This window comes from Mustela nigripes, chromosome 4, assembly GCF_022355385.1.
Source record: "Mustela nigripes isolate SB6536 chromosome 4, MUSNIG.SB6536, whole genome shotgun sequence".
In the NCBI taxonomy this organism is placed as follows: domain Eukaryota; kingdom Metazoa; phylum Chordata; class Mammalia; order Carnivora; family Mustelidae; genus Mustela; species Mustela nigripes.
In genome coordinates, this window is record NC_081560.1 from 36,246,019 (window position 1) to 36,366,873 (window position 120,855).

At 36.0% G+C, this 120,855-nt stretch overlaps 1 protein-coding gene across 1 annotated transcript; it reads left to right on the forward strand.

Annotated features, from left to right (window-relative positions):
- The first annotated feature begins 2,953 nt into the window (after positions 1–2,953).
- On the forward strand, positions 2,954–109,105 carry BMT2 (base methyltransferase of 25S rRNA 2 homolog). Its single transcript, XM_059396547.1, has 5 exons — positions 2,954–3,387; positions 18,791–18,932; positions 41,401–41,571; positions 89,592–89,706; positions 105,888–109,105. The coding sequence occupies exons 1-5, from the start codon at positions 3,228–3,230 to the stop codon at positions 106,515–106,517; spliced, it is 1,218 nt and encodes a 405-aa protein (XP_059252530.1). The 5' UTR covers positions 2,954–3,227; the 3' UTR covers positions 106,518–109,105.
- Positions 109,106–120,855: the final 11,750 nt, after the last annotated feature.

The window sequence follows — 120,855 nt, forward strand, 5'->3', positions numbered from 1 at the left end:
AAATGGAAAATACCATTACCATTCTTCTGCAACTCTAACAGATAGAAAGCTTTTTCTAATACTATTAATCACACCAGAGGAAGGTTATAAACTTCCTTTTAAACTGTGGTCTATGACTGGTTGCCATAGTCCTCCTAAGAAAAGTCAATATTGGTTATATTGGCCTTTGCCCTATTTGAATTCATGCAAATTCAGAATAGAATCCAGCTTTTCAATTTCCTTCTTGAGTTGCTTCTCAGGAAAGTATGAAACCAAAAGGCACATTTAAATTATTGTACTTGGGCCTGGGTGGCTCAATGGGTTAAAGCCTCTGCCTTTCAGCTCAGGTCATGGTCTCAGGGTCCTGGGATTGAGCCCCACATGGGGCTCTCAGCTCAGCAGGGAGCTGCTTCCTCCTCTCTCTCTGCCTTCCTCTCTGCCTACTTGCGATCTCTGTGAAACAAATAAATAAAATCTTTAAATTACTGTGCTCTTTAATTTGCTTGAAAAATGACAACTAGAGAGTCTTGAATAAGTTCCTTTTATTTGTTCTTAAATTAATATTCAATGTTAATATTATACCAGCCAGAATTGCTAGTTAAAAAAGTGAAAAGTTCCACGTGTCTCTTACAAACAAAGACCTTTAAAAAAAACTCATTAATGATTTTGTCAGTTGTAACACATATATTTGATGAGGGTGCAGTGAAATAGACATTCATATATACTGGTAGAGGTGACAAAAACTGCCACCACCTTTCAAACAAGACATTTGACAATATATGTTAAAAACTTTAACAAAGGGGTGCCTGGGTGGCTCAGTCAGTTAAGGGTCTGCCTTCGGCTTGGGTCACGATCCCAGAGTCCTGGCATTGAGCTGTGGCTGGGCTCCCTGCTTGGTGAAGAGTCTTCTTATCCCTCTTTCTCTCCTGTGCCTGCCATTCTGCCTACTTGTGCTCTCTATCCCTCTGTCAAATAAATAAATAAAATCTTTAAAATAAAATAAAAACTTTAACATGTTTTCATTAAAAATTTGACCCTTTGATTAAAAAATTTGACTTTCAGAAATTTAGCCTATTGAAATGTATAATGAAATAGACAAACATTTGTGTACAAGGGTGTTCATCACAGCATTATTTGGAACATGAAAAAACTGGAAACAACATACATACACTATGTTTGGAATTGGTGACTAAAGTGAGAGGCTATTGATATAATAGATTACCTTACATCCATCAAAAATAATCCCATTTGAAATAAAGACATACAAGCAAAGAAAAAAAATGTTAACAGTTGCTATCTCCCAATGGTAGGTTTTCAGGTGACTTCTACCTTCCCCCGCCCCACTTTCCTGAGATACAATTGACACCTTACATTGCGTAAGTATAAGGTGCACAATATCTTAACTTGATACTTTTGTAAAATGTAAAATGATTACCATTATCAAATTAGCTAACACCTTTATCCCATCACATAACTACCACTTCTTTGTGATGAGAACACTCAAGATCTTCTCTCTTAGCAATTTTATTTTACTCCCATCTCTATTTTCCAAATTTCCTTCAGTATACACCTCTATAAGTGTATAGAAGTTTTTAAGGACATTAAAATTCATTTGCATGTAGTAGCAGGGTGAGTTTGTTTTTTTTTTAGTACAGTTCAGTACAAATGAAATGTAATGCCTCTTTACAATGGTTGTAACTTCTGAAAATTTGCACATCTTTTCACCTCCCATATATATTAAAATATGGAAAGAGCCAAAACAACTCATTAAAACGTCTTTCTTCCCAAATGAAAAGCCCCCAAATAAGACCACGATAGCCTCAATTTATTACACATCTGTGTGTAACTTCATTATAATTAGTTCTTTTGAAGTTATCTGTATTTGATCTGTGTGTTTACTGCGCAGGTAGGAATACATCTTCCATCATTATATTCCACCGATCATCTCCATTTCTCCCCTCCTGTTCTTCCTATGTTCTAGAGAATGTACAAGGCTTTGCTCTTCAGGGTCTTTATTACTGAGCAGGTGGCATATAAAAGTTACTTAATGCAAGCTTTATTTATACTCATAAAATCATTGGTTAGAAAGTTTTTGCAACATTTTACAAACATGTAACCAACAACTGCAGTTCGGGGGTACTCTACAACCCAATACAATCCTTTAAGAGCTCTCAGCCTTTCGAGCAGAAACGTCAAGAACTAATACAGCCGACATCTCTCTGGGGAGCAGGGATGGAAATCAACAACTATGCTCCTCAGGAATTTCCAAAAGAGAAGGGCAAGGAGGGGCGCTGGTGATGGTATAGGTTGCCAAACCCACTCAGGCACACTTCACGTAGACTAACCCACCAAATTAAAGGACAGAACACCCAAGCCCAACTTTAAAAGCACTCAGTTCTGATCCAAATTAAATCAGGGTACATTCCCTGGGACACCTGGGCCACCACAAAAGTTCCTGAGGGCAGGTGTTGAGGGTTCTCCATCTTTCCTTTTCTCTCCACTATTACCTTCTACCGCTTTTCCTGATTCTCTCGTTTTCCCATTTCCTATGTCCCTGGCCCAGCTCTGGCACTAAAGGCATTAAGCACGGGCGGCCGGTGAATTAAGTCACTACTTGGTAGACCGCGCCCCCCAATGAAAGCATCACTGCTTGGGTCCCTCGAAGTGCAAAATTCCTGTGCTGTCGAGTCATCTCAAAAGCGCTTCCCCGCGCTATGCAGCTAAAGAGAACCTATAAGTGACAAAGCACAGCAGGGGTACAGGTAGAGGACCCTAACCGCTGAGCGTTAGAACACAATTCTCAAGGGATGGAAAAGCCGGAAGACGCGAGAAGGCTGGGGGTAGAACCGAGCCCCTACTCAGCAAACTCAGACGCGCAAGCGCGTCGCTCACAGCGCCTGCGCACAGAATCTGGAGAGGGGTGGGGAGCAGAAAGGAGCTTTGGGGCCCAGCGCTCCCACTGCCTCAGCTCCCCCGCCTCCTCCAGCTGCTCGCGGTCCCAAACAACCGGGTGCGCCGCCGGCGCTCTCCATCCATTGGCCTTTAGGCTTTTCCGTTTCCGCCCAGCCCTCCACAGTCCGCCAATCAGCTTGAGCGTTTGGAAAAGGGGCCACCTCCGAGGCCGACGCTTTGGCTCCTCTGCCTCCCGCGGCTGCTGCCTCCGCTGCTGCCACCTCCTCCGTCAGGCAGGCGTCTGCGGGGGCCCGAGGGGCGGCGGCGGCAGCGGCGGCGGCAGCGGCGGCAGCGATATGGAGCCGGAGGCCGGCGGCCGAAGCAGTGCTCGCAGGCATGGGGCTGGGCCCCCGAGCACTCCGCCGCCTCGGGAGCAGGAGCGGAAGCTGGAGCAGGAGAAGCTGTCCGGGGTGGTGAAGAGCGTCCACCGGCGGCTCCGCAAGAAGTACCGGGAAGGTAAACAGCGAGCTTGAGCGAGGGGGGAGGGGAGGCCTCATCGCCCCCAACCCCTTGTCACCTCTCCCCTCCCCCAAGGGGCCACCATTGCAACCTGAAGGAGCTGCACGTCAGCCCCTGCCAGCGCCGCTCTCCCAGGCCCGGACGCCCCCTTCTTGGTCGAGTCCTCAGTCGGCGTCAGACGCGCTCCTCCCGCCCCTTTTTCTTCGAGGGCCCTTCAGGAGAGTTCCAGGGCTGTGGAGGAACTGAGTCCCCACCCCTTCCAATCCCCTGTCCCCAGTCGGGGTGCTGAGATTGTTGTCACTACACACACAAACACACGCGCCCTCCCAGAAGAGGTGGAGGTCGCTCGTCGCGAGAAAGGTGAAGGTAAAACACGAAGGCAGGTAAAAGCCATTTGGGAAAGATCGAAGGAAGCGTGAGTTGCCACTCTCTCCCTGCGCTTGACCAGGCTGCGTGATTGGCTGCCCCGACAGACACCCCCCCCCCCCACCCCTTGCCTGTGGGTTTACCGGGCAGTGCTGGAGCTTCCTCGCGTTGGTTTCCAGGGCTGCGAAGTCAGCAGGCCTTCTAGCTGACTGGACCTCACCTTGTCAGAGGGGGGAGGGGCGCCATTCATAACCCCCCTCCGCCCTTCTCCAAAACCTTGATTTCGGTGGGGAAGGAAAAGATCTGGGGCAGGTTCTGAAAATATTGTTTAGCTTTGAATAGTCTGTGTAACCACCGAGCCTCCTAGGGACGCAGATGCCGGTGAAGCTGGGAACCTGCCCTATGGAAGATCTGAAGCAAAGGAAGAAGCTTTGAGAGGAGCGTTTATAGTGGGGGTCTGCAGTTATCCTCGGTGTTTTTAAATATAGGCTTCTTAACAGAGCTGTTTTCTAGGTCACTTGACATTGGAGATTCCCAGTTTTTTACACACTCAGGAGAAATTTCTTCAGTATCGAAATGAGGGATAGCCTTCTACTTGCTCTCACTTGAGCTTAATTGCAAACTGAAAGTCAGCAGTCTTCTAGTGTTAGTTTTATAGTGAGTTAAATTTAGGATTAGACGCAACGTATGTTACAGTAACATGTAGCATCATGTTACTTTTGATTTACAAACACTTTTCAATTACTCTAGAAGATTAAAAAGAAGTATCTTTTGTTCCTTTGAATGTAGTTGATGTGTTTCCTTTCTCAAACTTTTAATTCAAAGTTTTCCTCCCTTGGCAACTCAAGCCTAGCTTTTTAAATAGCTGTTTAAATAGTCATCCTCAAAGATGGCTTATAGTTATTGTTTAATAGGTGACAATAGAAAGAGACTTATCAGGCATAGTTAAGATGTTGACATGTGTTTTTTTAAAAGAACGCTTTAACCCCCAACCCACAATTTATTCAATAAAATGAGTAGTTGTCATGGCAACCATTGCATCATTCTTGATATTCAAAGAATGCACTTACATAATGGCACTCACTGTAGATTGGAGAAATCCACTGGAGAAATGAAGAAATAAATGTACACAATTTAATTTATCATGCTATTTTGTACAGCTCTAAGTCAGTACATCTTTTTAAAGAAAAAGTTGACTAGCATATAATTGTTTCCATTTCTACCTTTTTATAATATTATTAATTTATTGGTAAATGAAGAGGTTCCACTTAAATCAACACACTAGTAATGTGTCATCGTGTGTTCAAGTGCTGTTTATACTTGATTAGTTCCCACATGTTGAAACATGTCTTTATACTTGAATATTAACCAAGGGAACTTTTGTTTATAATGAGAATTGGTCATTGGAAGTTACCAGAGCTAGAAGAGATACATGTTGTTCATAAATGAATGATCTAGTGTGCTTCTGAGCAGGTCAAGTCCTGGCAGTCTGTAAACATTTGAGTGAGACTGTTCTTTAGGCATTTTAATGCCCTGAATTCCATCAATGATCTAGATTTCTCTAGGCTTTATTCCAGGGATACACAAAGCCCCACCAGTGAACTAGCAAAGTAAGAGATCCTAATGAGCATGCACTTCCTACTTTTATTTCTGACGTGTAAGTCAAATCTTAGTTGTGATTGGACAGAGATCTGTGAAAAGGCCATCTGTGGAAAAGTCTAATTATGTACATAATCCCAAGAAAATAATTTTTTAGTGTTTTCCTTTGAGGTTTTAGTATTATAATACTGGTGGTCCACAGTGTGCAAACATACAAGTTCATTTGCAAGTCACCAGTGGTCATAAAATAATGATGTAAGTGGAGCTTAGGTGCTAGGTCAGGTTATACAGGCCTATTTAAACAGTACCTGTAAGACAATCAATGATATAAACTATACACATTTTATAACAATATTTCTATTAGAAAATGCAGTGAAAATTCCAGCTTAGAATCTTGGAATGTTAGACTAGAAGGAACCTTAGCATTTATCATTGATTCCCAAATATGACTGATCATCTGTGTGCCATTTAGAAAATTCTTGTCTTCTACCTTTGGTAGATAGTTTCATAATCCTTGTCAATGGGGCCTGGAAATTTGCCAGCCAATCTTTGGAATGCATTCCTTTTACACATGAGTGAGCCAAATCCCAAAAATATTGAAACAATTTGCTTGAAGTTTGGATAGTTCATCATTAGTACTATACATAACTTTATGAAAATAATTTTTTCTTCCCAATTGCACACCTAATGGTAACTCCACATGTTGGTGAAATGGGAGGAAAATGGGAAGCAGGAATTTGTGTTAGGTAAAATGATGTAAATTGATGAGAATGGAGTAATCCATGGGATAGGTATGATGAGCTGAGTTGGGACTATATGAAGTATGGGTTTTGGGGTGAGAAATGGCAGGAGTGAGCATTGGATAGCAAGTGTACAGTTAGATAATGTAGTTTTCCCTTCCCTTATATCTGGTACTGAAATTGAAAATGAATCAAGAATAACAGTGAAAATAAGATTTTCCTGCTGTGGCAGAAAAAATTTCTCTCCATCCTTTCTAGTCCATTTGCCCAACTGATTCTTGTTGATGGGGATGAGCAGGCTTGGGGTTGGTGGTAGTGGATAGAATGGTAAAGACTAGCTGGTGGATTTAGTGCACTCTTTTTTTTTTTACCACTTTTGTCCCTCTTTACTCCATTTACTGCCTGTTCTCTGTCACCACTTAGAGATCCTTTGCCAATTTGTATAAAGTAAGAATTGGAGATAATGGTCAGTGTTCTCAGCAGTGCTGTTATCTTAAGTAGTTATCAAGAGGAAATGGTAGGGAAATACCTAGCAGTGGTGAGAAGAGGTGTTTGTAGTGTCAGCCATTTATAGCTAAGGGACAGTCCTTTAGATTGAGTTTATATAAATGGAAACATGTTTGCAGATATAGGTGTTTTCTGTCTTTGCTATACAAAATCTTAAAAATAACACCGTCATATAAGCCAGAAATATTTTAAATGTATCATAAGAGTTGTAGACAGCTTTTTAATGAGAAACAGCTAATTTTGCTTTCCAAACAGGGATTTCATTGTTTAATTCGATCTACCTGATGAGTACATATCTAATTGAGAACTGAAGTAGAGCCATGTGTATTTTCAGTTGTCTTTGTATGTTTTTTCCCATAATCCTAGTCACATAATCCTGTTCTTAAAATGATTATTATTATGCTTGGCCATCTCTTTTTCCAAACTTAAAGTTTCATGTAAAAAAATGAGAAAATGTTAGAAATAAAAGTATGATTTCCATTCCGTTCAGATATGATTTTTTAACCCATCTGTGAATGTCTTTAGTAAATTTCATCAATTTATTCACTCTGAATACTCTGAATTTACTTATTCTGTAGGCCAAAACAAATTAAAACAGTTCATCACACAAACCCATGTAGCTTATAAGCCAATCAGAGAAAAGTAAAAATGCATAATAATCTGTTAAGAGTGATATTCTTAAGGTCCCTGAATTATGGGTGATCTTTATTGTAGTTTCCCATATTAAAATCAGTGTTAGTAATAGCAATGATGATATTATAAAAGCAGTTAAGACAGATTACTGATACTGAAGTACAAAAGGAGAATACAGGGTATGTTGGTTCTATAGACTATGTCCAGAAAAAATTATGTTTTGAAGATAAATAGTTGTGAGCAGCATGTTAAGAAGCAACTACTACATAGTCTAGTTGAGATGTTTAATTTTATTGATTACTCACATTCTTCATAGTTTGAGAGAAGTGGTGAGCTAGAGTAACAGTTTAGGATAGTCTGAAAAATTACTATTGTGATTGTTATTCTTTAACAAACACATGAAAGAGAATTGGCAGGGAGGGAAAAACTTTAATTAGAAATTTTTTTTTTAAAGATTTTATTTATTTATTTATTTGACACAGAGAGAGATCACAAGTAGGCAGAGAGGCAGGCAGAGAGAGAGAGGAGGAAACAGGCTCCCTGCCAAGCAGAGAGCCCGATGCGGTACTCGATCCCAGGACCCTGAGATCATGACCCAAACTGAAGGCAGAGGCCCAACCCACTGAGCCACCCAGGTGCCCCTGCATTAGAAATATTTTTAAACTAACACCAAAAGGTCTAAAAATGAAAGAATGAATATAATATTACTGGTTTTCCTGAAACAAAGTTTTGAAATTGTTTTTAATATTAGGATAACGGACTTTTTAATTGAAATTTCTTAATTTTTTTTCCTTCTATGGCCTTCAACACTACTTTAAAATACTAACCAACTCCATGACCCCAAAAAACTTAGAACAGGTTTTCTTTCTTTCTTTTTTTTTTCTCTTTTTTAAAGTGAAGTTTTACTCTGTTTTTTTTCCCTTTGTTTTTAGTCATGCCCATTCTGATATAGAATCAGAAAGTGCTGCTTTGTGATAGAATGTTTATTTAGTTAGCAAAATAAGTAAGGTGAACACTTTCCACAGAAGGGCTTTCTTAACTTTACACAAGGAGAGTGGGAATTGCCATTCTCTCAGGGAGAAAAAATGAAGGGTTTAATAATTAGTAACGCTAAAAGAGAACATTGATTGGTAAATAGTCATTTCAGTGAGAGGCATATAGTATATTAACTATTTGATTTTGTTATTATTGGTCATCATTGTAGTAAGGTATCTTTTTAGGGTTTTGGTTTTTTTACATTTCAAAAGGTACAGTAAAATTAAGTAGATCCTCTTGATTGGTGTAGAGCCTTTTCATTGTTTTGTGGGGAAAAAAAATAACAAATGCAATGGATCTTAGCCTTGGTTCCACATCATTATCATCTGTGGAAATTTGTGAAACATAGCCATATGTATTTGAAAGCTCCATAGGTTATATAATGAACAGAGGAGCTAAGGAACGCTGAACTCTAAAGTACTGTAGAGTAAGAAAGAACCGGAAGAAAGGAGATCACCTAGGAGACCCTTAAACTGATCTGATTTAGAGTTAATCATAGCATCAATAACAACAGTTATCATGAATACAGAGAAAGATACACCAAAGAATTTTTGAAGGTCAGAGTGAGTAGTTTCAGTGAAGGTAAAGGGGAAGGGTCAGAGATGATGTCAAGGTTTGTTTTCCGGGAAAATTTAAGTACCCATTTTCCTCTCTTTTGGAAATGTGTATGGGTTGGGATGGGAACAGGGAGAACAGAGTAAACAGGTTGGTTTGTCATAGGGTTGGTGTAATTATTTAGTTCGAAATATATCCTTTGGAAGTATAGGATTGGAAGGCCTTCTGTGGAAATTGAAGTTTGAGGCCATATGAACTGACCCACAGAGTGATAATAATGTGTAATTGAGTACAGATCCTTGGAAGACACCAGTGGTGTCCAATTTTACATTAGCGTCCCTCTTTCTGTCTTGTGCTCCCATACCACAGTTGTGCTTGCCTTTATTGTATTTATCCCTTACCAGTTCAGTTACCTGTCTTTCCCACTAACTTTAGTTCCTTGAGTAGGACTCTGCCTTTTGTTTTTGTATCCCTAGTATGTAGCATTATGCTTATAAATTTAAAGTACACACAAAAAGAAAGATGCTTATATAGCTATTTCCAGATAGTTGGGTTTAATCTTTTTTTTTTTTTAAAGATTTTATGTATTTATTTGACAGACAGAGATTACAAATAGGCAGGCAGAGAGAGATAGGAGGAAGCAGACTCCCTGCTGAGCAGAGAGCCTGATGCGGGGCTCAATCCCAGGACCCTGGGATCATGACCTGAGCTGAAGGCAGAGGCTTTAACCCACTGAGCCGCCCAGGCGCCCCAGGTTTAATCTTTTTATAATCATTTGTATTTTTAAATTGTAAATTTGGGGTACAGTTTTTTTTGTAAAGAATTTATGGTCATGGCTTCTTGTATTTAGTAGTTAGATTAGTTTTACTCTTCTAAAAATGCTTGAAATTATCAATGTAAAATATTGCTTTTCTATAGTTAAACTGTAAATAGTGGAGAATATGGATACTGTAAAATGCCTTGTTCTTAACATTTGGTAAATGTTCGTGGAATCACCTTGCCTTATTTTACTGTATACTGTGAATTTCTCCGTTGTTTGCTACTCCTCTTTCCCTACCTATTGGTTCCTACATACTAGTGTCAGCCAAAGATTAAAAAAAATAAAAAAATAAAAAGTTTTATCCAAACACAAAAATGAGAACTATTAAGGTTATTGTATTGTGTCTGTGTGTGTTAGTATTAGAAGATGTAATAATTTTGTTTGAGTGTATATTTACTTATGTACTGTAACTTCAAAGATAAAAGTCTTTCAGCCCCAATATCAACCTCCTAAATTTTGGGGGTGAAATTTGCACTAATTGCAAAATGCAAACATCTGAGAACCACTGATATAAACTATACTAATTTATTATGCTCTAAGTGTGGGTATATTGATGCCCGTTGCAAGGGTTATTTTAAAATAGATGGCTAATCACCATGCATCTGATCATCCCCTTTTCTCATTTATAAAGCAATTTCTCTACTTAATATAGAAATTATTAGTCCAATTTATACAGAAATTAATTCTCAGAAGGTTGTTCATAAGTCCTTTGTTTACACTAAACAAGTAATCTCTGTGGTTGTACATATATCAGTAAATTTGTTTTATAAGGGAATAACAGATGTTGATGCCATTGATTCTGACTTTTCTTAATTTCTTTCCATCTCATGTATAGGATATATTCAGAGTTTTACATTTTGAATTAACTATTTTTATCATAAATATGTTTATAATAAGAGAATACTCCAAACACAAGATAGACTGTAGACTAAAATACATTTGTAGATACTGAGTTTTATCCATGCAGTGTTTTGTTTTTTAATTAAATTTGACTCTTCAGGATGCCCTAACCCTCACTAATCTATATATTATTTCAAGAGATGTTTGAGTTTACAGTCTTATCATAGACCTGTGGTTTTGAGCCATCACTGCACAGTGGCTTTATCTGAGGAGCATTAAAATAACCAGTTCTCACTCCTGATCAACTAATTTAAACTTCTGGGTGATTTCAGCGTGCAGCCAGAGTTGAAATCATTGCCAGAAATCTAACAATTAATGCAGTAGCATAGACTAAATAATTACATTTGACTGACAAAAGACCATTTGTTTGTAGCAAGTAGTGTCAGTGCTACTTGTTCTGGTGCAAAGCTTTGCTCATATCTGTGAACATTCATAAATTAAAAACTGGTAAAGAGAAGCAAGGTGGTGTGGTGGTTAGAAGCATGGACTTTGGCAGTTGACTGCTATGTTTGATGTGTACCCTTGAGAAGTTTACTTAATGTCTCTGTACTTCAGTTTCCTTATCTGTAAAGTAAAAGATCTGCCTCAGTGGGTTGGTATTAGAATTAAATGAGTTAATATTTGTGAAGTACTTAAAACAGTATTTGCAACATAGGAAGCATTAAATTTGTTACATACATGGTTTAAGAAATAAAAACGTATATCTTAACTATACTGCCTGGGTGCATTTAAGGGCTATAACATTGAAGATTATTGGCTGGTTCCTGGAATTTCTACCAAGACTGCTCTGTAGTCTTTGTCTTCTTCAGTATTAGAATGGCTGTAACATGTTTTTTCGCCCCCACCCCCCCACCAGCCCTGACTGCTTTGCTTCTTATATTTCTGTTTTTATAAGAAAGGTCTGACCTTAGAACATCACAGTATTGGGTTTTTTCCCTCATCAGAAAAATGACTAGTCATGACATGTTGGATATAAGATGCAGGTTTTCAGGTGTTCTATGTTTGAATCTCAGAAGCTCCTTCTACACCACACACCATGGATGTTTTGTTCCCCTTTAGGTGTGTCACTGTATAAGGTACTCAGGAATCCTGAGAAGCCTGGTTTAACTGTGTGAGACACTCTAGACCTGAACACTTGTCTTAATGCCATAGAGTGGCTGTTGAACTTGTTTTCACTTGGTCATGAGTTATCTGCTTATCTCATATTAGAGAAAATGATCTTTAAAGGTTCTTGAAATGTGAATTTGGTAATCTGGTCATCTATCGGTGAAGTATCTTACTGTCCATATTTGATAATGTACCGAAGTAAAAATTAAGTAGATTTTTAGTTCTGAATTTCCACAAGGTCAAGATTTGTTTGTGATACTCAAATTGTTTTTTTTTTTAAGAGAAGTTAATGAGCCTCAAATTTAATGAAATACATATTTTTTTAATGTTTTAACTTTTTACTGTGCTCATGGCATATAATAGTTTTAAATGAAACTTATTGAGGAACAATTTATGTACAATAAACTGAACCCATTTAAAGTGTACAATTCAATGGGTTTTGGCAGATGTATATTCCTGTGAAGCATTGCTACATTCAAGATACAGAACATTTCTATTGTTTCCAAATTTCCTTATGCTCCTCTGTAGTCACACCTCTCGCACTCTGTACTCCATGTCCACTGATCTCTTCTGACTATACATTTGTCTTCTTTTTTTTAGAGTTTTGTGACTATGGAATCATGTGATTTGTTTTGTATTCCATGTAAGAACCACAGTAGTGCGGCATTGATCTATGACATTATGACTCAGAAGGGTAAATCACTAAGAATAATTTACATGCTATTCTTATCTAAATTTGGCCTCAGATTTACACTTAACAAAATTCCTTATTTTCTGTGCTTTATCTTTTTAAAGTGAGAAAATTAGGAGTTACTGAGAAAATTATATTATTTGTAGCATACTTATAAACATCAAATGGTCCTAGCATGTAAAAATGCATCTGTCTTTTTTTTAAGCATAGATAACACCATCTATCTTTTTTTTCACATAAAATAGCTCATCTATTTAAATAGTGGTGTTACCAATAATTTCTCTTTAAGCGTATAGCTTTTCCTAGGATATATGTACTGTTGGGTTTTTTTTTCTATTTCAGTAGAAAATGCCATTTGAATATTTTTGTTTTTTTCAAATTTTTATTTAGAAATCCGTACAGTTATCAAAGAACTTAATGGATACAATTGCATTTCCAGCTGCAAATTTTTCTTTTGACAGTAACATAAAGTAAAAAATACATACATAAAGTGCATAAAACAGTGAAGCTTCCAGAAAATTGACTTTGAATCTATTGTTTTTCCAAGCCTCTTGTAACTCTTATTTTGAGAACATTATTTTGAAGTATTCAGATTTTACTTTTTCCATCACTATTATCCACTGACAGTTGTCAACTCTAGTTTTAATTTTACTCTGGTACTGAATTTATAATTTTGGTGTTTTGTGTATTTTTTGAACATGGCAAAAATGTAAAACTTTTTCCCCCAATAATGGGGCACCATCACTAACTCCTATAGCTTATATAAGTTTTAAATCAAAAAGTCTTTGCCTTTCAATTTATACTTTCTAAATTACCATCTTATGGTCTTACTAGACAATATCCATAAACAAGTGACAAAGTACTATAAGGATTGCAGATACATATATGAAGTAATTGTAAGATGATCAAGTAAGAAGCAGATGGTCCCTTTTGAATATGTGAATTCAGTTATGATTTGAAGGAAAGAAATTTGCTTGTAACAAATGGCAGGAGAGAAGTTAATTCAAAAAGGAAAAATAGTATCAAATTAAATAGGGGATTCCATTGGTTCACTTAAGTTTGGACCTGTTCTTGAGGTTATTTAGAAGAGTAAAGATGAATAACTGCTTAACACCATTATACTTGGTTCTTAAAAGACACCAGAGGCACCAGGGTAGCTCAGTTCCTTAAGCGTCTGCCTTCAGCTCAGGTTGTGGGTCCCTGGGATCAAGCCCTGAATTGGGCTCCCTGCTTGGTGGGGAGCCTGGTTCTCCCTCTCCCACTCACCCCGCTTGTGTTCCCTCTCTCGGTGTGTGTCTCTCTGTCAAATAAAGTCTTAAACAAAACAAAACAAAAAGACATTTGCACTCAAAGTAATAATATATATATATATTTAAGAGTTTATTTATTTAACAGAGAGAGAGAGATATCACAAGTAGGCAGAGAGGCAGGCAGCGGGCAAGGGGGCGTGGGGCGTGGAGAGCAGAGAGCTCCATGTGGGACTCAATCCCAGGACCCTGAGAGCGTGACCTGAGCTGAAGGCAGAGGTTTAACCTACTGAGCCACCCAGGCAGCCCAAAGTAATAATACCTTAAACTGATCACTAAATTATTAAAAATGGAACTTACTTACTTTCTTTTTTTTTTTTTTTTTTTTTACATCCTTGTGACTTATTTATTTTATAACTGAAAGTTTGTATCTTTTTACCCCCTTCACCCATTTCTCCCACACCCCATCCCACACTTCTAGTGACCACCAATCTGCTGTCTATATCTGTCAGCTGGTTTTTTTGTTTTTGTTTTAGATTCCATGGAACTCTGTCTTTTGAATTAATGAATTAATGTGCTATTAATTTTTTCCTAGTTGTTACTGTTAACCACTTTTTATAAGGAGTAGCTCATATTTTTTTTCTTTTAGTTGTCACATAAAATGTTTGTAGAGGTGAATTTAGTCAGTAATTATGATACTCTCTTGATTTTTAGGACCAATCTTCCAAAATAACTTGGTTCATTGATTTGCGTTACTGAACTTAGTTTGACAACTTAAATTGGCATCAGTTGTGTTTTAAATTATTAACTAGTTTTTTTTAAATTACTGTTTTAAAAAATTTGTAAGAATATAATAAATAGAAGTCATGTTAACAGTTCAGAATCTTATTAGGCAAATTGATGACTTTATCTTTTTTTTAAATTTTTTTTTAAAAATTTTATTTATTTGACAGAGAGAAATCACAAGTAAACAGAGAGGCAGGCAGAGAGAGGAGGAAGCAGGCTCCTGGCTGAGCAGAGAGCCTGATACGGAGCTCAATCCCAGGACCCTGGGCAGAGGCATTAACCCACTGAACCACCCAGGCGCCCCAATGACTTTATCTTTTAGATGAAGCAGAGCTTTAACATGATCTTTAAAACTATGTACTTGAACAAATGATTACTGATTTCTTCTTTATATTCATTTAGTTTGGCCATAAATATCCACTAATTATTAATTTTAAGTTAGGCCAGAGGACATATATGTATATTATTTTTTTAAAGATTTTATTTATTTATTTATTTATTTGTCAGAGAGATTGAGATCACAAGTAGGCAGAGAGGCAGGCAGAGAGAGAGGGGGAAGCAGGCTCCCTGCTGAACAGAGAGCCCCACCCGAGGTGGGGCTGGATCCGTGGACCCTGAGATCTTGACCTTAACCAAAGGCAGAGGCTTTAACCCACTGAGCCATTCAGGTGTCCCAGGAGGACATATATTTTTAATTGTGATTTCTAAAAATAATTTTTGAATTCTCTGTATTTGGGGAAAATGAAATGTATGTATTTATTGGAAATTTAGCTCTCCTTCCCTTCCTCTTCCTCCTTTATCTCTTTCTTGAAAAAGATACATACATTCATACTTCTAGAGGATGTCTAAGAAGTGGGCAAGAAAATAGATATTAATCACAATGATTTTGAGTCATCACAAATGCCAATATCCTTGTAAAATAATTATATGACTAATTACTAATTCATTGAGAACCTCTGATTGAGCTTGAATACTTAAGCATTTCTGATTCTGTTGACTAGATCTTTGATGCAGACCTCAGGAAGTTCTTAGTTCCTAATTTGCTATTGGTAATGAAAAAGTATTATGCTTTTAAATAATTCAATCTTTTAGATGTTGGTTGGCCTAAATTCTAAAAGATAACTAAAAATTCTTAGAATCAAGTATTAACATATTTTTTGTGTAAAAATTTTGACCACGTTAGCAGGAGGATTTTGATTATGGATACTGGGCACTGGTCAACCTTAACTGGTGTTGGCTTTTAGATCTCAAATCATAAATTATTTTGAAAATACTTTGCTTAAAAGATAAATACCATTATTTTGAATACTGTAAAAACAGAGAATGGACTGTTGTGGGAAAAAAAACTGAATTTGCCCATTCTGTTTGTTTAACAAGCTTTCAAGAGTATTCTAGAAAGTAGAATTTTTTAATAACTGGTTGGCAGTGTTTTTTCTTCAGCTTTGTAACCACTGTTTAACATAGTGTCTTCTTGATACATTCTTCTTGTATATGATTTAAAAGTTCTGGGTCCAGGATGCCTTACATTGGACATGGGGAACATAATCTGGTTCATATAGCATCTACCACATCTTGTGACATTTCTTCTTCCCCTTCTTTGTTGCCAGTGCTAGCTCATTAACTTTGTTATCCTGGGTAATGTTTTGATATAGAGTATTTTTTTTTTCAGCAAATCCACTGAAAGAATGAAAAATATATACAATTACATTGTTTAGTCTCAATTATATATAAGGGTACTACACTTTACTAATCATGCATCAGTTTCAGTATCATCATAGTTGGAGAGAGTTTGGAGACTTAAATGTTAGCAAAGACATAAAATTGAAAGTTCTCTGCAAACAGTTTGAGTTAAATAAGCTTCACAGACAAAATTTGAATCCTTTCTCAAAACTTCAGTGGAGCAGATACTAAGCTTTAAAACTGTACAAGATACTAATATTATGTACACAGAATTTTGTTGAATGTGGTAAACTATGGGTCTTAAAAGCTGAATAGTAGTAGGTTTCTGTATATGTGCAGTTGTCTTTGTATATGTACAGTTGCCTTTGCAACTCTAGTTAATTCTAGGGTAAATTGAATTTCACAGTGTACAGTGATACAGAGTTGTAGTAGATGCTTTTGGTGCCCCAACATAATGTACCCTTGGTCTTCAGCTGTGGCGGACAAACTGTGAGCTTAGAGATTTCCAGCCCTAACAAAGTTGCACTTTAACTGAGTGCTGCTTTCCACTATTCTTCAACACTGCTGGACCCCACTAAGGATGTCACCTTACTCAGTGCCTAAGTGCAAACTAGAAGTAGAGGTTCTCATCAACTCTCAGTTAATTGGGGATTGTAGCTGATGCATAAAATGTCCTAGCCTCCTGTCTTTTAGGTGCAAAATTCCAGATTCATATGCTTCTTTAGCCCACAGCAGCAGAACTCAATAGTGTACCTTTGTATTAGCATTTTTTTCCTGCCTTGGCTTATTCTCCCCACTCCCTCACTCCTGTTTCCTAGGATTCTCTCCCAAATAAACTACTTACACCCAGGTCTTTGTCTTATGTTGTATCTTCTGTAGAATCTAAGCTAAAAAGTCTTACAGAAAAGAAATCTGTTTAAATATGTTAAACATAGCTTTTCCCAGATATATTTGGCCATACAGCTTTTGTTTGAATGATTGTTATTACCAACAAATATAGTAATTTTATGTATTTATTTTTCATGTTAGAGCAGTGAAACTTAGAAGTTCAAACAAAAGGCCTTTTAGAATTGAAGATATCCATCTTAATAAAAGATAAAGCACCTCTAAAATGATACTATTCCTTAATGAACCATTTGATATCAAGTCTGATGAATAGTTAGGAAGAGTTAGGAACCATCATAGGTTTATTAATGTATCATTAATCAAAATATTTTTTTCAAAGACTTTACTTCCTGTAGTTCTATTAGAGATTTGGTAAATTACTCTATCTAAAAGATGTTGCTAAAACTGAGGAGTTTTTCTTTAAGAATTTAGGAAATCTGTTTGCCTGCTTGTTTTAGTGGATGGTTATTGCAGTTCACTATATAACAAATTGAGAGCTAGCTCTGTCACTACACAAATATTACTGGTTAATGAAAATATTGTTGTGTAAATACATAACCCTCCAAAAGAGAAACCTTCATCCCTTTTGGGTTTACAGTCGGTATTCAGGCCAATATTGAGACTGTGATATGTAATCATTTTAACACTGTGTGTATGGGCATGTATGTACCTTTATTGCTGTTTCTCAGTTTAGTCAAACTAAAGGGCTAGTATTTTGATTTTCAACTCAGTCCTTCTTGGTCTCTGTGCTTACAGTAATAAGGTTTTTGAAATTTTGAGTAAGTCAGAATTTGAACTTTTTAAATTATTTTTCTGTGTTAAAAAACAAACACTTCTTAAATGCTAGAATGTAATGGTCTTAACTGGGGAGAGAATTTGACTATGATCTTCAAATTTGGCTGTTTTATTTTATGTTTTTTATTTTATTCTGCCACCAAACAATTGCCTACATTTGAACATAAGGCAATAAAACTTAATCTTAAGACTAAGGATGTTGAGTGAAGCCACCACGATAATTTTTGTTTATCCTTTTGTTTATTCTTTTCCCTTACAATTATGATAATGCTCATTTATTTGGCCATAGCATTCTCATTCCATATTTTATCAGAACACACATTGCTCTGTCAGATTTCATATTAAAAGTGGTGACTGATTTAATGTTTTTAAAAAGGTGATGGCAAATATAGTCAGCTTATAATTTTTATTCAGGACATTTTATAAAGACTTGAAGCTTTGGAGGGGCTTCCAAGGTAATTTCTCTAGCAGCATTTTTGCCCAAGGATAATAATTTTTTAAAGTACTATATGCCAAAGCATGTCCAAGTAAGTAAATAAAAATATTTAGCTTGCTTGCTAATTTATGTTACCATCTCACCTATCAACCCCTTTTTAATATAGAAAACTGTATGTAAAGATCCAAGAAAATAACAGGCAAGAAGCAAGCTTAAGTAACTTTACTCTGCGCTGCAAGGTCATATTGCCCAAGGGTAGCAAGATAATTAATGCTTGAATGCCCAGCCATAATTGTTCCCTCCTTGTGTGTTTTTGGTTTATAAACTAATAACTCATACCTATGTCTGCTTATATTTATTAGTTTGAGCTTCACAAATCCATCTAAATGTTTAAAATGGTAAAATTTATTTGATTTAACATATCATCATAGTTAAAATGTTGCATCTTTGCATAAGGGACCTTTTAAAATTAAAAAGTTTAAGTTTCATGAAATTGGATTTCATGATTTTGCTTTTCTCATTTTTAAGTAATTATAGGTTATGTAGAAATAAACTTTTTAAAAGCCTTAGATATTTTTAAGTGAAATTAACTTAATTCATTTTTCCCCTTGTTTTTAGTGGGAGATTTTGATAAGATCTGGCGAGAACATTGTGAGGATGAGGAAACCCTTTGTGAATATGCTGTTGCAATGAAAAATTTGGCAGATAACCATTGGGCAAAAACTTGTGAGGGCGAAGGTCGTATTGAATGGTGTTGTAGGTGAGTGTTTTTATGAACTAACATTTTTGGTTTCTAATGTACTGTTTAAACTCTTAAATCCAAGTAATGCTTTGTATAATTCACTGTACCAAAATAGAGCTGTTTTTAAACAGATTATATCTTTAAGATAACTTTTCCCCCTTGACTCTCTTTCCCTAGGTTCATATTATTCATCTCTTTTTCATCAAAATGTTTTTCTCGGATATAACTTTTAATTTTGTCTAAACTTTTTTAAAACATAGCTCTAAAAATAAATAAAAGTATAATTTTAAATGCATTTAATATACTTAAACACTAATACATTTAAAATAGTTTTAACATTTAACTCTTCATTAATAAGTTATAGTATAGAAATTTCTTTTCATAATTATATTTGGATTCAAGTATAAGTGAATATGTTTCTATAATTTAAAGTTTGAAAACATCTTAAAAGTGTTAAAAGCCTGAATTTTGATTGTATGACTTAGAGTGTTGTAGCACTTAAATTTATTTTGGATAATGTTTATCTTATCATAGTTTAAATTAATAGTATAAATTCTAACATTTAAAATATCAGAAAGTGAAATACTTCCTGTCAGTTCTCTCAAGGTGGTAAAATGAGGAGAATAGATATGTATATTGACTGAATTTAAAAATGAACTCTTAGGGGTGGCTGGGTGGTTCAGTCCCTTAAGCAACTGACTTTTGATTTTGGCTTACAGCATGACCTCAGGGTTGTGAGATAGAGCTCTAGGGCTCTGCACTGGGGGTGGAGTCTACTTAGGATTCTTTCTCTCTTCCTCATTATGCCCCTCCTCTCTCTTATTCTCTCTCTCTAAAAAAATAAATAAACAAAAAATTAATAAAAAATGAAGTCCCAGAAAACAAAGTATTTCCTTTTTATGTGGACAATAAGTTTATGATAACTTCTGGTTTATATTTCATTGTAGTTATTCTATCCAAAATTTCTGTTTTAATATCATTTAAAAGTTATGTAATAATGCGTATTTCATTCATTCAACAAATAATCCAGAGAAAAAATTAAATATATTTAATTATTTTGTTCATCTCATAATAATTTTTAATGATTGTCTACTATGTACTAGTCACATCATAGGCACTGAGAATACAATAATCCACCAAAATCCTTGCTGTCTTGCTCTCTCTTTCATGCTAATAGAGGCAAGAAACAATATATAAGTTAAATATATGCTAAGTCAGATACAGTAAGTGCTATGAGAAAAGTGAAGCAAGGAAAAATAGAACGATTTTAAGTAGGGTAGACAGGGTCGGCCTCACTGAAGTGATATGTATAAAAAACACGAAAAAAGTGAGAGACCAAGCCTAAGAATTCTGAAGGCTTTGAGGTACAGACTATTGCTGGGCTGTTTCTGAAACAGTAAGGAAACCAGTTTGGCTAGAGCAAAATATGAGGAGAAGAAGAGTGGTAGAGAGTAAGATAATGAACAGCTAGAGTCTGTAAAATTTTGTAAACCATTGTAAAGACATTGGCTTTTGTTCTGTGTGAATGAGTCACTGGATGTTTTAAGAAGATTAACAGGATTTTATTAACCTTTTATAATGTGTCTGGAATTCTTAAGAATTAATTGCTGTGTTAAGATAGACTATAGGAAGGGGAGGGTGTAACTAAGGAAATCAGGAAGCTAATGTAATAATCGAGGTATAAAGTTGTAGGGAAACAGTTTTTTAAGAGAGTGAGAAAGTGAATGGGCAGAACATTAGTATAATAAGATTAATGCTCAAATGAATATAATGATTCAAGAGAGGGGTAGGGAAATGATGGTATATATATATTGTGGTGATTATAATGATATATAAATATGAGTTGGATGTGGGGAGTGAAAGGGTGGTATCACCCACCAATGGATTGTGGATGCCAAGAACTGTGGAGTTGGAGAACTGAAGAAAGGAGCCAGAATAGTAGGAAATAAGATGCTTGGAATTAAAATGTTTTGGGGTTTTTTCATTTGATTGGTTCTGGAGGGAAAATGGTTATAAATCTGACTTACCCACAATACAGATTTTCTTCCTCAAGCTAAGAAACACAAAATGAGATATACTGCTGAACCATGTATTTCTTTTATTGCACAGAGTAATAATGTAATCCGGTCAGAAAATCAGCGCCATCACTATTTAAGATCACCATTCTTGGCTTTTAGCAGCAGCACTGCTTTAAAATTAGTATTCAAATACACCAAGCAAACTCTCAGACTTTATTTTCTTAAATGGACTTTGATAGGAGCATTTGCTTGTACCTTCCTTGAATAATGAATCTGCCTCACATTTCACTCTGTTTTTCCTTGGATTTGTGGTTTTTATCAATAGTTATTGTATCTACATGTGTTCTGAAAGAGGTCATTTTTAGGTCAAACTGCTGAAAAGGAACATTCATAAGAATTGAGGTCAAACTAAAAGAACAGTGGCAAAATATTGTAAACTAATCTTACTGTGGGATTTAATCCATGAGGAGTTTTATAATGTCTTTAAAGTTTAAACTAGCTTGAGGGAAAAGGCTTCAAAACAGTATTGAATTTTGAAACTTGATTTATCTGCAGTTTTAACTTGGGTTATATATAATTCATTTCTCTGTTGATAATTCTAAGAAAGCAGTGGTAATTTGAAAGCTAAAGTGGGTTTTAAAAAGGGTCTAACAGAAGTTTCTTTCCAGTTAATTATACTTAAAACTTCATAGGAATTTGATATGTGAGTTAAGCCTTACCGACATTACCCTTCTAAGATTTTATTGGCTGTTTAGCTAAATGAATTCTACATATGATTTCCTGCCAAAAAAAATAAAATAAAATAAAATTTGACTTATAGGATGAAATACTAAAAACTAGAAATAAGACACAAACGTATAGTCATTATGTTTAATAAAAGAATTTGCTTTTTTAAGTCTTTGTACATAGAAACACATTGTTTCTGAATCATTTGCAGGTAAATTGCAGAAAACATGACTTTCATTCCCACACATCTCCTAAGAATAAGGACATTCTTCTCCATAACCACCATACCATCATCACATTAAGATAATTAACAGTAGTTTTCTCATTTCCTAAAAATTTTATTTCAAAAATTCAGATTTTTTTTAGAATTGTCCCCAAAATGTCCTTATAATTTATTTTTCTAAATCTAATTAGGGCTCTGCATGACATTTGGTGGTTACATTTCTTTAGATTCTTGTTTTTATTTGTGTTTTTAGAGAAATGTCAGTTTATGTGTAAAATATCCCACATTCTCTCTTCTGTGGTTTTTGGTTTCAAGATGGTTGATAGTACTGTTCAGAATATCTGTATATCCTTACCGATTTTTTTTTTTTTTTGGCTTTTTGTTCTGTCTGTTACCAAGAGAGATATTTTCACGATACCATTTTCTCAATTTTTGTATAATAATTATTTGGTTCATCTTTTAGAGATTTCGTTTTTCTTTTGAAGTTCTAATCAGTTAACCTTTTTCTGAATTAAAAGAATTATAACAATTATTTTAAAGTCTTTGTTTATTCCAACATGTTTTATCTAGATCTTCTTTTGGCTATTTTTTTCTTTTGGCTGTTATGGATCATTTTCCTGCTTCATTGTATGTCTGGTAATTTTTAAATATATATATATATATGTGTACACACACACACACGAACACACAAACACTGTGTTTTGAAGAGACTGGCATAAATACTAGTTTTCCCTAGTGATGGCATGCTTCCCCCCCACCCCACATTGAGTGGCTGCTAGGATGGGAGACTGACACTTCGATCCATCAGGGGTTAAAATGGATCACATAGTTTCATTTCACCTCTGGCTTCAAATGCTTTGAGGGTGAGTTCTGTCTTGTGTATAAAACAAGAACATTTCTCTGGCAAGACTCTGAGACCTTAGCCTACAGAAGAGTGCAAAGAATTTTCTCTGCTTTTTAGTCACACTCCATGCCTCTAGTGCTGCCCCACTGCCTTTTTCATATTTGAAAATCAAGACCTATGTGGGGTGGGGCAGTTGCAGGAGTAGAACAGGGAGAACAATCTCTGCACTTGGGTTTCTTAAAGATTCCAGTTAGTCACACTATTCTAAGCAACCGTTAAAAGTTCTGCTGGTTTCCCTTTTTTTTTTTTTTTTTTTAAATTTATTTAGTCAGAGAGAGAGAGCGAGAGTGAGCACAGGCAGACAGAGTGGCAGGCAGAGTCAGAGGGAGAGGCAGGCTCCCCGTGGAGCAAGGAGCCCGATGTGGGACTCGATCCCAGGACGCCAGGATCATGACCTGAGCCGAAGGCAGCTGCTTAACCAACTGAACCACCCAGGCGTCCCAGCTGGTTTCCCTTTAATCAAGCAGAATCCTTCTACTATGGAAGACGTGATCCTTTACTACCCATGTACCTTTTCAACAAATGTACAAAGTGCCTGTGATCTCTTCTCATCTAGGTCTTTCTTTTAGTTCCTTTCGACCTTTGTATCTTTAGCTCTCTTAATTTCTTAATACATTATTTTTCAGATTGTATAGTTCTTTTCTCCCAGTAACAGCTTAACCAGGTCCCTCTGAGTAGCTAACAGGTTTATTTGTTTATTAAATAAACTGTTTCATTTGGGTTTGTAAAATGTTTGTTCAAATTGTATCATTCTTTGCTTTTATTAGCTTCTGTAAATAAAAGCTTTTCTTTATGAACAGGGAATAATAACCTATTCTTCAGAAAGGCTGGGTAAAAATATACATACATGTATACCTAATTTTTTTTTGTTTAATTAGCAATTTTCTCAATAAGAAATTGGTATAATTGTTACAATTGTAATGAGTAAATTTTTTGGTTTTGAGGGCTTTTTTTTTTTTAATTTTTGCAATATCACTGTAGCCTCTGATATTAGTTATTTATTCAGTCTTCCATCAGTCTTTTGTTGTTGTTGTTGGGAGGGGGGGAAGATGTTCAGATTATTTCATATGTAGTCGGTGGGAGCCCCTTCCAAGCTGGATTCTATGTTCTGACATCACCTGTGCGCACTTTCTTAACTCTCTAGGACAATATGAATCTTTACTTTTGCTCTCTGAGACTTAGAATCAAACTATTTCTTCACAGGGCCCTACTTTCTTTTAGTGGGAAATGGCATTTAGAAGATAAAGTAAGATCTGGGCACTAGGTCTGCTGCTAAAGGACTTAGTTCTGAATAATATTAATGCATTTGCTTTTGTCCTATAGTTCACATAAAGTGGTTTGAAAATTACAGTACCAGTTTTACATTTAACAATAAACTGGATGAAGTTTAAAATTTCTTTGCAGTTCTTTTGTCTTTAGAACATAATTCCACTAAGGGTCAGGATCCTATGTTTAAAAGTTACTTGAAATAGTTCTTTTGTGTATGGTTGTGTTCACTTTTCTTTCATTTTTATGAGTTTTCCCCTATTTTAATTTGTGGGAATATGAAACATTTATATGGTTCAAAACTCAAAACTTTATAAAAAGTTGTATTCATAAAATGCTCCCATCCTTTTTCTTCATTTGTTTTATCCTTGGTTTTTTTTTTTTAAGAATTAACCAAATTCACATACACACATATATCCACCTATTCTTCTGTATTCAAGTGATATATGTTACATACACTGTTTTATACCTTTCTATTTTATTTAATAATATCTCATGAAGATCACTCTTTGGTATTGTACTGGTCAGGGTTCTCCAGAGAATTGACTCCTGTTTATGGAGGCTGACAAATCCCAAAATCTGCAGGATGAGTTGACATGCTGGAGACCCAGGAGAACCAGTGGTGTAGTTACAGTCTTAAACCTGGCAGGCTTGAAGCCTAGGAAGAGCGGATGTTTTAGTCTGAGTCTGAAGGCAGGAAAAATTCAGTGTCCCTGTGCTAAGGCAGTCAGGCTGGAGGAGGCTTTCATACTCTGGGTAAGGTTAACCTTTTGTTCTATGCAAACCTTAAAGTCATTGGATGAGGCCCACCCCGTTATGAAGGACAGTCTGCTTTACTCAGTTTACTAATTTAAATGTTAATCTCATTCATAAACATCCTCACTGGAACACTTAGAATGTTTAGCCAGATATCCAGGCACCCCTTGGCCCAGTCAAGTTGACAGCATAAATTAACCAATCACAAGTATATAGATATCTTCCTCATTTTGGTCAGTTATTTATAAGCTTTTCCTGTTACAAATACTGCTATAGTGGATACCCTAGTGCGTATTCATTTTGAATTTTTGGCATTGTATCTTTTTAGTTTCCTGGATGTGGAACTGCAGGGTAGAAGAGCAAATGTATATGTGATTTTGTTAGATATTGTCAAATCACCTTAGATAACCTTAAATAAGGTTAAATCATTTTGCAGTTCCACCAGCAAAAAACAAGAATACCTATTTCTTCACAGTCTCACCTACCTTTTAAAGTTTTGCCAGTTTGATAGGTGGCAACTGGTATCTGTGTGGTTTTATTTTCTCTTGTGAGTGAGGTTAGTATGTTTCATATATTTAAAAATTACCCTTTTTTTGTGAGTTATATGTTTATGGTTTGGATACCTTTTTTTCCCATTCCTTTTGATTCCTTTTATCTTTTTTTTTTCATAGTTTTTTTTAATATGATTTACAGATATGTGCCCTTTTTCTTTGACTCTTTATATCTTTTGCCATGCAGGCTTTTATTTTGCCATGTAGAAGAATTGTTTTTACATAATCAGATATGTACCTCTTTCATTGCTTACAGATTTCAGTTGTCTTAGAAAAGCTCTTCTGATTCCCAGACTATAAGAATTCCTAAGAGTAGTTTACTCATTTACTTAGTTTTCTTCTAGTAATTGAATGATACCATTTTTTATGTTTAGATCTCTGACCTGTTTAGAATTCATTCTGGTATTTGTTGGGAAGTATAGCTCTAACTCCCCCCACCAAGTAATTATCCATTTCCCCAACATGATTTATGAAAAAGTCCCCCTTTTCTGCAGTGATTTGGCATGACATTTTTATGCCAAATTGGCCAACTGTATGCTAGAGTTGGTTCTGTTTTAGGACTTGGTTGCTTTTCATTGTCTCTATTATTTAATCTATGTTACTCTGTAACATCATCCCCCTACCTCACCCCACCACCTGCACTTCCTTCTCAGGGTTTTCTTGATTCTTCTTCTCTCCTTTTTGTTTTGCTTTTTTGTTTTGTTTTGTTTTGTTTTGTTTTTTGGCATGTATTTTAGAACCAACTCTTATAACTCAATTTGTAAGTTTTTATTTTTATTGGATTTATATTATATTTTTTAATAACTACAGAAAACTGACATCTTTGTAATGTTGAATCATGTCCATGAAAAAGTTATGTATGTATCTTTCCATTTGATCCACTCTGCTTTTGAGTTGTTCAATAGTATCTTACAATTTTCTGAATATGGGTTATGTGCATTTAACTGCTGTTGTAAATATGATCTTCCCTTCCATTATATTAAGAAAGGCTAATATATGTATATATATATTATATATATATACATGTATATTATATATACAGACGTTTTTAATTTTTGTATGTTTTACATCTTGTTTTACTGAATCATCTTACTGTTGATACTGGTTTCTTATAGAGTCTTTTGGGTTGTCTAGGTAAACTCATCGTGACTATACAGAATTTTCTTTCTTTCTCTCTAGTTTTTTTTTTTGGTTTGTTTGTTTTTTCCCTTTTTCTTTAAAAAATTTTTTTGTCTTACTAACATGTATTATTTGCCCCAGGGGTACAGGTCTGTGAATTGTCAGGTTTACACATTTCACAGCACTCACCATATCACATACCCTCCCCAATGTCCATAACCCAACCACCCTCTCCACCACCACCCCCAGCAACCCTCAGTCTCTTTTGTGAAATTAAGAGTCTCTTATGGTGTTTGTCTCCTTCCCAATCCCATCTTGTTTCATTTTTTCCTTCCCTACCCCCAAACCCCTTACTCTGCCTCTCAAATTCCTCATATCAGAGAGATCATATGATAATTGTCTTTCTCTGATTGACTTATTTCACTCAACACAATACCCTCTAGTTCCATCCACATCATTGCAAATGGCAAGATTTCATTTCTTTTGACGGCTGCATAGTATTCCATCATACATATAAACCACATCATCTTTATACATTCATCTGTTAATGGTCATCTAGGCTCCTTCTATAGTCTGGCTGTTGTGGACATTGCTGCTATAAACATTCAGGTACACGTGCCCCCTTGGATCAATACATTAGTATCTTTAGGGTAAATACCCAGTAGTGCGATTGCTGGGTCGTAGGATAGCTCTATTTTCAACTTGCTGAGGAACCTCTGTGCTGTTTTGCCGAGTGGCTGCACCAGCTTCCATTCCCACCAGCAGTGTAGGAGGGTTCCCCTTTCTCTGCATCCTCGCCAGCATCTGTCGTCTCCTGAGTTGCTAATTTTAGCTATTATGACTGGCGTGAGGTGGTATCTCACTGTGGTTTTGATTTGTATTTCCCTGATGCTGTGTGATGTGGAGCACTTTTTCATGTGTCTGTTGACCATCTGGATATCTTCTTTGCAGAAATGTCTGTTCATGTCCTCTACTCATTTCTGGATTGGGTTATTTGTTCTTTGGGTGTTGAGCTTCGTAAGTTCTTTATAGATTTTGGATAGTAGCCCTTTATCTGATAATGTCATTTGCGAATATCTTCTCCCATTCAGTCAGTTGTCTTTTGGTTTTGTTGACTGTTTCCTTTGCTATGCATAAGCTTTTGATCTCGATGAAGTCCCAATAGTGCATTTTTTCCCTTGCTTCCCTTGCCTTTGGGGATGTTTCTAGGAAGAAGTTGCTGTGGCTGAGGTCGAAGAGGTTGCTGCCTGTGTTCTCCTCAAGGATTTTGATGGATTCCTTTCTCACAGTGAGGCCCTTCATCCATTGTGAGTCTATTTTTGTGTGTGGTGTATGGAAATCGTCCAGTTTCATTTTTTTCATTTTCTCAACACCATTTGTGGAAGAGACTGTCTTTTTTCCATTGGACATTCTTTCCTGCTTTGTGGAAGATTAGTTGACCATAGAGTTGAGGGTCTATTTCTGGGCTCTCTATTCTGTTCCATTGATCTGTGTGTCTGTTTCTGTGCCAATACCATACTGTGTTGATGATGACAGCTTTGTAATAGAGCTTGAAGTCTGGAATTGTGATGCCACCGACTTTGGCTCTCTTTTTCAACATTCCTCTGGCTATTCGGGGTTTTTTCTGGTTCCATATAAATTTTAGGAGTAGTCGTGCCATTTCTTCAAAAACATTGATGGTATTTTGATAGGGATTGCATTAAATGTGTAGATGGCTTTAGGTAGCATAGACATTTTCAAAATATTTGTTCTTCCAATCCATGAGCATGGAACATTTTTCCATTTCTTTGTGTCTTCCTCAGTTTCTTTCATGAGTACTTTATATAGTTTTCTGAGTACAGATTCTTTGCCTCTTTGGTTAGGTTTATTCCTAGGTATCTTATGGTTTTGAGCACCATTGTAAATGGGATGGACTCCTTAATTTCTCTTTGTTCTGTCTTGTGGTTGGTGTATAGAAATGCAACTGATTTCTGTGCATTGATTTTATATCCTGCCACTTGACTGAATTCCTGTATGAGTTCTAGCAGTTGTGGAGTGGAGTCTTTCGGGTTTTCCACACAAAGTATCATATCTGCAAAGAGTGATAGTTTCACTACTTCTTTGCCGATTTGGATTCCTTTAATTTCTTTTTGTTGTCTGATTGCTGAGGATAGGACTTCTAGTAGTACATTGAATAGCAGTGGTGACAGTGGCTATCCCTGCCGTGTTCCTGACCATAGGGGAAAAGTTCTCAGTTTTTCCCCATTGAGAATGGTATTCGCTGTGGGTTTCTCATAGATGGCTTTGATGGTATAGAGGTATGAACCCTCTATCCCTACACTTTGAAGAGTTTTGGTCAAGAAAGGATGCTGTACTTTGTCAAATGCTTTCTCAGCATCTATTTAGAGGATCATGTGGTTCTTGTTCTTTTATTTTGTATTGTATCACGTTGATTGATTTGCGAATGTTGAACCAACCTTGCAGCCCAGGAATAAATCCCTCTTGGTCGTGGTGAATAGTCCTTTTAATGTACTGTTGGATCCTATTGGCTAATATTTTGGTGAGAATTTTCGCATCTGTTTAGCAAGGTTATTGGTCTTTAATTCTCCTTTTTTGGCAGGGTCTTTGTCTGGTTTTGGGATCAATGTGATGCTGGCCTCATAAAATGAGTTTGGAAGTTTTCCTCCATTTCTATTTTTTGGAACAGTGTCAGGAGAATAGGTATTAATTCTTCTTGAAATGTTTGGGAGAATGCCCCCGGGAAGCCGTCTAACCCTGGGCTCTTGTTTGTTGGGAGATTTTTGATGACTGCTTCAATCTCCTTGCTGGTTATGGTCTGTTCAGGTTTTCTGTTTCTTCCGGGTTCAGTTTTGGTAGTTTATATGTCTCTAGGAATGCATCCATTTCTTCCAGATTGTCAGATTTTTGGCATATAGTTGCTCATCATCTGTTCTTATAATTTTTTGTATTTCTTTGGTGTTGGTTGTGATCTCTCCTCTTTCTTTCATGATCTTTTTTAACTTGGGTCCTTTCTCTTTTCTTTTTGATAAGTCTGGCCAGGGGTTTGTCAATCCCATTAATTCTTTCAACGAATCAACTCCTAGTTTCGTTGATTTGTTCTACTGTTCTTTTGGTTTCTATTTCATTGATTTGTGCTCTGATCTTTATGATTTCTCTTCTGCTGCTGGGTTTAGGCTTTCTTTGCTGTTCTTTCTACAGCTCCTTTAGATGTAGGGTTAGGTTGTGTCCTTGAGAACGTTCTTGTTTCTTGAGAAAGGCTTGTATTGCTATGTACTTTACTCTCAGGACTGCCTTTGCTGTGTCCCACAGATTTGAACAGTTGTGTTATTATCATTTGTTTCCATGAAGTTTTTCAATTCTTCTTTAATTTCCTGGTTGACCCATTCATTCTTTAATAGTATGCTCTTTAGCCTCCAGGTATTTGAGTTCTTTCCTCTTGTGGCTGAGTTCTAGCTTCAGAGCATTGTGGTCTGAAAATACGCAGGGATTGATCCCAATCTTTTCGTACCAGTTGAAGCCTGATGTGTGACCATGGTATGATCTATTTTGGAGAATGTTCCATGTGTACTAGAGAAGAATGTGTAATCTTTTGCTTTGGGATGGAATGTTCTGAATATATCTGTGATGTCTGTCAGGTCCAGTTTGTCATTTAAGGCCTTTATTTCCTTGTTTATCTTTTCTTTGGATGATCTGTCCATTTCAGTGAGGGGAGTGTTAAACTCCCCTACTATTATGTCTTATTGTCAATGTGTTTCTTTGATTTTGTTTTTAATTGGTTTATATAGTCGGCTGCTCCCACGTTACGGGTGTAGATATTTAATGTTGTTAGATCTTCTTGTTGAACAGACCCTTTGAGTATGATATAGTGTCCTTCCTCATCTCTTATTATAGTCTTTGGCTTAAAATCTTAAGGATTGCCACCCCAGCTCTTTGTTTGATGGTGCTTAGCATGGACAATTGTTTTCTACCCCCTCACTTTAAATCTGGAGGTGTCTTTGGGTCTAAAATGAATTTCTTATAGATAGCATATTGATGGGTTTTGGTTTTTTATCCATTCTAATACCTTGTGTCTTTTGATTGGGGCATTTAGCCCTGTTACATTCAGGGTAACTATTGAAAGATATGATTTTAGTGCCATTGTATTGCCTGTAAGGTGACAGTTACCTATACATTGTCTCTGTTCCTTTCTGTTCTATTTTACGCTCTCTCTTTGCTTAGAGGACCCCTTTCAATATTTCCTGTAGGACTAGCTTGACGTTTGCAAATTGTTTTAGTTTTTGTTTGTCCTGGAAGATTTTTATCTCTCCTTCTATTTTCAATGATAGCCTAGCTGGATATCGTATTCTTGGCTGCAGGTTTTTCTCATTTAGTGCTCTGAATAAATCATGCCAGTTCTTTCTGGCCTGCCAGATAGGTCTCTGTGGATAGGTCTGCTGCCAGCCTAATATTTTTATCATTGTATATTACAGACTTCTTGTCCTGAGGTGCTTTCAGGATTTTCTCTTTGTCACTAAGACTTGTAAGTTTTACTATTAGATGATGGGGCATGGACCTATTTTTATTGATTTTGAGGGGGTTCTCTGTGCCTCCTGGATTTTATTGGTTGTTCCCTTTGCCATATTAGGGAAATTCTCCACTATAATTTGCTCCTGTATACCTTCTGCTCCCCTCTCTCTTTCCTCTTCTTCTGGAATCCCCATTATTTTAATACTGTTTCATCTTATAGTATCACTTATCTCTCAGATTCTCCCCTCGTGGTCCAGTAGTTGTCTCTCTTTTGTTCAGCTTCTTTATTCTCCATGGTTTGGTCTTCTATATCACTAAATCTCTCTTATGCCTCATTTATCCTAGCAGTAAGAGCCTCTGTTTTTTATTGCACCTTATTAATACCTTTTTTGATAACAGCTTGGTTAGATTTTAGTTTTTTTATTTCTCCAGAAAGGGCTTTTATTTCTCCAGACAGGGTTTCTCTAATATATTCCATGCCTTTTTCGAGCCCTCTTAGCACCTAGAGAATTGTCATTCTGAACACTAGTTCTGACATATTCTTAATGTCCATATTGATTAGGTCCCTAGCCTTCAGTACTTCCTATTGCTCTTTATTTTGTGGTGAGTTTTTCCGCATTGTAATTTAATCCAGATAAGAATATATGAATGAGAGAATAAAATACTAAAAGGGTGGCAAAGACCCCAGAGAAATGTATGCTAACGAAATCAGATGAGATCCCAAATTGGGGGGAGAAAAAAGGGGTTAAAATGTAATTTTAAAAAATTCAAAAATGCATACATATATATAATATATGTATAATATATGTACATATACATAATACATATATTTACATATACATACATACATACATACATTTATATTAGACTGGTGAGTAGAACTGAGCCAATTTGGGTTTATTTTGGTCTCTTGGAAGAAACTACCTCTCAAACATTTTAAAGAAAGAAAAACATATATATACCAAAATAAGAGTAAACATGATGAAGGGATGGAATATGACTGTAAAGATGAAGATAAAAATAAATTCTGAGAAAGGAATTGGTAAGATAAGTTGGTTGGAAAAAGAAAAAGAAAGTGGAGAGAATTTGCTCGGGCTTGAGACTTAGAACAAAGCCCTTTGGTCGATTTAGGGTATATTTTGATCTGTTGGAAGATATTGTATCCCAAAGGTTTTTTTTTTTTTTTTTAATAAGAAAAAGCCCTCTATGTATACAAAAAATAAAGTTAGATACAATGAAGGATAAAATATTTCTATGATAATGAAGGTTTATATAAATATTTTTTTTAAAAAAAGGTACTGTTAAGATAAACTAAGAATGTTAAAAAAGGAAAGAGGAAAAGTTAAAAAAAATTAGAATAAGGAAAAAATAAAATTAAAGAAATTTAATTAACTTTGCAAGACTAAAGAATCATGGGGAGAAAGCTATGAATTCCATGCTTTGCTTTCTCCTCCTCTGAAATTCCTCTGTTCTCCTTGGTCAGTGAGCCTGGTCATGGCTGGCTCTTCTTGCTCATCTTCTGGGGGAGGTGCCTGTTGCAGTGAATTTGAAATGTCTTTGCCCAAGGCAGAATTGCTCAGCCCTTGCCAGGGAGCGGGCTAATTAATTTGCTCAGGTTTGCTCTCGGGAACCTTTGTTACCTGAATGGTTTTCATAGAGCTCTGGAGGATGGGAATGAAAACGGTGGCCTCCCAATCTCTGGCCCGGAGGAGCAGAGAGCTCGGGCCCCCACTCCTCCTTGTGCCTTTGGAGAAAGGTGGTCTATCACTCCCGTCTCCCTGGTCTCTGGCCACGCTCCAAGTTCACCCGGCCTGTGACCGAGCGTTTCTGTCTCTGACACATTGGAGTCCATTTGGAGTCTCCATTTGGAGTCTCCAAACCCAGCAGCTTCTTGCCTCCAGAGAAGGAAGGTGAGTCTCCCCAGATCGGACACTTGTGGTTTTCCTGCTCAACTGTGCTGTTTATGGTAACCCCAGGCTGAGAGAGCTCACTCAGTAGTCGGTTTCCCTGCTCTGATACCTGTGAGCTCTGCTACACTCAAGCCATCCCCATCCTTCTGTAACCCCGCGGGACCTGAAACCACACTGTCCCCATGAGGGCTCCACCCCCACTCTGGAGCGATGTCCCTCAGTGAAGCAGACTTCTAACAGTTCAGATTTTGTGCTCCATTGCTCCACCGCTTGTTGGGAGCCAGCCCCATCCCCGTGGTCTCTCTTCCTGTAGCTTTGGATTGGCTTCTCCGCAAGATCTACCTTTCAGAAAGTGGTCAATTTTCTGTTCCTAGAATTGTTGCTCTTCTCGTTGATCTCCTGTTGGGTTTGTAGGTGTTCAACTATCTAGCTAGATAACTAGCTATAGGTGTTCAACTATAGCTAGATAACTATCTAGCTGAACTCCTGTCACCTGATGTCGTCTCAGTCTGCTACTCCTCTGCTGTTTTGACTCCTCTTCTCTTTCTCTCTAGTTCTTTTGACCAATGCTTTTTTCTGTTGCATAATTTTGCCTTATAAATTTAGCAATCATGTGTTTGGTGTGTCGCCATTAAAAACATTACTGGCTTTTTGGCTGATATGTATGTATAATTTTACAGTTAGGAAGTATTCACCAATGCCTATTTTACTGAGTGTTTTTATTAGGAATAGGTGTTGAATTTGCTGAATGTCCTTTCAGCATCTGTGGAAATGAATATGAGTCTATGTAAATATATGAATGCAGTGAATTATATTAATGGATTTAAATTTATAGGTGAAGGACTTTTTGTTTTATTTTGTTCTGCTTTTATTGCATTATGATTGGATGATTTCATCTGTTTTATTATTTTTCTGTGACTCTTACTGTGGTTTTCTTCATGACATAATACATATGTATGGTAATTTTTATGAATATTCAGTGTGCACTCAAAAAGAAGCTATACTTTCTATTAGAGAGCAGAGTTTGTTATGTTAATAAGATAAACTTTATTCTGCTCCTTCTGGCTTTTCTGCTCTTGCCTAATATTCATTCAGTTGATTGAATTGTGTCTTAAAGTTCCCTATTGTTAGTTGTGTCTATTTCTCCATGCATCTCATGGAGTTTCTGCTTTGTGAAGATGGCTGCTATGATAAATGGCACATAAATATTCATAACTATTGCATTTTCTTTGGAAATTGTGGCCTTCAGCATTATAAAGTTTCCCGTTTTTATTCATTACCAGTCTCTTCATTAACATTTCTCAGTCATCTCATGGATGAAATTCATCTTCCAGTAAATCCTTTAAGAGCAGCTTGCAACTATGATGTTCCCTGAGTTCTTACATACCAAAAGCCGTCTTTCTATAGTTTTGTTACAAATTGCACAGCTTAGCTAGATAAAAATCCTTGAGTCACACCTTCTTTCCTTCAGCTTCTGAAAACAATGTTTCTCTGCTTTAGTCTTATTTTCTGTCTTCTTTCCATGTACTCCCTACCCTCTCCTCTTTTCCCCTTCATTCTCTGCTGAACTGTTTGGGAGTCAGTTCCAGAAATCAGAAGACTTTCATTCCTAGTACTTTAAATTGTGTCATTGCACTTAGTTGAGGCAAATTCTCTAGCTTTCTCTCTTCCTCTTTCTCTCTCACTTTCTCTCTCTCTCTCTCTCTCTTTTTGTTTCAAGTTTTTATTTAAATTCTAGTTAGTTAACATATAGTGTAATATTAGTTGCAGGAGTAGAATTAGTGATTCATCACTTAAATTTAATGCCCTGTGCTCCTCACAACAGATGCCCTCCTTAATACCCATCACCCATTTTATTTATTTATTTATTAAGATTATAGTCATTTTTTAGAGATTTATTTATTTAAAAATTTTTTAAAGATTTTATTTATTTACTTGAGAAAGAGCAAGAGTGAGAGTGAGTACACAGAGGGAAAAGGAGAAGTTGACTCCCCACTGAGCAGAGAGCCTGACGCAGGGCTCAATCCCAGGACCCCCAAGATCATGACCTGAGTCAAAGGCAGACGCTTAACCAACTGAGCCACCCAAGCACCACATAAAGATTCATTTATTTATTTGAGAGAGAATGTGTGTGTGAGCTGGGGGAGGAGTAGAGAGAGAATCCTAAAGCCAACTTCCATGTGCATTGGGCTTGATCCCAGGACTGAGCAGAAATCAAGAGTCAACCGCTTAATGGAGTGATCACCTAGGTACCCCCCCCCCCTTTTTAAGATTTTATTTATTTGAGAGAGAGAGAGAGCAAGCATGAGTGGGGTAAGGGTCAGCAAGAAAAAAGCAGACTCCGCATTAAGCAGGGAGCCCACCACCTTAACCAACTGAGCCCATCCAGGCACACCACCCATCACCCATTTAGCCCATCCCTCTACCCACCTTCCCTCCAGCAACTCTGTTTGTCTCTTGTTAAGCAAAATAAGTCAGAGAAAAACAATACCATATGATTTCCCTCATATGTGGAATCTCCTTTTTTTTCTTTTTCTTTTATAAAATTTTACAAGTTTTACAGACTCTCAGTTTGGATTTGTATGGTTGTTTTTTTGTCATTAGATTTAAGTATATTAGCAGGAATATCACATAGGTGGTATTGTGTCCTCAGTGTATTTCATCAGGGGGCATGTGAGATCTGTTCTGAACTGAGGGTTTTTTCCTTTCAAGTAAACTTTATTTTTTAGTGCAATTTTAGGGTCACAGTAATATTGAGCAGAAAGCACAATTCCCATGTACACCCAACCCACACATACGCACAATATCCTCCAGTATCAACATAGTGGTACACTAGAGTAGTACATTTATTGTAATTGATGAACCACATTGACATATCATTATCACCCGGAGTCCATAGTTTGTTTACATTAGGGCTTGCTTTTGGTTTTGTGTATTCTGTGGGTTTTGACAAATGTATAATGATAAGTATTCACCAGTATAGTATCACACAGAATATTTTCACTGCCCTAAAAATCCTCTCTACTTTATCTGCATATCCCTTCTTTCGCCATACTCCTGACAATCACAGATGTTTTTAACTCTTTCCATAGTCCTGCATTTTGGAATGTCAAAAAGTTGGAATCACAATATATAGCCTTTTCATATTGGCATCTTCATTTAATAATGTGCATTTAAGGTTCTTCATTGTCTTTTCATGGCTCAATAGCTCATTTCTTTTTAGCACTAAATAATAATACATTGTTTTGCTATACCACAAGTTCTTTCTTTACTCATCTACTAAAGGACATCTTGATTGCTTCCAAGTTTTGGCAGTTATGAATAAAATTGCTGTAAACATCAATCTGCAGGTTTTTGTGTGGAAGTGAGTTTTCCTTTTGGTGGGGGGGGCAAATATCAAGGAGTGTGATTGCTGTATTGTATGGTAAAAATGTGTTTACTTTTTCACTTTGTATTCCCACTAGTAACGAATAAGAGTTCTTATTGCCCCACATCTTTATCAGCAGTTGGTGTTTTGTTTGTTTGTTTGTTTGTTTAAAGATTTTCTTTATTTATTTGACAGAGAGAGGTCACAAGTAGGCAGAAGCAGGCAGAGAGAGAGGAGGAAGCAGACTCTCCACTGAGTAGAGAGCCCAATGCGGGGCTCGATCCCAGGACCCTGAGATCATGACCTGAGCCGAAGGCAGAGGCTTAACCCACTGAGCCACCCAGGCACCCCAGCAGTTGGTGGTTTTAATGTTCAGGATTTTGTCTATGCTATTTGTGTGTAGTAGTAAATTGCAATTTTAATTTGCATTTCCCTAGTGACATATGACCTGGAGCATCTTTTCATATGCTTATTTCCTATCTGTATATCTTCCGTGGTAAGGTATCTTTTTTTTTTTAATTTATTTATTTTTTTCAGCGTAACAGTATTCATTGTTTTTGCACCACACCAGTGCTCCATGCAATTCGTGCCCTCTCCAATACCCACCACCTGGTTCCCCCAGCCTCCCACCCCCCGCCCCGTCAAAACCCTCAAATTGTTTTTCATAGTCTCTTATAGTTCACCTCCCCTTCCAATTTCCCTCAACTCCTTTCTCCTCTCCATCTCCCCTTATCCTCCATGCTATTTGTTATGCTTGTGGTAAGGTATCTGTTCAGGGTTGGGGTTTTTTTGTTTGTTTGTTTATTTTCTTAATATTAAGTTTTAAGAGTTCTTCATATATTTCAGATAGGAGTCCTTCATCAGCTATGCCTTTGCAGGGATTTTCTCTCAGTCTGTGGCTTGTGTTCTCATTCTTTTCTCATTCTCTCATTCTCTTCTGCAAAGCAGTTTTTAATTCTAATGAAGTCTAATTCTCAATTCTTTCTTTCATGGATCTTGACTTTGGTATTATATCAGAAAAGTCATTGCCAAGCCCAGGGTCACCCAGATTTTCTCCTAGAAAATTTATAAAACCCTTTAAGATAGGTTTGTGTTTTACTGTGATCCATTTTGAGTAAATTGTTGTGAAGCGTGTAATGTCTATGTTTAGGTTCATTTTTTGGTATTTAGTTGTCATTCCAGCAACATTTGGTGAAAAGACTGTCTTTACCCCCATTGCATTGCTTTGCTCTTTTGTTCCATGGATCTAGTTGCCCATTCTTTCACCAACACCACACTCTTCTGATCACTGTAACTTTATAGTAAGTTACAGGAAGTCAGATAGTGGTCAGTCCTTCAATATTGTATTGGCTATTCTGGGTCTTTTACCTCTCCATATAAACTTTAAAATTGGTTTGTTGGTATCCACAAAATAATTTGCTGTGATTTTGATTGGGATTGTATTAAATTTGTAGATCAATTTGGGAAGGACTGCTGTTGTGACTGTATTGTATCTTCCTATTCATATTTATGGAATATCTCTCCATTATTTATTCCTTTTTGCTCTCAGTTTTATTTCAGATATGAAATATTCTTTCATATATGCAGTTGCTTACTAAATTATGTGTAATTTTCTTTTATTTTTCTCTTTTATGGCTGTTTTTGGCTCTGTGTTTTTGAGAATTTTCATTCACTTAAAAGTTTTGATTATTTTTCTCTTTCCCTCTAATAGAACCTTTTCTGGTTTCTGGGTTCATTGGGCAGGTAGGTAGATAGGAGTTTGTGTGGATTACTCTGTTCTTTAAATCCAAAGAACCTTGCTTGTTTGCCACAAATACAAGAGTATGGTTCCCTTAATAAATATTGTCCTCTTTTGGTCTGATATATGATTTTCTTACTATGTGTAGATTATAACATCTCATTATCCTTAATTGCTTCATTTTTTTCCTTTATCACCAAGTCTCCAGAGATACTTCCTTTTTTCAAGGTGCCTCTTTTCTTTCCCGGAAGCAGTTTTTTCAAGGCTCTTCTTTTTGGAGACATATACTTTTTGTGTATGTCTGTGTATGATGTCCTCTTGACCTTCCAGTGGCTAATGCTCTAGTTCACAATGTCCCAAATCTTTTCTTAAAATTTCCCACTCAGAGTTGGACCCCTCTCTTGGATGGTATATCTTACTGGTGTTAATCTGTTTTTTTTGCCACTTTTAAGACCCCTTGATATCTTACCCTCTTTTTATAGAGTCATCATCTGACTGTACTTTGGGGGACTCCAAAGCCAGTTCAGTTGGCCTCTGGTTTTTATTTTCCATTTACATTTAAACATTTACATCTAAAATGAAGTGCTATTCTGGTTCCTAGTTATGCCATAGGCATGAACTGTATATGCTTTTATTGCTATACTGAAATATCTATATATTCTTTGGAAAGTATATAGGGAGATTGGAATTTAGATGGCTGATATTTTATGAGAATCTGGAATTCTAGCTCTGTAAGTATTTCGCTACGAAGTTTCTAGATAACTATGATGTTAAACCATGTAAAATTGCTATTTTTATAATTCAGGAATTCTTGAATATCAGTAGTTGTATATGGTGCTACCCAATAAAAAGGTAAGCAAGCTCTTTACTCTTGTGTTTCATGCCTTAGTGAAATGTTACATATTGGAGAGGCATTGTTTTTAGTATTCATTCTAAGGTTGTAAAGGCTACATTTTTTTATCAATTTTACTGAGGTTTAATTATATACAACAAAATGGCATCAATTTTAGCATACAATTCAGTGGATATGGACAATTTTTACACTTCTGTAACCATCACCACCACTGTATTTCCATCACATTAAAAAGCTCCATTCAGCACTTTTGCAGTTTTAGCCCCACCTCAGGAAATCTGTAAACTGCTTTCTGTCATTAAATTAGATGTCTGAAGTCTACATCTTTAAATTAGCCTTTGAATCTTGCCATATTTGAGGCTTGCTTATTATTCCAGTATCAACTAGTTTCCTTTCCCTGCTATATTTGTGTTGGCCTCAGGGCATTTTTACTTGTGAGTCCATCCATCCGTTTTCTACTGGGCACTTTACCTTTCACGTACCTTGAATGGGTGTCCGTCTCTGCAGGATCCATGAAGCTTTTTATTTTCTGTGCTTTTACTCATGCTATTCTCTTAGCCAGGAAATCACTTACCCCTAAACTAACATTCTTCCTTGCCTGATTTTTTCCTACTCATATTTTTAATGTCAGCGTATATTACTGATTGGGTTGTTTATCAATTGTATTTTGTCTTTTTCAATTTTGTTTTCTTTATTGTTGTATAATTGTCATCATTACTCTGAACTCCTTGGGGACAGCAGTGACTTCTTCAATTTGTTTTCACATCACAGATGTGCCTGGCACATGGGAGCTCTCTGTTCTTAATATTTAATAAATACTTGATTTATGATTAATGGGTTTTAACTCCTGCATATAAGAATTAAAACTAAGTCTACATAGGAAAAATTAAAGAAGTCTTTTTTTTTTTTTCTAAAAAGTCTTCATAGTAGTTACTAAAAAAACTAAAGTTGAACGAATAGCATCCTTTAGGAGGAGAGGTGGGCATTAAACCGTAGTTCTGCTTGCAGAAACCAGTTTTAAGTTAATGCTTCAATTCTTCTTTTGCCATATATTTCTAGAAATTCACCGAGCAGTGTCTGTGGAGAAAAATAGTCTAGCTTTGTTCAAATATGATCTCTATGTACTAATAATGTGTTTTAAAGATCTAAAAAGAAAAATTTTCAAGATTCCATTCTCCTACATTTTCAGTAGCTTTGATAATTATATCAGTTGTTTTCACATGTGTATTTCCTATCACAGTGTAAACTCAAGGGCCAGAGCTAGATTAGTCTATTTTACCTTAAGATTCCTTTCTTTAATAGCTAATAAATATTTGATTTGATTCTGTGATTCATGTTTGTTGTCCTATTACATACCCAGGCATGGTACCCTACTATATTCACTCTAAAATTGTATTAGGTATGAAGAAAATTGTTTATAAAGTTATGTCAGTCATCAGTTTCTGATTCTCGATAGCAACCTGATGTGTTCTAAACTGTGTGATCTTAAAATGATACAGCTTCAAAAACGCTTCATTTTAATAGTGAAAGAATTGGGACAGGAATGATCTCTTCTTGATGGTTAAGAATACTTTCCAGGTGTTACAGAAACCACTCTTACATTCAAACTTTTGTTCTCTGAATGTTTACCTGTAATGACAGTACCATTTTTACCTGAACTAGATTTTTGTTCCCTTCTCTCACAGCAAATAAGAAGATTAATGATTCTTAATATGTTGACATCCTGATTTTGTTTTCATAAACCAGCAGGGATCTAAGAAACAACTATTAGGGTATCTGTCTATCACCAGCAAAGCTAGCTCAGAATTAACTGTAATGACTATTCTTTTTGTATGCTCTCACTGAATAGCAGAGCTATCTAAGCTTTTCTGGAGGAACTCAAGTTTTAGTTAAGAATACAGTTCAGCAAAACATACAGACACATCAGTACCCTTGAAAACATACTTTTTTTTTTTTTTTTAAATGAGAGAGAGAGCACACAAATGGGAGAGACAGAGGGATAGAATCCAAAGCAGACTCTGCTGAGCATGGAGATCTCATGCTCAATCTCATAACCCTGAGATAACCACCTGAGCTGAAACCATATCAGATGCGAACCAACTGTGCGTCCCAGGCGCTCCAACATACTCTTTATTTATTAAATATAATCTAGATTATGCTTTGTTGTATGGTAGTTAAAAGTGCTACAGGTGCTCAAACTTAACCTATATGTGACATTTTCTTTCTTTCTTTCTTTTTTAATTTATGCATTTGACAGAGAGAGAGATCATAAGTAGGCAGAGAGAGAGGGGGAAGCAGGCTCCCTGGTGAGCAGAGAGCCCCATGTGGGGCTGATGTGGGGCTCGATCCCAGCACCCTGGGATCAGGACCTAAGCCAAAGGCAGAGGCTTTAACCCACTGAGCCACCCAGGTGTCCCTCTATGTGACATTTTCAAAGTAAGAATTTATAATTGAAATTTCTCATTTTGATTAATAAAGGCTAATGTTTTCGTACTTTGTTTTATATTTATCTTTAGTGTTTTAAAATATAATTTCATTTTGCCTTGTAGTGTATGCAGAGAATATTTCCAAAATGGTGGGAAGAGAAAAGCACTTGAAAAAGATGAAAAAAGAGCTGTACTCGCCACTAAGACCACTCCAGCCTTAAATACACGCGAGTCTTCTAAACTTGAAGGTCATTTAACCAACCTCAGCTTTACAAACCCTGAATTTATAACTGAGTAAGTATACGTTTTCTACTCCAGTTATTAACATCATCCTGGATAGCTGTATAAATAATGTAAAATAGTGTAATGATTTACCATAAGTAGTGGGCTGTTTGCTTGCTCCCCTGATAATAGATTAGGCTGAAAAATACATATTTGTAATATTACTAGGTGGAAAACTAGCATAAATTTTAAGGGATATCTGGAAAACTAGTGGTTCTTTAATAGATTATATTCAGGAAAAATGAAAAAGAATAGTTTCTTAAATGTAATCACTCTTATGGGAATCAAAGAATCAAAATAACAAAATCCATTTTAAACTGTGTTTAATTTAAAGTCAGTATCCACTAATTAAAAAATCACAAGGAATAATGGAAGATTATTAATAGAGCCAATTGCCATTGTTTTATTGTTAATAGGAAAATCTGCCTACTAGTAATATATGTATGCGTAGGCACAAATTTTACTTATTTAGTAATTGGATATTTTCCAGTTTTATTGAGATAAAATATTGTGTAAGTTTAAGGTATACAACGTGACTTGATATATGTAAATATTGTAAAATGATTACAAGTTTGGTTACTATCCATCACCTCACAGTTATAATTTTTTTTCTTGTGATAACTTTTAAGATCCATTCTTTTAGCAACTTTGAAATATACAATGTAGTGTTAACTATAGTTGTCATGGTATACCGTTCATCCCTTTAACTTACATTATAACTGAAAGTTTGTATCTTTCACCCAATTTCTCTACTCCAGCCCTTATCACCCCCTCTAGTAACCACGGTTACATCTGTTTCTATGAGTTTAGCTTCTCTTAGATTCCATATATAAGTATTTGTCTTAGATTGTCTTTCTCTGACTTAATTCACTTAGCATAATGGCCTGAAGATCTGTCCATGTTATTAAAAATGGCAGGATTTCGTTCTTTTTTATGGGTGAATAGTATTTTGTTCTATATTTATATATATAAGCACATAAGTATTACAATCTAATGAATAGTAGTATTAAATTTATTTATATACCTTAGTACCAGAATTGTAGTATCAAGTAATACTTTATTAATCTCTTGAAAATGCTACACTTGAATAATTCTAGAAACATTCTTGATAGACACTGAAAGCTAACCATGAAAATAAAATGTATTAGCTTTTTAACAATTTAATTTTACAGATATCGAACATAGTGTTACCTCTGGCTACTTTGATTTTACACCATGTTGACAATACTCTCTAATCAGTTGTAAGCAGTTTCATTTGAAAACTAATTGAATACATTTGATTAGTTCAGTAGGAAAGGATTAAGGCATCTTTTTTTACCTTTTTTCAAACGTTACTACAGAGCTTACAAAGCATAGTGACTTACTGAACATCCTGTAACTCAGAGTGTTATGAACATTCTTTTTTTTTTTTTTTTAAAGATTTTATTTATTTATTTGACAGAGAAATCACAAGTAGATGGAGAGGCAGACAGAGAGAGAGAGGGAAGCAGGCTCCCCGCTGAGCAGAGAGCCCGATGCGGGACTCGATCCCAGGACTCTGAGATCATGACCTGAACCGAAGGCAGCTTGAATATTTTTTAAATGACAATATAAAAATATAGTTACACTGCTATCAAAGACAGGTACATCTAGAAAATATCAACCCTTGAGTTTCTATATGGTTCTTTTTTATAGTATTTTACTGTTGAGATTACCTTACTTGTATCACTGTCATCATATTTTTCTTTACTTCTCTAAACATGTTTTCTTTTAATTCTTGGAACATTTTTATAATAGTTAATTTGAAGTCTTTGTTAAATTCAACATTTGAGCTTACTCAGAGTAATTTTTTTATTTTACTATTTTTCCTGGGTATGGACCACACTTTCCTGTTTTTGTTTGTATGTCTCATAATTTGTTAAAAGTCACCCAGTGTATTTTTGATAATACATTGGGGAAACTCTCATTTGGGGTTTTTCCCCAAAGTAGGATGGTGGTGGTGGTTTTTTAGTAATTTGCTAGGGCTAGGGCTTAATCTGTGGGATCTGCCTTCTTTGCAGCTTGTATGGTATTGTCGTTTTTACTTTTTAGGCTTGTTTCCTCTGCATAGTATAGTGGTCATTGATAGCACAGGTTCTACCCAAATATCTCAAGCCAGATAGGCTTCTGCCCTCTACGAGTGGGTGTGTGTTGATTAGGGAGTGCTTTAAAAACTTAGGCAGTTTTCCAGACTCCCTAACCATATACTTTTCACCAGACCCTCTTGGAGCTCCTGTGCATGTTCACTTAGTCTCCAGATCATTCAAGGCTATGTGGAGACCTTATGCAGCCCCTATATGCCTTTCTCATTTTCAGGACTTTCTGGTTAAATTTTTTACTAATTCTCCAGTAGCTCAGCCCAACTAAAGCTGCAACCTCAGACTAGCATAGCTGCTGACTTTGTTTGTTTTCTACTTTTACTGATAATGCCCTGTGTGGGTTTTTGACCCTTTGCTTCAAATCAAGTTAGCCCCTTCCAGCAGTGAAGCTGTTGACTTTCATAACCATCCCTGTCCTTGAAGAATTTCTATATCAACTAACCAAGGGGGGGGGGGGATAAGAGTGGCTTTAGGCAAATAGACCCTACTGTTCTTAACTTAGGATCAGCTTGTTTGAATGAATAAACAATTCTCAAATTGTTTGCCTTTGTTTGAGTATAAAACTCAAGGAGTTTCTTAAGGAGTGGATTTGCACTTCTACCCTGCCAGAATCAAGAAAAGAGAATCTGAAGCAGATCCCATGTTGAGTGCAGAGCCCAAGATGGGGCTTGATCTTGAAACCCTGAGATCATCACCTGAGCAGAAACCAAGAATCTGCTGCTTAATTGATTGTGCCACCCAGCTGCCCCTCCAGTTTATTTTAAAGGAGAAAAATTAGTTAGGTTTAAGTATTTGAAAGAAAGTTTCCAAACATGATTGTTGTGGGTCAAGAGTTACTTAGTATTGAAATTAAACATTGAAACAAGTTATCTAACCTGGCTAGGTTTAGATTTTCTTCATTCTAAAAACTCTGGACTCCTTCATATACCATCTGGACCCAACACGTGTATGTAAACATTATTCCTCCTGCTTTTGCCATTTTTGCAGCCTTTATTCTAGTCATATAGAACTGTTTAAATTCCCCTAGTGGTACATGCTTGCTCTTACTTTCTGGCAGTTGAAAGAATAACATGTTCTCTTTCTGATAAACTGTTGCTGTATTATATTAGGCTATATTTGAAATACCTTGCATCCCAGACCTTAATTCAAACTTCCCAAAAGAAATGATAACTCTTGGGGCGCCTGGGTGGCTCAGTGGGTTAAGCCTCTGCTTTCGGCTCAGGTCATGGTCCCAGGGTCCTGGGATCAAGCCCCGCATCGGGCTCTCTGCTCAGCAGGGAGCCTGCTTCCTCATCTCTCTCTCTGCCTGCCTCTCTGCCTACTTGTAATCTCTGTCAAATAAAATAAATAAAATCTTTAAAAAAAAAAAAAAAGAAATAACTCTTTGATACCAATATTAAATGTTTTTATAAATAGTTCTATTAGTGTACTTATAATATTGTACTAAAACCACTATTGAATATTTTTCTTGTTACAAATGAAGTAAGATCACAGTGTAAAAAATTTGCATGTAAAGAAGACTGTGGCTGTAGAAAAATTACTGTTCAGTCGCAGTTAAGTTTAGGCACATTTCTTTCCAGTCTTTTTAATGGGCATTGTTTTTTACACAATAGAGACCATGTAGTATAAAGAATTTTGTTAACTGCTCTTCCCATGCTATTAAAACACTCATTCTGCATTATATTTTTTTAAATTATTTTTATTAATATATGATGAATTATTTGTCCCAGGGGTACAGGTCTGTGAATCGTCAGGATTACACACTTCACAGCACTCACCATATCACATACCCTCCCCAATGTCCATAACCCAACCACCCTCTCCACCACCCCCCCAGCAACCCTCGTCTGTTTTGTAAGAGTCTCTTATGGTTTGTCTCCCTCCCAATCCCATCTTGTTTCATTTTTTCCTTCCCTAGCCGCCCCCCCAAATCCCTCACTTTGCCTCTCAAATTCCTCATATCAGAGAGATCATACGATAATTATCTTTCTCTGATTGGCTTATTTCGCTCAGCACATACCTTCTAGTTCCATCCACATCATTGCAAATGGCAAGATTTCATTTCTTTAGATGGCTGCTTAGTATTCCATTGTATATATATACCACATCTTCTTTTTTCATTCATCTGTTTATGGACATCTAGGTTCTTTCCGTAGTTTGGCTATTGTGGACATTGCTGCTGTAAACATTGGGGTGCATGTACCCCTTTGGATCACTATATTTGTATCTTTAGGGTAAATACCCAGTACTGAAATTGCTGGGTCATGGGGTGGCTCTATTTTCATCTTTCTGAGGAATCTCCATGCTGTTTTCCAGAGTGGCTGCACCAGCTTGCATTCCTACCAACAGTGTAAGAGGGTTCCCCTTTCTCTGTATCCGCGCCAACATCTGTCATTTCCTGACTTGTTCATTTTAGCCATTCTGACTGGTGTGAGGTGGTATCTCACTGTGGTTTGGATTTGTATTTTCCTGATGCTGAGTGATGTGGAGCACTTTTTCATGTGTCTATTGGCCATCTGGATGTCTTCTTTGCAGAAATGTCTGTTCATGTCCTCTGCTCATTTCTGGATTGGGTTATTTGTTCTTTGGGTGTTGAGCTTCGAAAGTTCTTTATAGATTTTGGCTACTAGCCCTTTGTCTGATAATGTCATTTGCAAATATCTTTTCCCATTCTGTCAGTTGTCCTTTGGTTTTGTTGACTGTTTCCTTTGATCTCGATGAAGTCCCAATAGTTCATTTTTGCCCTTGCTTCCCTTGCCTTTGGTGATGTTTCTAGGAAGAAGTTGCTGTGGTGGAGGTCGAAGCAGTTGCTGCCTGTGTTCTCCTCAAGGATTTTGATGGATTCTTTTCTCACATTGAGGCCCTTCATCCATTTTGAGTCTGTTTTTGTGTGTGGTGTATGGAAATGGTCCAGTTTCATTTTTTTCATTTTCTCAACACCATTTGTGGAAGAGACTGTCTTTTTTCCATTGGACATTCTTTCCTGCTTTGTGGAAGATTAGTTGACCATAGAGTCGAGGGTCTATTTCTGGGCTCTCTATTCTGTTCCATTGATCTGTGTGTCTGTTTCTGTGCCAATACCATACTGTGTTGATGATGACAGCTTTGTAATAGAGCTTGAAGTCTGGAATTGTGATGCCACCGACTTTGGCTTTCTTTTTCAACATTCCTCTGGCTATTTGGGGTTTTTTCTGGTTCCATATAAATTTTAGGAGTAGTTGTGCCATTTCTTCAAAAACATTGATGGTATTTTGATAGGGATTGCATTAAATGTGTAGATGGCTTTAGGTAGCATAGACATTTTCAAAATATTTGTTCTTCCAATCCATGAGCATGGAACATTTTTCCATTTCTTTGTGTCTTCCTCAGTTTCTTTCATGAGTACTTTATATAGTTTTCTGAGTACAGATTCTTTGCCTCTTTGGTTAGGTTTATTCCTAGGTATCTTATGGTTTTGAGTGCCATTGTAAATGGGATTGACTCCTTAATTTCTCTTTGTTCTGTCTTGTGGTTGGTGTATAGAAATGCAACTGATTTCTGTGCATTGATTTTATATCCTGCCACTTGACTGAATTCCTGAGTTCTAGCAGTTGTGGAGTGGAGTACCATATCGTCTGCAAAGAGTGATAGTTTCACTACTTCTTTGCTAATTTGGATTCCTTTAATTTCTTTTTGTTGTCTAATTGCTGAGGATAGGACTTCTAGTAGTACATTGAATAGCAGTGGTGACAGTGGCTATCCCTGCCGTGTTCCTGACCATAGGGGAAAAGTTCTCAGTTTTTCCCCATTGAGAATGGTATTCCCTGTGGGTTTCTCATAGATGGCTTTGATGGTATAGAGGTATGTATCCTCTATCCCTACACTTTGAAGAGTTTTGATCAAGAAAGGATGCTGTACTTTGTCAAATGCTTTCTCAGCATCTATTTAGAGGATCATGTGGTTCTTGTTCTTTTATTTTGTATTGTATCACGTTGATTGATTTGCGAATGTTGAACCAACCTTGCAGCCCAGGAATAAATCCCTCTTGGTCGTGGTGAATAGTCCTTTTAATGTACTGTTGGATCCTATTGGCTAATATTTTGGTGAGAATTTTCGCATCTGTTTAGCAAGGTCATTGGTCTTTAATTCTCCTTTTTGGCAGGGTCTTTGTCTGGTTTTGGGATCAAGGTAATGCTGGCCTCATAAAAGGAGTTTGGAAGTTTTCCTTCCATTTCTATTTTTTGGAACAGTGTCAGGAGAATAGGTATTAATTCTTCTTGAAATGTTTGGGAGAATACCCCCAGGAAGCCATCTAACCCTGGGCTCTTGTTTGTTGGTTGTTGATTTTTTTAAAAAAATATTTTATTTATTTATTTGACACAGAGAGATCACAAGTAGGCAGAGAGGCAGGCAGAGAGAGGAGGGGGAAGCAGGCTTCCCGCTGAGCAGAGAGCCTGATTCGGTCTTGATCCCAGGACCCTGAGATCATGACCAGAGCCGAAGGCAGAGGCTTAACCCACTGCGCCACCCAGGTGCCCTGTTGTGAGATTTTGATGACTGCTTCAATCTCCTTACTGATTATTGGTCTGTTCAGGTTTTCTGTTTCTTCCTGGTTCAGTTTTGGTAGTTTATATGTCTCTAGAAATGCATCCATTTCTTCCAGAATGTCAAATTTGCTGGCGTATAGTTGTTCATCATATCCTCTTATAATTGTTTGCATTTCTTTTGTGTTGGTTGTGATCTCTCCACCTTCATTCATTTTATTAATTTGGCCCCTTTCTCTTTTCTTTTTGATACGTCTGGCCAGGGGTTTATCAATCTCATTAATTCTTTCAAGGAATCAACTCCTAGTTTCATTGATTTGTTCTACTGTTCTTTTGGTTTCTATTTCATTGATTTGTTCTCTGATCTTTATGATTTCTCTTCTGCTGCTGGGTTTAGGCTTTCTTTGCTGTTCTTTCTTCAGCTCCTTTAGGTGTAGGGTTAGGTTGTGTCCTTGAGAACTTTCTTGTTTCTTGAGAAAGGCTTGTATTGCTATACACTTTACTCTCAGGACTGCCTTTGCTGTGTCCCAAAGATTTTGGACAGTTGTGTTTTCATTTTCATTTGTTTCCATGAATTTTTAAAATTCTTTCATTTCCTTTCTTGTTTCTTGAGAAAGGCTAGTATCACTGTATACTTTCTTCTCAGGACTGCCTTTGCTGTGTCCCACAGAGTTTGAATAGTTCTCTTCTCATTATCATTTGTTTCCATGATTTTTTTCAATTCTTCTTTAATTTCCTGGTTGACCCATTAATTCTTTAGTAGGATCCTCTTTAGCCTCCAGGTATTTGAGTTCTTTCCAACTTTCCTCTTGTGGCTGACTTCTAGCTTCAGAGCACTGTGGTTTGAAAATATGCAGGGAATGATCCCAATCTTTTGGTACTGGTTGAGACCTCATTTATGACCCAGGATGTGATCTGTTCTGGAGAATGTTCTATGTGTACCAGAGAAGAATTTGTATTCTGTTGCTTTGGGATGGAATGTTCTGAATATATCTGTGGTGTCCATCTGGTCCAGTGTGTCATTTAAGGCCTCTATTTCTTTATTGATCCTTTGCTTGGATGATCTGTCCATTTCAGTGAGGGGATTGTTAAATTCCCCTAATATTATAGTATTATTATCAATGTGTTCCTTTGATTTTGTTATTAATTGGTTTATGTGAGTGGCTGCTTCCATGTAGCGGGCATAGATATTTAAAATTGTTAGATCTTCTTGTTGAACAGACCTTTTGAGTATCATATAGTGCCCTTCCTTATCTCTTATTATAGTCTTTGGCTTAATATCTAATTGATCTAATATAAGGATTGCCACCCCAGCTTTCTTTTTATGTCCTTTAGCATGGTAAATTGTTTTCCATCCTGTCACTTTAAATCTGGAGGTGTCTTTTGGTCCAAAATGAGTTTCTTGTAAACAGCATATTGATGGGTTTTGGTTTTTTATCCATTCTGATACCCTGTGTCTTTTGATTGGGGCATTTAGCCCATTTACATTCAGAGTAACTATTGAGAGATATGAATTTAGTGCCATTGTATTGCCTGTAAGGTAACTATTACTGTATATTGTCTCTGTTCCTTTCTGGTGTACTACTTTTAGGCTCTCTCTTTACTTAGAGGATCCCTTTTGATATTTCCTGTAGGGCTGGTTGATGTTTGCTAATTCTTTTAATTTTTGATTTTTGTTTGTCCTGGAAGCTTTTTATCTCTCCTTCTATTTTCAGTGATAGCCTAGCTTGGGTATAGTATTCTTGGCTGCATATATTTCTCATTTAGTGCTCTGAATATGTCATGCCAGTTCCTTCTGGGCTTCCAGGCCTCTGTGGATAGGTCTGCTACCAATCTAATATTTCTATCACTATATGTTAGAGACTTCTTGTCCTGAGGTGCTCTCAGGATTTTCTCTTTGTCAGTAATACTTTTACACTTGTTCCCTTTGCTATCTTAGAGAAATTCTCCACTATAATTCACTCTGGTATGCCTTCTGCCCCCTCCCTTTCTTCTTCTTCTGGAATCCAAATTATTTTGATACTGTTTCATCTACTGGTATCACTTATCTCTTGAATTTTCCCCTCGTAGTCCAGTAGTTGTTTGTCTCTCTTTTGCTCAGCTTCTTTATTCTCCATTATTTGGCCTTTATATCACTAATTCTCTCTTCTGCCTTCTTTATTCTATCAGTAAGAGCCTCTATTTTTCATTGCAACTCATTAATAGCTTTTTTTATTTGTTTGGTTAAATTTTACTTCTTTTATTTCTCCATGCTTTTTTCGAGCCCAGCTAGCACCTTGAGAATTGTCATTCTGAGCTCTAGCTGACATATTCTCAGTGTCTTTATAGATTAGGTCCCTAGCCATCGGTACTGCCTCTTCTTCTTTTTTTGTGGTTTTTCTGCCTTGTCATTTTATCCAGATAAGAATATATGAATGAGAGAATAAAATACTAAAAGGGTGGAAAAGACCCCAGAAAAATGTACGCTAACCAAATCAGAAGAGATCCAAACCCCAGGGGAGAAGAAGGGGGGGGATAAAATTGGGGGGGAATATATATATATATATATATATATATATTTCCAATCTAATATATATAGATAGAGAGATCTATATATATCTATAATATATACATCTAATATATATATAATGTATCTATCTATATATCTATTATATATATATATATATCTAATATAGCTAATATGTATATCTAATATATCTATCTATCCATATATATATATATTAGATTGGTGAATAGAACAAAGCTACCCACTTGATTTTGGGTGTATTTTGGTATCTTTGAAGAAATTGCCTGGCAAAATTTCAAGGAGAGAAAAAAAAAAATATATATATATATATACACACACACACACACACAATGAAGGGATGAATATGACTGCAAAAATGAAAATTTTAAAAAAAATTCTAAGAAAGCAATTGATAAGTTGGTTGGAAACAGAAAATATAAAAGGAGGGAATATGCTCAGGCTGGAGACTAGAACAAAGCCATGTGCTATATTATGGTATATTTTGATGTCTTAGAAGAAATTGTATCCCAAAATTTTTTAGGGGAAAAAAAACACCTATATGTATACAAAAAATAAGGTTAAATACAACAAAGTGATAAAATATGACTGTAACAATGAAAGTTTAAAAAGATTTCTTTTTAGAAAGGTATTGTTTAGATAAACTGTTTAAAAAACACTAAAAGAGGAAAGAGGAAGAGTTAAAAAAAAAAAAAAAACCAGAATGAGAAAACAAAATAAAATTAAAAAAATTTAACTTTGTGAGACTAATGGATCATGGGGGAAGAGCCATGAATTCTATGCATTGCTTTCCCATAGCTCTGGAGTTCCTCTGTTCTCCTTGATCAGTGATCTTGGTCTTGACTGGATGTTCTTGCTGATCTACTGGAAGAGGGGCCTGTTGCAGTGATTCTCAAATGTCTTTGCCAGAGGCGGAATTGCACTGCTCTTGCCATGGACTGGGCTAAGTAATCTGCTCATGTTCACTCTCCAAGCTTTTGTTCCCTGAATGCTTTCCATGGAGCTTTGAAGGATGGGAATGAAGATGGCGGCATCCCAATCTGTGGTCCCAAGGGGTAGAGCTAAGGGCCCCAGTCCTCAGTGCGCCCTCAGAGATAAGCATTCACTCCTGTCTCTCTGGTCTCTGGCTGCACTCTGAGCTTACGTGGCCCGTGACCAAGTGTTTCTATATCTGGCGCACGGCCCCATTTGGAGTCTCTAAGCCCAGCAGATTCCCACGGGAGCAGGAAGGTGAGTTTCCCCAGGCTTGCCACTTTTGGGGTCCCTGCTAGAAGAGCAGTGGTCCGACAATGCCTTGGATCATGGTTTAAGGTAACCCCGACCTGAAAGCTCACTCTTTGACTCTGTCTCTGTAGTCACCTTCCCTGCTCAGATACCTGGCAAGCTCTGCCACACTCAGACACCCCCAATCTTTCTGTGACCCACGGTACCTGAAACCACACAGTCCCCATGAGGACTCCACCCCTGCTTAGCCTTTGGAGCGATATCCCTCAGTGGAGCAGACTTCTAAAATTTCTCATTTGGTGTTCCACTGCCCCACCGCTTGCCAGGGAGCCAGCCCCTCCTGCCATGATCTATCTTCCCATCTCTTCAGATTAACTTCACATGTCCTACCTTTCAGAAAGTGGTTGATTTTCTGTTCCTAGAATTGCTGCTTCACTTCTCTTCTGTCTCTCTTGTGTTTGTACATGTTCGGAATGGTTGATACCTATCTAGCTTAACTCCTGGGATCTGATGTCGTTTCAGTCTGCTACTCCTCTGCCATCTTGCTTCTCTCCTTCTGCATTATATTTCATCACAAAAACGTGTCGGTATATGTGTCTAAGTAAGGTGGTTCTGAGTACACAGTAATATTCAATTTGCCCAAAGAGAATTGCAGTCTCCTCTCCTCTCTTAGGTAGATGAAATAATCAAGAGTCACATGTTGAGTTATAGTTATTATATGGGAAAATACATATTCTTTACCATCCAAATCTACTTGGCTTCTGACTTCGGATAACAAGTTTAGATAGCAAGGGTTTTCTTTTTCCCAGTCTTCTCTTAAAGTGTGTATTCAAGTCATTCTGATTTCTGGGTGCAGGTAATAAGAACTTAGATGGCAAAAATACATAATTTTTTGTACTTATATTTCATGAAAAGCAAATTAATACCAGATGTCTGTTACTGTTAGAATCCCTTTTTAAGTCATCTATATCTCAAAATTGAGATGTGATAATTTTTGGATTTGGATAGAATGTGATTAGAAATTCTAGCTCAGATTGTAACTACCCATTCTTCCTACTATTAAGATATCTGTGTCCCAACCTGCTTTTGCTACCTTTTAAAAATACTTATGTTTTTTGAAAACATTCAAATGACCATATCCTGGGCCATAAAACACTTAACCAATTTTAAAAGGTAGATTGAAGTATTTTTGTCAGAACATAGAATAAAACTAGAAATCATTAGCAGGAAGAGACCTAGAAAATCTCAAAACATTGCTCAGCAACACATTTCTAATTAGCACACAGGTCAAAGAAGTCATCTTAAGAAATTTCAAAATATTTTGCACTAAATGAAAATGAAAATGTTTCTTACCAATTTTATGGAGTGTAATGAAAACAGTGCTTGGAGGGAAATTTGTAGTATGGAGTGCATCTATTAAAAAAGAAGAAAGATTAAAATCAGTACTATAAGCCCCTACCTTAGGAAAGTAGGAAAACAAGAGCAAAATAGGTCCAGAGTAAGCAGAGGAAAAGAAATAATGGAAGTTACTACAGAAGTCAATGAAACTGAAAACAGGAAAAGAGTAGAGAACGTAAGTGAAACTGAAAGCTGGTTTCTTAGGACATTAATAAAATTGATAAACTTTATCTGCTCTAACCAAGAAAAACAAGAAAGAGAAATACAAATTACTAATACCAGAAATGAAAGCGCTGCCATCACTACTGATCTCATGGACAGTAAAAGGATACTTTAGGAATATTATGCCCACAGATTTGATAACTTAGATGAAATGGACCAATTCCCTGAAAGACAAAACTCATACAAGGGGAAACAGAAAATCAGATCAGTCTATACATATTAAGGAAATTGAGTCAATAATGAATAGCCTTCCAAAACACAAAGCACAAGGCCCATTTGGTTTCACTGATATACCAAACATTTGGGCGCCTGGGTGGCTTAGTGGGTTAAGCCTCTGCCTTCGGCTCAGGTCATGATCTCAGGGTCCTGGGATGGAGTCCCATATCGGGCTTTCTGCTTAGCAGGGAGTCTGCTTCCCTTCCTCTCTCTCTCTGTCTGCCTCTCTGCCTACTTGTGATATCTCTCTCTCTCTCTCTAATAAATAAGTAAATAAATCTTTAAATATATATATATATATATATATATATATATATATATATATATATATATACCAAACATTTAAGGGAAAAACTGATAACAGTTCTGCAGTCTGTTCCAGAAGATGGAATTAGAAAGAACACTTCCTAATTGGTGCTGTGGGACCAGCAGAATGTAGTTTAGGGTGCCAAAGCAGTCTTCCCATTACCTGTTCTGAAGTAACATTGAAGTGTTCCTGACTGACTATATAAACATGATTAGATAATGACTGTATTGGGGGTTTAAGTTATGCTTTAGTTGCTTGTGATGGGAACATGTCTAAGGTGAGAAAGAGACTGGAGAATTCATCTAATTGTCTCCTCATGTTTCTTTTTAATACGATCTTTGTAAGAAAACATCTTCCAATTAAAACTGTAAAATTATACTTTTCATATAATTACTAAATCTGTACAAAATCTGTACTAAAACCCCCTTTTGTCAAGTTCATCAAGTAGCCTTTCAATAAGTGAGCAGCCAAGCTACATTGTGTGATGTCATTTTGGGCTAATGATAGTTTTTCTCAGGTAGCACTTTATTGATCAAAGTAAAGAAATTGAGAGGCCTCAATAGTGTAGACTTTGTAAGGACTCAAATATAATGCCCTCTTTTTGAAGGATAATAGTTTAAAGTTTGGACATTTAGGTTCTTTTCTTTCTCACAGTTCTTTCATCTCACAATTAAGTATCTCTTTTTGCTTATATTTTTGTGTTCTTGGGATGGATTTCCAGAAGTGGATTTCTAGGTTAAAGAGTTTGAGTGACTCAGAGTACTCGTACATATTACTGAATGAATTTCCAGAAAAAAAGATACTACCATTACTTCTAGCAGCATAAGTGCCCACTTTGCCCAAACTCATGAGCACTGAGTATTTCTATTTATTTATTTATTTTGCTCTTTATTAATGTGATGGTATAAAATGGCAGCCTGTGTTAATAGGCACTTCTAAGAGATACAAGTAAAAGAAGGAAAAGGAAATTTATAAAATAAAAGAAAGGAAAATTATATTAAATCAGGAAGATAAATTTCATTCTATGTAGTGCTAGTACTTGACATGGCATTGAAACTTGGCACGCATGCTGTTATTATACTTTCCAAAAATAATAAAAGACTTTTAATTAGATGGTCCCTGCTGAACCAAGAATCTTACCATAGGCCTTATCTCCATTCTGCCTTAGAATGTAAGATAAATTGGTCATGTACAGTGTGTGATGGAAGGAATATAATACTAAAGAAGACCTAATTACACATATTACTGCCAGTCTGGGGAGTTCAGTTTGTAACAAACAGTGATCTTGAATACCATTTTAATATTCTCTTTTTTCCTTAAGTTTTAATTTAGTTTCTATTCAATTTTAGCATTCATTTATTTTATTTTATTAGGCTTTTTAATATTGAAGGTTATTCTAGTAAGTAAAAGGTGTTACAGCGATAAAGGAAGAATTGGTAAAGTTAAATGTCTTTTGAACATAATTCAATAAATTAAAAATTTTAAGTGTTTCAGTTGTGACTTTCAATAGTGTTTTGTCTTTATTTTGAAATGTATTACATATTAATCAAAGTATATATATAAATGCAAATTTGAACCTGAAACTAAAATTCTTCATTTATTTTACTGAAATGTTAATAGAGTAAATTACAATTACACATTCCAGATCTGGAGTTTTAGTAATAGTATCAAAATATTAGGTCCCATTTAAAGCCATGTATATTATAATGTTTTAAAGCTATTTCTACAGAAACCATGTATATTATCAATTTTATGTTATAAAGTTTTCCTCCATAAATTTTCTTGGTTTAAAATAGATAAATTGAAAATTATGAATAAGCTGACTGCAAATAATCCTGCTTATTAGTTGCTCCTTTCTGAAAAGTTAAAAAGATAGTTCCTTTCATAATTTTAACACAGGCTCAGAGAATAACCTCAGGGAAATATCTAACATTCCTGTCTCCTTTTCCTTATAAAAGTAAAATATTACTGTATGGGCTTATAGCTACTAAAAAAAATATGGGAAGAACAAATGTTTTGTAAAAACCCCAAAGCTCTGAGTTTTCAGGTAAATCACCCAAAGTACTGAGAATGAAAGTAGTGGGGATTATATACATTCAAAACATAATTTGGATAACAGCTCAATTGGTGAATCATCACAGTACCATGATCTAGAATTCTGTAATTTTACTGTACATAAAGAAAAATGATGACTACAATATGTTTTCTACCAAAAGAGATTATACCTGGAGAGATCTTTGAGTAAATGTCCTTCCATAAAGCATTCACTGGGCACTTTAATGGCTCTAGTTAAGCCTCTGCCTTTGGCTTAGGTCATGATCCCAGGGTCCTGGGATAGAACTTGCATGGGGCTCCCTGCTCAGCTGGGAGCCTGCTTCCTCCTCTGCTGCTCCCCCTGCTGCTCCCCCTGCTTGTGTTCTCCTGCTCATGCTCTCAAATAAATAAATAAAATCTTCAAAAAACAAAACAAAACATACAGCATTCAAAAAATTGTTTCTATTAATAAGTTTATAAGATTTTATAATATTATAAGTTTATAAGATTCTTAATGTAGTTCTGTGCACTGTGTTCTCAACTATTAAATATTTAGCATTGTTTATAAACCTGGCTGTCTATTATTTTATAACTGGAATTGAATCTAATTTGATCAAAAAAATATATAAAGCTAATGAGACTTATATGGGAGATTATAGAAAGATAATTTAGGAAATGGAGTTTTCATTTTTTGCTTTAACTAGCAAATTACAATTTTCTAAATGTATTACCTAAAACCCTTCCTGAAACAAGTATCAATGAATGTTACTCATTTTGTGGGAGTGTCAGAGGCATGTGCTATCATTATGTACTATCTTATGAGTCTTAATGGTAATTTGGTGATTATTAATCAACTTCTTCCATATACTTCTCCTATCACTGCAATGTTGTCTTTAAAAAATATCTTCATCTTAATTCATGTGCTGTAAGAATGTGTCCTTTTATCACTCCATTTACTTGTGCCTTCCTAATAGCAATTCATTCCCTTTCTCTTCCTGTCTCTTAAATGCTGGTCCTGGGGCTCTCTCCTTTTCTCCATTAGCTTATCTTCCCATGACAGATTAATTTACTCCCATAGCTTTGGTTAACACATTTATGCCAGTGATTCCAAATCTGTATCTCCAGTTCAGATCTCTTTACCTGAATTTCACATATCTAGTTGCTTATTAGACATCTGTTTGTGCCTGTGAGATACCACGACTGAGCTAATTATTACTCCCCTTTCCTGCTCTATGAACCGCCCAAATCTATTCCTCTTCCACTTTTCCCTGTTTCATTAAATGTTATCTGGTTGCCCAAGCCAGAAACTTTAAGACTTATTAACTCCTCCCTTATCTAACTTCCCATATCTAGATAGTCACCAAGTCTTACTATCAGTTCTAAGTTCTCAATATGCTTCAGTCTATCTCCTGTCTCCACTCTCTTGTCTTACAAGGGCTCTTGCAGTAGTCTCCTACTTCTAGTTTTTCTACAATCCATTCTCTACAGTACAATTTGAGAACTTTTTCTGAAACACAAACCTGATAATATCAACTCTCTCACTTAAAATTTTCAGTGATTTCCCTTGAAACAAAATCTAAACTTCTAACAAAAATAATCTAACATAAAAAAATCCTCCATGATAGACTTTTGTCTCCCTCATTTCTCAGTACTTTTTCTTTTTAACTATACAACTCAATAATATTGATCTCTCTTTTATTCGTGTAGAGTTCCAGTTCCTGCCTGGTATTATTCCTTCCGTCTTAGAACATTCTCACACAATTTGCCACCTCTAAATTTGCAGTTTATCCTTACACACTATCTTAAACATTCATCTTTCTCAGAAGAACTTCCTTTACTCCTGGAATTACTTGGTATCATTAACAAGGCCATATACTCCTGTAACACAGCAGATCTCAAAGTGTGGTCTGTGGATCTCTAGGAGTCTCTGAGGCCCTGGGGGAATAGCCATGAATTAAAAATATTTCCATGTTAAGATATTGATCTTTTTTACTATGTTGTCTTTGTACTGATAGTTCAAAAGCATTGGTGGATAAAATTGGAGCATCTTAGCACATTAAAGCAGTGACACCAAAGTATGTTAATAGTCATTGTATTCTTTACCATGCACTCAACATTTTCAGAAAAAGCCGTTTCACGTGGCTCAGTTGGTTGGGCAGCTGCCTTCGGCTCAGGTCATGATCCCAGCGTCCTGGGATCGAGTCCCATGTCGGGCTCCTTGCTCGGCAGGGAGTCTGCTTCTCCCTCTGCCTCTGCCTGCCGTTCTGTCTGCCTGTGTTCGCGCTCTCTCTCTGACAAATAAATTAAAAAATCTAAAAAAAAAAAAAAAAAAAGAATGTCATTGGGATGAAGCAGTGAAAGATACAAATATTATTAAACTGAACTCGTAAGCAGTTGTCTTCTTAACATGCTGTATGATGTGAAGTAAACAAAGTGTTTCCGCTGCATACTAAAGTAAAGCCATGATGTCGAGATGATTACCCAACTATTTCTATTTAGCCAAACTTCAGAAATTTGCAAAAAAGGGTGGGAAAAGGGAAAATGACTCTTCTCATCACATTTTTTTTTTTATTTGGGAAAATAAGGTTTTTGTTTAAATGTATATATGATTTTATTGTTGCTATTTTTATGAGTAAATTTAAAAATTCTCAACTATAATTTCTTTTTTGTTATGGATTTATTTATTTGAGAGAAAAAGCATACATACATGCTTGTGAGTGGGCAGAGGGAGAGAATTTTCAAGCAGACTCCCCACTGAACTTGGAGCCCCTTATAGAGCTCAGTCTCACGACCCATGAGATCATGACCTTAGCTGAAATCAAGAGTTGGGAGCTCAACAGAATGAGCCAGCTGGGCATGCCTTAGCTATAATTCCCAATACAATTAATATCAATAAATATAACCCATATAAACAACAGTTCTTCGGATTTGCTGTGATTTTCAAGAGTCCAAAGGGATTCTGAGACTAAAGTTTGAAAATCTCTGCTCTAACACATTGTATTTCCCTGATTTTGTTCATGGTTTGTCTTTCTGTGAAGATAACATCCATATTGCTTTGTGGGTAACTAAGCTCCTAGCATAGTGTCAGTGCATACTAGGCCCCCAATGAGTACTCATTAAATTAATGAATTCAACAAGCATATGTTGATTATGATCTTGCATATTATTGAAAATAGGAGTCTGAAGGTAAGAAAGGAATTCAAAAAATCAGAAAATAGAGAAGTCTCATCTGCATTTGAAGACTTTTTTTGACTGATGGAATGACATGATACTATTTGGATAAACAGCATATTACCAGAATCAGTCTGGAGAAAGACAATAGAGTAAAAAGAGGAGAGGGATAAACATTAATTAAGGAACTTAAGGGAATGCTCACATATAACAGGAATGAAAAGGAAGCTACAGTGAATATAAGAGTGCACAGGGATAATCATCAGTAGGCTACAGATTAAGAGAATCATTCATTGGAAGTTTCTAATGATACTCTAAAGTATGAAAGTGGGTACAAAGATTAAGATAGGATAATGTCCTTAGGGAAATTCAGATCAGTTCTACCCAAGTAACTATAACACACTTAGGTTATATTTTTAAATCTGTAAAGTTTTTTATTATCTTGAATCCCTGAAATAAGAATTTAACTGAATTTATTTGTAATGCAGGTAAAACAGCATTAACAAAATTAGGGAATGGTAAAGAGAGTAGCATTTGGCTAAAACCAAGGAAGAGAAGGGGTGTGTGTGTGTGTGTGTGTGTACACACACATACATATAGAGTTGGGTGGGTTGAAGAATAAATCGTGTTTTTAGTGCTACAACTAAAGTCATCACCTCTGTATCCTTAGGAGGATCACTTTCTTAATAAAACAATCTATTTAGTACTTCTCCAAAAGAAATACTTTACCTTAAAGCTTTGCTCTTATTTCCCTTCATTTGCAGATCGGTCTTTCTGGTCCATCATTTTTTTCTTTAATTTCTTAAAATTACTGATTATACTCAGAGAATGGATTTTCCATTAGTTCATGCTATCCTGCATAGTTAAGTGGGATAACTTGATTTCTTGGTATTCAGCCTCAGAAAACATTCACTAATTTTATATGGGGTATTGGAGAGTGATGCTACCTATGTTTTGACCTTTTTTTTTCTTAAATTACTTGCATTTTGATAAATGTAACTAATTCCTTATCACAAGATTTTGATACAAAAGTGTCAAGATATTGCATGGTAACTATCATGATTAAGGGTAGTCCTATACAGATTTTTACTAGTGATGCCATACCTATAATACCAATTTTCAGAGATTTTAGATAAATCTGGATACATTTCATGCTATACTATATTGAACATAGTTGGATATGTCTAACTAAGAAAATGAAGAATCATGCTCAGTTACTAAAAAGGAAAGTCTGGACAAATTTAACCTGGTGGAATGCTTAACCATCAGTTTGTACTATAATTTTTATTTTGCTATGGTACCTATAAATAGAGTGACCATATGCCCTGGTTTGTCTTATACAGTGCTGCTTTATGCTTGTGATAGTGTTTACTTTTATTTTCAGAAGTGTCCAAGTTTGGACTATAAACTATATGGCAATCCTACCTATAAAACAAGGAACCAATAATATAGCCATAGCTTAGTTAGAAATATGCAATAAAGAGGGCATGTGATCTGGTGAACACTGGGTGTTAATATGAAGCTGATAACGTACTGAACACATCTGAAAATCATGACATACTATAAGTTGGCTAGTTGAATTTAAATTAAAAAAAAAAAAGAAATATACAGTAAGGAGGAATAGATTTAGAGAACAAAGAGATAAGTAAATAAACATCATGACTTAGCTAATAGCTTCACTTCTCCCAAGCAGTAAGAACTGGGTGATTTTTTTCATGGCGTAGAAGAGCAAACAAACAGAAAAGGTAGAGACTAATGGAATTGAAAACAGACATTCAGTCTGAAAATCTATAATTAAAAGACAGAAATACTAGTGACCAGTAGAGTGAGGCATCATGTGGCCTCAGCAATCAGAACACCTAGCAGGTAAATTTTCAGTCATTCAAAAAAGTATTTGCTGAATGCTACTGTATTTCTAGCTGTCTGTGCTATGTAACATGGAAAATAGGAAAAAAAAGATTTTTTAAAAACATAGCATAATACTAAGATATATATGTAAAAGTACTAGATGGCTTTGTTTACATTTAATTCTTCAACTGTATATTTCTGTATTTGTTACTCTTGGTTGCTTTAATAGTAAATGCAGTAGTTTACAAGTATAAGGTGTTCCTAGAGCAAGCCATTATTCTCCATGTTTTGCTTTTAAATATTAATAATATTCAATAGTCAAATCTAATGGACTAGTTTGCATTTTAATTTAAATGAAGTTCTCTTAGGAGTGTAGGAAAAAAAGATCTTGTGCTTTTGAGAATCATTATGCCTTATTTTATAATTTATCCATGCAGGAGTATTACTCAAAAAAAAGTTTTGATACATGCAAATCATATTACAGTAGCAAAGACAAAGATGTAGAACAGATTAATTTTACTTAGACTCTAATGCACTAAATGGCATTATGCCTGTAGACCTATAACCACTTTGTGTGCATGTAATTCTTTTTCATCATGAAGAATTCCTGAAAAATGTTTAAAAAGAGTCAAATGAATTCATATAAAAGCTGGATAGTTATAAAAGGTCTTTTGTTCCCATTCTATTAAAAAATAAAATTCTTAATTATACCTTATCCTTTAAACAGAATTATTGACAATATATTTCCTGTATGCTATACCTGTTCTTTAATAATTATAAAATCAAATAAACAATTTAATTTTAGCTTTTCAATTATATATCAAGTGGGTATAAAATTGAGAGGGTAGAAATTCACTGTTAAGCAGGCTGAGTGAATTTTATCTTTGTCTCAGTTGTGCTAAAACTGGTAACTTAGTTCCTTGTCATGTCACTGGTATTTTAATTTACTATCATTTACATAAAATACTGGACAGTGCAATAAATTGTGTTTAATTGATAATGGCATATATGGGGGGAAATATGAACCCCAGTTTTTAAATACCTTCATCTAGTATTATTTAACAATCTCTGTACTTTGCTTGACAATATCATTCTTTTGAGAAAGTGTAATTATAACATTATTTGAAAGCCGTTCCTTGGAGGTAGGGGGAAAGTATGAATAAATTTGAAGGTTGCTGTTAATTGTAAAACAAAGAAGGGAATTTTAAAACTTTCCTGAGCTCTAGTACTCATGCCTGGACAGAATCTATTGTTTGAGAGCTAGAGGAAAGAATAAGGTTAGTGTCTTCGGCTTTCTAAACCTTCTACCATGAAGTTTATGGGGAAGCTGCTATTTAAAGAGATACAATTGGAGCTGAAACTCTATAATCAGCATAAGAGCCTTCTTGAGTTTCAGCCTACTCCTTCCCTGACCTCTTCTTTTCACCAGGCAGCAGCTGTTGTAGACACAGGCAGCTGATCACTGGATCTCATTCCCTTCCTCCTCTGGCTCTCTCCATTCTCTGTGCTTCAGGTGGCTGGAGGAGACTGACCTACCTTTGGATCTGCCAAAGTCAGAGCTGATTTCTTTAGATTAGCCACAGTGTTGCAAAGAATTCTGAAATGGTTTCCCTGCACCAAATTTAACAGCACATTATGTACTAAGTTTACTCTTATTATACTGACAGCAGCCAAATTCATCATATTAGATAACTGCTTGGACCAAAATGAATATTTCATTCCTTAAGTCATATTATTTCTGATTTTTTTATGAAGTGATATTCTTCATGTAGTACTATATATTTTTATTCTGTTGGGTATGTTTCCCATTCTCGATACATGCAAATCATATTACAGTAGCAAAGAAAAAGATGCAGAACAGATTAATTTTACTTGTAGACTCTAGTATACTAAGTGGCATTATGCCTGTAGATCTATAACCACTTTGTGTAAGGTAATTCTTTTTCACCATGAATTTCTGAAAAATGTTTTAAAAGAGTCAAATGAGAGACTATGGACTCTGAAAAACAATCTGAGGGGTTTGAAGTGGCGGGGGTGTGGGAGGTTGGGGTACCAGGTGGTGGGTATTATAGAGGGCACGGATTGCATGGAGCACTGGGTGTGGTGAAAAAATAATGAGTACTGTTTTTCTGAAAATAAATAAATTGAAAAAATTTAAATAAATAAATAAATGTTTTGTGAAATTCAACTAAAAAAAAGAGTCAAATGAATTCATATAAAAGTTGGATAGTTATAAAAGGTCTTTTATTGTAGTTCAGTTGTCACTTACAGAAAGACGTGAAAATAATTCATAATATATTTTAATTATATAGCAATTACTACATTGTATTCTGGCTGTGTAAATTTAAGGAGAATAACTTTGACTTGATTATCACTGACACCCATGGAATACCTGGCACATTAATACACAGTATATATTTGAATAAATAAAAGAAAATACGAAAACTGTTGAGTAATCTAATACGGAATGTTGGAGCTCATTGCTTTACTTCTGGAGAATGTTTTAAAATTAAAAGCATGGCCTTAAGAACTTGAGATAAAATGTAAACTTCAGGTGGAATCCTTCTTTGAAATATGTATGTTGTCAAAGAACTTTGGATTCTGTCCTACCTTAGTTTTTCAAAGAAGTAGTTTTTAGACTTAAAATATTGTTGCCTGCATTAATTTTTGTCTAAAGCAACAGTGATTAAGGTCAGAGCACAAAACTTAAAGCTATAAATGTAAGTGTAGAGTAGTCAAGTAGTTCAGAATTACATTGTCTACCTAATTCAATCTCTAAACCTTTAGGCAATGTTTCTTTGCTTTAAGAACCATTTAAGAGGAGGGGCACCTGGGTGGCTCGGTGTGTTGGGCCGCTGCCTTTGGCTCGGGTCGTGATCTCAGGGTCCTGGGATCGAGTCCCGCGTCAGGCTCTCTGCTCAGCAGGGAGCCTGCTTCCCTTTCTCTCTGCCTGCCTCTCTGCCTACTTGTGATCTCTCTCTGTCAAATAGATAATAAAATCTTAAAAAAAAAAAACATTTAAGAGGAAAAGCCTATTACTCTCAAGATCTCTGTACAATTATGGATTAACTCTAGGTTGAATATATCTTCTCAAAGGTAGAAACAATTTTCAAAACATGGGAAGGTCTGTAGTTTGACAGAATTCACAGTATTCAAGTAAATTAATCCACTCTATCATAAAGTCACCAGAGAACCTGTGTCCGGAGGCCAAGTTTTCTTAAGGCCTGAGTATTAGTTGAGAACTTAAGAAAATGTTGGAAAATTCTAAAAGCATTAAGTTGTTTACTTAGTTACTGGCCCAAGGACCATCATAATCTTCCTTACCACTGTAATTTTACAAACCAGTGTTCTAGTATATAAAACCCCATGAGCACAGATACTGCAGCTGTTTTATTCTCGGCTATAATTCTGGGGCCTAGCACAGTAGCCTTAAATATAAAGGAACCTAGTAAAGGAGTGAATGAATGAATTCTCTATTAAAAGGGACTGTAGAATTCATTTTAAGCAAAATTCTCCAGTAATATTAATCTCATGATTAACATAACTCTGACCTTCGAACATAGAGATGACTTAATTGAAATGGATAATGAAAGTTAGAAATGGAGAACTAATAGTAACAGTTATCCCTTGAACAACATGAGTTTGAACTGCATCGGTCCATTTACATGCAGTCTTCTTTTTATACGTACAGAACTATAAATGTATATGCTCTTATGAATTTATTAATTACATTCTTTTCTATAGCTTACTTTATTGTAAGAATACAGATATTATAATACATATACAAAATACATGTTAATTATGTTATCAGTAAGGCTTTTGTTCAACAGTAGGCTAATAGTAGTGAAGTTTCGGGGGAATCCAAAGTTGTATGTGGATTTTCAACTTGCAGGAGGGTTGGCAACTTTAACCCCCATGTTACTCTGGGCTCAACAGTACTCTATTTCCTTTGTTTTCATCCCTAGAATATTTGTTTTCAGTTCTCTATATTGAATTAGATAATGTTGGCCCAAAGTATTTTAAAGCAGTATGGATCCATAAATACATCAGATTATAGATCCCAAGAAGAAAACCAAAGAAAATGTTAGAAGTAGAGTGAGGTTTTAAAAAGAGGGTGCTTTCCATCGGAATACATTGGTACTCTAATACCTCTGTCCTACTTGACTTCTTACCATTGTTAATATAAGACAGCATATCCAGTTTCAGCCAACTTATATTTAAACATCTTGAATAAAGATGAGATGAGTTCAAGTAATTGCCAGGGAACTAGGACCTCATATACAACAGTGAAGAGGAAGAAACAAAAAGGGAAGGGGAGAAATTTTCAAAGCATAGCAGATTAAAGACTTCAAGAACAAGAACGGCCAAATATATAATAACAAAATGTGAAAGAAAAAAGACCAAGTAAAAAGCAACAAATGATTCTAGAAACATAAGCATATTTATTGTAGGGACAGTCTTATACATCTATACAAATTATGATTATAATGAATGACCCTATTGTCAAGAAAAGATAGTGCTCACTAAGTCATTTTTAAGAAGACAGGTAAGTCTGTAACAGCTGTTAAAAGATTTCTTTTTCAGGGGCACCTGAATAGCTTAGCAGGTTAAGAGTCCCAACTCTTGATTTCGGCTTAGGTCCTAATCTCAGGGTTGTGAAATCAAGCCCTGCATTGGTCTCCATGTTTAGCAGGGAGTCTGCTTGAGATTCTTTCCCTCTCCTTCTGCCCTCTCCCCGTTCCATATGCTCATGTGTGCAGGCTCTTTCTCTCTCTAAAATAAACAAATAAATCTTTAAAAAAAATTTTTCCATTACATAAAAAATACATTTTCATTCAAGCACTAGATCCTTGCCCTTAAAGAATCACAAAATTGTGAGTTATTAAAAAGTACTGAAGTGATGGATAAAGAAGATGTGTGTGTGTGTGTGTGTGTGTGTATGTATGTATAAAAAGAAATATTACACAGCCATCAAAGAATGAAATCTTGCCATTTGCAAAACATGGATGGAACTAGAGGGTATTATGCTAAGCAAATTAAGTCCAAGAAAGAGAGTTATCATACGATCTCACTGATATGAAGAATTTAAGAAACAAGGCAGAGGATCGTAGGAGAAGAAGAAAAAAATGAAACAAGATGAAATGAGAGAGGGAAACAAACTCTTAATCATAGGAAACAAATTGAAGGTTGCTGGAGGGGAAAAGGGTAGAGGAATGGGGTAACTGTGTGATGGGCATTGAGGCGAGTATGTGTTGAAATGAGCAGTGGGTATTAGATAAGACTGATGAATCAAAGACCTGTACCCCTGAACCAAATAATACATTATAGGTTAATTAATTGAATTTAAATTTAAATTTTTTTTTAAAGTACTGAAATATGGGTTATCAGTAAGTTGTCATAAATAATAACATGAAATAGTTGAAATAAACAGTATTTAGAAATACCTTATTAGTTATAGTAGCTTTCCTGTCATGTTAACTGGTATCTTAAGACACAATTACTTAGGACAGGGTAGTTATTAAATATAAATCTGCATTTATCCAAGTTTTTCCAGATCTGATATAGTCATTTTTACTAGGAATAGAAATGTCAGATCTGTTGGGATTTTTTTTTTTTTTTGGGTAATTCCATTGTATTTGCATTTTTCCATTATCTTCAATCTTGAATTTCTTTGCCAGGAATCTTAATAAGCTACTCTTTCATGAGGCTTAGCTTAAAAGTAATAATTCAGTACATCTGTTCACTCACCTGGGAGCAAGGAAACTTAGGATGTTGTGCTTTGCTGCTAGGGAACAAATAGTAGTGATAAGCCAGTGTCATTCCTCCATGTTTTGGAACTCCTCCTCGTCCTTCAAGTAACCCTGCACAACAATTGGAAGCGTGGTCACTAAACACAGACACTCTGTGGGCTGTGTATCAGAATTTTCCAAAAGTTTTCCATACTCATGTGTGAGTATGTATATAGAGAGACAGAGTCAGAATTTATTTTAAGGAATTGGCTGCCATGATTGTGAGGGCTGGCCAGTGCAAAATCTACAGCGTAGACCAGGAGGCTGAAGACCCAGGCAAGAGGTGTGTTGCATCTTGAGTCTATAGGCAGTCTGGAGGCAGATTTTTATTGTTTCTTCTATTAAGGCCTTCAGTTTTCATGATAGAGGATAATTTGCTTTACTCAGTCTGCCAATTTTTTAAAATTATTCATTTATATATTTTTTAACTGTATAGAAACTCTTTATTATATGGGCGAGGGTCCTCAAGCCAGTGACACTTGGATTTCAGTTACACTAAGGATTTTGCTATTGGTATTTGCCAAACAGCCACAGACCCAACATGCCACTTAGTCCTGACCTCCCTGTAGGTTCACATACTTTATACCTGTCTGCCACCTGATTCTTTTTTTTTAATTTTTTAATTTTTTATTAATATGTAATGTATTATTATCCCCAGGGGTACAGGCCTGTGAATCATCAGACTTACACACTTCACTGTACTCAACATAGCATATATCCTTCCCAATGTCCATAACCCAGCCACCCTCTCTCTAACCCCCTCCCCCCAGCAACCCTCGGTCTTTTTTTGTGAGATTAAGAGTCTCTTATGGTTTGTCTCCCTCCCAATCCCATCTTGTTTCATTTTTTCCTTCCCTACCCCCCAGACCCTCCATGTTGACTCTCAAATTCCTCATATTAGGGAGATTCTATGATAATTGTCTTTCCCCAACAGGCTTATTTTGCTCAGGAGAGTACCCTCTAGTTCCATCCATGCCATTGCAAATGGCAAGATTTCATTTCTTTTGATGGCTGCATAGTACTCCATTTTATATATATACCACTTCTTCATCCATTCATCTGTTGACGGACATCTAGGTTCTTTCCATAGTTTGACTGTTGTGGACGTTGCTGCTGTAAACATTTGGGTACACGTGCCCCCTTGGATCACTACATTTTTATCTTTAGGGTAAATACCCAGTAGTGCAATTGCTGGGTCGTAGGGTAACTCTATATTTTCAACTTTTTGAGGAACCTCCGTGCTATTTTGCAGAGTGGCTGTACCAGCTTGCATTCCCACCAACAGTGTAGGAGGGTTCTCCTTTCTCCACATCCTCGCTAACATCTGTCGTTCATGACTTGTAAATTGTTAATTTAGCTATTCTGACTGGTGTGAGGTGGTATCTCACCGTGTTTTGATTTGTATTTCCCTGATGCCGAGTGATGTGGAGCACTTTTTCATGTGTCTATTGGCCATCTGGATGTCTTCTTTGCAGAAATGTCTGTTCATGTCCTCTACTCATTTCTGGATTGGGTTATTTGTTCTTTGGGTGTTGAGCTTCGTAAGTTCTTTATAAATTTTGGATATTAGCCCTTTATCTGATAATGTCATTTGCGAATATCTTCTCCCATTCAGTCAGTTGTCTTTTGGTTTTGTTGACTGTTTCCTTTGCTATGCATAAGCTTTTGATCTCGATGAAGTCCCAATAGTGCATTTTTTCCCTTGCTTCCCTTGCCTTTGGGGATGTTTCTAGGAAGAAGTTGCTGTGGCTGAGGTCGAAGAGGTTGCTGCCTGTGTTCTCCTCAAGGATTTTGATGGATTCCTTTCTCACATTGAGGCCCTTCATCCATTGTGAGTCTATTTTTGTGTGTGGTGTATGGAAATCGTCCAGTTTCATTTTTTTCATTTTCTCAACACCATTTGTGGAAGAGACTGTCTTTTTTCCATTGGACATTCTTTCCTGCTTTGTGGAAGATTAGTTGACCATAGAGTTGAGGGTCTATTTCTGGGCTCTCTATTCTGTTCCATTGATCTATGTGTCTGTTTCTGTGCCAGTACCATACTGTGTTGATGATGACAGCTTTGTAATAGAGCTTGAAGTCTGGAATTGTGATGCCACCGACTTTGGCTCTCTTTTTCAACATTCCTCTGGCTATTCGGGGTCTTTTCTGGTTCCATATAAATTTTAGGATTATTTGTTCCATTTCTTCAAAAAAATTGATGGTATTTTGATAGGGATTGCATTAAATGTGTAGATGGCTTTAGATAGCATAGACATTTTCACAATATTTGTTCTTCCAGTCCATGAGCATGGAACATTTTTCCATTTCTTTGTGTCTTCCTCAGTTTCTTTCATGAGTACTTTATATAGTTTTCTGAGTACAGATTCTTTGCCTCTTTGGTTAGGTTTATTCCTAGGTATCTTATGGTTTTGAGCACCATTGTAAATGGGATGGACTCCTTAATTTCTCTTTGTTCTGTCTTGTGGTTGGTGTATAGAAATGCAACTGATTTCTGTGCATTGATTTTATATCCTGCCACTTGACTGAATTCCTGTATGAGTTCTAGCAGTTGTGGAGTGGAGTCTTTCGGGTTTTCCATACAAAGTATCATATCTGCAAAGAGTGATAGTTTCACTACTTCTTTGCTAATTTGGATTCCTTTAATTTCTTTTTGTTGTCTAATTGCTGAAGATAGGACTTCTAGTAGTACATTGAATAGCAGTGATGACAGTGGCTATCCCTGCCATGTTCCTGACCATAGGAGAAAGCTCTCAGTTTTTCCCCATTGAGAATGGTATTCGCTGTGGGTTTCTCATAGATGGCTTTGATGGTATAGAGGTATGTATCCTCTATCCCTACACTTTGAAGAGTTTTGATCAAGAAAGGATACTGTACTTTGTCAAATGCTTTCTCAGCATCTATTTAGAGGATCATGTGGTTCTTGTTCTTTTATTTTGTATTGTATCACATTGATTGATTTGCGAATGTTGAACCAACCTTGCAGCCCAGGAATAAATCCCAGCTTGGTCGTGGTGAATAGTCCTTTTAATGTACTGTTGGATCCTATTGGCTAATATTTTGGTGAGAATTTTTGCATCTCTGTTTATCAAGGATATTGGTATGTAAGTCTCCTTTCTGGCAGGGTCTTTGTCTGGTTTTGGGATCAAGGTGATGCTGGTCTCAGAAAATGAGTTTGGAAGTTTTCCTCCATTTCTATTTTTTGGAACAGTGTCAGGAGAATAGGTATTAATTCTTCTTGAAATGTTTGGGAGAATACCCCCAGGAAGCCATTTGGCCCTGGGCTCTTGTTTGTTGGGAGATTTCTGATGACTGCTTCAATCTCCTTACTGGTTATTGGTCTGTTCAGGTTTTCTGTTTCTTCCTGGTTCAGTTTTGGTAGTTTATATGTCTCTAGGAATGCATCCATTTCTTCCAGATTGTCAAATTTGCTGGTGTATAGTTGTTCATCATATCTTCTTATAATTTTATTTCTTTTGTTTTGGTTGTGATCTCTCCTCCATTCATGATTTTATTTTTGGGGGTCTTTCTCTCTCAGTCTGCCAATTTAAATGTTAATCTCATCTTTAATTTAATCACAGTGACATCCAGACTGGTGTTTGACCAAATACCTGTTTACTGTCACCTAGTCAAAATAACACATAAAAATAACCATCACAGAATGTCAGTGTCAATTCATGTGCCAGTAGAGTTTAATTTCTTATTATAGAAATAAAAATCACAGGTAAATAGAAGTTCCGATATTGGCTTCCTATACTGCCAGATGATTTTTTAATTTTCTCTACTTTTAGGAACACTGTAGTGGGTCTCCTTTACAAATAACTTTAAGGGACACCTGGGTGGCTCAGTTGTTAAGCATCTGCCTTCAGCTCAGGTCATGATCCCAGGGTTCTGGGATCAAGCCCAGCATCGCATCGGGCTGCCTGCTCAGCTGGAGGCCTACTTCTCCCTCTCCCATTCCCCTTGCTTGTGTTCCCTGTCTCTCTCTGTCAAATTAATAAATAAAATCTTTAAAAAAATAAAATAACCTTAATTGTTAACACTCACAGAAAATACTTATGAATGTTTCATTAAGTATATGAGCTTTCAGAAGTAAATCTCTGACATATAATAAAGCCTCATTAATTTGAAATTCATGATTATTAATATGTCATGAAAAATTCATCTTTGATGTAACTGGGATTTTTAAACAAACTATTACAGTTGGGATATTTAAACATTTAAGAATGGAAACTTCAGACTTAAAAAAAAAGTCATTATAGACATTTAAAAAACATTCTTTAATGATTTCACCATCTCAAAATTATTCGTACCTTTCATTTGCATATATGGTTTTACATTGGTGCTCTCAATGTGTGTGTGTGTGTGTGTATTCTGTTTTCACTGGCTGGGAAAACATGGGTCTGCTGTGGTCTTCCTATTTATTAGCTATATTTTAATTCATCAAATTCATGTTTGATATGTTCTGTCATGTCCTTAAAACTTAGTGATAATAGTACAAGTTGAAAGATATGAATATTTCAGTGTTCTTGCTAAATATTTCCATTTTGTTCTACAAAAAGTTATAAAAGTTTGCTACAAGTAATATTCAGGTCGTGTACTATAAAACACATTACATCACAAGAGAGAATCATTCTCATGGTTGGCATATACACTAAATTAAGTGAGAGTGGATGGTGTTGTAACCTCCTGTCTTACCTTGACAAAAGAGAACCCTGTCATCTATAAAATATATATATAAATACACACACACACACACACACGCATATGTATATGCATATATATTTTATATAAAAATATAAAATATTTTATATTATATATAAAATATATATAAATACACACATTGCCTGTTTTATCCCATCCATACCAGGCATCCCAGGGGTTACCACTCTCTCCTGCTTGCTCTCTGGAGGCCCAGTGTTTGCTAACCTACCACAGTGACACTGACAAGCTCATCTCATGAAGGTGTAATAGAGGTTATAAAGGATCTCTAAAGTGTGTGTACTTTACACAGTCTGGGGTGTGTTTGCATATATTTGCACAGCCTGGTTGCTTCTCTTTGGCTCTGGAAAGTCTCTCTGGGCAGAACCAGGATGGGCTGCAGCATTCAGTTGTTTAATTTATGCAATAATATACTAGCTCAATATTTTTTTATTTTAAGGAAGGTTACTTTTTCTGTAAATCACAAAGACACCATGTAGACGAGCACAACTCAGGAATTTTATCATTTTTCATTGTCATTAGTGTGACAATCATGTATGTAAACTTCACTTTGACCTCAGTAAGTACAAATTATTTTTATAATTTTTGCAGTCTGCACTTTTAGATGTATATTTGTATTTGTTTTTTTTTTTATTGCTTGTGTGGGTTAATATTATTGGGTTTTAGTTCCTTTTAGCATTTCCCTCATTCCTTTACATCATTTTCCCATTTATATCTAAATATACCTACTCATAAGAACTTCACTGATGAATAGGAGCCATTGTTATATGCTTACAGTGATCACCATGATGGCAGCTTAAAGAACGTTGTCTTTAAGAGCACGAATCTTGTCATTCCTCTGAAAGCATGGCTGAGATCTTTTCACTTAATGCTTTATACCCCTCTCTGATCTCTGTATATGGAGTTTCTGGGTTATCTGTTCAGTTTCTTCAGATGTTTTGCCTAGAAACTAGATCTCCATGGCCATTCTTTTGTCTCCAATTATCCTGTCTTTTCCTGTCTCCAAGCTCATAAGTTACCCAGAAAAGTTCTATAAAATAGGTAATAATTGAAAGGGTAGTAATTGAAAAGGGAGTTTGCCGGCAAAATAAATTTGGGAAAATATTGAACTACAAAAATTAAATTGAATTTCTTTATTATAGAGTTATTATATATGTAAGTGCCTATAGTTCTTTAAAAAGAGAATACATTTCCTACACTCACTAATACATTGACAGAGGTGCATCCTTTAAGACTGTTTCAGGAAATCTGCTTGGGTAGCCAACAACACTTGTCTTCTCTTCCCTTGTTAAAGCTGACTTCCTCTACCTAATGCAGATTATTTAGTTTATAAGCAATCATTACTCACCACACTTAATCTCCCTCCAATATATTCTTTGTGCTAAGTGATAAGAATGTGTTGTAAAAAAGATAATCTTGATCAGAGTTAGAAGTTTTCTGTCTATTCTACCTATTTTTCTGCTGTTTCTTGAAGAAATGATTGAGACAAGGATAGTTAGAATTAATGCTTCTTACGTGATCCACACTATCTAGTAATTTTTACCTGCTTACTTGTCATCTATAAACTCTAAAAGTTGGCTTTAGAAAATTTTCTCATGTATATTTGACTCATGGATTCAAGAAGTGATAATGCTATTTATACATATACTCTAAAAATGTGTTTTGTCTTGTGTTTTTCCCTCAAAAAGATATGAGATAGAAACCCAGTTTTCCCTTTCCCTTACTTCAAACCAGCAGGGTTAATAAGGTCTAGAGCATTGATTTTGACCATTTTAACCATAAAAACTTTTTTTTTAAAGAAACAGTTTATGGTCTGGTCAAAGGGTGTAGAAGTTGTAGCCTCTCAGTATCTCTTATGTCTGCTTTGTTGGCCCTTGATTGGGCTCTAGAAAATATCTACAACTCTGTAGAAAGCACTTTGAAAAAACTACTGTTGTAAACTATACATTTGGGTAAATATTACCAGCTTCTCTTACGAAATGAGTAAAAAATTATACATAGAGAATACATTTCCCTCTTAATATATCTGAGACATTTAAGATGCTATTGTTGACACTGGCAGCATGCCAGAGAGAAAATTATATAGGAAATTAAATCCTGAATTTCCTTACTAAACTGTTTAACCATGCAGGGTGGGAATTGTGGGGAAAAGAGTAAAGAAATACGATTTTATACTATAACTTGTTGAAAAAGAGAACAAAGACAATATTGAATAAAAAACAATGTGGGAGGGGCACCTGGGTGGCTCAGTGGGTTAAGCCGCTGTCTTCGGCTCAGGTCATGATTTCAGGGTCCTGGGATCGAGTCCCGCATCGGGCTCTCTGCTCGGCAGGAAGCCTGCTTCCTCCTCTCTCTCTCTCTGCCTGCCTCTCTGCCTACTTGTGATCTCTGTCAAATAAATAAATAAAATCTTTAAAAAAAAAAAAACAATGTGGGAAATTTAAATAGAAGGTTATTTGAACAGGCTATACATTTTTGCATATAAGGGTTTTTCTTAATTTTAAATTTAAATTTAAAAAATTTTAAAAATGTTTTCTAATAATGAAATTTTAAGACTCTCTTTATAAGAGTCCCTATATAAGTTTTTATAAAGAAACCAAAAAATGAAAATTTACTGAGGAATTAAACATTTCAAAGAGCCATTAGGATGTAAAGGAAGCATATTCGTGCCTGGGTGGCTTAGTTGGTTAAGTGACTGCCTTTGGATCAGGTCGTTGTTTGGGGTCCTGGGATTGAGTCCTGTGTTGGGCTCCCTGCTTAGTGAGAAGCCTGCTTATCCCTCTTCCATTCTCCCTGCTTGTGCGATCTCTCTCTCTGTCAAATAAATAAATAATCTTTAAAAAAAAAAAAAAAGATGTAAAAGAAGCATAAAAGATAAATTTTTTAACCGAAATTTTTTTTAAGATTTTATTTTTTAATTAGAGAGAGTATAAGCAAGTCAGGGGAAGAACAGAGGGGAAGGGAGAGAGAATTTGAAGCTGACTCCACGTTCAGTATGGAGCCCAACATGGGGCTTGATCCCACAACCACGATATCACGACCTAGGCTGAAACCAAGAGTCGGATATTTAACCAACTGAGCCATCCCGGTGCCCCGCCAAATTTTGTTTTCTAATCAGTATGTTTTATCACCTGACAGAATGTAAATGAGGAGAGGTAATATAGATATGCTGAAAATAGAAACTAGTCCAACAGTATTTTCCTTGTTGAAAAAGTCCTTCAGGAAATCATTTGCTTCCTAATAACCTCTTGACCTGTTTTCTAGTAAGAAAAAGCTAATTTTCCACAAATTTGCATTACTATCAGTAATATATGCAGCAGATTTTTTAGTTGTGTTTCTCTTAAGGTATGGTAATAGATATTTTTTTAATAGCTCAAATCTTTCCACAGTCACATTTTGCATGTGGAAAAAATAGCTTTATATAGAGTACATTTAGAAAAATGTGTCCAAATACCCCCAGAATACTATCCAGAGAACATACACATATTTCTAAAGTACTGTCATATACCACAAAATTTATTAAGACTGTTTAATATGTTATCATACCTACTGCACATTCTTTTTGAACATTCTTAATTTTGGTCATTTGTCTATTGTGGTTGAATTTGGTGTTAATTTTGTGGTGTTAATTTTTCAGAAAATTATATGGCTGTGATGAGTCATAGATTGCTATGGGAAGAGTATGGAAAGTGAAACCTGAGAAAAGCCATCTGAGAGTAATAGGTGTCTTGTAAGGGAATTTAAGGAGCTCATCCTAACAGTGTTAAACAGGAATTCAGAGAAGGAATCACAAATACTAATATTTATAATCAATTCGATGGGGCAGCTTAATATTTCTAGTTTGTATCTTGGCTATACGTCAATACTAAGTACTATAAACTGAAGTAAGAACTAATTATACTTTAATAATATGATCCAGCGATACAAGACTATGTCTACTTTAGTAAGTCATCAGAGTCCAGAAAATTTTTTGTAGGCAACTGAGGCAGCTTTCTGAAAGGGAGGAAGACAGAAAAGTTTCTGCTTAGTGACTCCTCCATTCTCATGAAGACCACCTGTACTTATTAAAATTGAATTTCACCAGATACCTTTTAATATTTAAAGAAAATCCTTATTTTGCTTAAGCTGGTTTAGTGGTTTTCTGTTCTTGCTGCTAAACTGTAGCAGATCAAGACAGTGATTCTGTAAACCTTGTCTTCATCATCACTACCTATACGTAGAAGTTCAGGATGATGCAAGTGGGAATCTGTGAACCATTCTGAATTGTATCAAAATGTGATTTGTGTGTCGTATGTGCATTGTTTCTAGGGGTGGAGAGAGCCATAGATTTCTTCAGATGCTCAGAGAAGTCTGTTACTCAAAAAGATAAAGAATACTGGTAGAATACTGTACCCCTTCCCTCCCCAGTGACAGAGTCCCTTTCTGTCTCTGTATTGAAACAGAGGCAACCTTTGGTTTATTATATCTGGATCTCACAGTGCCATAATTAAGCAAGTTTATATCCTATATATGGCATATTGAAAAGGGAGCCGCTTGGAGCTTTTCTGCTGTTAGGTATATAATCTGATAGATGTTTATAGAATTTGGCCCTTAAATATACTAGGTTGTAATTTTTTTCCTAAGAAGTCTTAATTTTTGTTCATTTGATTATTTACAGCTAGAAGTTGGTATGGACAAATTTGAATCAGTCAGAGGAGTGCTGTTTTATTCTCTCAAGATCTGATCTAAAACTCAGAATGGCCTTTGGAGGTCATCTACTCCAGCTTTTTATTTTTTTTTGATGAGGAAACTGAGATGGAAAAAAATCACTAAAATTTCTAAGGTCACTTGTTAGTAAAGCATGAGTAAAGATGGAGTTCTGTTGATTATCTGTCTGCAGAGTCTTTTTTATTGTATCTAACTTTTGATACTGTGTTTTGGTTTTTTTTGTTTTTTTGTTTTTTACTTTTAATTCAGTTAAGTTAACATACAGTATTATATTAGTTTCAGGTGTATAATACAGTGATTCAACAATTCTTTACATTTCTCAGTGCTCATCATTATATGTACTCTCAATTTCCTTCACCTATTTTACCTATCTTTCCATCCATCACCCCTCTGGCAACCATTAGCTTGTTTATAGTTAAGAGTCTGTTGCTTTCTCCTTTTTTGTTGTTCATTTGTTTTGTTTCTTAAAATGAGTGAAATCATATGGTTATTCATCTTTCTCTGACTTATTTCACTTAGAATTATACTCTCTAGATGCATCCCTATTGTCACAAATGGCAGTATTTCATTCTTTTTTTTTTTTTATACCTGAGTAATACTGCATTCTCTATAGAGCACATCTTCTTTATTCATACATCTATACTAATGGACTCTTGTGTTGCTTTCATATCTTGGCTATTATAAATAATGCTGCATTAAACATAGGGGTTCATATGTCTTTTTAAATTGGTGTTATCATATTCTTTGGGTAAATACCTAGCAGTGGAATTATTGGATTATGTGGTAGTTCTACTTTTTAATCTTTTAGGAAACTTCATACTATTTTCCACAGTGGTTATGTCAGTTTGCATTCCCACCAACAGTGACAAGGGTTCCTTTTTCCTCCACATCATCTCCAAACTTTGTTTGTTCGTTTGTTTTTTAATTTTAGCCATTCTGACAGGTGTGAGGTGATACCTCTTTGGTTTTTTGTTTTTGTTTTTGTTTTTTTAAGATTTTATTTATTTATTTGACGGAGAAAAATCACAAGTAAGCAGAGAGGCAGGCAGAGAGAGGAGGAAGCAGGCTCCCCGCGGAGCAGAGAGCCCGATGTGGGGCTCGATCCCAGGACCCTGAGATCATGACCTGAGCCGAAGGCAGAGGCTTTAACCCACTGAGCCACCCAGGCGCCCAATACCTCTTTGGTTTTTATATGCATTTTCCTGATAAGTGATGTTGAGCATCTTTGCATGTATCTATTAGTCATCTATATGTCTTCCACCAGTGTTCTTTTACTCCTGTAACATTTTATACACTCCTCTAGAATGCAGTCATTGCATTTTATTCATGTTACATAATTGCATGTGTGTCTTCTTCATTGCACTGAATTCCTTGGGTGTCAGGACTCTTACTGAACTTGTTATTGTATGCTCCTAACCAAAGACCGACAGGTGCAGTAGATATTCATTAAATGTTTGTCATATTTTAGATATGTATACATTTGAAGCTATTTTTTAATGATACTAAATTAGATCTTTGGATTTTTTTGTAAGAGATTTTAAATCTGTTCAGATAAGTAAATTCAAATGACTTCTAATACTAAGCAGTCTTTACTATATATGATTATGGCTTTTTATTATAAACTTTTAAAAATTGCCTCCCAATTTAAAATTTACATCACCAGAGTTGTTCAAAAAAATTCAGACCATGAATTTATTTAGAGAAAAGTGGTCGTACAATGGTGGTATCCTTGGTTGCCTGACAGAAGCAAAAATCAATACTTCTCAAAAATCTTCATATATAACAAAAATAAACCACTCAGAGTAAATAATTAAGCGTGTATGTGAACAAAGTGCCATGATCTAAAGCCAGCAGACAGCAAAAACAGATCTAGAAAGGCCTCAGATACTAGAATTTATAGCATATTTTATAAAATAAACTATATTTAAAAGGGAAAAGAGGGACACCTGGGTGGCTTAGTTGGTTAAGTATCTGACTCTTGATCTCTGCTCAGATCATTGTCTCGGGGTTGTCAGATCAAGTCCCAAGTCAGGCTCTGCACTGCGAGTGGAGCCTGCTTAGAATTCCCTCTACCCCTTTGCCATTCCCCACTCCCTCTCTTAAAAAAAAAAAAAAAAAAATGTACTTGAAAATTTCTACAGGGACTAGAAATGTTAAGGACTTGTTAGCCCTTTGCAAAGCTAAAATTAAAAACTAGAACTTGTAGGGGGACCTGGGTGGCTCAGTCGTTAAGCATCAGCCTTCAGCTCAGGTCATGATCCCGGAGCCCTGGGTTCGAGCCTGCTTCAGGCCCTCCCACCCGACCTGTTTGTGTTCCCTCTCTCCCTGTCTCTCACTCTCTGTCAAATAAATAAAATCTTTTAAAAAATAAAAACTAGAACTTGCAGAAAAAATAAAATAATTAAAGTAACTCAGTATAGAGCATGAATTGAAGAGGAAACTATTGAATTGGATGAGACAGAGTAAGTGAAATTATTCACAATACCATGTACAGACAGTATTCAAAAAATAGAATTAAGGGGCACCTGGGTGGCTCAGTGGGTTAAAGCCTCAGCCTTCGGCTCAGGTCATGATCCCAGCGTACTGGGATGGAGCCCCAAATCGGGCTCTCTGCTCAGCAGGGAGACTTCCCCCCGGCCCTCTCTCTGCCTACTTGTGATCTCTATCAAATCAATAAAGTCTTTAAAAAAAATCAAAATGCTGAAAGACACAGATAAAATGATGAGAAAGTCTAACCTCTTATTAGAGTTGGAGAAGGAGAGGAAAAAAATGGGAAAGCAAACCCTTACTAAAAGAAATCTAAGGATGCATTTTAGGCAGACAGAAAATGAACCCAGATGGAAAGCCTGAGGTAAAAGAAGGAATGAAGAAGCAAAAAACTGGTAAATTTGTTGTAAATATAGATATTTATAAAATGGAATACACAGAAAGACTAACATTAGTTGTGTGTGATAGATTTAAGTATCCTGAAGCTTTTGTATGGTCTAGAAGAAGGCTACAGTTATTCAGTAGTTAAATATACATTTTCCTAAAAGAATAGAAATTGTAAAATTTTCAAATCAGCAAAATGAATGAATATACATACACACACATACACACACACACACACGTGTGTGTGTGTTAAAATTTTAAAGGAAGAATCTAAAACCAGTTCTTAACTTTGCCTATACAATGGATGCACTTGGGGAACTGTTAAGAATCCTAATTCCCAGACTTCATCCTACACCAGTTAAATCAGGATGTCTGAGATTTTAAAGTTCTCAGGGTGAAAAGAAACAGAACAGGTGAACAAATGGAAAAGTGTAAAGAAAGATAATAGATATAAATCAACATATGTCAGTAAATGACATCAAAATCTAGGTGGCTCAGTCTTTCAAGCATCTGACTCTTGGTTTCGGCTCAGATCGTGATCTCACGGACATGAGATCAAGACCCTAGTTGTGGTCTGCCCTTTCATAGCTTGTTCCTCTCCCTCCCCCGTGCCGTACCCTCTGTGCATGTACGCGCTCGCTCTCTCTCTCTCTCTCACTCTCAAATAAATACATAAAACTTATTTATGTATTTATTTGAGAGTGAGAGAGTGTATATCAGGCTCCATGACTACTGCAGAGTCTGCTTGAGTTTCTTTCTCCCTCTGCCCCTCTCCCTCATGTGTACATTCTCATTCTCATTCCCTGTGGCATAGATGCGTGTTAAACATTTGATAGACATACTACACAGATCATACTGTGTTCTCAGTGTAAGAGGGCACGTGTTATTTTGTCCCATTCTCAGTGATACTAAATTAAATCATTTGACTAAAGTGGTATCTACCACATTTCTTCACTACAAAGGTTTTGTTTGTTTTTTAAATTTATTTATTTGACAGAGAAGAGAACAAGAGAGGGGACACAAGCAGCGGGAGTGGGAGAGGGAGAAGAAACAGGCTTTCCCGCTGAGCAGAGAGCCCAATGTAGGACCAGAACCCTCGGATCATGACCTGAGCAAAAAGTGCCCAACCATCTGAGCCACTCAGGCACCCGTTGGATAAATTTTCATAAAACATTTTATAAAAGTTACATGTATGGGTGAAATGAATATTACTTTGCAGTTTTGAGGTGCACTTTCTATTTTTAGCCATTAGAGCAAGTTTGTTAATCATGTTCAAATGTTCTTCACTGCTTTTTAATGCTTGGTCTCTCAGTTCTTGAGAAGGTATTAAAAGTCATCCATTTGTGGCCGCCTGGGTGGCTCAGTGGGTTGAGCCTCTGCTTCGGTTCTGGTCATGGTCTCAGCGTCCTGGGATTGGGCCCACGTCAGGCTCTCTGCTCAGCGGGAAGCCTGCTTCCTCCTCTCTCTGTCTGCCTACTTGGGATTTCTCGCTCTGTCAAATAAATAATTCTTTAAAGAAGAAAAAAGTCATCCATTTGTTTTTAAGAAAGCAGAAAAGAACGATCTCTGTAAATTGATTTGAAAGGAATTTTTTTTCATTTTTGCAAAACAAAACCCCTCAGGATGGAAAATCAGAATTAATAAAACTTCAGAGGATTTGGAAATGAGGTGGAGGATTTTAAGGAAGGGATGGGACATCTAAGTACACCTTCCTTTGTATCCCTGCTTTGTAGTTCAGACCTTTTAAAGTCTATAATGTTTTACATATTCAAAAAATAAAATTAAATCATAGGGATAATTAAAAACACAGAACAAAAAGAAGAGAAAGTAAGGAACCTAGTATGTATCAAGTAACAGAGAGGAAAAAAATTCAGTAGCTTCTGAATATAGCATTCTGACTATAATAATCTTAACAAGGCAATATTTTAAGGAAAAGAGAAATGCAAAGAAATCCTGAATTTTACTTAGTATGTTGCTGTACTACTGCCTGGTAGAGGCAAAAGGAAAGTTTTCTGTACAGAAGAGTGAGAACCAATGAATATATAAGCTAATAAGATTTTGAAAAATTACCATTTTCTAACAACTACAGTAAAACAAACTTGATAATAAGCAAAATCTTTAATGGATGCTAAAGCCACTGGTGAAAATTACCAAGGAACAGGAAATTCATTCAGTGTTCACGCATAACCCCACAGTATACAGAAACCTTTATATTGGAGGTGCCTGGGTGGCTCAGTGGTTAAGTGTCTACCTTAGGCTTGGGTCCTGATCCCAAGGTCCTGGATTTGAGCCCAGTGCTGGGCCCCCTGCTCAGCAGGGAGCCTGCTTCTCCATCTCCCTCTGCTGTTCCCCCTGCTTGTGCTATTTCATTCTCTGTCAAAGAAATAAAATCTTTTTAAAAAAAAAAAAAGTATAAAACAAATGTGAGTCAAATGAGTATATTCACTATATTTTTTTAATTCAAATATAGTTGACACACAATGTTAACGTTAATTTCAAGGGGACAGCGTAGTGATTTGACAACTCCATACCTTAGGCTATGCTCACAATAAGTATGCTTCCCAGCTGTCACCATACAATGCTAGCACAATACTGTTGACTATATATTCCCTATGCTATGCGTTTTATCTCTGTAACTTACTCTATAAATGGAAGCCTCTATCTCCCACTGCCACTTCACCCATTTTATGCACCTCCCCTTCTCTGGCAACCGTCATTTTTCTGTATTTTGGGGTCTATTTCTGGTTTTTGTTTATTGATTCATTTGCTCTTTAGATTTCACATGTAAATGAAATTGTGAAACTTTTCCTCCTCTTTCTGACTTACTTCACTTAGCTTAATATCCTCTAGGTCTATCCATGTTGTTGCTTTGGCAAGATTTCTTTTTTTATAGCTAATACTCCATTGTGTGTATGTATGTGTACACATGCACACATACATATATACTATTGTATGTATTATAAAATATATATGTATTTATTGATTATGCATGTATACATACACATATATATGTATATGTATGTGTGTGTATATATATATATATATAATCAATCACATCTTTATCCATTCATCTGCCAGTCAGAAACTAGGAGTTGCTTTTGTATCATGGCTATTTTAAATAACACTGAAATAAACATAGGGATGCACATATTTTTTCAAATAAATATTTTCATCTTCTTTGAGTAAATACCCAGCAGTGGAATTACCGGGTCATATGATATTTCTATTTTTAATATTTTGAGGAGTTTCCATACTGTTTTCGCAGTGGCTAACCCAGTTTCCATTCCCACCAGCAGTGCATAAGGATCCCTTTTTCTCCATGTCATTGCCAACACTGTTCTAGTCATTTTGGCAAATGTAAGTTAATAGCTCAACTGTGGTTTTGATTTGCATTTCCTGAATTAGTGATGTTGAACTTGTTTTATGTATCTGTATGGCCATCTATGTGTCATCTTTGGAAAAATGTCTGTTCATTTTCTCTGACCAATTTTTAATTGTATTATTTGGTTTTTTGGTGTTGAGATGTATGCCTGAGGAAATAGATAAAAATGTCGCTAGGACCCATGTCAAAGAGATTACAGCCCATGTTTTCTTTTAGAAATTTTATGGTTTTATGTCTCACATTAGGTCTTTAATCAATTTTGAATTTCTTTGTGTATGGTGTAAGAAAGTTGTTGAGTCCTTTTTTTTTTAATTTAATTTTATTTTGTCAGTGTTCCAAGATTCATTGTTTATGCACCACACCCAGTGCTCCATGCAATACATGTCCTCCTTAATACCCACCACCAGGCCCTCCCAACCCCCCAGCCCACCCTCAAACCCTCAGTTTGTTTCTCAGAGTCCACAGTCTCTCATGGTTCATCTCCCCCTCTGATTTCCTCCAACTCACTTATCCTCTTCTTCACCCAATGTCCTCTGTGTTTTTCCTTATGCTCCATAAGTAAGTGAAACCATATGATAATTGACTCTCTCTGCTTGACTAATTTCACCCAGCATAATTTTCTCCAGTCCCATCCATGTTGATTAAAAAGTTGGGTATTCATCCTTTCTGATGGAGGGATAATACTTCATTATATATATGGACCATATCACCTTTTTGCATATAGCTGTCTGGTGTTCCCATTTATTGAAGAGATAATCTTTTTTCCATTGTATAATTTTTGCCTTCTTTGTCGTAGATTAATTGACCATTTGGGCTTGCATTGGTTTCTCAACTCTTTTCTTTTCTGTTGATCTATATGTCTGATTTTGTGCCAGTATCATACTGCTTTGAGTAGTACAGCTCTGTAGTAGTATATCTTGAAATTTGGGATTTTGATACCCTCAGCTTTTTCTTTCTAAAGTTCTTCAGGGTCTTTTGTGGTTCCATACAAATATTAGTATTATTTGTGCTAGTTCTGTGAAAAATGTTGTTGGTATTTTGACAGGGATTGCATTGAATCTGTACATTGCTTTGGGTAGTATGGAGATTTTAACAGCATTAATTCTTCCATGGGTATGGACTATCTTTCCATTAGTCTGTGTTTTCTTCATTTTCTTTCAACAATATTCAATAGTTTTCAGAGTACAGGTCTTTCCCCTCCTTGGTTAAGTTTATTCCTAGGTATTTTATACTTTTGGGTGTGATGGTAGATGGGATTATTTTCTTAATTTCTTTTTCTGCTACTTTTGTGGAAACACAGCCATTCTGTATATTAATTTTGTATCATGAAACTCCACTGAATTTATTCTGGTAGTTTTTTGGTGTGATCTTTAGGACTTTTTATTTATACTATCATGTCATCTGCAAATAATGAGTTTTATACATCTTTCTTACCAATTTGGATGCTTTTTATTTCATTTCCTCGTGTGATTGCAGTGGCTGGGATTTCCAGTACTATGGTACATAAAAGTGGTGAGAGTGGACATCCTTGTCTCCTTCCTGATCTTAAAGGAAAAGCTTTCAGTGTTTCCACCATTGAGTATGATGTTAGCTGTGGGTTCTTCATATATGGCCTTTATTTTACTGAGGTTTTTCCCTCCACACTGATTTTGAGAGTTTTTATCACAGATGTTATGTTTTGTCAGGCATGTTTCCTCCCTCTGTTGAAATAAGATTTTTATCCTTTTTGTTGATGTGTTGTATCACATTAATTTGCAAATAATATAGCATACTTGCATCCCTGAAATAGTTCTGCTTGATCGTGGTGAATGACCCTTTTTTTTAATGGATTGTTGAATGCGAGATTTGCTAATATTTGGTTGAGGTTATTTGCATCTATGTTTATCAGTGATGTTGGCCTATAGTTTTCTATTTTGTAGTGTTTTTGTCTGGTTTTGGTATCAGGCTAATGTTGGCCTTGTACAAAGGTTTTGGGAATCTTTCTTCCTAATCAGGTTTTTGGAATAGTTTGAAGATTACAAGTATTAACTTTTCTTTAAACGTTGGTGGAATTCACCTGTGAGTCCATCTAGTCCTGGACTTCTGTTTATTGGTTTGGGGTTTTATTGGTTTTGTTTTTGTTTTTAGCTGATTGAATTTTATTACTAAAAAATCAGGGTATTCAGATTTTCTATGTTTCAGTCAGTTCTGGTTGTTTATATCTAGGAATTTATTTTTTTTCTAGGTTTTCCAGTTTGGGGCATATAATTTTTTATAATATTGTCTTAAAATCTGTTGTTACTTCTCTTTCATTTCTGATTTTATTTATTTGAATCATTTCTGATTTTATTTGAATCATTTCTGATTTTATTTGAGTCCTCTTTTCTTTCTTGATAAAATTGATAAGTCTTTAGCCAGACTTGTTTATATTTTCAAAGAACCAGCTCTTGGTTTTATTGTTTTCCTTTGTCAGGTCTCTTCAATTTATTTTTTAACTAATCTTTGTTATTTCCTTTCTTGTACTAACCCTGACCTTTGTTCTTTTTTCTTCTTTTTAAGTTTAAGATTAGATTGTTTGAGCTTTTTGTTTTTTGTGGTAAGCCAGTATCACTATAAATTTCCCTTTTAGAACTCCAAAGATTATGTGGACCACTGTGGTTTTGTTTTCGTTTTTCTCCACATCCCTTTGATTTCTTTAGCAACTCATTGGCTGTTGAGTAGCATATTATTTAATCACCACTTGTCTTTTTTCCAGTTTCTTCCTTGTGACTGGTTTCTCATTTCATACCATTGTGGTCAGAAAAGATGCACGATATAATTTTACTCTTAAATTTATTGAGACTTGTTTTGTGGAATAACGTGATCTGTCCTAGAGAATGTTTCCAGTGCACGTGAAAAGAATGTGTATTCTGTTGTTTTTGGATGAAATGTTCTGTGTATATCTCTTAAGTCCATCTGGTCTGATGTGTTGCTCACAGTTTTCTTGTTGATTTTCTGCCTGTATAATCTATCCATTGATGTAGGTAGGGTGTTGTTAAAGGCCTACCGTTGTATTACTCTCAAGCTTTTCCATTTATGTCTTTTTATTTATTTATTTATTTATTTTTTGACATACAGAAGTCACAAGTAGGCAGAGAGGCAGGCAGAGAGAGAGGAAGAAGCAGGCTCCCTACTGAGCAGGGAGCCCAATGCGGGGTTTGATCCCAGGGCCCTGTGATCATGACCCGAGCCAAAGGCCAAGGCTTCAACCCAGGTTGAAGCTGGGTTAAAACTGAGCCACCCAGGTGCCCCATTTTGTTAATTTTTTTCCTGTATTTTGTAGTTCTTCTCTATTCCTCTTCTCTTGCTCTCTTTACTTGTGACTAAGACTTTCTGTAGTATTATGCTTTTCTTTCTCCTTACTTTTTTCTGTTGTAGGTTTTGGGTTTGTGGTTACCATGAGGTTCACATAAAGCATCTTAAGTATATCAGTGAAAACCAGGACTGTTTTAAGTTCTTGATAGTAGGTTTTTTCCTTTCAGTTTTTTAAAATATATCATGTCTTCTCTGTCTTGGAAAGTTTCTCCTGAAAAATCAGCTGATCACCTTATGAGGTTTCCCTTGTATGTGATTTTTTACTTCTTTCTTGCTTCATTTCTCTATCTCCAGCCTTTAACATTTTTTTTTTCAGCCTTTAACATTTTAATTACCATGTGTGACAGTATGGACCTCCTTTATGTAACCAGCAGTGAAGCATGGTATTTTTAAAAGTAACAGTTATATCGGGGCACCTGGGTGGCTCAGTGGGTTAAAGCCTCTGCCTTCTGCTCTGGTCATGATATCAGGGTCTTGAGATTGAGTCCTGCCTCAGGCTCAATGCTCAGCAGGGAGCCTGCCCCCTCACCTCTCTCTCAGCCTGCCTCTCTGCCTCTCTGTCAAATGAATAAATAAAACCTTAAAAAAAAAAAAAGTAACATTTATCCATAATGGGAAAATGGTAATACCATCAAAAAATGAGATACCAAGAAATACAAATCCAACAAAAGATATGAGAGACAATTTAAAAAAAAAAACTAAATAGAGGGAGAACTATGCCATGTCCATGAATTAAAAGATTCTCAGTATGGTAAAGCTGTGAATTCTCCCAAAATGATCTTTACACTTAGTGTCCTTCTCAAAAATCCCAGTGGGATATAGTGTATGCAGTTACTACTATACAGCAATTAATGTTAATTAACTGGAGAAGTGCAGATGACTCTTACAAACAATATGAAATGAAAGAATGTCACAGAAGCAAAATACAGTATAAAACTGTATTGTTTAGGGGTGCCTGGGTGACCCAGTTGGGTAAGCATCTGCCTTTGACTCAGGTCGTGATCCCAGGGTCCTGGGATTGAGCCAAGTGTCAGGCTCCTGACTTAGTGGGAAGCCTGTTTCTCCATCTCCCTCTGTTCTTCTCCTGGCTCATGCTCTCTCAGTCTCTCTCAAATAAATAAAATCTTTAAAAAAAATTTTTTTAAACTCTCTCTTCCTCTCCCTCTGTGCATCCCCACTGCCCACTCTCACACTCTATTTCAAAAAAACAAAAACATACTGCTTAGGCATGTGGTCATAGGTCGTAAGACTATAAAAGGAAATGCAGAGAATGATTACCATGAAATCAGGATAGTGGCTGCATTTACACAGAGGGATGAAGGATGTCCTCAGGGAGGGTTATGCTTTCAGAGTGTGGGCAGTGTTTCATTTCTTGACCTGGATGGTAATTACTTGGATGTCACTTTGTGATTATTCTTTAAACTGTACATATGTTTGATGAAAATAAAAAATTAAGAAGCTGGACTAAAGAATTTGAAATGGACCTAGGTACATACTGAGAATAAATCCATTATACTATTATGGGTGGTTGTATTATAATGTTGAATTAACTTGAATGATTTAGAATACTCCATCCAGATAGAAAATTTAATTTATGAGAACTTTTTAAGAGACCGCCAGGAATTTGCTAGCCAGTTTACCAGAATCTACTAGCATATAATTTAATATGAGGCAAATTCTGCTCTTACTATGTTCAGGAAGATCATTACTGGATTAACCACAAAAAAATTCCATCTGTAACATTAACAGCTAACAATATTTACCACTTTTGAGCACTTGCCATATAGCAAATATTGGTGAAGCATTATAAATGCATTATCTATTTAATCCTGGAAACAACTCATAACTGTGGGCACCATAATGGTCCCCATTTTACACAGGTAAAGGACAGAATCAGGTTTTGATCCTTATTTCTTGTTCTTAGTCCCTGCAATCCTTACTTGAGGCTAGGGTATCTAAGAGTGTATATGTTATTATTGTTACAGATATTCATTTATTCTGACTGGTTATGATTTGGGTATTCAAATTTGTGTTCAGCAGCAGATGTCAGCTAAATGCCAGGCATTTCTATGACCCCTATCTACTGGATCATTTGTTCTGTTTAGCAGCTTGGACCCTGTTCCACATATGTTTTCTGGTGTCTTTCTGCCTTGGAACCTAGTATATTGTGATATATCAAGTATCACCAAACTTAATTCAACTTTACATATCTTTTTTTGTTATATGCATCATCCAAGCTACATATTAAGCTGCTTTCTTGGGCTGCAGTACTGGAAATTACCTCTTTGAGCAGCTCTTTTCACTGGCAGAGCTGCTAGCTATCCCTTTCAAGAATGGACATTAATCTAGAGGGCATTATCAGAGGTATTGAGTCTTTTTATGGATAGGGAAAATGAAAGCCCTCTATACCCTGCCACATACTCTATCAAATGAGTCCTATTCATTTATTATCAAACGGTGATGGTAGTCATTTCTATAAAGTGTTGGGCATTATGCTCTTCATAAAAAATATGACTCTTATTTATTGCCAACTTTGTTATTTTGACTTACAGTAGGTTTTTCAGGAGTTTAAACTTCTGTCTATAGTTTTAACGTCTCCCAGTGGATCCAAAGGAAACTGGTAGCCAAGGTATAAGGAAGAGAAGCTGGACTGGTTCACTCTGCCCTTTATACAAGATTCATGTTTTCTTTCCTTTGTATTTTTAAAGGAAATTATCAAAGGAAATATGTCTAAAGTTTAATTTTATTATTGCTTTAATATCTGAAAACTAGGACTACAGGCTTAGGTCCAATAAAATCCAGTTTCCTTTATCCTTACTTGCTGCTACATAAATTGATGGTGCTTTTAGATGACCAACTTTATACAATAGTAGAAAAAGAAGATATACAAAACCAGAAATGACTACTTTTGGCCATGAGGAAAGCTCTTGCACATGCATAAAAATTTTTCACAATTTTAAAAATACTATTTATAATGTTCTTTTGGTTCCTTTAAAATTTCTGAGACAAAGTGAAGGCCAAGGACATTGTTAAATTGACTAATAAGATTTGATTGGTGTATGCATTCTTTTATCTACAAGGACAGTTTTCAAAGTGTGGTCTTGGGATTTGAGACCCTTCCAGGATCTCTGTGGGTGAAAAATTATTTTAATAATATTGAGATGTCATTTGTCTCTATTACTCTTTCTCTCCTGAGTGTAGAGTGGAGTCTTCCAAACCACATGGCATGTGATGTTACAACAACATATACACAAAAGCCCTTATGAGAATTCTTGTCCTCTATTAAACCAGACATTAAGACATTTGAAAAAATAAAACAATGCCTCACTTTTTATTATCTAGCTAATGTAGATTTTTCATATTAAGAATATAATTTACATTTCTTAGAAAGCCTATTGTAGCATGTTAAATAAATGAATTAATGTTTTTTCACTATTCAATTTTAATTTCAGATATGGTATTATTGGTAACCTACAACCCACATGTATGAAAGGTCTTTAGGGCCCTCAGTAACTTTTAAATGTTTTAAAGGGATCTTGAGACCAAAAATTTAGCCAATGATTTATGTAATCTTTTTCTCAAATACTTGAACTTTTCCTTTGTTTTATCCTATAAAAGGTGAACTGAAAATCCTCTATTTTTAGGTTGCTACAGACCTCAGGAAAGATCAGATTACTTGATGTTGGCAGCTGCTTTAACCCATTTCTGAAGTTTGAAGAATTTCTAACTGTTGGCATAGACATTGTACCTGCTGTAGAGGTATGCATAGTTATGTTTTGTTTTGAAGATCTTACCAAGGAAAAGCATTGTCTTTACAGCCCTAAAAGAGCAAGAGTGTTTTCTATGAAAAAGTTGGTAAGAAATTTCTGTTCAGAAGCAAATAAATGTTCTGTGAAAATTTTTGAGCATTTAGTTAACAAATATGGTACTGGTCAAATAATACTGGTTTTTATTTGTTTCCTGTTTATCTGTTGTTTTAATCAGAGACTTTGGTAGATTGCAATGATTTCCAGATAGCTGTAAGATTGGGCTTTTTATTTGTTTGAGGTATCTTTTTCTGAAGTGTACTGTGATGTAGAGCCATTAAGGAATAATATCAAGAGTAGGGGCTTTTGATACAGTTAAAACTTCATGAAACCCCAGCTATTTGTAGATAAAACTACTTAAATGTTTCCTCTGTTTTTAAAATTAGATTATTTTTCTTAATGACAAATTCATGTTTGCCATTTACTTTTCATAAAGCATTAGGCACCAAAATTTTTTATAAATTGCATTTTTAATGTTATAAAGAGAATGTGTTACAGTGTAAATTTTTCACCCTGCTGCTATATTCCTGGCACGGAGAAGAGTGCCTAGTAAATACTCATTAACTACATGATGAATAAAAGAATAGAATCTTATTTCAACCTGGGGTTGCAACTCTGAGGCAGTTTTCTTATCTCTGTGATGGGGTTAGTATGGACTCTATTTCATAGGACAGTTGTAATGTCTAGTTAAGAAGTAATTAAAACAGCACAGTGTCTGTTACATAGAGAGTGTTAAAGAAATGTTTACCATTAGTATTGAAAAGTTCCGGAGATTAAACTTTCATATGAATCCTTTGAATTTTGGTGAAAAAATGCTAACAAACTATTACCATTATCTCTACTTCTGAAAGGTGGACAGATGTTCGCTTTATGGTAAAATAGCTGTTTTTAGCTGGTCACTGCAAAGAATTCCTGTGCCATCAGGACCTGTACTTTAAAATGCATTTGGCTTTGTACATGGATTTTCTTCCTTCCTCAAGAAACACATTAGAGATATCCTTTAGGGACTGCTGAAATGTGATAACCATTTGATCTAAACTTTGGGCTCAAATAAATACTAAACTTGTTTATATAGAGAGCCATGAACTTTAAAGTAATTGGGGAAGGCAAAAGAACTGCTATATATAAGTTCAGTAACAGAATCAGACTTTCACTTCCAGGCAAAATGGAGTAACAAGGATCAGATTGTTCTTTCCACCCTACCAAAAGCAACAGAAAGTGGACAAAATATAAGTAATTTACAAGACATTGAATATCACGTGATAAAGAACAATGATCACTGAAAACAAATGAGTTGAGCCCTGCTCTTGCACCAGCATTTGCCCTTCAGGGAGTTTCTAGGGTATGACACGGGGAATCCCAGGCATAGCCCAGCTGATTCTGAGCTGAGAGCACTAAACATAGATGGCTAGGGTCCAGAGAACACAGTACCAGTTATGTGATAGCTGCACAGAGGGAAAACTGTTGAGTGTGGAGGGCAAAGATGAGGACTCAGCTGAGTACTGGTCACTACATTACATGTGTGAGAAAACAACATGAGACTCAAACTGCACTTGAAAGGAGTGGAGGTTATAGTGCCTGGCACTCAACATAGGATGAAAATAGTACTAATTCCCATCAGGCATACTGGAAACCTAAACAATCACAGTACCTTAAGTAGAGTATACAGAAGAGTCTTACCTGAGTACTGGAAAATATTTAGCATTAAACTAAACTGTGGTCCAGTCCCACCTAACAAATCTCAGAAGACCCAAAAAGATCAGTGTCTCCAGGTAATTTAACTACATCCCAGAACAAAGCTTAAGAATATTCATAGCGATTCAGTGCCATCCAGTGCCCAAAAACGTAAAAATCCACCATGTTAGACATCCAGTAAGAAATAACAGGCTATGATCAACAAAGACCAACCCTGAATTGACACAGATGTTAAAATTAGGAAACAAGGACATTAAAATAGGCACAGGATGACTGTATTCTGTATGTACAAAAAGTTTAGAGACATAGGACATACTTAAAAATACCAAATCTAACTTCCAGAAAGGGATACTCCCATGTAGGACATGAAGTACATACTAGATGGAATTAAGGCATGCTAGATATTGCAGAAGAAAAATTAAATTGAAGACATGACAATAGAAACTATCCAAAATTAAATACAAAAAGAATTTAAGCTGGAAGAACATCAGTGAGCAATGACATAATATCAAGTGGCCAAATACAGGCATAACTGTAGTCCCTCCCACAAGGCAGGGAGATTAAAGAAATAATGGCCTAAAATTTTCCAGACTTGATAACAAGCTATAAATATACAAATCCAAGAAGCTCAACAAACAAGAAACAAGATTATACCAAAGCACATGGTAATCAACCCCCCCAACACATAACACAAAATCAAGCACAGTGATAAAGAGAAATTCTTAAAAGCAACCAGACTTTTTTAAAGGGCATGTTAAAATAGTGAAGGATAATAATTTGTCACCAAGCAAAAATATCTTTCAAAAATAAAAACAAAATATTTTTCATGCATTCAAAAGCTTTAGGGATTCAACATCAGCCAGTTTACATTTCAAGAAATGTTAAGGAAGAAGGGCTTCAACCAGGTGCAAATATAAATCTACACAAAATGATGAGGAATATAGGAAGTGATAACTACAAAGTTGTTAGAAAGACACCAGACCATTATTATGGGTTGAATTCTGTCCTGTTCCTCCTTGAAAACATATGTGAAGTCCTAACTTTCGGTGTGTTACTTTATTTGGAAATATGGTCTTTACAGAGATAATCAAGTTAAAATGAGGTTATTAGGGTGGGGCCTAATTCAGTATGATTATAATATTATAAAAAGAAATTCTGGCTTAGAAACACACATACAGGGAAAATGTCATGTGAAGGCAGAGGGGTGATGGTTCTAATAAGCCAAAGAACATGAAGATTGCCAACAGCCAGTAGCTAGAATAAAGGCATGAACAGATTTTCCTTCACAGCCCTCAAAATAACCAACCCTATAGACCCCTTGATCTCAGACTTTTAGCCTTTAGAACTGTGACAAAATACATTTCTGTTTAAGCCATCCAGTTTACAGTATTGTGTTACAGCGGTCTTTGCAAACTAATACATCCATTTAAACAAGAATAATATGGAGTGTGGTTTATAAGTTTAAAAAAAAAAGTCTGACAATAATAGCACAAAGGATGAAATTAGAGAAGGAAAATATACTATTTTAAGGTTTTTGTATTAAAGTGGTGAAATACTTGAAGGTAGATTATTAAAGATATATACATTAAATCCTAAAGCAATCACTGAAATAACAAAAGAGTTAAAGCTAATAAGCCAATGGGGTGATAAGATAAAATCATAAATTTATTTAATTCAAAAGATGGAAGAAAGAGATCAAAGGCTATAATGAAGAGGGGGCAAAGTAAAAAGGAATTACAGATCTAAACCTTAGTGTATCAATAATTACATTAAATAGGCTGCAAACTTGATCTCCTGGCTGAGGCCAAGGGAGCATGTATTCCTTCTGTGGCACTGTAATAGTCAGTGTCCCCAAAAAGGAGCTCATACCCCCTGTCTGGCATTTCAGTTTTTGCAACTGCTGCCAGGGTCTATCTCTGCATCCCTGGCTCTGTTGGCCAGTAAGTCTTACACTTACGGGTCCCACAGAACTGTAATTAGTGAAGAAAATTCCTTAACAGCTGCCTAGGGCACAGCAGGAGGCATCAGACCAAGGAGCTCTGTCTTACAGTGAAGGAAAATTATTAGGTAATCATCACAACTACAGCCTGAGTGGCAGACTTCTAATTAAACACGTATCTTGGGGCTGACTGTAATCCTTTCCGGAGATTTTTATGGGTGGGCCCTATCTTTGAGCTCACTCTCTGCTATGTTCCCACATGCCAGTGTCTCCTGGAGGGGAGCTGTACACGCATCTGGTGCCCTAGTTTGTGTAGATGCCTTCAGGGAACACCCCTTGCTCACCTGGCTCTCGTGCCTGGGATGGGGAGTGGAGAGCTAGCATTCTTGGATCCCATGGGACAGTGGCACTTGGAGAGATTGTTCTGAGCAGACTAGCAGCCTACCACCCCCCAGGGCACTGCAGACAGCAGACTGAGGCACACTGCCCAGTCTTTCTGTGAAGGAGGCATCCTTGCTTGGTCTGGTTGGCTTTAGGGACCTCCTTTAGGCACACATTGATTGTCATACAGATCTGCTCCCAAGGCACATAGGCTGAGGACACCATCTTGCATTTTCCATTTGCCTTGCTCCATCCCATTACTATTACCCAGGAAAGACCCTGTACACTTGCCTGGAGCCCTGATTGCTTTGCCACCCAGGGGATACCTCCAGATGGCCTGCTTCTCAGTGAAGCCTTACACTTGTTGTCCCACAGGACTGTAATATATTTACATGCTTTTAAAAGCTGAAGCCTGGAGGTCTGGCTTCCAGTCAGCCTGAGTCTAGGTGCTGACATCATCCCTTACAAGGACACTTACAGGTCTTGGCATATCCTCAACTACTGGGAGCTATTAAAAATGTAATAGGCTGCTTGAACAAGCATAAAGGTTTGAAAGACAAACCAAGAACTGAGACAGAGTTGAATAACAAGTTTCATCTCCTACATGAGGCCACTCCTTCAAACTGGAAGAGGCTGTGGTGTCATCTGCTATATAGAAACCAACACAGAGAGTCAAAATGAAGAGAGGAATATGTTTCAAATGGAAAGAAAAAAAATAAATAAAACTTCCAGGGGAAAAAAATTAATGAAATAGAGGTAAGTAATTTACCTACTAAAGAATTCAAAGTAATGGTCATGAAGATACTTACAAAAGTGGAGAGAAGAATGAATTAACACAGTGAGAACTTCAACAAAGAGATGGAAGATAGGAGAAGGTACCAAGTATAAGTCACAGAGCTGAAAAATATAACTAAACTGAAAAATACGTAAGAGGCATTCAACAGACTAGAAACAGCAGAAGCATCAATGTGAAGACAACACAGCAGCAAAAAAAAGGAATGGAAAATGGAGAAAATAGTAAAAGCAGCAAGTAAAAAACAACTTCCTGCATACAAATGAACTCCCATAAATCTCTCAGCAGAAACTTTGCAGGCCAGAAGGGTATACCACTTTATGTTCAAAAGGCTGAAAGAAAAGATATTGCCATCCAAGAATACTCTACCTGGCCAAGTTATTCAAAAGTGAAGGAGACACTATAAAACACCGATGAAAGAAAAATGAAGGTGACACAAAGAAATGGAAAGATATTCCATGCTCATGAATCAGGAGAACAAATATTTTAAAATTCTCTACTACCTAAAGAAGTCTACAGATTTAATGCAGTCCTTATCAAAATACCAATAGCATTTTTCACAGAACTAGAACAAACCTAAAATGTGTATGGAACCACAGAAGACCCCAGATAGCCAAAGCAGTCTTGAAAAACAGAAACAGGATGGGATTGGGAGGGAGACAAACCATAAGTGACTCTTAATCTCACAAAACAAACTGAGGGTTGCTGGGGGGAGGGGGTTAGGAGAAGAGGGGTGGGGTTATGGTGAGTGCTGTGAAGTGTGTAAACCTGGCGATTCACAGACCTCTACCCCTGGGGATAAAAATATATGTTTATAAAAAAATTAAAAATTAAAAATATATATATAGTAAAAAAAAATAGAAGAGGTATTACAATTCCAGATTTCCAAGTTAAAATACAAAGCTGTGGTAATCAAACAGTGGAGTACATACATAAATATAGACACGTGGATTGTTGGAATGGAATAGAAAACCTAGAAATAAACCCACAATTATATGGTCAATCTTCAACAAAGGAGGAATTTATATATAATAGGAAAAAGAGACTCTTCCACAAATGGTCTTGGGAAAACTGGGCAGCTACAGCAAAAGAATGAAATTGGGCCACTTTCTCACACCATCCACAAAAATAAATTCAAAACAGATTCAAGATCTAAATGCAAGACCTGAAACCATAAAAACCCTAGAAAAGACGAGGCAGTCATTTCCCTGATATGGGCCATAGCAACATTTTTCTAGGTAACTCTCCTAAGGCTGGGGGAGAAAAAAGCAAAAAATAAACTGTTGAGAATACATCAAAATAAAGTTTCTGCACAGTAAAATAAATGATCAACAAAAAGACAAGCTACTGAATGGTAGAAGATATTTGCAACTGACATATCTATTAAAGGGTTAGTATCCAAAATATATAAAGAACTTATACAACTCAACACCAAAACCACAAATATTCTTATTTAAAAATGGACAGAAGACGTGAAATTTCTCCAAAGAAGACATCAGATGGTTAATAGGCACATGAAAAGATACTCAATATCACTCATCAGGGAAAGGCAAATCAAAACTACAACAAAATATCACCTCACACCTGTCAGAATGGCAAAAGTCAAGAAGAAAAGAAACAAGGGTAGGCAAGGATGTGGAGAAAAAGAAACTGTCATGCAGATGGGAATGTAAACTCATGCAGTTACGGTGGAAGACATTATGGAGATTCCTCAAAAAACTTAAAAATAGAACTGCCCTACAATCCAGAAATCACACTACTGGATATTTACCCAAAAAATACACAACCACTAATTCAAACAGCTATATGCATCTCTGTTTATAGCAACATTATTTACGATTAAACTATGGCAGCACACAAAGTGTCCATCAATAGGTGAATGGATAAAGAATAAGTGATAGATAGATAGATATGCAATGAAATACTCGTCAAGAGGTTCCTGGGTGGCTCAGTTGGTTAAGCATCAGATACTTGATCTCAGCTCAGGTCTTGATCTTAGGGTCATGAGTTCAAGCCCCACGTTGGGTTCCACACTGTGAGTTCAAGCCCCACGTTGGGCTCCACATTGGGTGTGGAACCTACTTATGAGAGAAAGAGAGAGAGAGATAACCAAAGAGAGAGAAAGAATCTGTACACAGAAAACTATAAAATACTCATGAAAGAAATTGAGGAAGACACAAAGAAATGGAAAAATGTTCCATGCTTATGGATTGGAAGAACAAGTATTGTGAAAATGTCTATGCTACCTAAAGCAATCTACATGTTTAATGCAATCCCTATCAAAATACCATCAATTTTTTTGAAGAAATGGGACAAATAATCCTAAAATTTATATGGAACCAGAAAAGACCCGGAATGGCCAGAGGAATGTTGAAAAAGAAAGCCAAAATAGGTGGCATCACAATTCCAGACTTCAAACTCTATTACAAAGCTGTCATCATCAACACAGTATGGTACTGGCACAGAAACAGACACATAGATCAATGGAACAGAATAGAGAGCCCAGAAATTAGACCCTCAACTCTATGGTCAACTAATCTTCGACAAAGCAGGAAAGAATGTCCAATGGAGAAAAGACAGTCTCTTCCACAAATGGTGTTGGGACAACTGGACAGCTCTGTGCAGAAAAATGAAACTGGACGATTTCCATACACCACACACAAAAATAGACTCAAAATGGATGAAGGGCCTCAGTGTGAGAAAGGAATTCATCAAAATCCTTGAGGAGAACACAGGCAGCAACCTCTTCGACCTCAGCCACATCAACTTCTTCCTAGAAACATCCCCAAAGGCAAGGGAAGCAAGGGCAAAAATGATGAACTATTGGGACTTCATTGAGATCAAAAGCTTTTGCACAGCAAAGGAAACAGTCAACAAAACCAAAAGACAGCTGACAAATGGGAGAAGATATTTGCAAATGACATGTCAGATAAAGGGCTACTATCCAAAATCTATAAAGAACTTACCAAACTCAATACCCAAAGAACAAATAATCCAATCAAGAAATGAGCAGAGTGCATGAACAGACATTTCTGCAAAGAAGACATCCAGGTGGCCAACAGACACATGAAAAAGTGCTCCACATCACTCGGCATCAGGGAAATACAAATCAAAACCACGGTGAGATACCACCTCACACCAGTCAGAATGGCTAAAATGAACAAGTCAGGAAATGACAGATGTTGGCGCGGATACAGAGAAAGGGGAACCCTCCTACACTGTTGGTGGGAATGCACCCTGGTGTGGCCACTCTGCAAAACAGCATGGAGGTTCCTCAAAAAGTGGAAAATAGAGCTACCCTACAACCCAGTAATCACACTACTGAGTATTTACCCTAAATATACAAATGTGGTGATCTGAAGGGGCACGTGCACCTGAACGTTGATAGCAGCAATGTCCACAATAGCCAAACTATGGAAAGAAACTAGATGTCCATCAACAGATGAATGGATAAAGAAGTGCCATATATATATATGTAAATATATATATACACATACATACATATATATGGCAGCCATCAAAAGAAATAAAATCTTGCCATTTGCAGCAACATGGATAGAATTAGAGGACATTATGCTGAGCAAAGTAAGTCACTCAGGGAAAGACATAAAAAGAAACAAAATCTTTCCATCTGTAACAACATGGATGAAGCTGGAGAGTATAATATAATGCAAAGTGAAATAATTTAGTCAGAGAAGACAAATACTGTTTGATCTCATATGTGGAATTTAAACAAAACAAATGAGCAAATGGGGAAAAAAAAGGAGAGTGAGCAAACCAAGAAATAGACTCTTCACTATAGAGAAAAAACTGATAGTTAATCAGAGGTGAGGTGAATCAACAGTCCAAGAGACAGTGGGGATTAAAGAGTGCACCTATCATAGTAAGAAAATCATTTGGGGCATAATTGTGGAAATTTGGGTATGTACTGCTTATTTAAAATCCAGCAATAAATGTCTTAGACGTGACTTTAAAAAAGGGGGGGGTAGGGGGAGGAGAGAGAGTTTCCAGACAAGCAAAGCTAAAGTTCATCACCACTTAACTGGCCATTGGAGACATGTGAAAGGAACTTCTTTAAGCTGAAAATAGAAGGCACTAGTTAGTATTAAAAAAAAAAAAAAATAGGAAAGAATACATCTCATTGGAAAGGTTTATGTATGGTAAATATAGTGGATTAATCACTTTAAAGTATGAAAATTAAAAGACAAAAGTAGCAAAAATAAGTGTGGTTATAGTAGTTAAAGGACACAGATTAAAAGATATAAAATGTGATGTAAAATATAAAAAACCTAAAATAAAAAACAAAAAAGCATAAAATATGGGGATGGATAATAATGTTAAGCATTACAGTGTGAACAGTTTAAGTTGTTATCATCTTAGAATAGAGTGTTAGAGATCTGAGTTGTTATATCTAAGCCTCATAGGGACCACAAAGCAGAAATTTATAGTAAATACACGAAAGATAAAGAGACAGGAATATAAGCATACCACTAATAAAGTCATCAGACCACTAAGAGAGAGAGCAATAAAAAGAAAGGAACAAAGTGGAACTACAAAAACAACCAGAAAATAATTATCAAAACAGAAATAAGCATGTATCTCTCGATAATTAAATATAAATGCATTAACTTCTTCAGTAAAGAAAAAAGTTTGTTGAATGGATAAAATAAACAAGACCCATTTATAGGCTACCTGAAAGACTAAATTTAGGTGTAAGGGGAAACACAGACAATAAATGAAGGGCTGGAAAAAGATATTCTATGCAAATGAAATCCAAAGGAAAGCTGGAATCGCTATACTTTTATCAGACAACAGACTTTAAAGCAAAAACTAATAAGAGTCAGAGAAGGTTATCAGCAGGGAGCCTGCTTCCCTCGCTCTCTGCCTGCCTCTATGCCTACTTGTGATCTCTGTCAAATAAGTAAATAAAACCTTTAAAAAGGGGGGGGGGGGGCACCTGGGTGGCTCAGTGGGTTAAAGCCTCTGCCTTCAGCTCAGGTCATGGTCTTGGGGTCCTGGGATCGAGCCCCACATCCGGCTCTCTGCTCAGCAGGGAGCCTGCTCCCCTCGCTCTCTTCCTGCCTCTATGCCTACTTGTGATCTCTGTCAAATAAATAAATAAAATCTTAAAAAAAAAAAAAGAGTCAGAGAAGGTTATCAAAAATGATAAATGAGTCAATCCAATGAGAAAATATAACATTTATGAATATGTGTTCCACATAAGAGCAGCTGTGTAAGGCAAATATATATTTAGATCAAAAGGGAGAAATAGCAATACAATAATAATAAGTGACTTTAGTCACTTACATCAACAGATAGCTCACTGGCCTGATGTACTTAATAGATATTTGCAGAACAGTTCATTTAAAACAACAGAATTCACCTGTGCTTAAGAATACAGATAATATGTCTTAGAAATACTTGTATTATATCATATTTAAGAGGATTAAAATCATATCAACCACCTTTTCCAACCATGGTATGAAAGGAAACATTACTTACACAAAACTAGAAAATTTACACATATGGAGATTAAAAATGCTATTAAACAACTGGTAGGTCAAAGAAGAAATCAAAAGAGAAATAAAAATAATTTGAGACCAATGAAAATAGAAATGGAACACATTAAAATTTATGGGATGCAGGAAAAGCAATTCTAAGAAGTTCATAGTCATAAATGCTTACCTCAAGAAACAAGAAAAGTTTCAAACAACCTAACTGTACCTCTCATGGAACTTGGTAAAGTACAAAAAAAAGTCCAAAGATAGAAAGAGGGAAATGAAGATCAGAGCAGACATAAATGGAATAGAGACTAAAAAGACAAATAGAAAAGATTACTGAAAGTAAAAGCTGGTTTTTGGAAAAACTTAACAAACCTTTAGGTATACTCACCAAGAAAGAAAAAAAATGATAAACAATTGTATGCTAACAAACTGGACAATCTGTAAGAAATGAATAAATTCCTAGAAACATACAACCTATCAAGACTGAATTAAGATGAAATAGAACATCTGAACAGACTGGCTCCTACTTAGTGTGTTGAATCAGTAATCAAAAACCTTCCAACATGAAAGACCTCAGTGTGAGACAGGAATACATCCAAACCTAGAGGACAAAATAGGCAACCTCTTTGACCTTGGCTGCAGCAACTTCTTGCTACACACGTTTTCAAAGCCAAGAAACAAAAGCAAAAATGAACTATTGGTTCTTGATCAAGATAAAAATCTTTCGCACAGCAAAGGAAAGACTCAACAGAACCAGAAAAGAACCCACAGAATGGGAGAAGATATTTGCAAATGACATATCAGATAAAGGACTAGTATCTAAAATCTATAGAGAATTTCTCAAACTCAACACCCAAAGAACAAATAATCCAATCAAGAAATGGGCAGAAGACATGAACAGACATTTCTCCAAAGAAAACATACAAACGGCCAATAAATACATGAAAAAATGCTGAACATCACTAGGCGTCAGGGAAATAGATATCAAAACTGTGATGAGGTACCACCTCATGCCAGTCAGAATGGCTAAAATTAACAAGTCAGGAAACAGATGTTGGCAAGGATGTGGACAAAGGGGAACCTTTTTAGAATGTTGTTGGGAATGCAAACTGATGCAGCCACTCTGGAAAACAGTATGAAGTTTTCTCAAAAAGTCAGAAATAGGGCTCCCCTCCAACCCAGTAATTGCTCTTCTAGGTACTCTTCCAGAGGATACAAACATAGTGATTTGAAGTCTGTATAGCAGCAGTGGCACAGTAGCCAAACTATGAGAAGAGCCCAGATGTCCATCAACAGGTGAACAGATGAAGGAGATATGGTATAAACAAAGGAATATTACTTAGCCATCAAAAAGGATGAAATCTTGCCATTTACAATGATGTGGATGGAACTAGAGGGTATTATGCTAAGTGAAATAAGTCAGAGAAAGACAAATATCATATGCTTTCACTCATATGGAATTTAAGAAATAAAACATGAACATGGGGGAAGAGAAGGTAAAATAAGATGAAATCAGAGAGGGAGACAAACCATAAGAGACTCTAAACTAGGAAACAAACTGAGGGTTGCTGAAGGGATGTGGTTGGGAGGATGGGGTAACTCAGTGATGGATATTAAGGACAATACTTGATATAATGAGCAGTGGGTGTTCTATGCAACTGATGAATCACTAAATTCTACCTCTGAAACTAATAATAGTTGTGTTTTTTAACTATATGTTAATTGATTTTAAATTTTTTAAAAATGAATGCTAAAAAAAAAAAAAAAAAAAACCTTACAACAATCAAAAATCCCCCTCAAACTTCCAAAAAATAAGAAGAGGAGGAAACTCTTCCAAACTCATTTTATAAGGAAAGCATAGATAGATTTTTTGAAGTTGAGGAATGTTCCCTCTATCACTATACTCTGAAGTGTTTTAATCAGGAACGGATGCTGTATCTTGTCAAATGCTTTTTCTGCATCAGCTGAGAGGACCATGTGGTTCTTCTCTTTTCTCTTACTGATTTGTTCTATCACATTGATTTGCAAATGTTGAACCACCCTTGCATCATCCCATGGATAAATCCCACCTGTTCATGGTGGATAATCTTTTTAATGTACTGTTGGATCCTATTAGCTAGGATCTTGTTGAGAATCTTGGCATCCATATTCATCCGGGATATTGGTCTGAAATTCTCCTTTTTGATGGGGTCTTTTCCTGGTTTGGGGATCGAGGTAATGCTGGCTTCACAGAAAGAGTCTGGAAGTTTTCCTTCTGTTTCTATTTTTTGAAGCAGCTTCAGGAGAATAGGTATTATTTCTTCTTTGAATGTTTGGTAGAATTCTCCAGGGAATCTGTCAGGTCCTGGGCTCTTGTTTTTTGGGAGGTTTGTGATCACTGCTTCAGTCTCATTACTGATACCAAAACCGGACAAGGATTCCACAAGAAAAGAAAAAAAAATTACGGGAACAGTGTCCCTAACACATAGATACAAAAATCCCCAACAAAATATAAGCAAACTGAATTCTGTAGAACATTAAAAGAATGTATCAAGTGGGATTTATTCCAAGGATGCAAGGATGGTTTAACATCCACTAAATCAATATAACACACCTTAGTAACAAAATAAAGGATAAAAATCATTTCGTTTTGATAGATGTGGGAAAGGATTTAATAAAATACAACATAAAAACTCTCAACAAAATGGTTAGGAGAGAACGTACTTCAACATAGTAGAAAGGCGAAGTATGACCAGCCCACAGCTAACATCATGTTCAGCTGTGAAAAGCTTTTCAGTTTTTCTGCTAAGATCAGGAACAAGACAAGGATACCCACTTTTTCCACTTTTATTCAGTAGAGGGTAAGTACTGCCAAGGCATTTAAGCAAGAAAAGAGGCATCCAAATTGGAAAGAAAGCAGTAAAGCTGGCACTATTTGGAGATAACATATACTATACCTAAAAATCCTAAAGATTAAAATCTGGAAACTGTTAGAATAAAGAAATCCAGTAAAGTTGCAAGATAAAAAATCAACACATTGTATTTTTATACATAAATAGTAAAATATTTAAAAAAAAAGAAATTAAGAAAACAATTCCATTTATAAATGTGTCCAACAGAATAAAGTACCAAGGAATAAATCTGACCAAGGAGGTAAAAGACTTGTATATTGAAAACTACAATAATAAAAGAAACTGAATATATAAATAAATGGCAAGATGATCTGTGCTTATAGATTCAAAGAATGTTATTTAATATCATACTACCCAAACCAGTTCACAGATTCAGTGCAATCCCTATCACAATTGCAGTGTCATTTTTCACAGAAACAGAACAGTTTTAAAATTTAATTGGAATCATCAGAGACCCCCAAATAGTGAAAATGGTCTTGGCAAAGAAGGAACTGGAGGCATTACACTACCTGATTTCAAACTATATTACAAAGCTATGATGATTAAATCTCTAGGATACTAGTATTAAAATCTATACATAGAACAAATAGAATAGAGGGCCTAGAAATAAACCCATGTATATATGATCAATTAATTTATAACAAAGGAGCAGAGAATATACAGAGGGAAAGAGGTCAGTCTCTTCAATAAATGGTACTGAGAAAACTGGACATCACATGCAAAGGAATGAAATGGCACCACTACACACCAAAACTAAAAATGGATTAAGGACTTGAACATGGATCGGAAGCCATAAAACTCCTCTGAGAAAACTTGGGTGTAATCATCTTGATTATTAGTCATGGTGATATTTTAAATCTGATTACCAAAACCAAAGGCAACAAATGCAAAAATAAACAAACGAGACTACATCAAACTAAAAAGCTTCTACAAAGGAAACCAATAACAGCATGAAAAGGCAACCTACAGAATGGAAGAAAGTATCTGCAAATTATTTTACCTCAGATGAGGGACTACCATCTAAAATATATTTTAAAACTCACAATTCAATAACAAAGAATAAACTGTCAATAGATTCTATTAAACAATTAATACCTGACTTAAAATACGTATTAAAGTCAACTTACATGATGGGAACTACCGTAATGAAGTGAATATACAGCACTGCATAATTTGCTGAATGTTACAACTTCATGGAAATGATTCAGAATAAATATCCTAGCAGCACAGTAGAGTCAAGAATAAAGCAATACTAGGCATCAAGATTGGAAAGAACCGAAACTGTCTTTATTCATATATGATCATTAAATTATTCCTTGGAATATACAGAGAAGCTACTAGAATAAATGAGTTTAGCAGGGTTGCAAGATAGGAGATCAATATACAAGAGTCAACTGGTATAGATGATATATAGATATAGATGCAAAAGAGTGGATGAATCTCAAAATAATTGTATTGTGTGGAAGAAGCCAAGCAAATCAAGAAGACATTATTCTGTCTTACTCCATTCATATAAAATTTTATGAAATACAAAGTAAATCTGGGGCGCCTGGGTGGCTCAGTGGATTAAGCCACTGCCTTCAGCTCAGGTCATGGTCTCAGGGTCCTGGGATCAAGCCCCAAGTCGGGCTCTTTGCTCAGCGGGGAGCCTACTTCTCTCTCTCTGGCTGCCTCTCTGCCTGCTTGTGATCTTTCTCGGTCAAATAAATAAATAAAATCTTTTTTTAAAAAAATACAAACTAAATCTGTAATGATAGAAATCACATGAACAATTGCCTGGTAGCCAGGAAAAACAAAAAGGGTACCAGGAAGGGATTATAAAGGCTCAGGGAGGAAGCTTTTGGGGGTCTTAGGTCTATTCATTAAATTGATTGTCGTTTCATAGTTTCATGAATGTTTAATGACAAAACTTATCAATAAGTACCCTTTAAATATACTTCTGTGTCAGTTCTCCTTGTTTGTACATCAGTATACTGAAGTAAAGTTATCTTAAGAGGAGAAAAAGGTGGAGGTGCCTAGGTGCTCCAACTTTTGGTTTTGGTTCAGGTCATGGATTATAAGACCCAACCCTGTGCTGGGCTCCCTGCTCAGGGAAAGTCTGCTTGATGATTCTCTCCCTCTGCCCCTCCTCCCATTTGGCATGTACTCTCACACCCTCCAGTCATTTAAAGAAAGAAAAAAAAAATGGAGGGAGGGGAAGCAATGGGTAGAAGAAAAGCATTTTTCTTTTTTTGTATTATGTGTTACTTTCTCTAATAGATAGTCCACATAATTATGTGCTCAGCTTGTCTACCTACTAGCAAGAATGAGGGAATAAAGTATTAGTCCATATCATTGTTAGTTAATAACTATTATATTAAAAGAACACTAATTTTTATCTAATTTTAAAACTTTTTATTCTGGATGTTTAATAGAATAAATGTAATACTAAAAATATTTTTAAGATGATTCGAGCTAATGGTTTAAAGACATTTTTCATGACCTTGAAAAGTTTTGGTGCTCTGCTTTTACAAATGCATAGTGCCTCTTTCATTATCCTTTTTGATTCATCTTTATTTAGTAGTATTGTTTAAAGTTTTTATATTGGACTTTGTTAATTATAAATGTTGAAGTGAAAGTAAATATGACTAAGTTTAGATAAATCTTTCTGGTAAGCTCTTATCCAAATTAAATTTCAAATTATTAGGCAGAAATATTTAGTTTTTTAATGAGGAGAAGAAATTCTCTGGGCTTGATTATAATCTCTTTGAAATTTTATTGAGTAAAAGTTTAGTTTGAATGTCTGCAAGTGGAATCACATAGAAGGGAAAAATTAAGAATTAAAGCTTGGATAATGTAGAAATGCTGTGACACAGTGTGGTATAAAATCTGTGTAATAGGGTGGAAGTGATCTTCAGATTCTGAATATGCCTTGTTTTTCCCTTTCTGCAGAGTGTATATAAATGTGACTTCCTGAACTTGCAACTTCAGCAGCCCCTCCAGCTTGCACAGGATGCTATAGATGCCTTTTTGAAGCAGCTGAAAAATCCTATTGATTCTCTTCCTGGAGAACTTTTCCATGTAGTGGTTTTCTCTCTCCTCCTTTCTTATTTTCCATCGCCTTACCAACGATGGATTTGCTGCAAGAAAGCCCATGAACTGTTAGTGTTAAATGGTTTATTGCTTATCATCACACCTGATTCCTCCCATCAGAACCGTCATGCTATGATGATGAAAAGCTGGAAGATTGCTATAGAATCCCTGGGCTTTAAACGTTTCAAGTATTCAAAATTTTCACATATGCATTTGATGGCATTTAGAAAAATCTCCCTAAAAACTACAAGTGACTTGGTTAGTAGGAACTACCCAGGGATGTTATATATTCCTCAAGATTTCAACAGTATAGAAGAAGAGGAATATTCTAACCCTTCCTGCTACGTTCGATCAGATATGGAAGATGAACAACTAGCATATGGTTTCACAGAGCTCCCTGATGCTCCATATGACTCAGATTCTGGAGAAAGTCAAGCCAGCTCTATTCCTTTCTATGAGCTAGAAGATCCCATATTACTTTTAAGTTAATATCAAAGCAAAAGACCCTTTCAGTCCAGACTTCTAAACTAATTCCTTACACTAATCAGAAATACTAACATGAACTCAGTACTTAAAACCTGGTTTGCATAGAAGAAATGCAAAGGTTTACAGAGTTTGCTATTTTTTTCTACTTCCGGATTTTAAAATTTATTCTTATATAGAAAGCTTAAAGTTTCATGCAGAGTGACTCCTGTCATAGCAGAAACCACTGTTACTTTAGCATTTAGCACTAAGATACTATAGAAAGGTACCTTTTTTCTTTAGTGCTGTTGTGAAAATGAAATGTAACTTGCTATGTATTTTTCTTTTTTAATCTTTTCAGTGTTGACTTTAAACCATTGCAATGAGAAAGATACGTAGAAAGCTGTAGCTTGCACTTTGATTACTCACAAGTTAAATGTGACAGAGATAGATTGGTTTAGTTGTTTTGTGATGCACTTATTCTCTTTTCTAGCTAAATTGTTATCTGTTACAGAAAGCCATTTTCTGTTCAGTTTTGTCTGGTGATCCAGCGTTTCTTCAACTTTCTGGAATTGATTTTTTTTTTTTCTTTTTTGCTCATTTGGCAGCATCAGACATTTGGGGAAAGATTTCCCCCAAGTATGTATTCTAATTTCATTAGTACAGTACAATAAACACCATTGCCAAAGTAGAATGTTCATATCTTTCATATTGATTTAGGCCTTGGTGTTAAGTATATTTAACTGTGAGAGTTCACTCTTACCTTTTTTAATTTTAGGCTTCATTTACAAAATTTTCTATTTAAGCAAGGAACAATACTTGATCCTGACCTGAAACACCTTTGTGAAAGGGTTTGCACTTGTAAGAGTTTATGTTCTGTCTAGACCAACCTTATTAGGGTTCTCACCTTTCCATTAAGGAGGTGTGCTGCACTACAAGTCTGGAATTCTATAGAAAATTTTTAAATTAACCCTCTGCTAGCAATCTCATAAAATGGTTTTGACCTTTCGGTATTCTAGTTTCTATCAAAATTCTAGCAGAAAATTTTCTTTGAATATATAAACCATTAGTTGGCTGTGGGAATTTTCCCTTTCCACATTGATAAATGACTTTCTGTGTTTCTGAATCAGAAGCAAATGATTAAGGAGAAAAATATGTCCAAACAAGACAAGATTAGTTTAAATAGCTAAGAACATTTGGTCCACATTGTCTTGTCAGCCAGCAATTGTCATGTAAACTGTCGTTTTTAAGAGTGCCACTGTGTGGATTTTTTTTTCAAGTGGTTATTACATTAAAATTACCTCATACTGAGGTTTTTGCACTGAAGTATCACAGTTTCAGAATCCATGGTTAATGTTATGTGTGCGCGTGTGTGTGTATGTTCTTCAAGGAAACTTGTATTTTCGATAGTTGATCCTAAATTTCATAAACTGTACTTCTTTACTCTGGTAAAATTGATGGTTTTGTGCTTATTGTGAGTTGCCGTAGTTAACTTTGAATGTCAGACTTTATTTAGAAATACAAAATTACCCTTTAAGATATCAGTGTTTGGGTATATATACCCGATATTTCAAATTAAATTTCATGTTCTAAATTAATGAAAGTAACAGGATTGTAATTAACCTAAAAAGTCAGTTGAATGAATGCAATAAATATTGATTGCTCAAATATGCCAAAAGTAACTAGAAATGTTTCATTTACTTTCAATAGCCTCAGAGCCCTTAATAATTAAGATTTGACTTTTCTTTCCAATTAAGCACTATAGGTCCCATCTTTATCTCCCCCAAAAGAAGGGGAAAAACCCCACTCTATTCAGGTAACACAAAACTGTGTTTACTATGTTTTGGTAGTACCTCTTTTACCCATATTGCCCATTTCCTTTGATTTGGCTAAATATAATCTTAAGGGCAAAGAAAACAATATAGCTAATTAAAGTGCTTTGAAAGTAAATGAAAGCCGGGCTTTTGAGAGGCTGGTGTAAGTATGACCTTGGAGTCAGCCTTTGTGTTACAGCTAACATGTTGGTGCTATAAATTTTTCTGATTGTTTACAGATGTTGATTCTGCTTATGCTCCAAAGTGTGCATGATATATTTTAAGTAGTACTTTAAAGAAAAGTCTCTTTATAAAACCTACTCCCACTTAGTATGAATTTGTTTGGATTTATAAATGTCATTTGTTATTGTAAATTCAGCTTCAAATTAGGTTGGTACAGGATTTAAACTAATACATATTCCACCAAAGCCAGTTTAACATTTATGTGTTAAAATAGAAGCAGTCCTGTGGCTTGGTGCCAGAAGATATATGTAATGACAAGAGAAGTTAACAGAGCCTTTTAATACTGAATGGGTACTCTTGAGAATGATTTCATATAGATATAAATAAGTTTTAAGGGGTCTCCTGTCTCACAACAGGATTCTGCAAAATAATTTGGAGTTTCAGAAATAAATGATCATTTGATTAGATTCTTCAGGATCATGACTTGATAAAAAATGGTTTATATCATAGTTGCCAAATGGTGGGAGATGGCATATCTGAAAATGTATGTTTGTGTTTGTTGTATTTTTTCACATTTTGTGAACAAAGCACATTTATTAAAAATTTTAAATTTTCTAATATTCATTGTCTATTACTTAAAACCTGAAAGTGCTATGCTCTTTGACTTTTATACTAAGCGATTTCAAAATTGGGAAGCATTTTAAAATTTGAATGACCTCCAGAAGCTAGGTTCACCTACTCAAATTCCTTAATTTCAGGAATTGATGCACAAAATACAGAGAGTTCAAGTGACTACGATATTGTTACATAGTGTCATGCTGTTTATCAAAGAAACGGGGACAACAGCCTCCATAAATTCTGGTTCATTGTAGGTCTCCTTCTTTCCTTGAAAGTTACTTTCATCAAAGATAGTTAAGTGTATTAGTTATTTTATGGCAGCAGATGGCTTTCTCATGATGTCAAACAGTTCTTAATCCACTGAACGAATGTTTGAACTTTACCATATACGGTATGCTGGGGAAACATTAGGATTGGGGTGGTCATAGTCCCCTGCTTCTGTGGAGCTGATGATCTAACAGAAAAGACAAGCATCCTATATAGAGTTAACATCTCTATCTAGGAATGTTTGTCTACTGAATTTGTTTACCAAAAATGAAACAGAATCCAAAAATTTTTAAAGACAACTGTTCGACAAATTATAAACACATTGTGGGTAAGAGGAATGTATTGTTCATCTATCTAGAAAAGTGCAAGCTACAAACCAATTCTGATTGTAAAAGGTGGGTAAAAAAAGGGGGGGGGACCAAGCTGTCACTCCATTTCCCCCACATTTTTCTGAGCACAGTGCTAGAATGGTATTCCTCTTCAGGGGTCCACACACTAACATTTGGTTCCGTTTTGGTGTTACAAATTGTTAGGCAACAGCAAAGGTGGAAAACAAATTTTTCTTACTTAAACATTTATTACAAAGAATGTATTTTTAAAATTTGATTTTTCCAAAAAAACCTGAATTGCACTAATCTCCATAATTTCATGTCCATGATCCACTGCCAACAAAAAGTTCCCCAAGATTAGTGGTAGCCTATATTACACAATATTCAATAAACAAAGAAGCTACAACAGCTAACAATTTCATTAAGTACCTCTAAATATTATAAAAGGAGGGAAGTATTGGGTTTTCTAAACCCTATTTTTCTTATTAGAGAAATTAGTATCCCAAAATTGGAAGACTTTATCTTTAACTTAGATTTAGATGTTTTATCATCCAAAATTTAAGAATGTGTTTAGTATGCATTTTTCAACTAAGAATCTTGTTAGATCTAGCGCTGTTGAGTGCTAACTTTGGTCAACTTCAGCAGTGTTCAAATTAATTTGAATTTTTTTAACCATAACACTTTTGTCCAATTAATAGAAGGCTATTGTACTTTTTGCCATATAAAACATTTGTGATTAATGTTCCTGCATGATTTTAGTACTCAGAAATATTGATAACTACTTAATATCATAGGTTTTAACAATTTCTAAAATTGGGTCCATCAGTGGTCCAAAATGTACCTTTTTTTAAATTAAAATTTAAACAATTTTAATATTTTAAAAATTTCAAAAATGTTTTTAAATTTTAAAATTTAAAAAAATTAAAAATTCAATTTAAATTTAAAAATTAAATTTTAAAAGTTTTAAATTTTAAAATTTAAATTAAAATCCAAAGAATTAGGTCATAGATATTGACTGCAGAATCGTTTCTCAAATTTGTCATAAATAATGAAAAGGCTATAAAGCAAATTTGTTCATATTACTGGATTAGAATGCCCGTGTAAACCATTAAAATGGAACAGAGCATTGCTCAAAATATAAAACAATGCCAATAGTTTTTGAAGCTCTTTAAGGAGAAAAGTCAGGAGAATATACTTGCATACTTTTATTGCATATATGTCTCACTTACTAAAGGCAGCCACAACCAAGTAAATCATTCAGTGGTGTGCTGATAACATTCTGTTGGTCTTTGAGCTGGCATGGGGAAAACAGATATCCAGAAGAAAATGATTTGTAGGCACAGAGACACTATACGAAGCTATTGTAGAATCCACATTTAAGCCCTTTGTAATTGTTCCCTACACCTACAAATCTTTCTTACAGCTAATTAATGCCAGACTTCAGCTAGGCTTATTGCCCTATACCTAAGAAAAAGGATACAAATTTGGCCCTGGCCAGTATTAATTTAGTTCTTCAAACTCTTGTTCTGTAACACATCCTTTTTGGATGAGAGAATTTGCCGACACAGGTTAAATGTAGAGAAGATAAAGTCAGTAACAGCAACAACAACAAACCGACTCCTAATTAACACAGGCCTTTTCACTAGGAAGCCAAGAACTAACAACATTTCCCAAAACCAAGCATGGATGAACCAACCCTTCCCTGAAAATAAGATACATGGGCGATTGCTGACAAGAAGAGAGGCAGGTGGACCAAATTCCTAGAGCCTCCCTGCAAGAAGAAATGCTGAAGGAAACAGACCTAAGAGGGGCTACGGCTTAACTGTAAAAACACAGATTTGTTTTCTAAACTCACTGAAGCATTAGCACCAATTAATGTCCCAGAGAGGTTGCTGTGCAAACAGTAAGGACCTGGGAATTTTAATGAAGAAAACAATGATCAAGAGGAAACATGATCATTTGGAGGTTGTGTAACCAGAAGTATTACCAAGAAGTATTACCAAGTATTACCACTGGGGACCCCAGTGGCATGGAGAATGGTGCCAGTTAGAATTAAAAGCTATGGAATGGGAGTTAGGATGTCATAAATCATCTTTTTAGTCTTGCCTGTGACTGGACACATAAAAACTGCTAATATCAATTTTATACTTCAAGAAGTCAAAACAAGTCCTTTTAATGAACAAATGTTTTTCTCCCTAAAAGCTCTCGATTGTGAAGACGCAACACCATTTTAACATCCTTGGTGTAGAGATAGTATTACAGACAAATATGGGGAATAATAATCATCTATAGATTAAGTTCACTTTCCAAAGAATGTGAAGCATGAAATTCAGAAGAGAGCAAGCATAGATATTTTAACAGGTCATTTTAGATTATATACAAATTTACTTAAGAAATAAACTTGGAGTTGTTTTGAGTAATGACGAATTTTCACAACTAGCCCTTGTGGTCCCTAAACAGTCATAAGGATTATTTGTGAAATAGGTAATTCGAGTTAGGAATACAGTTTGTGGCAATGTTTAAAAGCAAAGTTGTTTTGACCATTCACTCAATACTGACTCATAAGTTGAGATCTAACTACTGCACTATTACACTGGACCAGGTCCTATAAGGAATGGATGTGTGTTCAGGGCTGACAACGTAAATTTTTTTAAAAATGCATTAGCTTTAATATGAGGCAACAAAAACTTTAAAATTGCAGAATACCATACTGCACTGCAGCAGCTGGTGGTACACAACGAAATCTGTTCACATGACCTTTGGCATTATGTTATGTTCATCACCAATCTAGATGCAATTTACTCAAATATGGATAGCCCTCATCATCCAAGTGCCAAATGTCAACAAGCCTGTGCACACCTTTGTACTAGCTAGTCCTTCTGCCTAGAATTTCTTCCTCTTACCTTGGATTTGTAGGAGTAGTTCATTTTTGTTATCCAGGTCTTAGCTTACATGTCACCTCCTAGGGCGTGCTTCCCAGTCCACATTATCAAGTAGTCTTCACATCATGGTAAATTCTCTGCATAACCAATTATCTGATGTTTATCTTTTTCCTTATCTATATGTGTGGCCAAGGCCCTCATCTATTCTGTATCTTCAGTCTAGCAAAGTGCCTTGCAACAAAGCAGGTGATCAGTAAGTATAAATAAATTTATATATTATAAATAAATTCATCTTCCCTTATAAAATCCAACTGAGAGGACGCAGGACCATGGCTGATATTTAGATTAAGCTTATGAATTTTGTAGGGTGGTCCAGTTTTGTTTATTAATACATTCTCAAAATTAGGATATAGGTCAATTTATACTTTAGAAAAGTCTGAATTGGTTTGTAGAAAATGTCACTTAGATCAATATTAAGTGATTGATTTAGAGCCATAGGATTTTTCTCTCTACTTACTCCTGCCCATTTAAATTTGTTCTATCTTAATCTCAGATCATACTTCCTCACCACGTCTCTATCAATGCTATCCAATCCCTACCTCCCTCTCATTTACAATAAAGAATTGAAGCTTGTACACAATCATTAGCTTTGCTATATCTAAGCTCTGTGGTTCCACAAGAGAAGTAGTGCTCCAGCCGCTTTTTAATTCATGTACGGGATACAGTATGCCAACCACTTTGCAGATAGGTTTCTTCCACTAAACACTGAAATTTGGGGCAAATTTCTTCATAAGACCTGTTTCTTAATCCACAAAATTCACTTACAGGGTTACTTTGATAGTGTTACCAAGTTTCCGTAAAGCAAATAACACACTCTTGTCACATAGTATGATCAGCACACAGTTTATATTATTTATTTTAGCAAATAGCCATTAATAGTCCTCTTCCTCTTTTCTTAGTCCTATTCTATGCCTCCCATGCGCATTGACCATCTTATCTCCACCACCCACCACCAATTCAAAATCTAATATCCACTCCTCAGAATCTTACTGAGCAATTAAATAGTCGGCTTTCAATTTTCTCATCTTCAATTTTCTCCCCTATGACATAATTTCCTCCCAGAAAATGACATAAAAGATACCCAATCCACTACAGCCTATCCTGCAAGATTTCAATGGAAACTACAAAACAAACCTCAACATAAGATTTTGTCTCTTTATAAGATGAATTCATCAAGATGGGTAACCACTTCCTCAGGATGTTTGATTCAACTATCCATTAATCATCAAAGAGTTTCCATAAATATAAAGGACAGCAGTTTATATGAGGTAGCTGTTGGTTCACAACCCTCTCAAGAGCTTCCTGGAAGTAATCTGAAACAGGCCCTGAATCTGAAGGGCAGGTAGAGACCAAAGAAAGAGGCCACTCCAGTCTGGTAGGTGGCAGTTTTAATAAGCAAAGGGAACTTATTACACAGGTTTGTCGTGGGCAGCAGCAAGACAAATGGATCCCTGCACCTGCTCACGAAATCTTGGGCGCTTATAAAAAGGCCTTAACTGGATTCAGTCATGCCTATCGTTCAGGTGTTCTCAACACCACCACATCAGTATCTCAAGGCTATGTCCTTGGAGCAGCCTGTGGTAGTGGGAAAGGCAAGCAGAATGCGCATTCCAAGAGAAAGGGAGGGTGTGAGGAGTCTCCAATCCCCCAGATCCAGCTCATAGATCAACTGGCAGGCACACCTTTTCGATAACCTTTCCCAACAGCAGTATAACCAAGTTATGTAAGAGAAGGAAGAGATTAGGGTTATTTCATCATTAAGTGGGAAGAAAACCCTTGAAACATAGTTCAGTTTCTAAAGGACTGACTTCTCTAGGTCCACAAAAGCACATTCACTATTGCTTTTATTACATTCCAAGTGATGAATAAAACTCTACATGGGAATACTTGTCTGAATCCACCAACTAACGTACGGCACTACAGAAGCCTTGAACAGATTGGAGAATTACCTGAAAGCCTAGAAAATTACAAGACCAACAGAGAAGACCCATTTTTGAAAAACACTGTTCAGTTCTAAGTAAAGTCCTTTTGATAGTCATGATAATAACAAGCATCACTTATTAAGCAACTATTAAGCATTAGATACTATGCTAAGCGCTCTACAAACAATGCCTCGTTTTCATTTTCTCAAACAGCCTACAAAGTACTATTATCACTATGGTACTAGTGAGGACAGTAGGTCTCCGAAATGCTTAGCACCTGTCTAAAGTTGCAGAGTTAGAAAAGTAGCTCAGCCACTATGCAACTTGAGTCTGACTGCAAAGCTTCTGCTCATTCACCACATTACTGGAATTGCCTAATCAACGTGGCTGCCTGAGTGAGTACATGTATTTGAAACTAGTTTCATAAACAATGGGCACAAAGGTGAATAAAACATGCATATAGTAAGTGTTTGCATTTCACTGTGTCAGGTATTCTTTTACATACTAAGTTCTGATACCCAGATAAATCAGATTATGCCTTCAAGAAGCTTCCTTCCATCTAATAAGACAAAACATATTCCTGAAAAGTATAACGTAGAAAAAGGGATGTCGAAATTGAAAGGGGAATCAAATATTTTCTCCTTTAAAAAGGTATGAGAGGAGTGCCTAGGGGGCTCACTTGGTTGAGCGTCCAACTCGGGATTTCAGCTCAGGTCATATCTCATGGTCCCTGAGCCCCGCAGCAGGCTTTCTGCTCAGTGGGGAGTTAGCTGGAGGATCCTCTCACTCTTCGCCCCCTCAAATAAATATTTTTTAAAGCATAAAAACCACAATATTATAAGTAAATTTTATCGAACTTCTGTGAGTTTTTTTTCCCTAAAATCTGTTCTAAAGCACTGAAAAAAAATCGTAAAGAAAAATGGCACTTTGAACTATAACTGATTCAAATTTAGAGAGCACACAGATAAAATGACAAGAGATACTAATTTTCTATTGCTGCTGTAACAAATTGCCACAGACTTATTGGCTTAAAGAAATATATTATCTTACAGTTTTGTAGGTCAGAACTCTGACATGGCCTCACTGGAGTAAAGTCAAGGTGTTCTGTTCCCTCTGGCGGTTCCAAGGAAGAATCCATTTCCTTGCCATTTCCAGCTGGAGGCTACGTGATTTCCTGGGATCCTAGCTCTCTTCTTGCATCTTTAGAACCATCAATATCAGGTCAAGTCCTGCTCATATCATAGCTCTGAACCTCCTTCCACCATCAGCGTTTCTCTCTCTGAATCTAACTGCAGCTGGAAAAGGTTTTCCCCTTTTAAGGACTCGTGATTAGACTGGGCCAATGAGAATAATCCAGGATAATCACCCTATCAGAAGGTGTTTAACCTGAAACACTTGTGCAAAGTTCCTTTACCAAGTGAAGTTGTCTATTCACAGGGTTCCATGAAGTGGAAACTCTTTGCAAGGCCATTTTTCCGCCAAACTCACAGGCCATTTCAGCTATCACTATGAATGCAAAACTAGTAAAGAAAACACTGAGGAAAAAAACAATTAAAAGTCATATATTGACACAATTCAGTAATATCAAAGAGAACTCTTTTTCTTCCAAGAATGAATTCAGGCAAAGAATAATGTAAGTCACTCTATCCACTAATTAAAGAAAAAAAAACAAAAACAAAACCATGGTCATCTGGATCCTGAGAAAAGCGTTTATTATATCCAATACCCCTTCATAAGTAAGCTTTTAGAGTAATAAAAGAGTTTTCTTAACATGACAAAAGAATCTACAAGAAACCTATAGGAAACCTCATAATGAAGAAACGCTAGAAACCTTTCATTAAGGGCAAGAAGAATAACAATAATGTATGCACCATGTTGCACCATGACTATTCAATGCACAGATTTGATGAAGTAAAATGTTGGCAAACATGTTTGCAAGCACTAAAACATAGATGTAATAACAAAAAACTGGAAAGTCTAAAAATCCTTCAAAGGAAAAAATAGTTAACATGAAACTTAGTACATTCATCCCATACAGTTGTTGAAAAAAATTTTAGGGGCTCCTCGGTGGCTCAGTTGGTTAAGCATCTGCCTTCAGCTCAGGTTATGAACCTGGGGTCCTGGAATTGAGCCCCACCTCGGGCTCCCTGCGCAGTGGGGAGCCTGCTTCTGCCTCTGTGCCTCCTCTCCCCGCTAAGATGCTGTCTCTCTCTCTACCTCTTTCTCTCTAAATTCTTTAAAAAATTTCTTTTTAAACCAAGCCCCACAGGGATCTCTGTGCCCTATAGTGAGAACATCTCCAAGATAATTGCTAAAAACAAAACAACAAAAAAAGTTGAATTAACAGCAGAAGAAACACAACCACACCAAAAACAAAATTACAAATTTGTATAAGAACTCCTATTGACACCTGGAAAGAGGATAAATCAATGACTCACAAAACTTAGTATGATTAGGAATGACCAAATGGCAGCTTCCTAGGTGACATTTCCCTGAGACTGTGATTCAGTAGGTCTGGGCTAATGCAAAGACACCTCCATCTTTAACAAGCTCCCAGGTGATTTCAGTTAGAGAGCCTATGGCCAGCATCTTGAGAAATCCCGACTTAGAAACAGTTTATCGAAGTAATATTATTTACCTGCAGGCTCCTGAGTGGCTTTGGCAAAGGACTGAAGGGGAACTTCTAAACTACACTACACTGTATGGTTTAAGTTGTTTAGATTGTGTAAATTAGTATAGTTGGTACATTTTTTTCTTAGCTTTATTTTGGATAGAAAGAGCACGAGTGGGAGGAGCAGAAGGAGAGGGAATTTTAAGCAGACTCCACACTGAATGCAGAGCCCACCGCCAGGCTACATTTCATCACCCTGGGATCACAATGAGAGCTGGAACCAAGACTGGGTTGCTCAACCAACCATGCTGCCCAGGTGCCCCAGTTTATATGTTTTAAAGTAATGAGAACAACAACCAGGAAAGAAAAACATGAAAAAAGAGAGTGAGGTGTCTTTAGTCCCCTCACATAAAACCTATGAGAAATCCAAGGAGGAAAACATTCTCACCTGGGTAATCAAGAAAGGTTCCTAGAGGAAGTGGCTTTTAAAATGAGCTTGAAAGGAAAAGCTAAGATTAGAACGAGTAAAACTGAGGGAGAAGTATTCTAGATAGAGGAGTGTGATAAGAACACACAGGAGAAAATAAGGATTTTGAATTAGGGAATATTTCCATTTCATAGAATTTAGGGCACTGAAGAGAAATTATTAGGAATTAAGAGTTTCATAGTTAAGACACTATTTTTGGAGAATCTTGGTTATAGGTCTAAATATTTTAACTCTACAATTAGTGAAAAAAAAACTGGAAGATTTCAAGCCTAAGAACCATGTAATAGACTAATATTCTAAGAGGGTTCACTGGAGACCAGGTGCACTGAAGGGCAGAAACTGGAAGCTGGATGCTACAGTCCTTTGCAAAAGAAATGAGCACGAATTGTGGCAGAGACATGGAGACAGGCAGAAGGAGGCCCGGCTCTGAGTAGAGAATACTGGAGGGAGAGGTAAGGAGAGAGAAGTTTGCCCTGAGAGGTTCTGCATTTGGGGAAGTATAAAATGTGGCCAGATTTCGGAAGCACCTAAAGATAGGCTTGGGGATCGGCTGCAGAGAAGTCAAAATTAACATCAAGATCGAGCTTAAGGGTGCAGAGAAACGAAAAAAGGAGCAAAATGGAGTTTAGAGAAAAACCTCTTCAGGAGGTAGTAGACCAATTTTTAAAACAATTCCAGCAAAGGAAAGAACAAGTAGTCGGATGTAGGATGAGAAGTAGAACACGGATCTCGGTCAAGCACACCACCACCTCTCCACCATGACCCTCACTGGCCTGGAAATTTGTTTCATTTTTCTATTGGCTAGAAAAGTGGTTCCCAAATATCGCACTTAACCAGAATCACCTGGGAATGAGGACGTTAAACCAAAGACTACTAGGATGGAGGGAGCAACCCTACAACTTATTATTCAGTAGGTTTTATGCGGCATCTCAAATTCGGTGTATTTAAAAGTTCCCTCATGGTTTGGGGGCCATTACACCAGATAGAATTTGGAATAGAGGATGAAAGGAAAGGTAGCAAAGACCGAAACCAAATTAGCCCACATAAATAAAGCATAAATAACTTCCATAAAAATTGTTACACATTTCAAAGAAAACTATTAAATTCCTAGGATATATGGGAAAGTAATAATTAGAGGAGAAAGGCAAAGCTGAGCTAAATTTCTTCACTTCAAAAAGTCAAAAGTTTGTGTTTTGTCTTTGTTTTTATAATTAGATGTGACAAAGATGAAAGAAAGGGTATTACATTTTGAGTATTTGTACGCTTCTCCCTTCCCCTTATTTCCTCACAAGGTTTCTAGCCCCTTGCTGAGCTCAGGGTATTAAGTAGCTGATCTAAAAAATTAGAGAAGGGGAAAACTAAAGGAAGCCCTGAGAGGCTGTACTGATCTGTAAAAATGAAAATGGCTGGGACGCCTGGGTGGCTCAGTGGGTTAAGCGGCTGCCTTTGGCTAAGGTCATGATCCCAGGGTCCTGGGATCGAGTCCCACATCGCGCTCCTTGCTCGGCAGGGAGCCTGCTTCTCCCTCTGCCTCTGCCTGCCTCTCTGTCTGCCTGTGCTCGCTCACTCTCTCTCCCTCTGTCTCTGACAAATAAATAAAAATCTTTATAAAAAAAATAAATGAAAATGGCTTAGTAATGGAGAACCTATTCAGTGTCAGGCATTGTTCCAATACTTGACATACATTAACTCATTTAATCCTCACAGCAAGCCTATGAATAAATACTACTTCCATTTTACAAACGGGGCTAGTCAGAGTTTCAAACAGAATCGAATTCAGACAGTCCAGCTCCAGAACACTCGGTCTTTAACCACTACCCTGTCCTGCTTCTCATAAGAAATACCAAACAGCTAAGCCAAGGAGTAAAGCCACGAGGACAAGAAACCAGCGCAACACTTGGAACAAGATATTTTGGGAAAGTACATGTGGAACAGAAAAATAAAAGATATCCAATAAGTTCTCAAAAATTAAATTTTTTTCAAAAATTAAATTTATAAATGAAATTTGTGAACTGATAGGGCATACTTTTTTAAACTACCAGCTTAGGAAATCTTGATTAAATGGTCAGTGTTCTGAAAAAATATGCATTACTAAAATAAACTCAAGGAGGAATAAAAATCTGAAAGACCAGTGGGCATAGAATATATTCTAGTAGCAAAGATTTAAAAATTAAGCAGCATAATAAGTGGAAAATATAAGTGATTATTATTATGTTTAGAGGGAAAAGTGCTTAATATTAAAAAATTTAGTGAGACGGTCAAATGCTTTAAAATGTAATATGTTTTCTAGAAAGTAATACTCAGAAAATAAAAACTAAATTCGAGAAGACCATATCAGCATATGCAATAATAGCTCCTTCCTATGTGGACTCCAGAGAAATACAAGAGAATATGTTTTAAATCATTTGATATAAATATAGGTACACTGAAAATTAGAAGGTAAGTTTCCAGAGAACTGTGAGCCCTCTTTAAGAATGGAAAGCACACAATACTTTTTCAGTCTAAAAGACTAAAACGAAAAGACTCAGGGACCACAGCTGGGAAGCCGCAGCAGCAAAGAGAGATGAAGCTCCTGAGACCTGAAAGAAAGTCACCGCCATGAAAGACGGCAGATCCAACAAATGGAAGAACTTCGAAGCTGATGAAATGGAGTCAAAGGAGCATTCAGAACACCCTTAAAACAGCTATGTTTAGTATCTTTAAAGGAGGAAAATACCATAAAATAACCAAGAGGTCCTTAAAGGGTAGCAGATACTTCCCCCTCTCTTTCTGCCTGCCTCTCTGCCTCTGCAGGGAAGGAAGGAAGGAAGGAGAAAAAGAACGTAGAAGCCAAGGAAAAAATTTTTAAATAGTCTAAGAAATAAATTACTGGCCATAAGATTAAACCGAAGAATTCTTCCAGAAAAAAGCGCGAAGAAGAAAAGAGGTAAAAAATAGGAAAGAAACATGAAGATTAGATACAATTCCAACATAGTTCAGAAATCAGAGTTCCAGATACTAGAGAAAAAGAAAAGAAAATATGGAAAAAAATAATGCCAACATTTTTCCAGAATTTAAGAATGTTTAAAATCCTGTAATAAACTAGGATTGCTAAATAAAAATATGGGGTTTTTCTAAATGTCCACATATGAAATTTTGGAAGATTTAGAATAAGGAGAGTTTTCTCAAAGCTAGGAGAAAAGACATACAGAG

What these genes read in the sequence shown, in the direction of transcription:
- BMT2 (XM_059396547.1), top strand. Translation starts at nt 3,228, where the DNA reads ATGGAGCCGGAGGCCGGCGGCCGAAGCAGTGCTCGCAGGCATGGGGCT. An exon ending in CCGCAAGAAGTACCGGGAAG is followed by an intron (nt 3,388 to 18,790) that starts GTAAACAGCGAG and finishes CCTTGTTTTTAG; the next exon opens with TGGGAGATTTTGATAAGATC. An exon ending in AACCCTGAATTTATAACTGA is followed by an intron (nt 41,572 to 89,591) that starts GTAAGTATACGT and finishes CTCTATTTTTAG; the next exon opens with GTTGCTACAGACCTCAGGAA.